The sequence below is a fragment of the Eleutherodactylus coqui genome, chromosome 3 (assembly GCF_035609145.1).
Source record: "Eleutherodactylus coqui strain aEleCoq1 chromosome 3, aEleCoq1.hap1, whole genome shotgun sequence".
In the NCBI taxonomy this organism is placed as follows: domain Eukaryota; kingdom Metazoa; phylum Chordata; class Amphibia; order Anura; family Eleutherodactylidae; genus Eleutherodactylus; species Eleutherodactylus coqui.
Window position 1 is genome coordinate 225,057,732 of NC_089839.1, and position 144,179 is coordinate 225,201,910.

General features: G+C 44.9%; 2 protein-coding genes across 4 annotated transcripts; one reads left to right on the forward strand and one right to left on the reverse strand.

The window, feature by feature from the left end:
- The first annotated feature begins 792 nt into the window (after positions 1 to 792).
- On the forward strand, positions 793 to 4,098 carry H1-8 (H1.8 linker histone). The gene is made up of 5 exons (XM_066594975.1): positions 793 to 874; positions 1,920 to 2,191; positions 2,350 to 2,518; positions 2,700 to 2,752; positions 3,889 to 4,098. Exons 1-5 carry the CDS (start codon positions 793 to 795, stop codon positions 4,096 to 4,098), a joined length of 786 nt encoding a protein of 261 aa, XP_066451072.1.
- Positions 4,099 to 4,605: 507 nt separating this feature from the next.
- PLXND1 (plexin D1) lies at positions 4,606 to 114,534 on the reverse strand. Of its 3 annotated transcripts, none has more exons than XM_066597002.1 (36): positions 113,298 to 114,534; positions 76,094 to 76,270; positions 67,260 to 67,391; positions 67,075 to 67,175; positions 65,187 to 65,319; positions 63,978 to 64,158; positions 62,410 to 62,518; positions 62,231 to 62,327; positions 57,211 to 57,315; positions 54,551 to 54,640; positions 53,966 to 54,059; positions 50,412 to 50,575; positions 50,078 to 50,229; positions 47,938 to 48,037; positions 47,491 to 47,630; positions 47,149 to 47,322; positions 46,661 to 46,751; positions 44,904 to 45,176; positions 44,665 to 44,814; positions 40,246 to 40,360; positions 40,015 to 40,122; positions 39,674 to 39,786; positions 36,205 to 36,312; positions 31,819 to 31,949; positions 29,803 to 30,001; positions 27,875 to 28,021; positions 20,884 to 21,040; positions 17,769 to 17,872; positions 17,463 to 17,526; positions 16,179 to 16,213; positions 14,791 to 14,895; positions 13,361 to 13,524; positions 10,767 to 10,914; positions 8,389 to 8,529; positions 8,205 to 8,276; positions 4,606 to 8,116 (listed from the first exon to the last, which is right to left on the reverse strand). In XM_066597002.1, the coding sequence occupies exons 1-36, from the start codon at positions 114,501 to 114,503 to the stop codon at positions 8,000 to 8,002; spliced, it is 5,697 nt and encodes a 1,898-aa protein (XP_066453099.1). In that variant the 5' UTR covers positions 114,504 to 114,534; the 3' UTR covers positions 4,606 to 7,999. The 3 variants fall into 3 exon arrangements, with proteins under 3 accessions (XP_066453099.1, XP_066453098.1, XP_066453100.1); XM_066597001.1 differs by having other exon boundaries at positions 8,205 to 8,279; XM_066597003.1 differs by lacking the exon at positions 113,298 to 114,534 and adding an exon at positions 106,822 to 106,924 and having other exon boundaries at positions 8,205 to 8,279.
- Positions 114,535 to 144,179: the final 29,645 nt, after the last annotated feature.

Here is a 144,179-nt window from a genome sequence, read left to right on the forward strand (position 1 = left end):
ACGATTTATGGTCATCTGAATCTGCCCTTATAGTAATAGTAACCCCAGTAGTGGCCACAATAGTAATAGTGTCCTCCATAGTGGTGCCAGTAGTAAAAGTGACCCCAGTAGTGATCCCAATAGTAATACTAACACCAGTAGTGGCCACAATAGTAATAATGATTTCCATAGTGGTCCCAGTAGTAATAATGACCCCAGCAGTGACTCCAATAGTAATAGTGATCACCATGGTGGCCCAAGTAGTAATAGTGTCACCCATAGAGAATCTCTGGCCAAGAAAGAACAAGACAAGCATCTCACTCTCTCTGTCCGCTGCTATAATCATTGTTAACCCTCACACCCCCGAAAAATCCCTACTAAGTTTGCATCTACTGTTGCAGATTTTACTGTGGATTTCAGCCTCTCTATTGAATTTGAGGGCAGAAACTACAGCAAATCCACCCAAAATTTGGTGCTATGATTGACAAATTCAACATGGCAGGTCAATTTCCACACAGATTTTGTGTGGGCAAGAGTTTAGAAATCTCATCCACATTGCTGGTGCTGTAAATACTGCAGATTTTTCGTGCGAGGAGTCATGACAGACTCCGCAGCAAGTTCTGTTCCATGTGAACATGGTCCACAGGTATCCACAGCCCCAGCCCATATGTTAAAGGTGCAGGACCCCTTTTTTGTGCTGTGCAAGGAGATAAGAAATGAGGGGCAGGTGAAGCACAGATCATCATCAGAGCTGATTGGGAGGAACTGAAGGCTGTATATAAGGTTCTGTAGCTGCAGGGAGTAGAAGGGATCATGGCTCCTAAGAAAGTGGCTGCTGCAGGGAAGGAAAATGGAGAGCCTGTGGCAGGTGTGGAGAATGGAGTCCTAGCTGCAGGTACAGACACCCAGGAGAGGCCAATGTGCAATCTGTGATATTGTACTTGTGGAAGGTCATGGGATGCATTGGTGCTGCTGAATGTATTCCTTATCCTGCATGCACCCCATAGGGCTGGGCTTGTAATGATGCCAGGCACACATGTAGTGGGTTTGCTGTATGTTCTGCTTTAACACTTTACAAGACACCTGTCAAACATAAGGCTAGTGTACCTTTGGGGTCCGCTGTGTAAAATCCTCCCATTCATGCATCCTCTGTGATGCAGCAGGCCCCGACCGTCTCTGTATACGTCGGAGAACAGCACCTCTATAATCTGGTAATTTAGCGCACATGCCGGCTGCAGCAGGCTTCCTGGGGTGCTTATCCACAACGAAAACTCCTATATGCTGTATATACACCTATATGGGTGTTTATCAACTGATCAGTTGTGTAACTATTAAATTTGAAATGTGCCTGCACCTGTGTGAATGAGGGCTTACAATTACAATCAGGCCTCTGAAGGCAACCATAAGGGCTTCTTTATCCCACCCCTCTCCCTGCAGACAAGGACACCGTATATCGGCTCGGCATGAAACCGCAGCCGCTATACGGTCGTCTGAATAAGCCCTAAAGCTGATGTAATTGGTGAAAATGACACTGGCACTAAACTGGGAGAGTGAGAGCGGTGGTAGGAGGGGAGATGATGGTACAGCAGCGGCACGTGTAACAGCGGTGTATTGGGTAGCTAGAAAACTGCTGCAGCCATTTTAGATGGCTGCAAATGGGGCCCAGTACTGATAGATTGGAGGGGTGGTGAAGAACTGCAGGTAATATACCACCACCTGTCAAGGAGAGAACCTTGTCCTGAAGCTGGAAAGTTGCTTTAATGGGTTATGAGACTAGAAAACATGGCTGCTTGCAGGAGCAGCACCACCCCTGTCAGCTGGCTACCTCTAGAACAGCCATTCTGTGCTATTAATGTGAATGGAGATGGGCTGCAGTATCTTGGCTCATGGACAACCTTGTCTTCTGGATATTGTATCTCTCTCTCCTTTTTATTCTGCAGAGAAAACTAAAGCAAAGCCCAAGGTGGCAAAGATAAAGGCCCTTGGCCACCCTACAACTCTCTCCATGGTGGTGGAGGCTCTCAAGAAGGAACCGGAGAAGAAGGGGACATCTGTGCCTGCCATCCGTAATCGTATCCTGGCTGCACATCCCACGGTAGACCGCATCAGACTGAGGTTCCTGCTGAAATCTGCTCTGAATAAGGGGATTGAGAAGGGGATTCTCGTCAGGCCCACAAACTCCGGTGCCACAGGCGCCACTGGCCGATTCAAGGTAAGCGAGATCTGCTGTTTGGGCCAAGATCCCCCTGCAAATCCTATGATGCCCTGGTCACATTGATCGGCTGAAGATCTGCTGCATGTGATTCTGCTTGGCTTCTAAAAATTGGAGGTAATGCTATATGTAACTGGGGGTTATTCTCTGCTCCTCAGCTAGCAAAGCCTGGAACAAAACCTAAAGAGGAAGGTGATGGCAAGACATCAGAAAATGCAGATCCCAATGTGCAACCAAAAAAGACTGAGAAGACCAAGGAAAAGCCCAAGAAGGAAGCTGTCAAGAAGGTCCCCAAGAAATCAAAAGCTGACAAAGGGGAATCTAAAGGTACTTGAGTCATGCAGTGTCCTTGGTAGTCATATCCCAATACTACACAAGGCTAAATGGTGATGGGACTTCTGTAGGAGCTTCACTACTGGTGGAGGGGTTATCTGCTCTTGGTCAATATGAGGTGCATTGCTGCAGCTGGTGGCTTTCTGACATGGTGACCACTTATCTTTAAATGCAGATGAGAATGCAAAGAAGGTCAAAGCAACCAACAAGAAGGAAAATGCCTCTGAGGTGAGAAGTTCTGTAGTTCACTGCCTTTTTTTTAAAAAAAAAAAATTTAATTTTTATTTTACATCTTGTGGTCTTGTTTCTCCATCCTTCTGTGATCAATACCCCATAATGATAATGACAACAGAATGGTAAAACTCAGATAGGATTGTGTGGAGGCACAGATCTGGCGAAGGCAACAAACACTTCTGCTGTACTGAAAGTTCCCAAGAGCCCAGTGGCCTCCATAATTCTTACATGGAAGAACAAAGACTCTTGCTAGAGCCACTGACCCACCAAACTAAGGGGGAGAAGGGCCCTGGTAAGAGGTGACAAAGAACCCAATGGGCACTTTGGCTGATCTCCAAAGATCCTGCGGGCAGAGGGGAGGAACTTCCAGAAGGTCAAGCATCACTGCAGCACTCCACCAGTCTGGGCTTTTTGGCGGAGCGGCCAGAAAGACCAGTCAGGGTTGATGGAAAGCTGAATGGAGCGAAGCGCAGAGATGACACCTGATCAAGAGGCTGGAATAGCTACTAAAGGTACTTCAACTGAATACAGAGTGACTACTTATGTCAATGCTAAATAGCATATGCTAAAAAAAAAAAACTTTACAAGGGTTTCTCCCATGCTGTAGTCAGTCATTATGGGGTGCAGAGTGCTGGGGAAACGCACAAGGCCGCAACATATATAAAAAAAAGTGGTGGTCTGAAGACCTCTTGAATGCATTGTATACCTGGGGCTCTCCAGCCTTTACAAAACAACTTCCAGCCTGTTGCACAGTAGACGTTGTTCTGCAGACCACTGAACACCATCTGTCAGGTCCCACCACAATGTCCACTGAAAACCAGTCATGCAGTCTGTCAAGGATCAACCTAATTTCAGAGTTGGTGTTGCTCCAGAGGAAGCTAAACTTGGTGACTCCTTGTACAGCAGTGTTGCAAAACTACATGACCTGATCTATACAGGTGTTGGGGTATAACAGGAGTTGTAGTTTTGCTACAAGCTGGGTAACTCTTCCGTAGATCACTGTCAGTAGCCTGTGTAATTTGAATGTGGGACCACAAGAATTGCACTGCCCTCTAAAGTTTTACCCCTCTTTGATAAAAATACTGCTGCTATGACTCAGTCAGTGACTTACTTGTTCATGTTGCTTGAAGCCCAAGGCAGCTGCCAGTAAGCCTAAGAAGGACACTGCAGAGAAAACCACTAAGGCCCCGGCACCTGCTAAGAAGCCAAAGGCCAAACTTGCAGCTGCAGAGGAAGGTGCAATACCCAAAAAGAGAGCAGTCAAGATGAAAGCAGAGTCACCAGAGAAGGACTCTGAGGAAAAGCCTACAGCTAAAGTTGTCAAGAAGGGGAAGAAGTGACCCTGCAGGGGGTGAGGGTGGGGAGGTGGGTATTTTAATGTATGTAAATGGGACTTTTACTTTTTGTGAATAAAGTGATTAATAAAATTTGCTTTCTGGTCTAGCTCTGGTGTGGTGGTGGTGCCTGCTGTAGTAACTGCACATGCTCTCACAAATGCAGCTTTGGATGTGATTGGAGTAGAATATTGCTAGTTTATGGCTGTAGTGTGCCTGGTGGATGTAGAATTTGTACCAGGTGTTAGGCCTGTGCCAGGACTCTGGATTAAGTCATGCAGTAACTGTGCGGTTGTTTTACAGTTTTCTGGTATTAAACTCACTGTTATCTGTGCTCGTTCCATGCTATTTACCTAGGTAAAGACCCTGAGGAAATTCTTCCAAGGTAGAATTGCATAACAGACTACATGTAGACCCTGAGTAGGAGTGACCAGATGTGAGTGCTAATGACTGTGACTATAGTTATATGTAGTGGGGAGGGGAGGGGGGAGGCTAAACATCACAAAGTATCACTACTTTTTAAATATTTTATTACAAAGGACACAAATGTCACAATAGAACTTTAATACATAAACAGGATCTCGCTCTATATACATCTACATACAGTGTGCATAATCTCCTCGCTGCAGGGGGCTCCGTCATGGGAGGCATTAAGGGGTTAAAATTTGAATTTGATTCTGATCAACCATAAATCTATAAAGTGGGGGTGGCTGTCCTGGGTGGATCATCCTAGTACAATGGAAGAATTTTAAGATTCTGCGCAACAGACTGATCACAGAAGGCATATCGATGTTCTCTGCTTAGAAGTATCCCACAATGCATCGCAGACTCCAGGCAGTTTAATGACTTTTTTTCTTACTGTATTGTGATGGCTGTAGAGAGGATATTGTATTGGGTGTTTTAATGAATCATTCATCACCTGGGGACATCTGTAGAAGGCTCCCACTTTTTCTGCGTTCTCTGGTCTGATGGAGCAAAAACAAGTCTGTGCAGCGCAGTGAAGCAGTCTGCTATAGATGATCGCAGTATATCTGAGCTCAGAGATGGAAAGGCAACTTGGGCTCACAATCCGAATACACTAGAAGGGGTTGTTGGGGTTAGAAAAAAATTAGTTTTGAGAAGTTAACTTTAGGGGCAAACAGGCATTTATTCACCTCTCCTGATTCCCTGCATCTCTCCCACCCCACTGCTCCTATTCTGTGCCAGCTTCCAAGCTGCAGCCAGCCTGTAATCATGGTGTCCACTGGGGAGACCTGGAGTGGCGGCTTCGATTGCCAGCCAAGGTTTTATATACAAGCATCCCCTGAAAATCTGGGTAGGGTTTTTTTTTCTCTTTTCCCAGGGAAAAACTAATAGCGATTGGCCTCAATGGTAACTTTCCCTTTTGTGGCTCCAGTAATAGCAGCATCCCCCTTAGTGGTCTAGGGAATAATAACGCCCCTCTTGGTGCCTTCCCTTTTGGCTGGGCCATCAAGTGCTGTAGCGCCCTGTGATGCTCCAGTCGGAGGGGATTGCTACAGCAGTCACAGATCCTGACTCTTCCTCTGGCTTCTGCACTTTGCACAGTACCTGCAAGATTGCAGAAGCCGAGAGAAGAGTCAGGATCATGTCCCTTCCGGCATGCAGCTTCACGGTAGGTTACAGCTTTTGCTGATGGGTGCTCACACCAGGTGATTTATTTACCGGCTATTAATATGGTTGGTTAAAAACTAAATACCGGCCTCTAGAGTAAGTTAAGAGTTGGGTGGTAACCCTATCAGTGGTGCAGGACACGGGGAAGCCGGTAGAGGGGAGTATGTTTATGTCCTTGCAGACTCTATTAGGGGACATATGATCATTTAGTGCCCAACGGTCCATCCTTCTCAGTAGCACATCCCTTGTTCACACGGGTGGACGTGCTGCATAAAAGATGCAATCCCCTAATGAATGTGTTTCTCTTTCATTGGGTGATCAGCAGCATGATTTGGGTAAAAATTCCTAGGAATGTTCTTGCCAGATCACTGGGGTGTGTAAGCAGTCCTTAAAGGGGTTCTCCTAAAGACACTCGTCCCCTTAGCGATAGCATGGGGAATACATTTCTGAACATTGAGGGCCGACCGCTGGGACACCATGTGAATTGACTGGCAGCGCTTTGAGTGACTGCTGCTCCAGTCACTTCCATGGGACAGGTGGAGAATACAGAGCACATTGATCTTTGCCTGTCCCATAGACATGAATGGAGTCTTTGTCAAGTATGTGCACTCCTGCTAAAGGGGTTGTCCCACTTCTAGCTGTCAGACAGCCAAGTACATTGCGCAGTGGTCAGGGTTGGTACTGCAGACTGAATCCTATTGAACTGAATGGAACTCAGCCTGCAGTACCAACCCAGGCCACTGCACAATGTATGGAGCTGTCTGAAAACAGAAGGGCATTCCTTTTAAGTAACATGGGTGCACAAGTCTCAGGATCACTGCCAATCCCAGCTAGCCTGAGTACAGGGGGTAATAAATGTTGCTGGTATAAACCCTTTTAATTCCAATGACTACAAATGAATTGTGATGGACTGTCATTTGTAAAGACAGCTACTGCCATAAAGCCAGTGACCTCACCACTCATGTGATTCATGACAGAAGTTGGGCAACTGACCAGGATCTTTATCTTCTGGACCATCCTGGATTTATTATAGACCCCCTTGATAACCAGTGATGTAAATTAACTCTTTCACTGCACTTGCCCAGCAGGGATTTTGAAGCTACGAAAATATATTTTAAAAGTGTGAGCAGGGGTCCTGTTCACTACCCAAGGACCCAACTGGCACAGACCACTTTCTCATGCCTTCGATATGTTGTGTATCAGTTCAGCTCGATACAATGGCGGCAGGTCCGTGGTGCTCGTTCATCTCTCTGCACAGCAGATCTTCACAGCGGTCAACACTTGGTTCCATTATAGTCTACATTACATTTATATAATGGCGGCTGATGAGTGGAGGGAACAGTTCGTGATAGCCAGCTATCTATGACGGCATTCTGGATTGTAGTGCAGCGGTTACACCACCGTTACAATAATGATTGCATTCTGCACCAAATATATCCCTATTTAAAGGGGTAGGCAGGAAGTCCTCAGATGCAAGGACCAGCAGCCAACGGTGAGGCAGTGGGGATGCTGCAAGGCCAAAGTGCCTAAGATATTGCAGATTGCTTCCTTCTGCTGAAGAGAAAAAGTGCATAGAACCTACGCAATGCATCTTATCAACCCAACCCCCTTGCCACTGATACTAAAGTCATACTACTATATAATGAGCCGGTATAGATCAAGTACAAGCCACTGTCTAGTGTATAGTAGTAGCTGGAATGGATTTGGGTGCACAGGGACTGGGCTTTTGTTCTCCACGCGTTTCCTGCTTGAGTGTTGCACCGCGTCACTAGATCCTGGAGATCACTGCCCTCCCTTTCCAATGTCCTGAGATCTATGACTATAAGGCACTCGCAGAGTGATGTGTGTCTACAACCCAATGTCAAAAGTCACAGTTCAGTGGAGGGAATTACGAGTGGTTGTGCCCTTGCAGCTTCGTCACATTTCACAGACTTGTGGAAGAGGACAAAGTTTTTCCTATCTGCAATGCAGAATGGAAGAAAATTCTTTCCAAGAAAGCAGTGGGTATAAAATGTTCCGTGGGCCTACAGAGAAGGATGAAGATGTTGGACCAAGGAGCTCAACTAATGTCCATGTGTGGCCAAGGAGATGTGGTGGGTAAGATGAGCCCTCTGACTTCTAACCCAGCTGTCTGTAGAGTCCAGTGCACATCTTGAGGGTCATTGATATCCGCCATCTTGGAGGGGTCGAGTACAGCCAGCACCGTGAATAGAGGCTCCACCCTCACTGAAGACCCAACTTTCCAGGAGAAGAGGGGGAATCCATAATGACCCTTCTACGCTTCGCTGCTACACGTGTAGATATCATCCTCCATCAGGACAATCAACTGCTCAAATTTGTGCTGTAGCTGGCCGCGTCTGGTGACGGGATTTGCTTCTAGTGCACTGACAATCTGTGGGGTCAGAAGGTAAAAACCGGTTAAGACCCATCGCCACTTCCCTGGTAACAGAGTTTTCTGGTGAGGTTTTGGCGCAGCTTACCTGTGAGCGGTATTTCTTGGCGTACTTGTAGATTTCAGCCAGCGCCACGTTGGTGTTGAATTTATTCTGGTACTTCTAAGACAAATGAGGAGAAGATATAAATGTGGGGTACAGTGAAGGAGAACCCATCCCATGGAGCCCCTAGAAGTCTCCCATCACTCCTTGGTAAGGAGCGGTCTCTTACCCGTGACTCCTCGGCAAGGTGGGCGTTCATTTCCTGCTCACTCAGAGGGCTCATTTCCTTGATCTGCCGGTAATACTTCTGCACAATCTTCCTATATTCCGGGATTTCCTTGGCATACAACAGTTTGTTGGTCGGGGAATCCTGGGAAAGAGTAAGAGGACAAAATGTCTTATAAGAGGCTACAGTGAAGGTCGTCCAACCACAGGGGCAGACATATCGCACGTGAGCTGGTTCACCTGCACATGGACCCCGGAGTGAAGGGCCTGGGCTGCTGGGTTAATTTTAGTTAAACTTAATTGAATAAAATTAAAAAACAGTAGACCTTCACTTCCTCTGTGGCTCCCCGAACGCTATAGTTGGCCTCACTAACTCTGAGACCGGTGATTGACTACAGCGATCATGTATGTTACATGGTGTCAGCGGGGACATTGGCCAGGGAACAACGGAGGAGGTGAGTGTGTACTTTAAAAAAAAATATTTTACCACATAGTTATAAGGGGGCATCTGTATGCACAAGAGGGCAAAAGGCGGCATGTCTAAAGTGCTGAAAGGTGGCATATCTAAAAGCGGTAAGAGGTGGCATTATATATACAAGAGAGCAATAGGTGCATTACAGGCAAAAGGCGGCATTATATCTAAAGGGAGCACCCAGAATTTTACTATGGGCTCCATCCTTTTCCAGATTTATATAATTATGACATTTTCCTTTAAACAGAAGCCTCTCCATCCTTTTCCTGGACAGGTTTGGACACCGCAGAACTATTTCCAGGTACTTGGCTGAAGGACATTTGGTCTCACGGCACCCATTACATATACTGCGTTTGACACCCATCATCTCCTCCATTTGCAGTGGTGTTGTGGACGATGAAATTGGATGCTACAGAGGGGAACTGGGTTGTCTTTAGCGACAGATCCAGGTTTAGTTAGGACACTGGCGACGGCCATGTTCATGTCTGGAGATCTCAGGAGATCTGCCTTTGCTGTGAAGCGGCACACTGCCCCCTGCTGGTGTGATAGTCTGGGGGGTCATCGTATATGACAGCAAGTCGCCCCTAGTAGTGGTATGAGGGACAATGACAGCTTAGCGATATGGTTCAGGACATCCTGCAGCCACATGTGTTCCTCTCATGGCTTCCAAGAGGCATTTCCCAGCAGGATAATGCCCGGCCGCACACACAAGGGGGTCACAGGAATGTCTCCACAACATTGTCACACTTCCATAGCTGCCGGTCGCCAGATGTATCACCAATAGAGCATGTATGGGACCATCTGGGACGCCAACTTCCAACAGCCTGCGAGTTTGCACGATGTAGAGTCTCAGTTACAGCAAATGTAGAGCAATATGCAGCAGGATACCATACAGAACCTGTATGCCTCCATGTCCTCCCATATCACATTTTGTATTCAAGCAAGAGGCGGTACAACAGGGTACTAGAGATCCATGCCCACCAGTATCACATCTTGTATCCAAGCTAGAGGCGGTACAGCAGGATACTAGAGATCCATGCCCACCAGTATCACATCTTGTATCCAAGCTAGAGGCGGTACAGCAGGGTACTAGAGCCTCCATGCCCGCCAGTATCAAATCTTGTATCCAAGCTGGAGGCGGTACAACAGGGTACTAGAGCCTCCATTCCCTCTCATATCACATCTTGTATCGACAATCTGCACACGCTAAACACAGAGAATAGAACCCATTGATTTCAATGGGTTAGTTTTCATAAGTGCGTTTAGTGCGTGTAGAAAAAGTAGGACCTGCCCTATGTTCCTGTGTTTTGCACAGCAAAAGTCCATAGAAGTCTATGGGAGGTGTGCAAATATGCAAGGGGAAGCCTGAAACATTGTGCAAAACTCAGGGAAAAGAACACTTCTGGCCTAATTAAGCTAATTAGCCTTTTATTCCATGAAAAGGGTGTGTCGCGCTCATATGTGAACTGGCCCTGCATGCGCAACAACAATAAAATGCGCAGGCACACTCACAAATCTATCTCTTCAAACCTCGTTCATGCACAAATAGGTTGTGCTACGGCGCGCGTACTTGCACATATGGTTATGTGAAGCCGCACATACTTCTATAAACATTACAATCACAGACAGAAGTTCCATTCCATCCGATAACTCCTTCTAGGGGAGCAATTGTTTTTGACAATGAGTGTATTATATCAGTGTTCACATAGTTATAAGGTTGGATGTTCCGGCATTAATGAGTGTCAGATATTTATCAGAATTGTACATAATTGGAAAAAAATGAAAGCCATCAGTAAGACTACTCTCCTGCATGCTGATGGTTTCCATATAGAAACAGAGCACAGGAGAAAATAAGCAAATGTGTATATGGCATAAACATAATTTACGCAAAGGCATGCGTCACATCTCACCTTGCCCAGTTGCATATCGGAGATGGAGCAGGCGTCGATGAATGCTTGGGCGATGACGGACAGGCAGGCGTCCATGTGGTCTGACTTCTCCATGTCAAATACAAATTCTGGATTTTTCAGGATGTTCACCCAGAAGCGCAGAGGAAGACTGGAGGACATAGAAGAGGAATGGATGAAGATGCAGAACCTCCATGGCAAGTACGGCCTCACATTATATCCAGAGGCTGTAGATCTGTCATGCTATCACCGGAGCAGCGCTTGTTAGTGTATGACCGGATGGGGCTACCCGGTGACTTTGGTCACATGACACCAAGATTGCAAGGTCACATTACTATATCGCAGCTAATGATTGTGAATGCGATCACTTTACTACATATAACATGATGTGACACTTATGAAAAATCCAAAGCTGCTGGATTATTGGACGCAAATTGTAAGTGACTTTTCCAGGACAGACTTCAACATCATCACGTGCGACTACAACTCGCTTGCGTTATGTAAGCATTTTTCTCCAGTGTTCAGTGGATGTTGCAAATCCTAAATTGCACGTGACTCGCAGACAGATCGCACCTTAAAATAGCCATACAGTTTCAATGCAACTGCAAGTTGTAGACGAATTGCACATGTGTTTTGATTGCACGACCGAAGTCACCATGTAGGCTTGGCATAAATGAGGCATGCACTTGTGTCAGCCGGACATGATCAAGACAGGTTTGCAGTCGCCAGGGGTAAATAGAAATGCTTCAATTCACTGACAGCAAACACAGATTTTGAAAATAGCTTTAACCCCTTAGTGACGCGGCCTAGTTTGGTCCTTAGGACACAAGGATTTTTGGGGGATTTTCTCCATTTTTCAAAAGCCATAACTTATTTTTCTGTCAACATGGCCGTATGAGGGCTTGTTTTTTGCGTGGTGAGCTGTAGTTTTTATGGGTATCATTTTTTGGATACGTATAATGCATTGTAGAACTTTCATTCATTTTTTTTTTTGGAGGGCGGAGAAAAAAAACCAATTCCGCCATTTAGTTTTTTTTTACAACGTTAGGGTGCATTCAGACGACCGTATATCAGCCGGGTATTCACGCCGGCCGATATACGGCGTCTCTCTCTGAAGGGGGAGGAGGCTGGAAGAGCCAGGAGCAGTGCTCTGAGCTCCCGCCCCCTCTCCGCCCCTCTGCACTATTTGCAATGAGGAGACGGGGCGGGGCGGGGCTAAGTTCTAGGAATTAGCTCCGTGCTCGTCCCGCCTCTCATCATTGAAAATAGTGCAGGGGGGTGGAGAGGAGGCAGAGAGGGGGCGGGAGCTCAGAGCACTGCTCCCGGCTCTTCCAGCGTCCTCCCCCTGCAGAGAGAGACGCCGTATATCGGCCGACGTGAATACCCGGCCGATATACGGTCGTCTGAATGTGCCCTAAATCATAGCATAAATTTTTTTTTTAGGTTTTTCTACTTTTGCACAATAAAAGCCCTTTTTTGGAAATTATATTTTTTTGCATCATTGCATTCAAAGTCCCTCAGCTTTTTCTTTCATGGACGGAGCTCTGTGAGGACTTTTTTTTCTGTGATAAGCTGTAGTTTCTATTAGTACCATTATCGAGTACGTAGGGCTTTTTTAATCACTATTGTGTTTTTGGGGAGGTGAAATCAACTAAAAACAGAGCCAAAATGCTTATTTGGTTTATTTATTTACAGTTTTTGCCATGCAGGATTAATAGTGTGTTTACTGTAGAGTAGAGGTCATTAGAGATAGGATAAATGTCTTTTTGTTTGTTTGCTTGTTTTTCCACAAGAAGAAGAAAGAATAACGAAAGAAAACCTCTTTTTGGGCAATCTTTTTCTTATTTGTTCTTTTTTTTGCTGTTTTTATTCATTTTTTCAATCTTTTTATGTTCCTATAGAGGACTTGATCCAGAAACACTATGATCGGTATGATAATTTATTGCAGTAGTTCAATGCATCATCGCTTACAATATTGACCACAGGCCATGACGGGCCCAGACGCTATCAATATTATATAGGGAGCATGCTCCCTCTGTGAACCCCCTACATTAATTGTGGCATGTAAGTTGTTAACAGCAGGGATCGTCGCTCTCAACAATATCTCCTGTTGCAGTGGAAGGCTGGCTGGCAGTCACAGCCAGCTCCCGTTGCGGGATGGCACAGGCACACTTCTGAGCCTGTTCCATCCACAGGGTGTCATTTTACGTCCCGTTGCATTAAGTACCAGTACGTTCTGTGGTGTTAAGGGGTTAAAGGCTTGCCTTTTATGGCATATCCAAAGAAACTCAATATCCAACCTCCTACAACCCCACCCTGGCTGTGTGTGGTGGCTGTAGATGGTCGGAATTACGGAAACAGCAGAGTGGGCGGTCTTGCGATGTTTGCGTAACTCCCATACATGAGAATGTGAGCTACATAGACAGCGGAGCGCAGCCTGTTTGTCTGTTTCCTTACTCCTGGACACCTGTGGAGTACAGAGGGGTATTCTTATCTCAGCCACAATGGAAATACCCCTTTAAGGGATCCCCCACAATCTCTGACTTCTTTCTGTGCATAGGTGTACGCCGACCTAGACACGGGAATTTTCTTCTTACCTGTTGGTCTTCCATATGTGCAGGGTATCCGGATCAGAGATCCCCCTCTTCTCGGCCTGTTCCTCAAGGAAGTCAAAAAAGTATTTGATGGCCAGTGGTGGTCGGTCGTCACGGATGCTGAGGATGGCGCGGAAAAGATCATCCAGGAATTTCTGTAATGTTCCCTAAAAAACAATAATAATAGATTATGACCAAAGAGGCCTCAACCATCAACACTGTGCGAATCAAAAGTCAGGACGCTCCATTACAACGCACTTTTTTGCATGTTGTTATGTTGTGGCCTTGTGTTCCCCATCCTTCTGCACTCAGTACCCCATAATGACAAAGTGACAACAGAATGGGAGAAATCTTTGTACATTATTTTAATGAAAAACTCCCGTTTTGGATTAACTTTAGTATTCACACGCTGTATTCAGTAGTTAGTTAGAAGCCCCTTTAGCAGCGATTCCAGCCTCCAGCCTTCTTGGGGATGATGCCACAAGGTTTGCACACATGGATTTGAGGATTTTCTGTCCCCTGTCAGGTTGGATGGGGTCCGTCCGTGGACCGCCATTTTAGGTCTCTCTAGAGATGTTCTATTGGGTTCAAGTGAGGGCTCTGGCTGGACCACTCAAGGACATTCACAGAGGTGACCCTAAGCCCCTTCTGTGTTGTCCTGGCTGTGATCCTAGAGTCATTTTCTTGTTGGAAGGTGACCCTTCTGCCCAGTCTGAGGTCCCTTGCTCTCTGGATCGGGTTTTCATTATCTCTGTACTTTGCTCCATTCAGCTTTCCATCAACCCTGACCGATCTCCCTGTCACCCAGCATGATGATGCCACCACCAGGCGTCACTGTAGGGTATTGGGCAAGTGATGAGCGGCGCCTGGTTTCCTCCAGACAGAATGCTCAAAGGCCAAAAAGTTCCATCTTAGGGTGACTACCCACTAGCGTTTTTTTTTCTGCTGCGAATTTGCTCCTATTTTTTCTTCAAATTGTCAATGGGACTTCCTAATGTTAAAACCGCAACGCGACGCATTGCAACACAACGCAACTTTGCGTTTATGTCCCATCAGTGGAATTTACAGCAGGTGACTCCAATCAAGGTGTAGACACATCTCAAAGATGATCAAGAGAAATGGGAGCCCGCAGAACTAAATGTCAAGTGTCATACCAAGGGTGTGAATACTTATATCAATGCGGAACAGGAGTTTTTCTTGACATTATGGGGTACTGAGAAAGAGGGAAACACAAGGTCACAACATAACAAAATGTAAAAAAGTGAGAGGGTCTGAAGACTTTCCGAATGCATTGAATATACCACACTAATGGGTGCGCCTACCCCGCTCCTCCGCCATCGTGATACAGGCCACCCTTAATAACAGTGTGTTTCCTACTCCTGTGATCCTCTGCGGCTGACATTAGTGCTAATGACAGGACCAGATTTGGGTACCTTTGTATTGAGGAGGCGAGTGAGATAGATTTCTGGGAGAACCTTCTTCCTATGACTCTGCCGGTGAGATTTCTTATTTTCTAGGATGTCATCCGTCGGGAGGACCTGGAAGATGACGTGTCATGTATAATAAGGCATGTATAAACATTTACATCAGCGGCGCTATCAATGCAACAGATTTGGGGTTCTCAACCAAAGTTCATTGCTAGAATAATATGACCACATGATTTGGGCGCTGCCTAGCCTCCTACCCATCCTCTGCCATGAGCTCCAGATCTCTGTAATCTGTGACATTTCATTGAAATGAGCCCTATCAACCAGCCTCAAGTGACTGGATTGGCAATGGAGAAGGGGGAGTAACCTTCAGTATCGCCCTCCTAACGCCCCGGTCACCCTCCAGATCTTTGCCTCTTCATTATTTGTCTACGTAAAAGGAACTCATCCCACCTTCCCGTAGATATGTTATAAAGGTAATGTACCCCCATATAGCATGTGTGTCCCTTAACCCTTTCAAATCCACTGTCTGACCTCTGAAGACATTATGATTTAAGACTGTACAGCTCCGATGTTAGAAGACGTCCATTGAGGTTCTCTTACTGTATATTGCCAGCCTCTCTGCTGTCAGCTTATCCAATGTATCACCTCATGCAGTAGTGGCTTTAGCCAGCATATAGCGCTGTTGTATAATGGCAGAAAAAGAGTAAGCCCCTTAGGAAAACCAGGATACAAATTGGATTGGAAAGGGTTAACATCAGTAAATAAGAATAGTCCTCATCACGAGGAGGGGGCGCACCGCTGTAGCGGCTTTCATCTGCTGACCCGGCATGGCCGGAGCTGATGGAGTTCAGGCTGCTTGTGTCTTATCTGTAGGATCATCTGCTATCCCACCATCTACTTCACTTTCTAGAAATATATGTTCCGCCGCTGCCGCCCTTCACGTGGTCACACCCCATCTCCGACCAGGATGCAGAACTTTGTGCCAGGAGATACAAAAGCAGCGGCTTAGTTGCACTGATCAGCGCTCTACTGCAGTGCATTGTGGTGGCTGCTGAGCGTACATGGGGGTCCTTATGTTAGCCTGTATCAGGGAAAAATTCCCACACAGTAAATTTGTTGCAGGATGCATTTGCAGAATTTGATGCACCTGTTGCAGAAATAACCCCAACAGAACGTATTTTCAGTCGCCAATATTTCTGCAATAAATTTGCTGCTTGGACGGTTCTATAAAGATGACATATTCCCAGCAGAGGTGAGCCGCTACAGCCTCATGATCACAGTAACAGGGATTCTTGATGCAGCTCTGGATGTGACTGGAGTATAAGTTATATTACCAACAGTGCGCCCCACAGACAGCGAAACGAGCAGACGGAATGCCATAAGTGACTTACCAGATGGAAATACTTGTCTGTGTCCAAGTCTTTTACTGCAAGAAAAAAAAACCACAGTTAATTACGTAATCACCCCCATCATTGTAGATACGCTGTAGTGTCCGGCCCTTTAAATAGCCTGATACTAAATGAATGTCAGTATGCTGGTGGAATCATAGTGAAACCGTCCCGTTTATGTCCAACTCGTTGGATCCTCATAAACTACAAGAAACTGGTCATAGTGTGCCACCAACATCGCTGTGCCAATGATGCTGCCAACTTGGCCGGCGCTGATCCAGCTGAGGATATAAACAGGTCCTGATCATGTCCACTTGGCCTTTAGAACCGCAGCAATTCATCATGATGTAGAATCCACTAGGAGATGAAATCGTTTTGCAGGAATATCGGCCCCTGCGGACAGGAAGCTTTTTGTAGTTGTCACGGATTAGATGGAGGTGCTGACATGTTCTGGCCAGGAAGTGGTCATCAATTCATGATGCTTGCGCCAAATTCTGACCTCCCATCAGCATGGTGCAACAGAAATCTGGATCCATCTGACCAGGTGATGTTTTTCTGCTGCTCAGTGACACAATTTTGCGCTATTTTACCCACTAGAGTCTCGCCTTTCTGTTTCTTAGACACAATGGCGATGGAACTGGTTGACTTCTGTTATGGTCCATCCGTGCTAAGGAACGGTGAGTTGTGCATTCGGGTACATTAGTTGGAGCACCAGCTGACTGTGCAGCGCCTGTTGGTTAGAACGATTCCTGACATCCTCCTCTGACCCCTTTCGGTGATGAGTTGTTTCCGTCCACAGGATCCCCTTTCGCTGGATGTTTTTCTTGATCACACCATTCTCTCTATACTCTCCAACTGCTACATGAGAAAACCCCACACAGTTGGCAGTGAAATCCTAGTCCTGGCTAGTCTCGTACCGATGACCAGGCCTCGTTGGAAGTCGCTCAGATCGCTGGATTTTCCCATCTAATGTGGATTTACACTGAAACTTGTTACAGGATTTTATGCCGCACTCCGGGGTTACAGGGATAAATCCCATACAGGGAAGCCCCAACTGTAAGGGCCGGGGCTCTAATAAAGGGGCTATGTAGTGTGACAGCTAAATAAGACTGAGATCTGTGAATGCAAACCAGAATGCCTCCATTCACTGACAGCAAGAAACTATCTTGAAGATGATGCGGAACGAACACCCAAGTCTATCAGAAGCTGCAGAATTTCTGTTATACAGTGATTCTGTAAAATGAATTTTCCATTTTTATGTAGTTATCCACCTAGAAATCATCTCACCTCGGCCTAAGGTGTTATCTCGTTGATCTTTCAGACTCATCGCTAGCGACGCGCCATCACAGACCTGAAACGTTCCAAAATATAAAGCTCATTATAATGAACATAATATACAGGGATAAACACATAAGAATTCTGTACAAGCAGCGGCAGGTTCTCTACACTGATGGACAGTGATGCGGAATATGTTGGCGATATATTATTATGGTGCTGAGGTCACATGACCTGTCCAGCTATGTATTGAGTATCACAGACAACACTAGTGCCCAATTCATAGATGGACAAAGCAACATCCAAATTTCTGGGTACCTTGTAGTGCGACAGCGTGTTCAGTTTCTTCCTTCCGTCTTCCATGCTGGAGGAGTCGTCGAGGTCTCGGAGGAAGTAGCCCCTCGAACTGAACGCAAACCATTCTGTGGGGAGAGGTGAAGATTGGCGCTTTTAAATGGTAGAAACAAACATGAATGAGACCCACGTGTTTCATAGATTGTTACATGGACTGGTCATACACATCAATATAATGATATCTGTTCCAACCCGAGCTACAAAGGTATGTTCAAACAGCATTACTGATGGAGCGGAAAAAGCTGCGTCAAAATACGCCCATGTGAACTTCTAATTTTTAGGCACGGATACACTTCAAAAAAACATGTTCAAACCTGGCGATGTGTACTATCAAGTCTCATATCATTGTAAAGCCAAAATCTGACACAGAAAATGATAAAAAAAATAGTAATGTCACTTTTTTTTTTTTTCCTGCAATATGTATTTTAATGGTGCGTTGAGGAAAAAGATGAGCCATGAAGACAAGGATATGGTTTCCTACTACAAATCAATGGGACATGTATTGTAAGCATATTTTGGCACAGAAATTCCCCGACTGTGACAGCTGTGCCCAAGTTAAATGGGTTGCCCAGTTTTAAGCTATTGATGACCCGTCCTTAGGATGTGCTATCAATAAGCTGGGCCTTTGTGCCCTGAGTTGATTTCTGCAGGAAGCAGACAGCTCTGTTCACACTGAAGTGACCAGGGTTGGTATTACAAGAACTGAAGTGAAGAAGTAAATGGGAACTTGGCCTGCATTATTTAGCCTGGCCACTGCAGATCTGAACCTACAACTCTAGCACTGCAAGGCAACAGTGCTAACCACTGAGCCACCAAACTTGTTGTTTCTTATAGGGATGAGCGAGCATTCCCCCCCCCTCCCCCCCCCCCGCCGCACCCCCGCATTTGCTTGGACGAGTATGCAGTTACTTGGGAAGAGCGATGCTCGCTCGAGTAACTGCCTTTACCGAGCGTGCTCGCTCATCTCTAGTTTCTTTCCCAGCAGAGAACAGGAAGAATAAAAACTCCATACAGATGTTGCCCTTGGTCAGATTTGCACCTAGAACTTCAGTACTGCAAAGCAGCAGAGCAAACTACTGTCCCACTACACTTATTTCTTCTCCCTTCTCCAGAGGAGGAGAAAATGAAGAACAAGAATGATGAACACAAAGAGAACATACAAACTCCATGCAGATGTTGTCCATAATCAGCCATGAACCTAGAATTTCAGTGCTACGATGCAACAGTGTTAGCCACTAAGCCACAAAGCTTCTCCTTCTCCTGCCTCTGCTCCGGATGAGAAGGAGAAAATGGAGAAAAGGATATTATTTTCCTTCATCTCCTTCTACTCTTTCTCTTCCTTCGTATACTCCTTCTCATCTAGAGGAGGAGGAAGAAGGAGAGGAAGGAAGAATAAACATGGTGCTCAGTAGTTAGAACTGTTGCATTGAAGTGCTGGAGTTCTACGTTCAAATCATACCGAGGTCAACATCTACATGGACTTTGTATGTTCTCTGTGTTTGTTCTACTTCATCTCCAGGGAAGGAAGAACAAGTATGGGGACTCAGATGTTAGCACTGTTGCCTTGCTGCGCTGGAGTCGTAAATTCAAATTTGCCCAAGGACAACATCTGCCTGGACCTTGAAACCCTCCATAAGATGTTGTCTTTAGTCAGATATAAACCCAGCGCTGCAAGGTTACAGTGCTAAAGCCTTAGTCACTCTGCTTCTCCCTCTTCTCTCTGGAGAAGCAGCAGGAGGAAAAGGAAAAGAAGCTTGGTGGCTCAGTGGTTAGCATTGTAGCTTTGCAGCACTGGAGTTCTAAATTCAAATCTGACCAAGGGAAACATTTGTATGAGGCTTCTAGTTCTCTTTGTGTTTATTATCCTTGTTCTTTTCTTCCTCTGAAGCAGAAAAGTACAGGTGTGATGGCTCAGTTGCTAGCACCGCTGCTTTACAGTGCGGGGGGTTCTAGCATCAAATCTGTCCAAGGGCAACATCTGGATGGGGTTTTCCAAACCCATGCAGGTGGTTGTCTTCATGCAATTTCAACCTAGAACCCCAGCAATGCAAGGCAACAGTGCTAAAGACTGAGCTACTATGCTTGTTCTTCCTTCTTCTCTTACTTCCTTTTCCACCTCCAGAGAACAATTATAAAGAGGAGGAGAAAATCTGTCCAATGACAACATCCTATGGAGTTTGAATTTTCTCTTTGTGTTCTCTTCCTCCTTCTCTGAAAAAGAAAGAACAAGCATGGTGGCTCAGTTGTTAGCAGTGCTGCCTTGCAGTGCTGGAGTTTTAGAATCAGATCTGAGCACGGACAACATCTGGATGGGGTCCTTGTCAGACCTTGTTCTAGCAGAGATTTGTACCTAGGATCCCAGCACTGCAGGACAACAGTTATAACCACAAAGGTGGCTTTTGAGCGATCATTTTGCATAAACTACTAATTGGTACTACTGCTAATTAGTAGCTTATTAATGTGTGTGAGCCGCGGAGAGCTGTATTCAGAGAACAGCAGGTGGTCTGTTCTCTGAATACATTCCCTTTGTTCTGCCAAGGGGCTGACAGCTGAGACAATGTTATCAGCACTCCCCCATGCAGAACAAAGCGTGAAATCCCTGCTCTTCTGCCGAACACAAAATCATCATTTGGCAGAAAAGTGAAAGATGGACACATTTACACGCAATAATTATCGCTAAGAAGATGGCGTTTGAGTGAATTTTGAGCAATAATTGTTGTGTATTAAAGGGCCTTTATTTGTAAAATGATTTTCTGGCACTTTTTGCTAAAAATCGGGTTGGAGTGGCCCAATTCCAATTTTGACAAAGGAGCAACACTAGCCAAGAGAGCTTTAACACCATGAAACGCGTGTGAAAAGCAATTCATGAACAGCGTGTTGACCACCTGTAATGTGTATGTATCACCGAAACCATATTATGAAAGTGTACAACCAGATGGACTTATCTACGTGTGTGTTAGCCCCAGAGGGTCGACTCACGCATTTTCTGAAGTATTTCTACACTATAATCCAGTAGTCTTGGTGTAACGCTAGCTAGTCTAGCGTATGATGTCCCCTTTAAGAGACCTACATGTTTTACCTAAATCCACGTCTTCCACTTGCGGCCACTGTGAGTAGGGCAAGTTCTTGCAGAAAGCTTCTAGTATCTTCTCTTTACACTGACTAACGGTATCCGTGTCCAGCACGCGTACGGTCAGCGAGTCCATGCCACAGCCCTGGAAGGAGACGTTGATATTCTGCCAAGAGAGGTCATGAGAGGGATTAGTCGCTGACTGATGATAAGACCAAAACATTCATGTTAATTTCTATGGAGAGGTCATGTGTCAGCAGCTGCTAGGAAAAACTGTACTATAGGAGCTCAGAAAAGCAGTTAGGCGATCCCTGTCCTAAACCTGTAATTGAGGATCAGTACAGAATAAGTAATGTATGTACACAGTGACTCCACCAGCAGAATAGTGAGTGCAGCTCTGGAGTATAATACAGGATGTAACTCAGGATCAGTACAGGATAAGTTATGTATGTACACAGTGACTTCACCAGCAGAATAGTGAGTGCAGCTCTGGAGTATAATACAGGATGGAACTCAGGATCAGTGCAGGATAAGTAATGTATGTACACAGTGACTCCACCAGCAGAATAGTGAGTGCTGCTCTGGAGTATAATATGGGATGTAACTCAGGATCAGTACAGGATAAGTAATGTATGTACACAGTGACTCCACCACCAGCAGAATAGCGAGGGCAGCTCTGGAGTATAATACAGGATGCAACTTAGGATCAGTACAGGATAAGTAATGTATGTACACAGTGACTCCACCAGCAGAATAGTGAGTGCAGCTCTGGAGTATAATACATGATGTAACTCAGGATCAGTACAGGATAAGTAATGTATGTACACAGTGACTTCACCAGCAGAATAGTGAGTACAGCTGTGGAGTATAATACAGGATGTAACTCAGGATCAGTACAGGATAAGTAATGTATGTACACAGTGACTTCACCAGCAGAATAGTGAGTACAGCTGTGGAGTATAATACAGGATCAGTACAGGATAAGTAATATATGTACATTGTAACTAAACATTTTTATGGAGAGGAATCCTATACATAAAATGGTGATCAGAAGTGAATATACGATATAACAGGGAGTCTTCTTTATTAAACCTCACTTTTCCCATCATACTATGCTGAGATTATATGTTGCCGCTCTCCTTTCTATCTATAATTTCCTGTTTATTTACTTGCTATTATGGCACTTTTTGAGTCTTAATGGGATAATGTGATCATTTAATAATCTGAATGGTTGGAATCTAAAAGTGTAAAATCTATCATCAGCTGTGATATCACAGGAGGTCAGCGGCGGGGAGCAGGCGGAGTGGACTGGCTCCATTACTTGATAAAGTCCAGATATTCTCCGGCTCATTACAACAACACATCACAGCGGGCTGCTGGGAATCTGTAGTAACAGTCCCAAATATATCATTGTGTGGCCATAATGGAGCCTCTATTATATCTGACGGGGATTTTACTCTTCAGCCTGTTTTTCCCAGGCACTTGTCTTCCAGCTGTATTGACTGTATAATAAAAAGTTCTGCAACTTTATTATGGACTTTGTGTTTTAATTCCTCACCTTTCCCCAGATTTCTGCTTGCTGTCAGTGCACTGGAACATTCTTATTTATTTGCAGAGGCTGAAAACCTCTAAAGACCTAATACATCTCACAACAGAGGTTTTGCTACAATTGTATTTAGTCTAGACCTCTGTGAGGTACAGCCATCAGCAGAACAAATCTGTTTTGTGTCGTGATAGTTTGTAACAATGTATCGGTGCAGGTAATACATGTCAGTCTGTAGTGCAGGATGTTACAATGTATCAGTGCAGGTAACATGTATCAGTGTAGAGTCCGGGATGTTACAATGTATCAGTGCAGATAACATGTATCAGTGTGGAGTCCGGGATGTTACAATGTATCAGTGCAGGTAACGTGTATCAGTGTGGAGTCCGGGATGTTACAATGTATCAGTGCAGGTAACGTGTATCAGTGTGTAGTCCGGGATGTTACAATGTATCAGTGCAGATAACATGTATCAGTGTGGAGTCCAGGATGTTATAATGTATCAGTGCAGGTAACATGTATCAGTGTGGAGTCCGGGATGTTACAATGTATCAGTGCAGGTAACGTGTATCAGTGTGGAGTCCGGGATGTTACAATGTATCAGTGCAGGTAATACATGTCAGTCTGTAGTGCAGGATGTTACAATGTATCAGTGCAGGTAACATGTATCAGTGTAGAGTCTAGGATGTTACAATGTATCAGTGCAGGTAACATGTGTCAGTGTGGAGTCCGGGATGTTACAATGTATCAGTGCAGGTAACATGTATCAGTCTGGAGTCCAGGATGTTACAATGTATCAGTGCAGGCAACATGTATCAGTCTGGATTCCAGGATGTTACAATGTATCAGTGCAGGTAACATGTATCAGTGTGGAGTCCGGGATGTTACAATGTATCAGTGCAGGTAACATGTATCAATGTGGAGTCTGGGATGTTACAATGTATCCGTACAGGTAACATGTATCAGTGTGGAGTCCAGGATGTTACAATGTATCAGTGCAGGTAACATGTATCAGTGTGGAGTCCGGGATGTTACAATGTATCAGTGCAGGTAACATGTATCAGTGTGGAGTCCGGGATGTTACAATGTATCAGTGCAGGTAACATGTATCAGTGTGGAGTCCGGGATGTTACAATGTGTCAGTGCAGGTAACATGTATCAGTGTGGAGTCCAGGATGTTACAATGTATCAGTGCAGGTAACATGTATCAGTGTGGAGTCCGGGATGTTACAATGTATCAGTGCAGGTAACATGTATCAGTGTGGAGTCCGGGATGTTATAATGTATCAGTGCAGGTAACATGTATCAGTGTGGGGTCCGGGATATTACAATGTATCAGTGGAGGTAACATGTATCATTGTGGAGTCCGGGATGTTACAATGTATCAGTGCAGGTAACATGTATCAGTGTGGAGTCCGGCATGTTACAATGTATCAGTGCAGGTAACATGTATCAGTGTGGAGTCTGGGATGTTACAATGTATCAGTGCAGGTAACATGTATCAGTGTGGAGTCCAGGATGTTACAGGGTATCAGTGCAGGTAACATATATGAGTGTGGAGTCCGGGATGTTACAATGTATCAGTGCAGGTAACATGTATGAGTCTGGAGTCTGGGATGTTACAATGTATCAGTGCAGGTAACATGTATCAGTGTGGAGTTCGGGATGTTACAATGTATCACTGCAGGTAACATGTATCATTCTGGCGTCCGGTATGTTACAATGTATCAGTGCAGGTAACATGTATCAGTGTGGAGTCCGGGATGTTACAATGTATCAGTGACTGGAACTGCGCAAAAATGCAGTGAATATGCATTATACATTCGTATTTCCATATAAAATTAATGGTCCCTTCTTGCTGCCTTTTTTTTTGGGGGTGGGGCCTGGCCTTAATTACGATGCAAGTTTCCATAGCATTTTTGATGCAGATCAATTTAGGCAAATGTACTATTGAATTGCACCAAAAAGAACAGATGCTTCAGCTTTTACTCTACGTTTCTTAGGGAGTAAAATAATTTAAAATTATTTCCTGTGAAGCAAGATGCAAACAGTATATGGTGAGACGCACGTGTCTTCATATATTAGCCACACGTCGGGTCTTTTGTGCCCCCTTCCCCTGAAAGTGGCAAGAGCGGCACAGAAAGCTGAGCAGTTACAAATGCATTGCGCAAAGCCGTAAATGACCACCATTTTGCGACATTTGATAAATTTGTCACATTTTAAAGAAAAAAAAAAGCTCCCAGAAAAGTTTTTTTAAGAATTGTCCCGATGATAAATGCCCCCCAAAGTAGATTAGAAAGTTGCAGAACTTTTTATTACGTAGTGGTGATTAATTTTGCGCTCTTCTCCTGTGATTCTTTGGTCATTTGCCTGGAGCTCCTCTCATCTCCCTGGAAAATCTCTATAGGAAACCAAAGGCCGCCCCTCCTGTCTGTACCTCTCTCCCTGTGAGGTAGGAGCCATAAATCACAGCCCCCCTGGGAATGAGACCCTCCATATGTTCTCCAGGATGCAGGGAGGGTTAAATCTTTCCGCTGTCTGGGATATTTCAGGGAACATCAGAAGAGACGGCGCAGAAAACAATGGATTAGTTCAGTCATAGATCAAAGTAACACCAAGATTTTCTGTAAGAAGATGAAATATTTCTGTGCTCATTTTTCATTCTGCAAGTACTTGAGAGGAAGCCCCGCCCACTCCGATGACGTCACCGCTTTTATACTGCTCTTTGTTCTGTTGTATTGCATGGCAAATTTTGTAGTAAGGACAAATCAGTTTAAGGTCAGGGCTTCACAACGAGTCACATGACATCAAGTCGGTTACAGGTTGCATGCCACAGACCAGTTGTCGTTGTAAGTGTAATGAAAGATCGACTGCAACCCGACTGCGATTTTTCTTGTTTTTTAACAGCCCAATCGCTGCCATAAAACAGTCGCTGTACGACTTTTCTGAGACTTGAGTGTTGCCCTAGCCTTAACCTCTTCAGGACTGCAAAAAGCCTTTTTTCTGACTTAACTAATAGGCTTTAAACCTGCACATACATCTTTTTTAGGGTGCATTCAGACGACCGTATATCGGCTGGGTTTTCACGCCCAGCCGATATACGGTGTCTCTCTCTGCAGGGGGAGGAGGCTGGAAGAGCCGGGAGCAGTGCACTGAGCTCCCACCCCTTCTCTGCCTCCTCTTCACCCCCCTGCACTATTTGCAATGAGAGGAGGGGGAACAGGGGCGGGGCTAAGTGGCAAGAATTAGCTCCGCCCCTGTCCTGCCTCTCTTCATTGAAAATAGTGCAGAGGGGTGGAGAGGAGGCACAGAGGGGGCGGTAGCTCAGTTCCTGCTCCTGGCTCTTCCAGCCTCCCCCCTTGCAGACAAGGACGCCGTATATCGGCTCGGTGTGAAAACCGAGCCGATATATGGTCGTCTAAATAAGCCCTTAGGGCTACATTCACGCAAGCACAAAACTCGCACAAATATGAACTCCATTCTTTTGAATGGAGTTACATACATGAGCGTTGTTGCGAGGTAAAAAAAATCACTGCATGCCCTATTTTTTCACGTTCTTCTGAAATGCATGGCCCATTGATTTCATGGGACAGTCAAACACGTCGCATGTGGTGTGATGCGCACGCGAGTGCAAGGTGTTGTTTCCCATTGAAAGCAATGGAAAACACTTGCCAATAAACCGATGCACATGAAACAAGCGCCGGAGGATCGCAATTTACCAGAAGTGATACGAGGAATTTGCATAAAAAACGCCCCGCATCCGCAGGTTAAAATGCACGCAAACAAGTGCGATATCGTGCTGAGTTTCTTGATCCGATATCGCACTTGCCCATCTAAATGTAGCCTAAAGCCTCATGTCTACGGACGAATCTGAATCTACATGCGGGAGTCGCAGCGGATGGACTGTGGAAAGTATTTTAATTATTTTAAACTGCTTTACGGATTGTGCGCAACCCATGCTGCTATTTGATTTCCGCACCCAAAGATCGGCAAATTAAATCCACGTGCTTTAATTCACCTGCCCATGTTTTTTCCTATGGGTGGCTTATTTGCGGATCTCCCTGCGAATTCCTCAAATCAGATCCACCTGTAGACATGAGGCCATAGCCAGTGGCTTGGCTGACTACTAACAGCCAAAGTTCTGCTCTAACTGCAAAGCGAGGAGAAACCTCAGATCCTGGCAGTTTAACTCCTTAGGCTGGGTTCACACTGGGCATATTCCCGCCGGAAATCCCGCGGTTTGGCCGCAGCAAAAAATGCGAGATTTCCGCCGGGAGAACCGCCGCGGAAAAACCTGCGGCAGCTTTGAAGCGGCCCGGCCGCTCGCTCTTTCGCTGCGGCCGACGCTCCCATAGAGGAGAGCGCGGCGGAAAGAAAAGATAAATAGACATGCTGCATAGTCTGAAACCGCGGCTGCGGCCGCCGCAGCCGCAGTTCCAGCCTTACTTACCGCAGCAGATTGGCCGTCCCGTGTGGATGAGACTTCTGAGAAATATCGTCCACATGGCTGGCTAACTCTGAGATTAGCCGCAGGCGGATTTGCCGTGGCGAAATTCCGCGCAGAATTTCCGCGGCAAATCCGCCCTGTGTGAACCCAGCCTTACATGCCACAACCAATAGCAACTACAACGAGAAAGCAGATGAGAAGAGCAGAGTGCTCCTTCTGTCACCTATCGGCACCCTGAAGTACTAATGGGTTCCCATGGCAGCCGGAAGCTTGACAAAGGCCTCCATGTGTGTCATGTAACTTGGCCTATTAGGCCCCGTCTCCCACAGAGTCTAAAAGCTGCTATCATAGGCGCAGTACAATGTACTAATGTAACTAATGCAGTGCACTCTCCTAGTGATCAAATGATAGCATCTTCAAGTCCCCTTGAGGGACTGTTAAATAGTGTCAAAAAAGTTCCATAAAGTTTAATTGAAAGAAAAAAAATCCAGTTTAAAAAAAGACACATTTTCCTCCATAGAAAACGATTTTCAAGGGATAAAGTACAAAAAAAGCCATCACATAACAGGTATAACCACGTTCGCAATGATCCAGATAATGAAAATATGTTGTTATTTAATATACGTAATGAACGCCATAAAACTCGTTTTAAATAGTAATGCCAGAATAGTTTTTTCTTATGTTCGCCTCCTAAAAAAGTAATAAAAAGCAATCTAAATGTCACATGCCCCCTAAAATGGTACAAATAAAAACTACAACTCTCCCAACAAGACCATTTTTGATAAGGGGCCCTTTTTGCTTCTTTGTCTGATTTGTCCTGAATAAAGCCATGATAGCAGCTACAGAGGTAGCAATTATTAACATGACTGTCACATTGTGATAACTTGCTTTACAGCATTGTAGTACATTGTAGTTGAGTTATCACAATGCGGTAAATGTCAAGTTAACTCCTCTAAAATAACAGCTGTGCTTGCCATACCTCACCCCTTCCTGCGGGTGGCGCTACCTACCATGGGTTTAGCTTCAATGTTCTCCCTCAGAAGCCATTCCTCGTTCAGCGTGTATCTGGCCTTCCCAGTGATGGCGTCAATGGATCCCTTGTTGATTTGCTGCTTTATAGCGCACAGCAGCAAGAAAAATGGTTCTCCTACCGTCTCCTGTGGAAAGACAAGTATTTAGTACCGCAATGATACAGCAGCGGAGGACGCATAACTACAGTAGGTGGATTTGTCATTCAGTGCTTGGAGAAGCTGGGTGGCCAACAAATTTTCCTGGAGCAGTTAAGCAAACCGAATAGAACTGTAGCCAAACAGACTCTGATTGAGTTTAGATCCTTAGTGGGGAGTAGCTACAGGGGCGCATGGGCCCTGGTGCAAATGTTCAGCTTGCCCCCTACACCTACCGTGCTCCATAGTACTGCCATAATTTGACTAAATAATAACACCACATCATAACTAGATATCATGGCTATATAGCCTCAGAGGGTGCAGAGTGCTAAGGCAGCAGAAATACTCACAACCTTCAGGCTCACGGCCTGAAGGTTGCGAGTTCAATCCCCACTTCGTTCAGGTAGCCGACTCGGCCTTCCATTTTTCCGAAGTTGGTAAAATGAGTACCCAGCTTGGTGGTGGTGGTGGTGGTGGTGGTGGTGGTGGGGTAATTAATAAATTACTTGAAAGTGCTGTGGAATAAGTTGGTTATAAAAATAACAAGATTTATTTATCCTTACTGGATAATACACTCACAACTTGACCAAATACCATTACCCTATACTCCTCTCCCTGCAGCTCCAGCGCTGCACCTCCGATCTCTGCCTGCAGCAGGCAATAGCAAAGCTCAGTGCTTTAAAGCAGCAGGCGGTAATCCTCAATAATAATAATGTGAATAATGTAGCCCCTTAAAAAACAATGCTTACTATGTGGCCCCTTAAATAAAAAGTGCCCTCTATGTGGCCCCTTAGTAATAGTGCCCTTAAATATGGCCACTTAGTTATATAGTGTTCCCAATGTTCCCCCTTAGTAATAGTGGCCCCAATGTAATCCCTTAAAGTAAAGTGTGCCCTATTTGACTCTTTAGTAACAGTGGCCCCAAATATGGCTACTTACAGTTATATATTGCCCCCTTAGTAATAGTGCCCCCAAATGAAGCAACTAACAGTTACACAGTATGTTTACTCTCCTCTCCCTGGACTACAGACAGATGGAATTCTCAAGGATTTAGAAGTGCTGGGAATTTTTTGATTTGGAGGTCCTACAGCCACATATATAATGTCATGTGATCAGTGATACCATCATATAATAGTACAATGTGCTGTAATAATATATCCCACGCTGCTGGGGTGAATGGAGGCGATCCAGCAATGGCCGCACAGATGGCGAGTGATAATCCCACTAATGCTTCCCCAAAGTCTAAAACACTGCTATCATAATACAGGACGTCTGGATGAAGTCAGTCAGTCAGTGCGATCCCCCTCTGCTGTCCCCCATCCTGGGATCTCCGGGTCACAGTGGTAATTATATTTGGATTTGTTTGCAGAGTCCAACTGACTGGAACTAATCAATTCCAGGCCGCTCCCTGACGCCTCTGCTTACAGCTCATGCTTATTAGTGGGGGTCTTCACTATCATAACACAACTGGGAACCTTTCACCTCAATGCCAGGGAGGCAGCAGCGAGACGCGTATACAGTAAATACGGAAAGTGAAAAATGCTACTGAAAAATGTTAATTTAATTATTTGGAGGTAGGACTTTTTTGTTGCACGCTTTACATCCTGCTGTGATTGTTCCTGTAGCAAAAAAAAAAAAAGCGCAAGTCCCCTTCATAGCGACAGCCTGTAGGAAGTAGTGAATTATTGTGAAAACTGTGCTATAGCCTATCAGGCCATGCAAAAACTACATACAGTACAGCCCCGGTCATGTACACCGTGTCATCTACATACCCTCAGACAGCTGTACATGCAGATGGACATCCAATTGGTCAGCATCTTCTCCACCACTGATTCTGTCCTGCGCAACATCAGTTTGGGGTTTTTGGAAGCCGAGGAATCTATAAGATCCACCAGGAGATCCTTCATGATGCTTGTGTAGTACTCCAGCTTTCCATGTAGGGCGATGGTGAGCAGAGAGGCCAAGTTACACCTGACCAGAGAATACATCATTGAGAAGATATTTGTACACCATTTTAGCGCCTTTTCCTCTGCGTGGAAGCCGTCCGATTAATAAGAAAGTGCTTCCTATACATTCTAAAATGCAATGCAAGTACATCCCACAGATAACCTATCAAACTACTATAAACCCCTTCTAGCCAAGCTAAGCTATAGCACTATTGTAAGCTCCACCCTTTCTTGATAGGCTGTTCCACTACAATAAGCCCCACGCACCTCCAACAAGCCATTATAAGTCCAAACCAGACTGATCCCAGATTGGGCCCAAAATTAGTTTGGTTTAAGTAATATACCGCAAACTGGGCGTTTTTTCTGAGTGGGGCCTAATATGTCTAGAAAATGGAGATTCAAGTGTTGTGATGTATGCACTGTCCCACTATCACACACTTCACCCCTAATGATAAAAAGGGACTGCAATCTAAGCTCCACTCCTCCTTAACTGGCGGTCATACTAGCATAAGCATGACCTCTGCTCAACCAGCAGTCATACCGCCATAAACCCCACCCCATGTCAACCGAAAGTCACACTGCCAAAAGCCCCACACCTCCTCAATGGGGAATCACATTACCACAAGCTCCTCCCCTCCACAGGCAGTGATAACACTACCCCAAGCGGTGTCCCTCTTAAACAGGCGGTCATACTACCACATGCCCAAACTCTTCCTGATCAACCAGCCCTCATAATGCCAAGAGCCCTACCCCTTGCCAACTAGCTCTGAGGGTGAAGCCACACGAACGTATATCGGGGCTTGGTTTTCACGCCGAGCCGATATACATTGTCCTCATCTGCAGGGGGGTGGGGGGGGGAGGCTGGAAGAGCCAGGAGCAGGAACTGAGCTGCCGCCCCCCTCTCTGCCTCCTCTCCGCCCCTCTACACTATTTGCAATGGGGAGAGGTGGGACGGGGGCGGGGCTAATTCTCGGAACTTAACCCCGCCCCCGCCCCGCCTCTTCCCATTGCAAATAGTGCAGAGGGGCGGAGAGGAGGCAGAGAGGGGGCGGGAGCTCAGTTCCTGCTCCTGGCTCTTCTATCCTCCCCCCCCCCTGCACAGGAGGACAACGTATATCGGCTCGGCGTAAAAACCGAGCCGATATATGTTCGTGTGACTTCACCCTAACACTGCCACAAGCCCTCATCCCTGCTCAACTGGAAGGCACATTGCCAAAACCTCATCCCTCCTCCCCAGGAGGCCAAACTACCACATGCCCCACCCCTCTGCAGCCAGTAGTCCCACTAACACAAGCCCCGTCTCTCCTTATTTAACGGTGATACAACCACAAGCCCCACCTCTCTTCAGCTGGCGGTCATACCACCACAAGCCCCACCCTTGCTCAACTGGCAGTCATGCTGCCATGATTCCAGTCTATACTCAACCGGCAGTTATACTACCCCAAACCCCACCTCTCCTCCAGCGGAAGTCACACTACCACAAGGCACTCTCTTTCTCAAGCAGCAGTCACTTTGCCATAAGCAGCCCCACCCCTGCTCAACCAGCAGTCACATTGCCACAAGCCCCAACCCTGCTCAACAGTTAATAACGCAACCTAAGCCCCATCCCAATACATTATATATATATATATATATATAATAAGAACAAGTAGCACAAAATATAAAAAAAACCCATAAAGATAAAAAAAATTCATCGGCATGTGATGAATATGCAGGAGGTGATCTACGTGAGATCTCCAAGATAATTTTCACTTGCAGATTTTTTTCTTCTTCACCGAGACTGGAGGCTGAAGTAATCAGAGGACGCTAATGCTAATTGTCTATGTGAAATATCGCCGCTACCTGTCTCGCACAGCAAAGTCCTTCTGTGCCTCAACCGCATGGATAAAAGTGACCAGGAAGTGCCGGTTGCTGAGGAGAGTGGACAAGGTCGCGATTCCTTCCTCCATGTTTGTACGGCAACTCTCTGGAACCTGCCATGAGGACAAAGGTGTTAACACCGCACTTATATATGACATTGCAGAATTATCACTCTGTTGTTTGGTAGATACATGACGATATACTGTGTGTTACAACTCATCAAGATCTCTGCATGCTCTCAGTAAATGGAACCACACCTTTACATCCACGGGTTGACCTGTCATATCTAACTGAGATTTCAAAAGTGTATCAAGTGTTTGGTAGTTTACCAAGTTATGCGCCTGTGTCAGCGATCAGCCTCTTGATATAACAGACTGACAGCAAGCATAGATCTTAAAAACTGGTGGCAGAACCTTTGCTTATACAATGATTATAACAGCAGCTAGAATTTGTTAGTTTGCCACTATTTCTCCCCAACAGTCCTGTGTTTTGCAGGATGGTGGCACAAAGACAGAGCTTAGGGCCCATAGGTCAATAAATCATTTAGATTTAAGCATGCAGCGGTGTAAATGAATGCCCCGACTGACCGATGACCAAGAATTTGTTTGCTTCTCATTCATTTTTCTGTTTCTATGGGGGTTACTACTGGGGCTATTGCGGGGCACTATTACTACTGGGGCCTCCACCAGGAACACTATTACTACTGGGGCCGCTAAGAGGGACACTTACTATTGAAGGCACTACTAGAGGGACTGTTAATATTGGGGCCACTAGTGGGGTCACTATTACTATTAGGGGAACTGAGTGGGGGCATAATTTCTAGCTGAGGCCACTAGAATAATGGAGTTATAAACATCGATGAGAGAAGCCATGGCCAGTATTTTTTGTGACAGAAGTGGCAACCCTAGTTACAGGTTCAAAGTCTGAGGTCCCCTTTTGGATTTCCATCAGGTGAAGTGTTGTCATGGAGGCCGTGTGTACATCCACATCGCCATTATCATTAGTGTCTACACACAGGCGTAACTTAAAGCTCCTGGGCCCCAATGCAAAATCTTTAACAGGGCCCCCAAATACAATACCTTAAGGCCCATTTAGAAACAATGATTATCACTCAAATTTCGCTCAATTCGCTGATTTTCTCAGCGGGCAGCGCTGATAGTATTCTTTCAGCTGGTATCCCGCTGGCAGTTCTCAGCGGGACACCAGCTGAAAGCTCTGAGAACAATGCAGCTGTTTGCATATACAAAACAGTTGCTTTGTTCTCGGACCTATCACAGCGGTATCCCGCTCCGCCTGCATTAGCTCTTAAGTAGCTAATTAGCTACTTAGAGTTATGCAGAGATGATCACTCAAAACTGTCACTCAAACTGTTGTTTGAGCGATTATCTTTCAGTGTAAATAGGCCTTTATTCTTAGAACTAGGCTCCATATATGGAGAAGAGAGATCTTATGGGCCCCTAAGGTTCCTGGGCCCGGGTGCAACCGCATACCCTGCATTCCCTATAGTTACACCCCTCTGTCCACATATATGCACATAACATGTCAGGCAGGATGTGGATATTGATGCGGATGATGGAAAGATCCATTATATACCACTTGAGATCTTTTTGTATACCATAATATAATTGATCATTTATAGTCCCGCGTTTTCCCAGTGACCCAAGATTCGCCGTACTGTAAGTATAAGACCCTTTTCATATCTGTTTGGTTTCATCTCTGTTCCAGAGGCCATTTGGGGGCCAGAGCCAAAGCAAACAGTGCAGCACAGAGGAGCGTCACAGTCCGAAAAATTCCATAATGAAGAGGAAAAGGAGCCGTCTTCACTAGTCACATCACAAGAACACGGGGCACTTCATTAACTCTTAATTCTGCGCAGCCCTAAATACAGCTCGGGTTTCAAGATTCCCAGCGGGCTGTGGGGATTCAGGAGATTATGGCATTTCTAGCAATGTCTCTCTATGCAGGAATTGACCTCCCGAGGGTTGAGAGGCTATAATTTCCGGCATATAATGGCTCTGGTGTGTAATATTACTGCAGTCCAAAGAATAAGGGATTTTTTGTACATTTTTGCTGCAAATAAAATTTGATGTTTTCTAAAGTTTTCCAATGGATTTTTCTAATTGTCAGGGGTTTTAAGAAATGGATTTCTTTGGGGAAACTATGGGAAGGACAGAGAGAGACAACAAGTGGTATAAACAAAAAAGGTAGGCATGACAGGGAAGGGCAAAAACAGGAAGGGGAGGTAACACAGACAGGATAGGGAGAGGCAAAGACAGCATTGGGTGGTAACGTAGGTCGGATGGAGGGAGAACACAGACCGGATGGATACTGATCACAGGCAGGATGAAGAGGTAGCATAGGCAGGATGGAGGGAAAATACAGACAAGAAGAGGAGGTAACATAGGCAGGACAGAGAGAGAGAACAGAGAGAGGATGGTTAGTGGTCATAGGCAGGATGGGTAAGTAACGGAGCCAAGATGGGGAGATAACATTAGCAGGACAATGAAGAAGCAAAGACAGGATGAGGATGTAATGTACAGTAGGTTGCACGGAAATAGAAAACAGAGACAGGTTGGGGAGGTAACATAAGCAGGACAACAAGGTAGCAAAGACAGCACGGGGAGGTAAAGTAGGTCGGACGGAGAGAGAAAACAGAGGCAGGATATGAAGGTAACGGAGGCAGGATAGGGAGGTAACATACGGGAGACTACACAGAAAGTGAAAGCAGAGACAGGATGGGGAGGTAACAGGCAGGTCAGAAGGAGAATAGACATGATGGGAAAGTATAATAAGAAGTACTAAGAAGTAACAGAGGCAGGACAAAGAGTCATTGTAAGGGGAGAGAACCTAAAGCCCTATTTAGACACAATGATTATCACTCAAAATTCACTCAAAAGCCGTCTTTTGAACGATAATTGTTGTGTCTAACTGCACTGATATCGTGCAGTTTTTGTTAAGCAGTCGCTCATCGTTGTCTTTCAGCATGCTAAAGGATGAGCCTTATCAGGAATTCACAGCGGGATACAGCTGATACTATTGTTTCAGCTGTATCCCGCTCCATGAACAGCTGGGGTATGAAGAACACAGCACTCTTGCTGTGTTCTGCATACCTCGCTCCGAGCAGAGAACAGCTGGATGCAGAAGACAAGCGGCCCCACTTGTTCTCTGCATCCCCGCTTGGAGTGCTTAGCTGTATAACAGCCAGGCGCTCTGAGCAGAGAACAGCTGGATGCAGAAGACAAGTGGCCCCACTTGTCTTCTGAATTCCCTGCTCAGAGCGCAAAGTGATCGCTCAATGTCAAAAGACATTGTTGTGTCTAAACCAGGCTTTAGATGAGGGTGGAAGATGGATCCAGGGATGGATAGGGAAATGTGGGGGTAAGAGCGTAGGAAGGATGGGAAGGGAAGACAAGTAGGATGGGGGATTAGGCAAGATGGCTAGGGAATTTAAGTTGCAAGAGAACAGGGAGGGATTTTAGGGATGGAAGATGGATACTATATATAGAATATAAGAAGGATAAAATGAATAAGGGGCAGGACAAGAAGAGGGGAAGATCTTCAAGATGGGGAGGAAACATAGGCAGGATAAGGAGGTGACATAGGCAGGAAGACTAGACATCTACAGAGGCAGAATATGGGAAGAAGAGAGACTGCAGGCAGGACAGGGAGGGGACAAGGGCAGGATGAGAATGGATCAGGATGGAAATGGGCAACATGGGTAGGAAGTGTAGGCAAGATGAGGGGGGAAGATAGGGGGCATATAGAAGATTTAGGCAGGGTGAGAATAGGGAGGGATTACGATGGACAACCTGTGAAAGATAAGGAGGGGGCATAGACAGGATGGGTAGGGGATGGAAAACTGAAAAAGAGCTGAGAAAGGTCCAGAGACAGATCTTAAATCTCCTGAATCTTTGAGGTTAAACATTTATTAGGTGGCACCAACCTTTATGTGTCATTTATAGTACTGATGTCCTCTCATGTGACAGAGGAATTTATAGGCCCATCAGTAACCAGATCACTGCTACAACCTCAGAATCTGCTATAGCTACATCACTGGGAAGGACTGCATGGGAGGGAAGAGTCCATACAGCATCCTAATAACATGGAGGAGCAGATTACAGAACTACAGGAAAGAAGAGCAATAACGGTGACAAGCCCTGATGATGGCTGCTCTGCCTGGTACACGAAATTGTAAAAAGGAGGAAATAAATGAAAATGAAAACTGAATAAATGTGAAAATAGTAATAAAAGACAGCAATGGAAACCCCCAACACAAGTTGAAATAGCTGGGAATTTCCGCAGATCACTGGGTTCTAATGACTCTATGGGGAATTTTTGGTCCCACGTGGAAGAATCAGAGGAACTTACCTTCCATTCTGAGCAAAGCAAGGGATGCGTCTCTGATACTTGTGTCCCCAGTGGGTTATTGAAGTTTTTGGGAGGCAGGATGTAACATTCTTCGTAGATGGAGGAGCACTGTGAAAATACATGACATAAGAAATAAGAAATATGTCTCTTTTTCATCCCTTTTCCTTATCAAGCAAATCACAATATGTCCTATAGCAGGGACCCCCATCGTTCAGTTGTGATCTGTAGGGAAAGTAAGTATCTAATTACCTTGCAGCTCCCCCATAGTGGAAACAAAGAATTACATAAATATCAAAATCAATTAGCATTCTGTGTATTGCAAAGACTTGTTGGGTCCTCCTGAGCAAAGGATCCCTCTGTAGCAATTCCCCTTTCTAAAGAATGCATGAGGGTCCTGAATCCCCCTCCATTAACTAGGAAACCCCTTTTTAAGCCCCATTTACATGCAAAGATGATCGCTCAAAATTTGTTCAAAAGATAGGGAGAATGACAGTTTGAGAGATCATTTTACATAAGTTGCTAATGGGCACTATGCCCATTAGCAGCTTATTAACTTTATTTGCATGTAAATGAGCCTCCCTGATTTGTATGCAGAGAACAGCAGGTGGTCAGTTATCTGCATATAGCCCCTTTTTTCTTTTGTGGGACTGCAGCTGAATACAATGTTATCAGCACTCCTATGGTGAATCGCACGCTGTGGTCCCTGTTATCACCTCTCTGGTGGAAGAATGGTTTTTAATCTCAACTAAAAATCATCATTCGGATGAAAAGCAAATGATGGTAGCATTTACATGCAATGATTATACATCATTTGAGCGAATTTAGAGCGATAATCATCGCGTATAAAGGGAAGGGAATATTGTAAGAGCATACTCACCGCCTTAAGTGGCCCCTGGCCAGCGTAGGAGTCTTGGTTTTACCACGCTGATCCTATTTATTGTGCATGGAACGACTTAGCCAATCACAGGTATCATGTGGTGATTTTGCCATGAGCGGCATGTGACTGCTGAGGCGTGTGATTGGCTGAGTGGTCACATGCACAGTGAACTGCACATGACCACCACAACTTCTTCTGGGATTTGAGCAATGGAAACTGGGCGGTTGCCATGCTCTGTATGGAGGAACCACTTAAGTTGAGTGAGCCATATTTCTTTATTTTATCCCGTTCTGTGCCATAACATTTATTTTTAGTCCCATAAACTTTTTTAAAGGGGTTACCTGGTTAACAGAAGGCAGATTTGGGATTCTCACATATCCTTTAGAATGGAGAGTGGCTACAAAGAGCATCTAGCACTATGGAGAACCCAAATGATCCATGCATTACACAGGAAACCCATTCATTGTGTAATGCTTCATTTCCCTTGTGGGGGCACTACAGAGAAATTTAGTTCTGGAAAACCCTTGAACAAACATATAAGCTTTAATCGGAGTGGCCCTTTAACTGACAATCAAAATGATCTTTGCCCTAGCTTTTTTTCTATAAGCATGCGCTAATTAGAGGCGATACAAGACAGATGCCTGCAAAAGGGGAAGTTGTGACACAGGCTTTCACAATATGACACTTTATTACATGCGTGCCATGTGGTTTCCTTCCTTTTTTTCCTCCTCAACATAAAAGATGCTACCTCTAAAAGATGAGGATCTGCGGTGCCCAGAACCAGTACTTTCACTTCAGTATTTGCAGGCTCATATACGATCTCCCCCCCCCATACAATTATCATCATATTCAGTGAAGCCCGTGACGGCCCCGCCTCATTCATGGTCTGCATCCAAATCCCGACAATAAATACTAATTACAAATGAAATAAAATGTGTCTGTACTGTCTCCTGTGTAATTAGGACGAGTATCTGTGTATAATCATCGCATCCGCTCACCACATATGCAAATGAGATCTTTATCCCGCGGCGCTGCGTGTCGCCCACTCCCATATTACAGTGATATTTACAGTTCCCTAGATGAGAGACTGAGAACGTAAGAGCTCCTTCAGTCTCATCATTCCCGAGAACTAGGGTTCTACAGGTTCCTGTGGACTTGACTGCAGCTCCATTAATGTGATGACCTCCGAGACCCCTGTTCTCAGGATTGTTGGGTGTCTCAGAAGTCCTCAAATTAAAAGGCACCACCAGCAATCCTGATATCTGTGCACTCCAAATGTCCCATGTGAATGAAGCAGCGGTGCTCATGCTCCATTCATTTCTGTGGGATGAAGGAAAATTGCTGAGCGCATCGATCTCGCCTGTCCCACAGAAGTGAATTGAGCAGCGGCCATGCATGCGCACTGCCGCTTCATTCACATGGGACATTTCTGGTACACCAATCTCGGCATCACTGCCAATCCCAGCGGTCGGACCCCTAGTGATCAGACATTTCTCCCCTTTCCTGTGGAGAAAACCTCTTTAAATTACGCTGTGTGTGATTCCTCCCCTGCAGTAAATGAGGCTTGGCTGCAATACCACACGCAACCTGAGGACAGGGGTGGCGCTGTTTTTGCAAGAAGGAAGCAATATTTTTCTCAAACCCATTCAGACAAAGGTGAAGTCCATTGTAGGATAGGTGAATACAATCTATTGTTGGCTGTTATCAGCCATTTCAGGCTATGAAGGGAATTCAAGGACCCTTTTAAAGCAGTTTTCTGATGTTAAAAAGTTGAAACTTTTTGTGCACGTTTTCCTTGAACAAAAAATTGCAACTTTTGAGCCTAGCTACTAAAAGTAGGCGGGGCTTAACAAAATGCCATGAGCTGGCGTAGATTTCAGCATTAATTTCCGCCAGCTTCTGGCATAAATTGCTGCAAATATGAAGGACCTGTGAGGCCACGTCCCTTCATATTTACAGCAATTTATGCCAGAAACTGGTGGAAATTAATGCTAAAAATCTACGCCAGCTCATAACATGAAGTGGCCAGATATGTGCCAATCTTATTTAGAGGTGCGTGCTCCTTAAATAGGTTCTCCAGAAAAATAAAATTACACTATTATAATAGCATTATAATATACTATTCTGGAGATAGGTCATCGATAGTTAATTGGCTGCGGTCCACCGCTCAAGACCCTGGTCAATCAGCTGATTGGGCGGCCGTTTAAGAGCCGCAATACACAGTATGGAGCAGCAGCTGCTGCTCTGACCCCTGTGTAGTGGCCAATGCTGGTAACTGCAGGCGCAGTTCGCTCCCATTGACTTTAATAAGACCCCAGCCTGAAGTTACAAGTGCCAGCCACTATGCAGGGTTCAGAGCAGCAGCTTCTGCTCCAATACCTACGCTTATAGTGGGTACTCAATCACCTGGGATCCCAAGTGGCGGACCCTGGCAGATCAACTATCCAGAGGATACAGTAGTATTTTCCTGGAAGACCCCTTTAATAAACTTGGCACACTTTGTTCCGGATATGCCTTTACTTAGATCAGCGTATAAAATGGTGATCTAAGTTCATTTCCTTATAAGTCTAGAGTTTCTTTAAGATACTTAACCTTTGGAAAGAAAGTGCGGGTCACAAAATGCTTGTACTCCAGGAATGGGATTCCCTGGCTACGGTTTAACTCCTTGGTCAGGTCAGTCATGTCAGTCTGAAGTTCTGCAAATCCTACAAAAATACAAGAGAGGAAACTTGATATCAACAGTCTTGCAAAAATCTAAGGTAATAAGCACAGTTAAAGAGCTAGAAGCAGGGGGCACTAGAGCTTCATGCTCCGCCTCCATTTCCGCCTACATCACCGTGGCAATGAAAACCAAATTCATTTGCAGTAAAGCAATGTTATTGCAACAGTGTCACTGGTGAGACTGCTGAAAAAAAAGTGATCTCTTCAATTACCTTTCCGGATCTCATCTCGTATCTGAGACTCCATCTCTTCCATCTGCACCAGAGTCTTCTGCCAATAGCGCTCAGCCCTGCGGCTCTTGGTGCAAAAAACAAAGAGTGCTATAACATTAAAGAAGAGAGTTAAAATCATGGCTGTAGATGGTTTCCATGTAGCGCAATTGGTCTTAGGAGGGGCTGGGAAACTAGAAAGTCAACGGTATGAGCACTGAAGGCGCAACTCACCCACTACACAGAGTAGTAACAGTATGATGAAAACGACTATGGAGACGATGATTGGTGTTTCTATCCCGGCCAGATGCAGCATGGTGATGGTCTGGTTAAATTTACCGACTTGTATCTGTGTAATGCAAAAAAACAATTATAAATGTACAAGCACAGATATATATATATATATATATATATATATATAAAACATACACACAATGAATGGCCCCATTATAAGCCCTCCATCTAGTAGCATGTTGAACCTCCTTTGTCCTTCAGCACAGCAGTAATTGCGCGGATTCCACTAATGTGGATTCACACTGAACTAATTCACGGAAAACTTGTCACGTGATTTTATGCCGCACTCCGGGGTCAAGGGGGTAATTTCCATACAGGGAAGTGTCAATTGTGATTGGGCTGGGGGTTCTAATAAATGGGTGGGGCTCTAAGGGGCCAGAGCTCTAATCAAAGAGCTGGAGTTCTAATAAAGGGGCAGGCTCTAATAAAAGGGGTGGGGCTCTAAGGGGCCATTCAGTGTATATTTATATTTTATATACAGTATACACACACAAAGTGACACTGCAAGCAACTTTAAGTGACACTCATATCAGGCCGAATTTAAGTGACGGCACATTTGTACCTGTAAAAATGACAATCTGACAACACTTCACACTTAGTTTTCGCACAGAATGTCTCACTTTCATCATTTAAGAACAACTTGAATAAATATTTTTTTAAATCGTATCTGCATAATAATTTGCATATATCAGCAGAGCGGTCTAATATTGAATATACAAACGCTGCCATACACAACATATGGTTATATATAATATTATATGTAAAAGAGAAATGATAGAGGATTGGAGTAAAAGCAACAACATTAGATATAATTGAGCCCATGTGGATGGGAATCAGTCCATAATAGACACGACCTAAACTTCAAATATTGCAATTAAAATGAAAGTCATGAAAAGATGTTCATAAAGGGTTAAAGTTAAGTGCACCCACTATATATGCACAGCCTTCTCAATCAGTATTGAGTATCAATCAGTATTGAGTATCAATCAGTATTGCCAAGAAAACTCACAATGATGCTGATTGGCTGAGAACCTGGCAATAGGCGCTGTTTCCCTAACTCTGCCCCTTCCATGTGACTAGTGAATTGAGAAGGTGAACGGAGAGTGCATCAACACTAATTACTGGGTGGCATAATGGGTGGACTTAGCACTCATTGCCTTACCCATTCACTTAAATGGGGCTAAGCTGCAATGCCAAACACAGCCACATGACAAGAACAGTGCTGTTTCTAGGTTAAGAAAAGTATTTTTTTCTGGACAACCCCTATAAAGTAGATAGCCTTTAAAAAATAATCCATCAGTTCTACTAATACATAATTCTCATCCCAGTAGGGGATTTCCAGGGGTTTTCAGCCATTCGCTTCCAGTAATGCTCTCCCATCATCTGACCAGACAGCAGGAAAACATTGCTGATTTCACGGGGAAACAATGCCAAAAAGGGAGAACAAGGCACACTCTGATCATCTCTTCCTCCCTGACGAAGAGTCGTGGTCACCGTCTGCCGACATGTGACCCATGCATGTTACTGGGTCATTCTGAGACAATGATTGCTTAAGACTCCAGCTGGACAAACCGGGAAGTCACAAGGGTTAATGTAATAACTGGTTTATTCTCATCAGTCATGGACTCAAAGGAGCACATTTTGGATTTGCACATAGAAAAAGAGTCAGTAGCCGCAGTCACAACTCACACTGTCTAGAACTCCATAGATAGTTAAAGGGTTTATTCACTTTCGATAGTCCTTGATTTTAAGGTGTCCCAATGCTGGAACCTCCATCAATCAGTTGTAATATGTAGAAGAACCTGGCAGCTAGTGTTCCCGTTCCTTACAGCACCCACGCAGGTGAAATGAGGTATTACACAGTCCACTCTCAAATCAATAGGCTGACCATAAACCTGCTGGGTCCTCCAGAATGAGAGCTTTTTGTAGCCTCTCATCACTCTGGCTACTAATAGGGGGTCCTGAATCAAGATCCTTCATCTATTAGGAATTCCATAATAGGATATTCAAGATTTAATGTTAGCATGTTAAAGAATGTCAAGATCCATGACTCTAAGTAATTATGAAGATGGTTGGCGCAGTTTTAGCTACCATAATAATGATGAAGTTGTGGTCATGTGATGACTTTTTGTGGAAACCTTCATTACCATCATAAAGAAGCATTTTATCATGACCTTTTGCTTTTAGGTTTGAAGACCATTATTATGAAGTGGCAGCCATGTGACATTTTGAAGACCATCATAAGACTATACTATCCTACAAAAAGTATTTGGACCCTCCTATCAGTATAATGGATTGTATGTTATTAGCATATCACATGTCCTAAACAATGCTACATAAAATGCGGAGGTTCTGTTAGGTTCTGGGAATGTTTTACATGGCATATTCTCAGTCCGTTGGTTGTAGTGACAAAAACCATGAACACAGAGGTGTACCCTGTCATTCTAGACTATAATGTGCTGCCAACAGCATGGCAATACTCTAAGAATGGTCGACCATATGTCCAACAAAACAACGCGCCTTGTCAGAAATCCAATGCTGTTTTACGTTGGTTCGAGGCTATGAATATTCCATGATTGGACTAGCCTACAGAGTCCCCATCTGAAACCCACTGAACATTTTTGGGACGGGTCCGGAAATATGAACAGCGTCCATCTTCTTTGAGAGGACTCGCTACGCATTTGCAGGATAAATGGAAGGAAATACTAGCTGAAGTGTATCAGATTTTAGTAGAAAGTATACCACATAGAGTATCCAATGTCATTAGGGCCAAAGGGCCCCTACTAAGTATTACCATATGGAAATAAATACTACTTTTCATTCTTGCTCAGATGTCCAATGACTTTTGGGATAAGGTAGTTTAGTATATACAGGGGCACCAAGCCTTTCTGCTGCCTGAGGTAAAGTGAGAAGTGCCCCCCCCATGCAATAAAAACACTCATTTTTGCTGGCATTAAAAGCGCCAGTACACAAGATACCCAACACATGTTTGAACAATTGAGACTTGTCTGAAGTGACAGAGTGCTAGTACCCCCAGTAGTGGCCCCAATAGTAAGTGTCAGCCTTAGTGGCCCCAATAGTAATAGTGACCCCCTAATTGGCCCCAGTAGTAATAGTGACCCCCACAGTGACCACCCTAGTATTAGTGACCCCCATAGTGGCCCAAGTAGTAATAGTGACCCCAATAGTAATAGTGACCACCATAGAGGTCCCAGTAGTTATAGAGACCCCCATAGTGTCCCTAGTAGTAACAGTGTCCCCCATTGTTTCCCCAATAGTAATGGTGTCCCTGGACCTGACATGCAATTTACTTACGCAGTTCGCAGCTCTGGTTCACCTGCGGCTGCCGCTGTCTCTGGCCACTTATCTCTCTCCAGCATTTGTATGCAGGACGTAGAGCAGATGCCGGAAAAGAGGCTGGGGTCACAGACTCAGCCGGTGGTGGACTGGAGATGCAGACTGAGTAAGTGAGATGCCTGTCGGATTGCTGCCCAGCCGGGTCCCAGCTGACAATGATTTTTTACCGACTATTAACATGGCCAGTAGAAAATTATAATTGGCCTGGAGTAACCTACCACCCCTCTGAGGTCCTGCAGACTGCCGACTGAGGTGGGCAGTCTCAAAGCGTCTCATGGTAGGGGCGCCTCTGAGTGTATGTGAGCTCTTCTTTATGTAACTGTAGTCAAACAAGGTAAATATCAAAGGGTTTCTCCGTTTTGGATAATCCCTACTTCTTAGAAGGTTCCTTTGACAATATGCAGATCACAAAGTATCCTCCTCCAATGATCAGCCGTAATCTGTGAGGAAACCTGAAAGTAAATTTTTTATTTCTTTGCAGAGGGAAAAAGAAATATTACACAGCGTCCATTCATATCAACGGTTGCTTGTGTAATACAGGACAGGATGGGTCCTCCAAAGAGAGCAAGATGCTTTTTATAGCTAAGAGATGAGGGTCCAAAACAGAGGACCCCCCTCTCCTAACTCTGAATTCCTTTAAAGGGGTTATGAAAATGGGTTTTCCAAACTGGACAACCCCTTTAAGTTCATGAAAAGTGATAGTTATCGATTTGTTCATTTCTATCTCCATAAAGGGCCTTTTACATGAGGATTGGGCAAAAATGTTTCTAGGAACATTTTTGTTTGCTCGATCTTTGGGTCATGTGAAGTTGCCCCAATCACTGGGTGAATGAGCACGCACTTGTTCATCAGGTGATCGCACATCAAAAATCATCGCTGTTAGTGGCTCATCTCTCCATGTGCATGGGGAGTGTGCTGCAAACAATGAGGAAACTGACTGATGTCATGAAGATGAGACATTATAGAAATGATATGAACAGTTGGGTAGCTATTACTTCTTACCGTGACGGGTAGGTAGTGGTCTGATGAACTGAGTGATTCATTGATGCTACAGTGGATGACTTTGTCATTAAAGACAATCAGCTCACAGGGAATCTGTCCGACCTTCACCTGATATTCCTCCACCCTCAAGCCAAGATCGTCATGTTCTTTCTGTAAGACACCAGAAAAACAGCTACTTAGATGAGAATCGAACCTCGTTAACTCAATATGCGTTTGGGTAACACATTTGGATATCTTACATGTATCACCAGAGTCAGCGGTTCCCCGACGTGGTGCTTGATTAGCTTCTCCTTCTTAGCAGAGAAGAACATCGGATCTGGCTGATACTCCAGGCTGAACCTGTCGTCTAAATGTTCCTCTGCAGATGGGTCTTCATTAATAGCGCTTCTCTCATCGGACACGTAGATGCCATTGATGTAGAAGCCCACGCTAACGTTTATTCTCTCCAGTGTGGAGTTTGGGGCAGTGGGGGAAGGACAGGTGATCACGACATCGCTGAGAACGGTGCAGTTCTGCAAAGAGAAGTCTAAGGATGAGGCATGGTTCCTGCAGATTGACTCCTCAAATTCAGGAAATATGCAGGAAAAGGTAGGTTAAATGGGTTGTACCACAATTGCAAGTTATCTCCCTATGTACAGGATAGGACATAACTTGCTGATCATTGGCGGTCTCACAGTGAGGGCAGGCTCACACGAACGTAATTTAATCGTGTAATATGAGCGCATAATACGCGGTGAATAGAGTCAATGAAAGTACATTGATTTTCATTGATACATTCATATTTGCGTATATACATCGTGTTTAATATGTATGTAAAAAAGAAAGCAGCGTGTTCTACTTTACCGCATATTACGCACGATAGAGCGTACTTGTTTAAGGGCATGTAATAAACGTTGTTTATACTCAATCACATAGCGTATGTGCTGCGTTTATACGCACCATCACTAGGCAACACAGCGGGAAATTAAAAGAAAAAAAAAACAGGAAGGCTGCGCATGACAGTGTGCATGAGATATACTGTCATGCGCAGTATAAAACCGCTGCTGTATGCAGCGAAACATCGTCTCACACACCTGGAAAAATGCTGCGTTATATGTGCATTTTAACACATACGTTCATTTGAGCCTGCGTTGAGGAGGAGACTGAATGGAGTGCTGACCGCGCAAATGCACTAGCATTCCATTCCCTTTCAATGGGACTGCAGATTTACCCAAGGGGGTAAGTGGGTCAACTCAGCTATTTCTGTCAGCCCCATTGAAATTTGTGGAGCACCGACCGCTCACGCTCGGCCAGGGCTCCATGCACCGTGATAGTACTGCGGGTGCAGAGGTGACTCTGCAGTGACAGGCGGAGCGAGACACAAGAGTCCCGTTCTCGAGATCAGCAGGGATTTCAGTAGTGAGACCCCCACCTATCAGCAAGTTATCTCCTATCCTGTGGATATCCTGTGGATAGTGGATAACTCATGTGTGTGCAATCCATCCAATCTGACATCACTGTGAGTGGGAGAAGCCACCTGGAAATTAGGAGTAATGAGGAAACGGGAACCCTGTTCTCTGGATCGGTGGGGGTCTCACAGCTGGACCCTCACAATCTATCAGTTTTTACCTATCCAGTGGAAAAGTGAAGACTTGAAGAAATGTCCAGTTTCCAGAATTTCCCTCACTAGAGAGGTGAAAACTAATAGATCATGGGGGTCACATCACTGGGACCCTCACTGATCCTAAGAATGGGGGTCTCGTTTTACCATTCCTCCTCACTGCAACCAGCACTGCAGTCACTGCAGGTGGGAAAAGCCACCTGGAAATGAGAACCCCAGTTCTCAGGATCGGTGAGGATCCCAGCGGTTGAACCCCCATATTAGTTTTCATCTATCTAGTGGATGGGTGAAAACTTGAAAATAAAAAATGGCAATCTCCGAATACTCCTTTAAGTTTCTGCTCAAGTATGATATCTTCGATCTCCATCAACCCCCAGGAGTAATAAGACCACTCACCATTACTCCTCCCTTGTGATTTTTAATCTTCATCTTCACATCTTGCACCATATCGAATCTTTCTCCAGTCAACGTGATGATCCGGCCACCGCTGAGGACAACATGAAACACATGATAGGCTGCGATCTTTAACTCAAGACCTGCTTCCATCATAAACAGTGTCCACCTGACTGTCTTGGACTGCGGGCACCATGTATGTTACTGTCATAGTGGCCATCAGCCAATATAAGTAAAGGTTAACCCCTTAGAATCATGGCCATTTTTTTTTCCCGATAATCTTTTTTTCCTCCACACTTCCAAAAAATCATAACTGTCTGATTTTTCCATTTGTATTAAGATAGGCCACAGGCATGTCTTTTAATCAGGTACAAAATACATAACACCCTTGGGGGTCTTTAGAAGGTTTTGGACTGCCATGATAACCAAACAGCACCTTGCAATCTCATTGTGGGTGGGCCGTTTGGAACCCCGAAATTCGATGTCACTACCTCATATGACTGCTCCTCGGCTCCATGCTTCTGATCACTGGGTTGTCCTTGTACTGGAAGGTGAGATTCCCATTCAGACATGACTTTCGCTCAAACTGGACACAGACGTTGACGCTCATGGTGGGAATGGACCCCAATACTGGGACAGTGCAACGAATACTGCTCTCCGTTCGCCTGGTAAGATATCAGAAGACATAAAGATATAAGATGGAAAGAAGGCAAAGAACATGAAGATACTAAGGACTTCACTTCTGGTTGTGGCAACAAGAGAAAGTCGAAACTTCTGAGGAAACCATGAGAGGGACAGGCGTTCTAGGGTAATGATATTTATTTGTGGCTCACACAAGGTCTCTGCACTCCAGGCTCTCGTTAAACAGAACACGGACTTCTCCACCGATGTCCAGTTGCTTGCCGAATATGGTGATCTTTGTTCCTCCAGCTCTGGGGCCAAGATCTGGAGATAGGCTGAAGATTTCTGGTAACTGGAAACAACAAAAATAAGAGAAGCTCTGGGGTAGGTGCAATAAATCGTAATTGTATGATACCGTAATATATGTAAAAGTGCAGAGAGCCACGGGATAGGGCCATATTCTATCATGACCACCATCAATGGCATGTGAGATCCAGAAGAGGAAATGTTATTTTTAATGGTTCTCCCATGCTTCGGCTGCACTCTCACTAGTTGCTCCACACTGCTTCTAGCAGTGAACATAAGGCATCCTAAACGAAGGGTCATTTAAGGAACACTCCTAGCAAAATCCTAATATGATGGGGTAGCACGATACTCACCATAAAGGAGTATTTCTCCTTGGATCGACCTCTTCCATTGACATCCACGAACACCCAGTCACTGAGCTCGGTTGGGGACTCTCCGGTCACACAAACAATCCTGGACATAAAAAGCAGAGTATGTATCTTGTATACAATGTGTCTACACTGAATGGCCCCCTTTATTAGACCCCCATCTAGTAGTTGGGACTCATTTGGTGTTCAGATCTGCAGAAATTCATTGTGGTGTAGATTCCACTAGATGATGACAGGAAGCTTCATATAGTTGCCGCAGATTAGATGGAAGTGCTGACATGTGATGTTTTTCCGCTGCTCAGTGATACAATTTTTGTGCTCTTTTGTCCACTGGAGTCTCATCTTTCTGTTTCTCTTAGACACATTGGTGCTGGAAGTGGTCGTCTGCTGTTATAGCCCATCTGTACTAAGGAACAACGAGTTATGCTTTCGGACACGTTAGTTGGAGCACCAACGTTGTCTTTAGCTGACTATGCAGCCTCTGTTGGTCAGAGTGATTCCTGACATCCTCCTCTGACCCCTTTCAGTAACAAGTTGTTTCCATCCACAGGATCCCCTTTCACTAGATGTTTTTTCTCGATCATACCATTCTCAGTATACTCTCCACACCGTAACAAGAGAAAACTTCACATGGTTAGCAGTGAAATCCTGGCCCCGGCTAGTCTAGCCCGATGACCAAGCCTCGTTGGAAGTCACTCAGATCTCTGGATTTTCCCATCTAATGTGGATTCACACTGAAACTGATCCACGGAAAACTTGTCACCTGATTTTATGCTGCACTCCGGGGTCACGGGGATCATTTCTATACAGCGAAGGATCAATTGTGAGAAGGCTGGGGGCTCTAATAAAAGCGCCATTTAGTGTACATGACTGTAATTAAAGGCACATACAATAGTATACCACACAATATTACATATATCCACAGCATGATGACCGTGTTAGAGACGGCCAGACTTTTACTTTGCAGCATGCCATGTTCTTGTCTGTCTTGCTCTAGTACACCTGTCATTATAGGGGATTTTACTATCTTGAATAATACATCTGAATAGTTATGGAGTTTTTATGGATCTAAAGAAAGTACTGTTGCGTAGCTTAGCAGATCTGTTATTCAGAAGTCTGGGTGACCTGCCCGGTAATGGTAGCCATATTGGTTGTCACACAATTTTTCTTAAACCCCTAAATTGCAATTCATCTTGCGGTGGATTTCCAGGATCTGCCCTGAAAGGAGTCCTTTTGACACACAGTAAATGGTCAAGCTTGATGAAACCCGCTGTGTGAGCTGTAATGACAACCATATTGGTTGTCAGATGGAGGACAGTTTATTACTACTTAAGGTAAGTCTACATGTGGGGCAAATGCTGTGGATTTTCAGCAGTGGAAAATTCTGCATCAAAATCCCCATCAGGATCCACACCATTAGTACCGATTTTAATTAGAAATCAGGTGCGGATCCGCAGATAATTTCAGCCTCCCAATACTGCCCGTTGCTGTACCCAGAGCGCAGCGCACATCCACAACTGCTTCTGAGCGGACTAGTGCACCACATGGATGCTGGTGGTGGTGCTGAGTAGCAGTTGCTGGTGTGCGCCGCGCTCTGGGTACAGCAACAGGCAGCATTGGGAGGTGAAAGGAGAGCTGTAGGTTAAAATCATCTGCAGATCCAAAGCTGACATTAAGTGAAAATCTGTACCGATACTGCGGACTTTGACGGGGTTATTGATGCGGAAATGCTGTCGATTTTGCTACAAAATTTTCCGCTATGGAAAATCTGCAGCATTTCTGCTATGTGTGAATATACCCTGAGGCTAAATTTACACAGGCGAGCGCGATATTGGGCCATAAATTATGGGTTAATTTCGCGTTCATCGACATGAATTTTCTCTTCAGGTGCAAGACGTTTTTGTTTCAAAACCGCCTTGCATCACTACACAGAAAGATGGGACATGCCGCGCTTTGTTTCCCACATTGCGGTGCGGGAAAAAAAAAAATCACTTATGTGTATGAACCCATTCAAAAGAATGGGGTTCATATTCGTGCATCTCACTACACACAAATCTCGCATGATTTTCTCGCCTGTGTGAAGCCGGTGGAAAAGTTCTATCATGAATGACTGTGCCACACTCACTCTTCAGACACCAGATATCTCTCCATGACGGGGAAGCAAGGAACATCTCCGATCTTCACCTTGTCAACAATGTCGCTAAAGCGGCTCCCAAGGTTGCGCCCTTGTATAGTGAGCAATGTGCCTCCAAGTAGGGGGCCGCTCACCGGTTCTATCTGCAAAAGGGAAGGAAATGAGCAAGTCGTGTTATTAAAATTACATGAGCTGCAAAGCAAATCCCCGTGGCCCGGCTAATGTCTCCATATTTATGAGGCGTTAATTCTAATAATGAGCTGTCTACATGGGGAAAACATTGCGCTGTAATGGCTTCATTCCATAAACACGTAGCTGGCACTACCTTCCTAATCTCCGGGGATGGACAGGTGTTCTGGATGGGTAGCAGTTCACTGTTCAGCCTGCAGGAGGTACTGCTCTCGCTCCATGTGCAAAGGTGTCCTAAATCTGTCCGTCCGAGACACCGGGAGCAGTCCGCGGTTTCTGATGCGCAGTTATAGACTTCAACTGGAAGACAAGATACAGAGCAGTGTCCGGTGTCAGAGAAGGGTAAAGAAAACCCCGTCTTAAAGAGAAATGCTCCCTAAAAATCAAGTGCCCATGAAATATACAGCAATCCACGAGTTGTCCCCCTCTCTCAAGTCTGGAACTTCTGCAATATTGGAGGGAGCTGTGGCTGATATGCCAAGAAATGGGCAAGATGACTCACAACCACTACGGAAGCCATATTGGTTATAATATGCATAGGAATTTAATGGTGATGAGCATGTTGAAAATGTAACTTTAGTTCTAGATGTACACTGCTGTGGCAAAAGTCATGAAACAGGACCTAATACCATGTAGGGCCCCTGTAGACCAGTAAACGCAACAACTCAATGTGGCATTGATTCCACATGTGGACAGAAGACGTCTGGAGGGATGTGGAGCCATCTGGATAGCCCCCACAGCTCCACGGTATTTGTAGGTGCAGGATCTCTAGTGTGAATGTACCTCTCCACTAGATCCCATAAATGCTGGATGGGGAACATGTTGGGTGAACATGGAGGCTGTGCTATTCATAGGAACTCTCCAGAATGCTCCTCCAAACAATTCTCGACACCTTGGCAAGATGCATTATCCTGCTGGAATATCTCATCATTGTGGAGTGACATGAAGTCAACAAAGGGATTGCAAACAGGCACCAACAGTGAAACGTAGTGGGCACTGGTCAATGACATGTTCAGGCGGACCAGTGCGCTTGATCCATGAGATCACCTCCCATACCAGTATGGAGCCACCACCAGCCTGCACAGTGCCTGGTTGACAACTGTGGTCCATGGCTTTATGGGGTATGCAACAAACACGAACCCTACCATAAGCCTGAAACAATTGGTACCGTGACTCGTCGGACCACGCCACATGTTACTAGTCCTCTAGCATGCAGTTGGCAACCTCACGCACCCAGGTGTCCTGGTGATAACAGAGGTGCTCTGGTGGGTCTTCTGACGGTCGCATCATTAAACACCCATGAGCGGCCACTGTGCTGTCCACTGTGGGTGGTAATGCCTTCTATGATGTATTCATGGTACACATGTCACACTGTGGATCAAGGCATGGAAAATGGTAAAAGCCTGCGCAACTTCGGAATGTCTCATTCACAAGATAACACTTCACAATTTATACAGGTGTGGGTGTTCCTGAGCCATCCTGAGCTAATGCAACTTCATCATCAATTTACACACTGCTCTCCCAGGACTTTTGGCAGGTCAGTGTAATCTTGAATAACTTTGCATATAAAAAGCAGAAATTATCTTGTGTTAACCCTTCCTGAAATCAGTAAAGATTTCAGGACTTAAAACAATGCTGCGGCGTAAAATAAAGAAGTAAGTAGTATTCATCTTGCGCTGTAGGTGCAGGGGTGAATATTACCCACAGCTGTTCTTCTCTATGGTCAGCTTAAGATGCTCCATGCCAGTCACTATACTGTAAGGAGTTAACTAGTAAAAACCCTTCCCCATAAATGTTCCTTTATGCAGCGTCTGCTCTTCTTCCCCGCAGACAGCCCGTTCAGGGGTCATCATACAGCCCGTACATCCCAAGTGTTTACTGTACAGTTCACTCCCTGTGTGCACAGTGGCATAAAAAATGAGCAGACTTCACAAAAGTCTGAACTCCCCGAATCTCTCTCCCACGCTGATAAAATGTCTTGCGCCCTTTTTAAGGGTGTTTTAAAACTTGCTAAAAGAGCAGAGGCCGAGTTAAACAGCCCGTTATCATCCGGAGCTGTCGGCTTGTATATATCATGTAGTGGAAGAATGACAGGATGCCTCTCTGAAATACATATGTGAGAAGATTGGTATATGCTCAGTAGGGGGCAACAAAGAGCACAGGATGAAGCTCCTCCCAGCAGGAAGGGAGTATAAAATCAGTCCCCAAGCTTGAGGTATGATGGGAGGACAATTCAGGACGCAGAAAATAGTATTTGATAAAATTGCTATGTATGGATGGTCATGTATGGATCTTTGACATTCATTGATGATTCCAGTAGCAGTTGTGTGAATATTAACCCTTTCCAATCCACTGTCTGACGTCTAAAGACATTATGATTTAAGGCTGTACAGCTGCGATGTTGAAAGACATCCGTCGGGGTTCTCTTACTGTATATTGCCAGCCTCTCTGCTGTCGAAGCCTGTCCAATGTGTCACTTCATGCAGTACTGGCTTTAGCCAACATATAACAGCAGAAAAAGAGTAAGCCCCCCTAGGAAAACCAGAATACAAATTGGATTGGAAAGGGTTAAGGATGACAAGAGTCGCCCTTTAAAAGTTGTCAAATCAATCAATAAGTCGTTCTACGCTGAGCTGGTGTCATCACCTGGCAAACCTGGGGAGATGCCAGAGCCCACTGACCCTGGGGAAAAGACTCTGGGACGGAATTGACACGGTCATCCTACTTTTAGATCAACTGTATCCACACGTTAAAGACACAAATATAATTGACTTTGACAATGGCACTTTAGGAAGGTAGCATAATGATGTCATCATGTCACCTGTGTTATTCTACATGATACTGACCAGGAGAGTGCAAGGCGGAGGATGAAGGATGCCATGGGAGTGAGTTTGTTATTTTATATTATTGCTCACAGGGCACAGCGAGACCTATAAATGACTCAGGGGGCACAGCAGGGCATACAAATGACTCAGGGGGCATACAAATGACTCAGGGGGCCTACAAATGACTCAGAGGCCCAGAAGAACATATGAATGACTTGGGGGCACAGAAGGACCTATGAATGACTCACAGGGCATAGCAAGTCCTATAAATGACTCAGGGGCACAGATGGACCTATGAATGGCTCAGGGGCACAGAAGGACATAAAAATGACTAGGGGGGCACAGTGTGAACTATAAATGACTGAAGGGGCAAAGTGGAGCCTAGAATTCACTCAGGGGGCACAGTGGGGCCTTATTGATGACTCAAAAGACACACCTGGACTTTGAAATGACTCGGGGACATAGCGGAATGTATAAAAGTCCCAAGGGGCACAGCGTGGTCTACAAATGACTAATAAGGTACATCAGGACCTATACATGTCTCAGGGAGCACAGCGGGACCTATAAATGACTCAGGGGGCACAGCGGGACCTATAAATGACTCAGGGGGTACAGCGGGACCTATAAATAACTCAAGGAGCACAGTGGGGCCTTATAAATGATGTGTAAATAGCTAAGGGTACCCACTTACGCCTTTCCAAAGAACCAATGTAAACCTGAGCCAGCCCTAATTCTACATTATTGCTCCATCTGGATTTGGTGACCGCTGCTTGATTTTATCCATACGCGATATAATAACACAATAAATCTGGCCTTTTAAATTACATAATAAATGCAATAGCTATGATAAATGTGATTAACTCACCAGTCAGCATGTCCGGATTGTCAAGAAATTGTCCAGAATGGTCCATTAGCTGCAAATTCACCGGGAATCTCTGACTGCTCTCAGATGTGTGGAGCTGATAGGAAGAATATGATGATCGATCAATGCTGAGTCCTGGGGATCAGCGTATTGTGTCCCTATCTATAGAGGTCATCAGCCCCTAAGATGTGGCTGCAACTCTAGATCTTAAATGCTGAAGCAGCTAAAGGATATTATGGAGCCAGAGATGGGAATCCAATACTATTGTATGCTCTATTAAAATGAATGGGTGTCCATTCTGAGCTATTCTACCCCACAGAGGTGCATCAAAGTCTAGGGGGCCCAACTATTTACTATGTCCTTTCAGGGTAGATCACCTCCAGTACTGTAGACATCTGACGATGATCGGGGCCAGAAGGTCTGGTCTAGGTTTTGCATAGCAGCCACTGACGGAGGACACATTGTCGATGAAGGACAGTCATTATCACAGCAATGGATGCACAATGGGGGCAGTGTACATTGTATAGAATGTGACACATGTGGGGTGACACTATAGCAGGATCACATATAGAAGATCATTCTCCTCACCAGGACGTTGCTGCACAGGACGGACGTAGAATTTAACCATCTGGCTGGGAAAGTCTGTTCTGCTCCAAAGTCACATTCCAAGGCGAGATCCTAGAGGGTGAGAGACAGAGGAAACATCTGTTGGGCGCCGCTATCGTTATACTGTGCAAGTCTATCTGAGACTCCTCAGTTCTTCAGTGTATCATTTTACATCAGTCTTTACGGTTGCAGGAACTTCCAGAACCCCATGTGTCTATTCATGCATTGTGTTTGCATTGCATTTTTTCACTAAAACATGGCAAAATAGCACAAGTCAATATACTCTATGGTCACACGAAGATATCGGCCTTTGCATGTGGGACATTGGAAATTACCGTAAAAGCTCCTTTGGTTAAAGAATAAAGCTACAACTATTCATCGACTTTGGGTGCAACACAGGTTGTGGTGCCAAAGACCGCAATGTAGCCCTGCGACATTGCTAAGTAATACAGGGTGTAGTCAAAAAGACACCCAGCGCTATATCTCACTACTGGTGAGCATGTATTGTAGAGAAGGAGGCCACAGCGAGTACGCTTTCCTTACTTTACTCATAGCAGCGGTAGAGATGCAGAAAGCGGATTTCTGTTTCTCACGTGCTACTCTTCAACTTTGTGAGTGGCTTTTACTTTCGCTTACAGGGTCACAAAATAAAATTGAAATCCATGTTTCGAAGGCCATGCGCCATACCATTGTGTAGCGCATCCATGCCTTCCTATTCAAGTGCACTATTGTAATTTCAATATAGGTTACTAGTTTTGTGATACAACGCTGGATCAGACTTTTTGACTACGACCTATAGAAGTCAATTGGTTGTTTTGTGGCTCGCACATTTTCATGACACACAGACATAATATGCAGATAAGAGAGATGGAATAATACCTCCACAGTGCCACCTATTGGACTCCAGACTCCATGGAGAGACAGCTGTTTCAGGGTATTTGCCCTTCATCAGTGTTCAGTAGGAGCATCCATGGCCTTTTGAGTGTCCTTACTCACCATCTAGGTGCTCTCTCACTAGCAAAGCCAGACTCCTACTGACACTGATGAAAGACAAATACCCTGAAACAGCTGTCTGTACATGTAGTCTGGCTTTGCTTTTAATTCACAGTCATTTTTACAAGCTTGTATAAAGAGTCTGACGTTGGCTTGAAGGAATGCTGCCTTCCAACAGGTGGCCCTGTGGAGGTATTATTCTATCTCCCTTATTTGTGAGGTTATTGGCACACATACCTACAAAATATTCAATATTTAACTCTACATCAAGGGGTGAAGTTATGTTGCAGGGCTGTCATTTAAAGAACATCTCTAAACAAAGATAAAAATAGTCTAGGGTATAGTAGGTAACAAAATGACCAAATGCCGCTCCCCTCCTGATGCTTAACCCCCAACCCCCAGCAGTTTTCCAAAGGAAAAGGACAGATCTCATTCTACGTTAAATGGCTGTAGCTTCAGATCTACCAGGGCAAGGTTGTTGGTAACCCATACAGAACCACAGCTACAGCCATTTGAAGTGGAGTCGGGAATACTGTCATTTCAGTCAGTGTGTGTAGAGGAGAGAGGGAGGGAAGACCAGTGGGCAGCAGTGAAGATCTATGATCCTCCTGTATGTCTCCCTGTCACAGAATTTCTGTTCATGTTAACCACCCCTCCATCAATCAGAGAACATACTTGCTCTCTGATTGTCACATATGGGTTATTTTTTCAAAAACAAGAGTGGGATAATTCGGACTTGCTCATTTAATCACTCCTAATCCCACAGATGCTGCAGTCATTGCTGACAGTAGCATCTAAACATTTTTACAGAAAAAAAATTACATTTTTCCCCCTTACACAAGGCTTTAAATATAGAAAAAATAAAAGGAACAAAAACAAAACTACACATAATCGGAATCGCCACGTCCATAACACCCCATACTATAAAATATTACATTATTTATCCAGCATGGTAAATTTAAAAAAAATCCAAATAGCTGTTTCTTGGTTATCTTGTTTTTCCATAACAGGAATAAAAAATAATATAAAAATCGTGTATGCCTCAAAATGGTACCAATAAAAACTGCGCGTTGTCCCATGCAATGTGGTGCCACGCAAAAAGTATTTTTCGTAAAAAAATAAAGTGTTTGTATTGTGCAGAAGTGGTAAAACATAATACAACCTCTATAAATTTGGTGTTGTCATAATCGTAATAACCCGTAGAATATCCTATAGACACTTTGGGTGGAGTTATCTTTAATAATACACATACAGCTAATATGGCCATTGATATATAGCTGCAACTTAAGATCACTACTAATTCTGCTAACCCATGAACATGTCCCTTTAGTTCAGCTGATGACCATGTAAAGGAAGGAGATATGGGGCTACGAGGCACCTCTGGCGGCAATTATTACAGATGATCAATCAACTAAACATGCAGCGTGGTTGTTGTTGATTGGTGCCATAGACATGAATATTAGCACATGATATTAGCAGGATATCTCATATTCATGACCAGCTGTAAAAGTGAATGGTATTCTCTGGTAGAGATAAGCAGGAGCTTATGGTGGGATCAGCAGGGGTGGGGCTGTAGGGATCAGCATGGGCGGGGCTGTGGCAACTTCTACAAAAAAACATATTGATGACTGAAGAGTTGGGTGCGTTACCTGAGAGTTGTGAACATTTGCCACAGACAGGATGAAGTCCTTGGCGATCCCAGTAGGTGTAGGTACAATGTGGCTGGTGGTTATCTGGGGACACTCTGTGCTGTTCTATGGAAGAGGAATAAAGAGGTCAATAAGCTACTGCACAGCTACACATTTTGGTAGTGCTTGGAAACTATGGCCTTTTCCATCTGTGTGTCTGTACAAACATGAGTTTAAGTGGAAACAAAGGCATTTTACAATCATACCATGAAGTGACTGTGGCAGTCAATGACAGTTCCCATAATTCACTGCATAAAGGGAACATCGCATCACATTTGGGATTTGAATCTAATACTTATTAAGGGATGGACCTTTTGAAATGAGATTTATCCTTGCAAATTACTGTTATTGTAAATATACTATGGGGAGTTTTCAGCTTGTTTCAGTATGAGGCCCGGTGGTTTCAGCTGACCTTGGGCTGATGAATAAGGTTTTTATCCTGGTAAAGAATCTAAACACAACACAAAAATCAGTCTGGGGGTCACAGGACAAGGAGAGAGTATCACATGACCAAAATGGCTTGACACTGAGGAAAAATAGATTGTCGAGGCTTCTTAGCGCTTCGTAAATCTAACCTCTGCACTCATTGTTCTATGGCTTCTATTAATTATGCTTCTACTTTGTATAATCTATACCTTCCATCATCCCTCCCTATATACTCCTCCCATGTTGTAGATATTTGGACAAAATAAGAGAAAGAAACCCATTACATACATTTTTCTGTTTTTTGCAAAATATTTTACTAGGGCTTTCAAGAACCAATCTGACATCATTTTAGTGCAATCACTCTATTGACTGGGCCCTTTTCTAGAACCCCCAGCCCTTAATTAGAGTTTCAGCCCTTTATCAGAGCCCCCAACCCCTTTATTAGAGCCCCCAGCCCCTTTATTAGAGCCCTCAGCCCCTTTATTAGAGCCCCCGGCCCCTTTATTAGAGGCCCTCTCACGATTGGTGCTTCCCTGTATGGAAATTAACCACGTGACCCAGCGATCTGTGCGACTTCCAACGAGGCCTGGTCATCACTGCTAGACTAGCCAAGGCCTCACTGCCAACCGCGTGGGGTTTTCTTATGTAACGGTGTGGAGAGTATACCGAAAATGGTGTGACTGAGGAAAACATCCTGTGAAAGGGGATCATGTGAATGGAAACTACTCGTCAATGAAAGGGGTCAGAGGAGGATGTCAGGAATCATTCTGACCAAGATGCGCTGTAGAGTCAGACGAATACAATACTGGTGCTCCCACTAACATGTCTGAACACACAACTCCCCATTGCTTATCATGGATGGGATATAGTTCTAGCACCATTGTGTCTAAGTGAAAAGGTGAGCCTCCAGTCAGCAAAAGAGCGCAAAACTTGTGTCACTGAGCGGCGGAAAAACATCGCCTGGTCAGATGGATCCAGATTTTTGTTGCATCATGCTGATGGGTCAGAATTTTGCGCAATGAATCTATGACTCCTTCCTGTCAGCTGGTTAGAACACGTCAGCACTTCTATCTAATCTGCGACAACTACAAGACGCTTCCTGTCCGCAGGGGCCGATATTCCCGCAGAATGATTTCATCACCTAGTGGAATCTACATCTCGATGAATTGCTGCGGTTCTGAAGACCAAAGTTGTCCAACGTGCTACTATGGTAGATGAGGATCTGATAAAGGGGCCGTTCAGTGTCGGTCTCTTTCCTACACTGTACAGAAAGCAGGATAATTGTGCTGCAGGACTTTATAACAGTACAGAAGGGATGAAGCATCGGTCGTACGAACTTTACCACCACATGTATGAGGATATAACGGTGCGGCAGGAAGTGGTGTGGGCTGACATGTTTTTTCAGTCTGCAGTCATCTGATCTCAAAGGATATCGTACTGTACTCCTATTGTTCAGTCTCCAAGCTTCCTCCAATTCAGGGCTCTCGGCAAACAATAGCGGAGTCTTTGGCGCTTCCGTTTGGGAGATCACGTATATATACAGGTGACCTCAGCTATTTTTAAATGACTTTATTTTGGACGGGTATGATGGGCTGATGGTGTGTGGTCTGAGATACACGAAAATGAGGAATTCAGGGATTTGTACAATGAAGGAAGAAGGCGCACGCAGGAATGTCAGGATGAGTAGTTGGAAGAGTGTCAGGGGTAAAAGGGCCCTTTAGATAAACCATGTAAAGTCCTCAACCCAGATTTTCCGAAAATTCCAAAAAGCAACAAATCAAAACTTATTTCTAGGAACCAACAGCATTACCTAAATGGTGCAGATTTCGCAGCGTTTTTGTTGCCGATCTGCCGTGGATTTTAACCTTATGTTTCAAAAGTTGAAATCCACAGAATACGTAAGTTACGAATTAAGGGAATGTTCACACGACATATTTTCGCACGCATTTTGTCCCAAAATGATCTGACAATATGCATCTAATTGATTTTAGTGGGAAACCATGTCCCTCTTGACGATGTGTTTTTTCCCAACGCGTATTTAAAATACGCATTGTGGAAACAATAAAAGTGACATGTCACTCCTTGCTGCAGAAACGAGATCTTCCATGTAAGAATTCCACACCTGGATTTTGCCCATTGACAGGGCAAAGTCCACATGTGGACCCATGGCAAAAAGCTGCGGATTTGGACACGGTTTTGAGGCAGAATTCCACTATTATAACATACTCTGAGAGCTCCCAGGGGCGTATTTTTCTGGCCCGTTAATACATGGCATGAACGAACCCTTAGGCTGGTTTCCCACATGGCGTATTCCCGGCAGCAAATCTCGTGGTTTGGGCGCAGCGAAAAACAGCGAGATTTCCGCTGGGAAAGCGCTGCTTCAAACCCTGCAGTACTTAGGTTTTGGAGTGGCCCAGCCACGCGCTTTTCCGTTACAGCTGATGCTCCCATAGAGGAGAGCGCGGCAGCCACGGAAAAAAAGAATGGTCATGCTGCAGCCGGGGAATCCACTCCGCAACGCCGGCTTTGCCGCGATGGATTTGCCGCTCCGTGTGGACGAGATTTCTGAGAAATCTCATCCACATGGCTGGCCAATCCCGGGATTAGTGGCTGCAGGCGGATTTGCCAGGGTAAAACCCTGGACGGATTTTCTGCGGCAAATCCGCCCTGTGTGAACCCAGTCTTAGAATCCGCAGCGTTTTTAAAGAAACTCTACAATTGTGTTGCAGATTTTGACGTGGATCCATAGTAGACTGCAACTTAAAGGGTGAAATCTGCTGTGGATCCACATCAAAGACCATGTTAAAATACACATCAAAAGCCTCTGCACCAAATTCCACTACATGCGAACGTACCGTGCCAGCCTTTTCTAAGAAGTCTCACTCAGTTGCATATCTTTTCCCAGGGGTCACTGCTGGTCTCCCTAATGGAACTAACTGCTCCATTGGGTATAGAGCTGGATAGTGTAATAACATCATCTTATGCTGTATAACACATGGCACCCAATACTACAGGAAATGCCGCTCATTTTGAGTAAACTGAACACACTCTTGTGTATACAAACATCTCTTCCGGCCGTAACCCCGCGTATTTCACACTGTGTGAAAACTTCTACATATGAAACCCACAGTTTTTTTATGGCCATGGAGGAAGCTAAACGCATTTCATATGTGCGGGCTGGTGATAAATCACTGAATGTATATGACAGTTTCCTGCAGATTCTCACATCAACGGGACAAAAAAAACAAAACAAAAACATCTCCCGCCGGCGGACCGAATGCGGCTGGTAATTAGAAAATGAGTTTTCAGACCATCTTTTCTAATTAAGGGATGAGATTGTTCGGTAAAGGAGGATTCAATTTCAGCCCTACTACAGGGCCCACTTAATGGGATTACCGCCGAGGTCTCGCAGTTCAGGTAGCGGACTCATTAGTTTATGTCGTGTTGCACAGACACCTTAGTAACACTCAGGGCCGGAGATAATGAGCAACTAATCTTTTTGTTTTGCCGAGTATCAAATGACAGCTGCAGCAAAAGAAGCCGAGGATCAGACAATTACAGCATTGACACAGCGGGCAATATGGGCGTCAATCACAAGAGGCGCATTTTTCTAATTTTTCATATTGTAATGCTCTAAAATGATGTAAACTTTGTATAAAAGTAGAAAAGATGTGGCATATTTATACCAAAGGGAGGGAAAGTAGCTTCCCTCTGTATTGTAGCAACTCAGATAAGCTGATAAGGGAGTGCCTAACATAAAGCTTAATGTTTCCAGCAGCAACTAGGAGAATAGTGAGTGCAGCTCTGGAGTATAAGGCTGGGTTCACACAGGGCGGATTTGCCGCAGATATTCCGTCTGGAATTTTGCCATGGCAAATCCGCCTGCCATCAGAAATCTCATCCACACGTGACGGCAAAGCCGGCAGAAGCCAGTGTTGCGGCGCGGATTCGCCGGCCGCAACGGAAAAGTATGCGGTCAGGCCGCTTCAAAACCCGTGGCTAAGTGCCGCGGGTTTTGAAGCAGCGCTTTCCCAGCGGAAATCTTGCGTTTTTTCGCTGTGGCCAAATCGCGGGATTTCCGCCGGGAATACGTCCTGTAAGAACCCAGCCTAATACAGGATGAAACATAGGATCAGTACAGGATAAGTAATGTATGTACACAGTGACTCCACCAGCAGAATAGTGAGTGCAGCTCTGAAGCATAATATAGAATGGAACTCAGGATCAGTATAGGATAAGTAATGTATGAACACAGTGACTCCACTAGCAGAATAGTGAGTGCAGCTCTGGAGTATAATACAAGATGTAACTCAGGATCAGTACAGGATAAGTAATGTATGTACACAGTGATTCTACCAGCAGAATAGTGAGTGCAGCTCTGGAGTATAATACAGGATGTAACTCAGGATCTGTACAGGATAAGTAATGTATGTACACAGTGACTTCACCAGCAGAATAGTGAGTGCAGCTCTGGAGCATAATACAGACTGGAACTCAGGATCAGTACAGGATAACAACTACGGTAGTAAGTGGAGCATACTGGAATGTTTCTTACCTTTACAACAAAGTCACATTGTGAAGTGTTGTACACGCACTTGTGCTGCCTCTCACACCACTTACAAGGCCACGGAGAAGTCACGCAGCTCGTGCACCTGCAGGATTGTTGGGATTAGGGTTAGAAGAAAATCCTACATCAGGGAATTTCTATATTATATGGACAGGGAGGTATCTTACGACGTCTTCCGGTGGATCCTTTGTGTCCTCTCACAATCATAGATAACAAAGCTCTGCTGAGCGATATGGATCTTGTCTACCGTGATGGACATAGTAACAGTCACATGATCTGGGTGAAAGACAGGGGTGTGAGGACTTATGGAACTGGAATTATCAAAAACCTGCTTATGAATACACTGTCATCGGGATCTAATAAAGACTGAAAACACAAAGTTGCCTTAAAGGTACAGTACTGCGTTAGAGCAGACTAAATTATAGGGCAATTTCACCGTAATATCACCTCACGCTCGTGAGCCTATTTGTGCTGTGTATTATGAATGGAATACGCAGTGTTAAAACCCGATTGGGCCGTTCAGACCTGTATTTTTCATGCACGTGTTTTATGCATGTCCTAATTTGGTGCCTATCACAGACCAACATAGCCCATGAAAGTCAATGGGATAGTAGGAGCACGCAGTGAATATGTATGCATGAAATCAATGAGGCATTCTCGAGTTTTTTTGAAAGCGTAAATTCGTAAATAGTTCAGTTGCATATTTACGCAACCGAAATTCGCAATACGTTTGTGTGAGTGAGCCCCTACAGTAACTAATTTGGCCATTAAAGGGTTTGCTGTCTTTTGCGACTAAAGCTTCATTACTGTATAATGAGCAGTTCTGTGAGTTTCTAATACGTTGTTGCAATTTCTTTGCTTGCTATCAGTAAATGGACAAATTCTTTTTACAAGACTCCTGACTAATGGCCCATTTAGATGGGACGAATGTCGGGCATCCTGACACTCGTCCCCGCATGTACCCGCTCCCGTGCTGTTGTACAGGAGCTAGTAGCGCTGGCTCGAACTCAGAGCGGCGAGCAGGTTGGGCAGGGCGGCTGCAGGAGATTTCTCTCTCTTTTCGTACTCCCCCACCCCTCTCCATTGACTTAACATAACGGCCATTCAGTACTGAACAGCCGCTATTTACACTGAACGATGAGCGATCAGCTGATCGTCCATCATTTATGCTACATAAACAATGGACAATGATTCTGAACGATGATCATTCAGTGTAAATAGCGCCTGTTCAGTACTGAATGGCCGCTATGTTATGTCAATGGAAAGGGGCAGCGATACTAGCTCCTATGCAGCAGCACAGGAGCGAGTACGTGTGGAGACGAGTGTCGGGTATCGTTTGCCCAACATTTGTCCCGTCTAAATGCGCCTTTAGTCCCACTCATAGATGAGGGTTTGTTACAACATATCAGATAAATGGCAACTAGGTAATCCGGCAAGCTAAGCACATCTGCAGCACAAATCTCTCTTCTGTCCTGGTAGTTTGTTGCAATGTATCGGTGCAGGTAATGTATCAGTTTGGAGCTCAGACTGTTTATATCACAGAGGATTGTCTGGACTGGATACAACTGTAACAACACCTTAACTGTGGATATAATAGGTCAGGATTTTAGTCCCTGGATGTAAATGAGGATGGTGTCATTTACTGACAGCAAGCAATTATTTTGCAAAGATAGGATATTGAAGACATAGTATATTGCAAAAATGGCAGACTACCCAGTTGATACCCTCCTTGCACCTTGATTTGTAGGGAATTCTGGAATTAGGTCTCTTGGAAGGAAGGAGCAACGGCCCCAGTGCTGGGAAGCATCAGCATCGTAGACGGTGGTCGCTGGCATGTAGACGCCATTCCCATAGTCACAGGAAGTGTTCACCAGCGCCAGGCTGGGGAGGTTCCCTGTGATCTGCAGGAGGATTGTCTAAAGGAGAGGACAGAAGACGTTACAGACAGATCAGCAGATGTGGTAATACATGAGATGCTGTGCCCAGCCTTCGAGTCAGGGACCTGAGATACGGGGAGCAGTTTGATGGGGTATTTACATTACAGAGCTGCTTTATTTGTCCCCATGTTGCAGTTGCATGGGCAGGGGGCGCTGTGGTCATCAGGTATTTTCTATTACAGCTTTGCGGGGTTAAGGAGGTAAGCATGGATTGCAGGTGTACAGGATATTGGGGTAACTGCAATCACACCTGACGTCTTGGAGTTTGAATTTCTCACCACTACATGACCTGCTGAATGTAGTAGTGACACTGTTAAGGGGGCATGTGGCTGACATGGTTATGTGGGTACTGTGAATGAATGGCATGGCTATGCAAGTAGTGTGGCTGGCATTATTATGGCGACATAAGGGAGACTCTGGCCACCTTTATAGCGGCACTGTTCCTGGCAAAACTGTGTTGACAGTATGACTTAAGGCCCATTTACACGCAAAAATAATCTTTCAAAACATTGAAAGATTGAAAGTTTTAGCACTCATTTTGCATAAAGTGTTAATGGACATTAATGTCCATTAACACTTTATTATCTTCATTTGCATGTAAAAGAACCTCTGGGAGCTCTTTGCAGAGCCCAGCATGTAGGCTGGGCTCGGCAAACAGCTGCAGTGTTCTCCTCGGGGCTGCCAGCATAATACAATGTAATCTCCCGACTCTTGTGGAGAACACAGCATGTGGTCTGTTGAGAGAGAGTTTATCTGTCTGCTGCTGAATAATGGATTTTAAGTTCACTTTAAAATCATCATTCAGACAAAAAGTGTGCGAAGGCAGCGTTTACACATAACGATTCTCGCTCATTTGCGGTCGTTTAAACACATTTTGAGAGATAATCGTTACGCTGTGGCTGTATATATACTCTGGCATGCCCCCTTGGGCACACCCCTTGCCCTTGGTATGTTTGAATCTGCCTTTAATGGCATCCGTCTGCTGTGCTGTAATAGGATATAGTCACCTGGGTATCTGAGGAGACGTCAATCTCTTTTGGCATAACTTGTAGCAACGGGCACCGCTCTACGCCTTCTTTGCTCAGGCCGGTCCAGAACATGGTGTCTTCAGAATTTTGACATTCCTGCTGGATGGAACACCTGTATATATAAAGAGAGGTGGTTAGATATAACATAAGCGCCGCAGACACTGTCCCCCCTCCGAAGCTGCGGGATTAGCAGGGACAATGGAAAATTTCCGAGGTTAATAGAAGCAAGCTGAAGTGAAATTAACGAGACTGATACGATCTGAGCCGGAATCGTGATGAGTAATTAGCCGCGTATCGGACACTTTTGCTTCCGGTGACCTTCACAACTCAGTGACAGTATCTGAAGCTGCCGTCAGCGGTAGCGGCATATATTAATCTGCTGCCTAATTAGTCAGATGGAGGCATCAGAGTGAACCTGGGACATCGGCGCTGATTTACGTCCATTAATGAGCACTTTCTATGTTGTATTGTTGCCGCGGCACAATTAGTTTATATGGCGCTAACAGGGGAGGAGCTTTTATGACAACCGACAAATTAAGATCTCAACAACCATATCCAGTCATTGCCGGAAATTAGTGGTTCGTTCCGAGTCAGGGGTCTGGGAGGCGTTAGGATTCACTAGAAAGACTCTATGACCGCTGATTGCAGCACCAATTTTACAATTTTTTGGATTACATTTTTTTACCCTGTACAAGTCAACAGGGAAAAAAAAAGTGCAACTAATTAATAAAAACAAAGGGCCGCCATATGGGACATAGTCAATACTATGGATGGTATTGTGGGAGGAGCTCTATAAGGGGTGTGGCTAAAAAAAGATGGGCATAATTCTCATCCATGTGAGTAACTGGTTGCACATGGAGAGCACACGGATCCTTCACAGTCAATGGTAATGCTAATAATATATGTGTTATTTTTTTACAGAAAATGATGGTTTGTCCCATTTTAGTCTGATTTTTCAGGGTGCACAAAAAAAATGGAAGTACATATGATGTGCACTTAATTTTTCACAAATTGTTAATAGGTCCATGACCGTGTTTTCACCGCATTTTATGTGTATGTTGCACAGCCGCATGATAAGCAGTCAATAGAGTCAATGAAAGTCAATGGACTTTCATTGATCCATGCACATGTGCATGTAGACAGCATGCTCTATTTCTCTGCGTACCCCGCAGCGTGAGCCTTATACATTTGTATAGGCAGCGTATGAAACTCTGTCCAAATGCAAGACAACGGAGCATATTTGCGCATGAAACAGTAAAAAGTCTTTTTTGCTTTAACTGGGAAGGACTAGGACCATTGGTTATAGTGAAGTCCACCCTGAATGCCAATGGGTACAAAGAAAATCCAGACAATGTGGCATCACCTACCCTGTGGCAATACTTGGTCTCTACCAACATGACTGAACACCATGTCATACAGCACACAGTGTAGAGGAGCTGACCAACTGCAAACTTATCTGCTGTATCCATGATCACCCAACACCCCCATCATCTCCCACATCACTATCTATGGTTATTTGGTGTAAAGCGCCCTAGGAGGGTTACTGTAGTCATTGAGGTCAAAAACGGCCCAACACCAAATGCAAAAATGGGAATAAAATCCAATTTTATCACCTTCAATGTGCGTCCCAATACTTTTGGTAGCAGTGTATCAGCACAGGTGGTGAAGAGGAAATGATGGACATTAGAGATGAGCAAGCACGCTTGGATAAGGCAGTTACTCGAGCGAGCATCACTCTACTCAAGTAACTGCATTCTCGTCCGAGCAGGCTCGGGAGGGGGCAGCGGAGGAGGGGAGGGGGGGGAGAGAGATCTCTCCATCCATCAACATCTCAAAAAGGCAGCCACAGCACATCTCAGTGACTGACCTGGCTTCCATGGTGCACCATCCACAATAAGGATCCGTAGCTTGTAGACACTCTGAACAGGTAAGGAACTTCTCACAGTCAGCAACCTTCACCCGAGTCATCTGTAGGAGCATGCATAATTCACTGAGTTATAATCCAAGAATTTACCTATGAAATTGAGCAATAAACCACGACAGACAGGATACCTGGTGGGAGGTCATCACATAGAGGTAGATGGGATTCACAGGGTCAAACTGCATGATGTGGTGAACTGGCTGCCCACGAGCGATCTGTATAGACTGTCTGCTAACAATATTCATGCTGGCATCAAGGTTAATCTGCCGAAATAAAAACCAATAAGATCCCTATGTTAAATCTATATGATGGACCGAATGTTTATTTTAATGGAAGTGTCTGGTTATACTCATGTATATAGGATACACTATTATACTAGTTATATTCTTGTATTATAGTAGCTATATTCTTGTACATAGGGGGCAGTATTATACTAGTTATATTCTTGTACATAGGGGGCAGTATTAGAGTAGTTATATTCTTGTACATAGGGGACAGTATTATAATAGTTATATTCTTGTACATAGGGGGCAGTATTATAGTAGTTATATTCTTGTACATAGGGGGCAGTATTATACTAGTTATATTCTTGTACATAGGGGGCAGTATTAGAGTAGTTATATTCTTGTACATAGGGGACAGTATTATAATAGTTATATTCTTGTACATAGGGGGCAGTATTATAGTAGTTATATTCTTGTACATAGGGGGCAGTATTATACTAGTTATATTCTTGTACATAGGGGGCAGTATTAGAGTAGTTATATTCTTGTACATAGGGGACAGTATTATAGTAGTTATATTCTTGTACATAGGGGGCAGTATTATAGTAGTTATATTCTTGTACATAGGGGGCAGTATTATAGTAGTTATATTCTTGTATATAGGGGGCAGTATTATAGTAGTTATATTCTTGTACATAGGGGGCAGTATTATAGTAGTTATATTCTTGTACATAGGAGGCAGTATTATAGTAGTTATATTCTTGTACATAGGAGGCAGTATTATAGTAGTTATATTCTTGTACATAGGGGGCAGTATTATAGTAGTTATATTCTTGTATATAGGGGGCATTATTATAGTAGTTATATTCTTGTACATAGGGGGCAGTATTAGAGTAGTTATATTCTTGTACATAGGGGGCAGTATTAGAGTAGTTATATTCTTGTACATAGGAGGCAGTATTATAGTAGTTATATTCTTGTATATAGGGGGCAGTATTATAATAGTTATATTCTTGTATATAGGAAGCATTATTATAGTAGTTATATGCTTGTACATAGGGGGCAGTATTATAGTAGTTATATTCTTGTACATAGGGGGCAGTATTATAGTAGTTATATTCTTGTACATAGAGGGGCAGTATTATAGTAGTTATATTCTTGTACATAGGGGGCAGTATCATAGTAGTTATATTCTTGTATATAGGGAACAGTATTATAGTAGTTATATTCTTGTACATAGGGGGCAGTATTATAGTAGTTATATTCTTGTATATAGGGGACAGTATTACAGTAGTTATATGGTTGTACATAGGAGCAGTATTTTAGTAGTTATATTCTTGTACATAGGGAACAGTATTATAGTAGTTATATTGTTGTACATAGGAGCAGTATTATAGTAGTTATATTCTTGTACATAGGAGGCAGTATTATAGTAGTTATATTCTTGTACATAGGTGCAGTATTATAGTAGTTATATTCTTGTACATAGGGAACAGTTTTATAGTAGTTATATTGTAGTACATAGGAGCAGTATTATAGTAGTTATATTCTTGTACATAGGAGGCAGTATTATAGTAGTTATATTCTTGTACATAGGAAGCAGTATTATAGTAGCTATATTATTGTACATAGGTGCAGTATTATAGTAGTTATATTCTTGTACATATGGGGCAGTATTAGAGTAGTTATATTCTTGTACATAGGGGACAGTATTAGAGCAGTTAAATTTTTGTATATAGGGGGCAGTATTATAGTAATTATAGTCTTATATAGAGGAGCAGTATTATAGTAGTTATACTCTTGTACATAGGAGGCAGTATTATAGTAGTTATATTTTTGTATATAGGGGCAGTATTATAGTAGTTATATTCTTATACATAGGGAACAGTACTATAGTAGTTATATTCTTGTACATAGGGGGCAGTATTATAGTGGGTATATTCTTGCTTATAGAGGGCAGTATTACAGTAGTTATATGGTTGTACATAGGAGCACTATTATAGTAGTTATAGTCTTGTACATAGGGAACAGTTTTATAGTAGTTATATTGTAGTACATAGGAGCAGTATTATAGTAGTTATATTCTTGTACATAGGAGGCAGTATTATAGTAGTTATATTCTTGTACATAGGAAGCAGTATTATAGTAGCTATATTATTGTACATAGGTGCAGTATTATAGTAGTTATATTCTTATACATATGGGGCAGTATTAGAGTAGTTATATTCTTGTACATAGGGGGCAGTATTATAGTAGTTATATTCTTGTACATAGGGGACAGTATTAGAGCAGTTAAATTTTTGTACATAGGGGGCAGTATTATAGTAATTATAGTCTTATATAGAGGAGCAGTATTATAGTAGTTATACTCTTGTACATAGGAGGCAGTATTATAGTAGTTATATTTTTGTATATAGGGGCAGTATTATAGTAGTTATATTCTTGTACATAGGGAACAGTACTATAGTAGTTATATTCTTGTACATAGGGGGCAGTATTATAGTGGGTATATTCTTGCTTATAGGGGGCAGTATTACAGTAGTTATATGGTTGTACATAGGAGCACTATTATAGTAGTTATATTCTTGTACATAGGAGGTAGTATTATAGTAGTTATATTCTTGTACATAGGAAGCAGTATTATAGTAGTTATATTCTTGTACATAGGAGGCAGTATTATAGTAATTATATTATTGTACATTGAAGCAGTATTATAGTAGTTATATTCTTGTACATAGGGGGCAGTATTATAGTAGTTATATTCTTGTACATAGGGGGCAGTACTATAGTAGTTATATTTTTGTATATATGGGGCAGTATTATAGTAATTATAGTCTTGTACATAGGGGCAGTATTATAGTAGTTATATTCTTATATAGAGGAGCAGTATTATAGTAGTTATACTCTTGTACATAAGGGGCAGTATTATAGTAGTTATATTATTGTACATAGGGGGCAGTATTATAGTAGTTATATTCTTGTACATAGAGGGCAGTATTAGAGTAGTTATATTCCTGTACATATTCCTGTATAATATATTATAGTAGTTATATTCTTGTACATAGGGGGCAGTATTATAGTAGTTATATTCTTGTACATAGAGGGCAGTATTAGAGTAGTTATATTCCTGTACATAGGAGCAGTATTATAGTAGTTATATTCTTGTACATAGGGGGCAGTATTATAGTAGTTATATTCTTGTACATAGGGGGCAGTATTATAGTAGTTATATTTTTGTATATATGGGGCAGTATTATTGTAATTATAGTCTTGTACATAGGGGCAGTATTATAGTAGTTATATTCTTATATAGAGGAGCAGTATTATAGTAGTTATACTCTTGTACATAAGGGGCAGTATTATAGTAGTTATATTCTTGTACATAGGGAGCAGTATTATAGTAGTTATATTCTTGTACAGAGGGTAGTAGTTATATTCTTGTACATAGAGGGCAGTATTAGAGTAGTTATATTCCTGCACATAGGAGCAGTACTATAGTAGTTATATTGTTGTACATAGAGGGCAGTATTATAGTAGTTATATTCCTGTACATAGGAGCAGTATTATAGTAGTTTTATTCTTGTACATAGGTGGCAGTATTATGGTAGTTATATTCTTGCACATAGGGGGGCAGTATTATAGTAGTTATATTCTTGTACATATGGGACAGTATTATAGTAGTTATTTTCTTGTATGTAAGAGGCAGTAATATAGTACTTATATTCTTGTACATGGGGCAGCATTATAGTAGAGATATTCTCGTACATAGTGAGCAGTATTATAGTAGTTATATTTTTGTACAAAGTGAGCAGTATTATAGTAGTTATATTTTTGTACATAGGGGCAGTATTATAGTAGTTATATTCTTGTACATAGGGGGCAGTATTATAGTAGTTATATTCTTGTATATAGGGGGCAGTATTATAATAGTTATATTCTTGTACATAGGAGCAGTATTATAATAGCTACATTCTTGTACATAGGTGGCAGTATTACAGTAGTTACAATCTTATGAAAGTACATTGAACATTAAGAACCAAACTTTAGAAAATTGCAGCTCCCCAGGCCATGGCTGTCACTGACAACAAGACAATAGTTTATGACCACTGAGGAAATTCCATTAAAGCACTTCACAAAATCGCACCTCCCTCCTCCTCCTTTTCTCATTCATTACCTTCAGCTCATAACCTCAAATTCCACACTCCCATTGGGATTATGAAGCCTATCAGTCCACCCCACTACATCAGATGTTTTCTCCTGCAGCCTAGAGTCACCTCAATTACAACCTTTCATTTACATCTATTTGGTTTTTATTATATTAGTATGACAGTGGTGCCAAAACACGGTGGTATGGGATATGAAGATAGGTGTGAGATAAAATACTGCGCCCCAGATCCCTAATGACTAATGGCCCCCTCTGGAGGATTAGAGCCTGGGAAGCTTTCATTCCAGCTGTTAATGCATTATCACAACCTCTCCCAGAAACAAGGATCTCAATTACATGCTACTTAAAGGAGGTTATGGGGTCTCCCTAAATAGGTAGAACCGGATACGCAATGCGTGAGATGGAAGAATTAGTCATTACTGTAGATAGGAGGCAACTTCCATTCACATGTATCACAGGAAAAGTTTTCAGATGACTATAATCACCAGTGACCACTTATGTAAAGTCTTAAAGGGGCAGTAACCTAAATTCTGTAGATTACCAATGATGGAGCATTATAAGAGGAGTGTTACATAGTAACAGCTCACATAGTGAATACTTATAATTATCTTCTGTGCTTCATTCCTCAGCCGCACCCGTACCATTTCAAAGCTGCGAAGAGAAAACGTGCTGCACTGCGAAATCTTTTCATTTATTGCTAAGTGTATTTGCAGTTTTCACGGGAAAGGTACGAACCAGCGAGAGCTCTGTATAATGCGGAATACACAAGTAGTGCGGGGGAGGGGAGCAGCGCATATTTACCAGGTAAAGGTGAGATGAGAATCTGGAGCTGCATATTCTGCGACTGTTGTTTGCATCGAGGTAAAAAGTTACAAAAGTTATAAAAGTCTTCATAATGTAAGGCCGTATTTACACGGGCGAGCGGAATATCTGTCTGAGCGACCAATATTGTGCTAGCAAACCTGTGATTTTTCCTGCAATTGCAATGCATTATGGGAGTCTAGAAAAAAAATATCATCGCACTCTCATGCAGATGTGCTTTTCGTGTGAGTGTGTTGCGATTTTTATTCTTCCCATTGAAACAACATGCGATTTCTCAGCGTTTTTTTTAAAGTGTGAAAATTGCAGATGTGATGTGTTTTTCTTGTAAAATGCAGCGTAATCACAAGGGAAAATCGCATGTTTGCAAGCACAATATCAATTGGACTGATATCGCGGTTGCATGTGTGCATGTGACCTCAATAGAAGACATTAAAAATTGCATCACACTCCATATGAGTGTGATGTGATTTTTTGTTTTCCCCATAGAAAATAATGGCCAATATTACATTGCCCCCAAAATTAGGACATGCTGCCCCAGCAAAACCGCCCATGTAAATATACCCATCGTAAATAACAGGTTGCTACAACACACGATTTCTGTGAAACTTGCAATTGCACAGAACTTGCGTGTTTTTTCTCTCCTGTGTAAATACGGACTAACATTGAGGAATATAGAAAAGTTAAAGCCGCTGAGGAGCCGGGAACACCGGATAGAAAATGCCGGCTCCAAGTTATATCATCACAACATGGACCAATCGTGAACTATCTAGTTGCAATGTCCCCTGGGATTAGACATTACAAGGAACAGGTGCAGCCATTCTGTCCCCTCCCCCACTCTCTGAATGACCGGTGACACCAGTGACCCTCTGACCACGTGTCGCTGACTGCTCCTGCCAGACAGTTTGCAGAACGGCAAAGAGGGAAATGGATGCAAAGTGTAAGATAAGCATCCAGAAGTAATGACGCCCTCGCTGCAGGAAACTCATCAGATGATGTTATCGGTCACGGCACAAATGAGAAAACAATTTCCCCGAATCTAGTAACATTCTGATAATATGATACCTAATAATCCAGAAAGTGTCCTGGTGACCGAGTAGTATCGATCTATACAGGGAATATAAAAGTTTACACACCCCTGTTAAAAGGTTTTTGTCATGTTAAAAAATCCAACAAAGGCGAATCATTTCTGATTTATTTCCACCTTCCATGGTAAAAAAAAGGAATACTTACCTAGCAGACCTGGTCCGGGTCCTCCTGCTGCTCTCCGGAGCTCCGTTGGACATCCTGCAGTCCTCGTTCACCCACAAAATATCACTTCCTGGTTGCAGGATTTAAAAATCCCGCCTCCAGAAAGCAATGGCTCTGTTTGCTTCATCCAGTGCTACTCAGCCAATCAATGCAGCGCTCGATGAACCAATGCGAGGGCTGTGATTGGTACATCCAGCTCTGCATTGATTGGTTGCGCAGAGCTTGATGAACCAATCAAATTGTGAAGGTGGGATTTATGAATTGGTTAATCAATGCCACAGCTCAACTAATTCATGAATTCCGCTTCCATAACGTGATTGATTCTTCCAACTCTGCTCAGCCAATCAATGCAGAGCTGGGTGAACCAATCACAGCCCTCGCTTTGGTTCATCGAGCACTGCATTGATTGGCTGAGTACCGCTGGATGAACCAATCACAGCCATTGCTTCTTGGGGCGGGATTTTTGAATACCGCAACCAGGAAGTGACCTTTTGTGGGCGAACGAGGACTATAGGACGCAGGGCAGAGTTCAGCACAGCAGCAGGAGGACCCAGACCGCGTCTGTTAGGTAAGTATACGTTTTTTTTCTGGGAATGCAGCTAGGGCTTATTTTAGGGGTAGGGATCGCATTTCACGAAAATCGCTAGTTTGTGAGATGCGATAAACAAGGAGGCTCTATAGGAAAACATGGGCTACAAAACATCGCAAATCGCTCAAATATAGAGCATGCCGCAAGTTTTTTTTCTCGCAACATTGCATCAGAGAAAACATTGATAATGTGAAGGAACCCATTGGAAAGCATGAGCTTCACATACATGCGATTTGCAGCACTGTCGCACTGCAAGAAAATCGCATGATTTTGATGTGAAAGCGGCCTAAAACTTTGTTGCTGTACCCAATAAAAGCATTCAGTGTTTTGGGGTAGATGTCTATCAGCATGGCACACCTTGACTTGGCAATCTTTGCCCACTCTTCGTGCAAAAACGCTTCAAATCTCGCAGATAGCAAGGGCATCTCATCTGTAGCGCCCACTTCAGGTCATCCACAGATTTTCAATGGGACTCTGGTCTAGGTTCTGGCTGGGCCAGTCCAAAACTTTTTCTTTTTCTGGCAAAGCCATTCTTTTCTTGATTTGAGAATATGCTTTGGGTCGTCGTCGTGCTGAAAGGTGAAATTCCTCTTCATCTTCAGCTTTTTAGCAGAGACCTGGAGGTTTTGTTCCAAAATGGACTGATATTTGGCACTGTCCATAACTCCCTCCCCCTTGACTAAAGCCCCAGCTCCAGCAGCAGATAAAGAGCCCCACACATAATGCTGCCCCCACCATCTTCACTGCGGTCTGGGGGTCTTCTGGTGATGTGCACTGTTGGCTTTGTGACAAACCTTTTGCAATTATAGCCAAGACGTTCCCCCTCGGTCTCATCAGATATAACACGTTCCCCCACAGACTTCTGGCAGACTGGATGGAGGTTGTAGCAGAACATGGCCGGGCTTGGATTTTCTTCTTTATTAGAAAAGGCTCCCATCTTGCCCCCCTCCCCCAGAGCCCAGACATATGAAGAATATGGATGATGGTTATCACATGCACTACACAACCAGTACTTCCCAGAAACTCCTGCAGCTCCTTTAGTGTTGCTGTTGGCCTCTTTGCAGTCTCCTGGACCAATTTCCTTCCGGTCTTTTCATCAATTTTTGAAGGACATCCAGTTCTTGGTAATGTCACTGTTGTGCCAAATATAATCCCCTTCTTGTTAACTGTCTTTGCTGTGTTCCTTGGTATAAGTAATGCTTTGGACATGTTTTGGTCCCCTTCTCCTGACTGATTCCTTCCAACAATCAGATCCAGGGATGTAACTCTAGGGGATGCAAGGTATGCAGTTGCTACCAGGCCCAGGAGCCTTAGGGGGCCCAAAGGCCCCTGTTACATACCAAGACACCGGTATTATAAATGGCACATGATAGATAGGTGGCCCTGTTACAAATATCACATCGGGGCCCAAGAGTTCCTAGTTACGCCTCTGATCAGATCCCTTTGATGTGCTGTCAATTCTTCACCGACCAAGAAAATATTACGAAAATCCTCCTAGAAGAACTGAACTTTTTTATTTGGGGGGAAATCAGAATCCCTGTAAATAATGGCAGCGGAGTGCTGACTACTATTTATCAGGAGCTTAAATGTGATTGGCTAATTCTGAACACAACCACATCCCCAAATATAAGAGGGTGTGAACATTTATGCAACGGCGTTATTTTAGTTTTGTTATTTGTATTTTTCCACCCTAAAAGATATTGGTTTATTTTGCAATAGAATTGTACAGATAACGAAACATGGAAGGTGGAAATACATCTGAAATGATTCATCTTTGTCAGGTTTTGTAACATGGCAAAAACATGACATTTTAACAGGGGTGTGTAGACTTTTTGTATCTATCTATCTATCTATCTATCTATCACATGACACTCATTTTTATTTCTCATAAGCAGGTGGCACAATCTTGTATATTACCTTCTGAAGCTGCCCGCTAGCTGTGCCCAGAAATGCCACTGTGTAGCCGCTGACATTGGCCACTGCCACCGAGGTCAAACCTGGAGCCTTGAAGAGTGCAGTGGCAGACAGAGGCCGATTGATAGCGAGAGGGTGCTGGAGATGAGGCGCTCCGCAGTCCAACTGCTCATCCTGCAGCTGTAAAGAATAGAGAGCAGTGTGAGACAAGGGAAGTGGTCAGAGCGGCGCACAACACGCTTATTATACACAGACATTGGCACCATCCTCTCAATCAATTGAACTAGAAGAGAGGGAACTGGGGGGGTCTTTACTTTCAATCATAAAATACATAGATCTCATCATTACGTAAATCACTCGTTTCAGCAAAAAGGTCAAAGGATTCGGCGATTAACTATACAGTTGCCAGGGCGCTGCTAATCCTTGCCACTGAGCATAGGATTGAATAATCAGGGTCTAATTGTTTCTGTCTGGAGTCACTGGGATAATTACCACAAACTGTTATTTGGGATAGTGCCAGGCGGCTGACACCCCACCTCCACCCATCTGCCTCCCCCTCTTCCCCCGCCACGCTTTCCCCGCCGGGGCGCATGCAAATAAAACTGATATAAAAATACTTTTCTAAAGAGAAACACTCCGAAGCAAACTGCTCCCAGGGGCCGAGCGCAGCGCTCTGCACGTTCCCAACTTGGCTGCTGTGACTGTAGTTACTGAAGAAGAAAAAAATAAGATGAGCCTGTGTGTTCGAGATGTCTGCTTGCAGTCAGTGAATTGAAACACTTACATCCAGTTGTAAATGAATATGTGGCTGTAAGGCCATTTTTTGCACAAATGTATAACGGGTGCATTTTTGCCCCAATAATCCGGACAAGTGACCTGGCCTGAACGCAGGTCTACTGACCTGAACCCAAAGCATTATAAGATCCTATGTTGCTGTGAGTTTGAATCAGTAGACCAATGATCAGGCTCGTATCACAGACACAAAAATGTTCCCGTATACTGCACTGATAGGCAATCTGCCTGTATTCTGCTTGTGTGGAAAGCCGTAAGATAGCAACATACCCAGACCACAGCTCAGTCAATAAATATGGCTGTAGAACCAACCTCAGTACAATGAATACAACGCCAGAACCAAGCTCAGTACATAAATACAACACCAGAACCAAGCTCAGTACAAAAATACAGGATCAGAGCTAAGCTTGGAACATAAATACAACACCCAAACCAAGTTCATTGCACAAATACAGCATGAGAATAGAGTTCATTGCATAAATACAGCACCAGAACCTACCTCAGTGCATAAATACAGCACCAAAACCAAGAACCAAGCTCATAGCAGAAATACAGCACCAGAATCAAGCTCGTAGCAGAAATAGAGCACCAAAATCAACCTCAATACATAAATACAGCATCAGAACCAAGCTTATAACCAAAATACAGCAACAGGACCAAGCTCATAATTTAAATTCAACACCAGAACTGAGCTCAGTATATGAATACACCACCAAATCCTAGCTTATAAAAAAGTGATTTTTTTTAATGCAATCCGCGTGGCTATGTAAAAAACTGATACGTGTCGTGGTACAGTGACTACTATGGGGCCATATGATGTCCAAGTCTAGCTTGTTTTTAATACACAGCCTGAATATAAGCTTGTGCAAAAAGACATGGCGACATGCGCTAATACGCTCGCCGCTAGTGTGCGTGAGTTTAAAATAAATAAGCGTGAAGATAGGTCCTGCCATAGCTTTCTTGCGCGTAGGACAAATCAATGGTTTCATTTCATCTTCTTATGCTCCGTGTCCATATGTTTAAGCCCTTAGCTTTTGGCATTAATTTAGGAGAGATTTTCAGCATTAGGTAGTATACATGTATATTCCCATTCACTGACAGGAAGCAGAGAAGCGGTAAAGAATTGAAATACAAAACAGATTAGAAGGCTATCATGGCATGTTGGGGTTGTAGTTATGCGTCAGTTGCAGACAGCTGATCTGGAGCTATAAGAGTCACGTGGTTTGTTCGGTGATATGGGGACATACATGATCTATTACATGGGAGGCTCCGCTCATCTGTCGGCATGCTGTTCTCCTCCTCCTTGGTCCACAGACCTTCTTCTTTCTCGGCCATGGGAAGCATGCAGCCTAAATTTAGAAAATTCCATTGCATTTATGCTGGAGGATTCCCACGTCTCCAAACTTCTCATTCCGGGTCCATCCTCACGGAGGGGGTCAGCGACATTTACAAAACTACTACATTATTTATTCAGACGCCCCTGACTTCGTCATCAACCACCAAGAAGCACTTACTGTCCCTGCGGACGATAGTCTGTCCAATAGAACGATCCTACAGGTAATAGAAGCCGCTACTGAAACCTCATCTTAAATCCAAACATTTCCTATCCTGACGTCCGGTCGGTCAGGAAATTTATCATCACGGTTTCTGATGCCACTTTTCCGGTAACTTTTTTCCTTCTCCAATTTAATGTGCAGCAAATTAATTAAATGTCGCAGGACGATGATAAATGTGTTGCATCTTAAAATATGTCTAGAGATGTGGGGTCACTTTGTATGCAACCTGGATCCTAGGCTATTTAAAGGAGTTGTACCAAGGTTGCAGGTTATCCCCCATCTACAGGATATCCACAGGATAGGGGACAACTTGTTGATCGTTGGGGGTCTCACTGCTAAGACCCCCACCAATCTTCTGTCAGTGAGGTCGCTTCTTTTCCCGCAGTGACATCAGCATGAAGGGAGCGCTGACTGAGCATGCTTGATCAGTGCTTCATTAATTTCAATGGGGCTGACAGCTATCCCAAGAGGGTGCCGCTCGGCTATCTCCACAGTCCCAATGAATGGAGCGTTAGTGTGCTTGTGCTTCATTCAGTCTCTTCCTCACTGTGAGGGGTGCAGTAACCCTGCAGTGAGAAGGACGGGGAAGACTGGACGGCTGTTCTTGGGATCGGTGGGGGCCCCAGTGGTGAGACTCCATCGATCAACAAGTTGTCCCCTATCCTGTGGCTGGGGGATAGCTTGCAATCTTTAGGTTAGAGTTCCAGTACAGTTACAGTAGAAAATCTGCTGTGTTTTTTTCCCTCTACATGTGAGCAGGATTTGCTTTAATCCCATTCCCTTTATTAGCAAATGTTTCCGCAACATGTGAATGCACCCCAAAGGTTTCATATCTGGAATATGTCTGCCCACAAACGGATTATCGCTGCAGAATTCTGCAGCAATGTCCATCCATAGCATGCCATGTTAAACAATTCTTCTATGCTCATGAGCGGAAATCAACTGCGATTTTCGACTTACGGGAAAGAATGGCAGCATGCTCTATTTTGTGTGGAAAATCACACAGACGGCTTCCATTGCAGTCAGTGGAAGTTGTCCGATCCATGGCGATTACAAAATTTAAAATTGCTGTGGCTTTCGTCATCACTGGCGCGATGGCAGTGTTATGCCCTACACTGCGCATGCACACCGGCTGAGACATTCGCCGTAGATCCGGACAGGTGAGTATAGGGTCTCTGGCCGGCACCGGGTCTGATTCCGCAGCGAAATTTCGCTGTTGGAATCCGACCCAGCCGTGGGCATGAGGCCTTAAAGTTATTTTCACAGTTGTAAACTACTGATGGTATATCCTCAAGAGCTCCACTGAGCAGATTTCTGGAGGAAGCAGACAGTTCTCTTTCCACTTCAGTGGCCACGGTTGTAATTGCAGGTTTGGCATTCACTTCAATGGAAACTTGGCCTTTAATACCAAGCCTAGCCACTGCAGTAAGAACGGAGCTGTCTGCTTCCTGCAGAAATCAGCTCAGTGCATGAGTACACTGGCCTGGCAAACAGATGATCGGCAGGGTGTCCTGGCAAACCCCCCCTGCCAATCTACTATTGACAGCCTATTCTGAGGACTGGCCATCAATAGTTTATAACTGGACAACCCCTTTAAGGAATATTAAAAGGGATGATATCTATCAGGCGATACTTCCCCTTTAAGGCTGTATCCAATTACTGTACACTGCATGTTGGCCACTACCCTACACGGATTACTACTATCATCAGGTATCACTGTTTTTCCAATGAAGACCCAGACAGAGTTTATCCTGGATATCCTCTCCCCGGCGATAGGCTGGAAGGAATGCTGGCAGAGCAGCATTACATGTTGGTCTGCCCGCATTATTCCACTGGCCGCACACACTTCCCCACACACTGCACTCTCCAGGATTTCCAGCCACAGATGTTTCCAGTTGTGTGAATCTATCAGGGGTCTCTGGAATACCCCCCCTCATCCTCACAGCTGTTTGCAGACCCTGCCAGTTAAAACAAAGAGCGAGAAGTTCTGAGACATCAATGGCGCTTACAAGCGTGCCCGCCGTTTTCTGGCACATGCCATTCTTATAGGACAAAGGGTTATATCATCCTATTAAAGGGACTTTATAGTAGAGGAAAACAAGGGTAGAAGAAGGATTAACGACGACTGCTGCTGCGTTGGGAACATCGGTCCCAACTCTCTTGTAGGTGACACTTCTTTGCCACATAGATGCCAAGACTAATTTGACGATCTGATTATTTCTCCGGACCTCTGCCCATTCTACGTCCTTGAGGAAACACTAAAATCATCGGTAAGATGCTGGTCTTGGGGGACGCACCCCACAGCACCCCAGGAGCTCTGTGGAAGGGTAAAGGCAATGCCAAGTGGCACAATCCCTTTTTGTAGGATTGACAGAACTGGTCTGTTTGGTACCAGCATGCTGATCCAGGTGGCACAGAACCAGCTCCACCCAGTCAGATCCAGGTGACAGAATGCTCCACAGTACCTAGTTAGACACGATTGAGTAGTTTCAACGTGCAACCAAGGGGCAACATGTAACCAGGGATACACCCTCATCTACCCATGCCAGCATACCCAGGTGAGACACTGATGACATCCTGATCTAGTATTACTCAGGCAAATCCCACATAGCACTGCATAATGCCATGTTTAGATGGTTCCCTGCTGTCAATCTGGCCCAGGTGGCACCCTGATGACCCAGCTGTACCCAGACATGCTCAGGTGCCTGCCTGGTAAAACAGTACTAAATCAGACACAGGTGACACCCTGATCCAGCTCTACTCAGACAGACTTAGGTGATCTCCTGGTAAAAGGTTTATTCAATCTCACACACATGATGGCACTTTGATACAGCTGTACCCAGACTCACTCAGGCACCCTAATGACACAGATGTACGCAGAAAGACATAGGTCGCCCCCTCTTAAGGGTGCGTTCACACGAGCGCATAAACGGCGCGTTTTTGCGCCCAATCGTATATACGTGACCATCTGAGGCGTAGGTTTTGAATGTATTCGTTCGCACGGGCGATTTTACGGCACGTAAAAACGGCAACCCGAGAAAAAAACGGAACATACGCGACCGAAATACGCGCCAATGCATATTCGATGGCCGAAAAGATAGTTTGCAAAGTAGGAACAAACGATAATACGCTTTCTAGCTCTGGTCATGATCGCCAAAAAACGTTCTTTCCGGCGATTATACGCTGCGCACGTGCAAACGTAAATACGCCTACGCTCGTGTGAACGCACCCTAAAGCTGTCATCAATCACAAGCAAGTGGCATCATGATCAGCTGTAAAATGCCATGTATAAATGGTTCTCTGTTGTCAGTCAGACCCAGGTGGCACCCTGATCCAGCTCTACCCAGACAGGCTCAGATGCTCCCTGGTAAAGGTACAGTAATATCATGTAGGTGGAACCCCGATCAGGCTGTACCCAGACAGGCTCAGGTGCCCCCTAGTAAAGCTGTAGTCTATCAGACCCAGGTGGCACCCTGATCCAGCTGTACACAGACAGACTTAGGTGCCCCCTGGTAAAGCTGTAGTCTATCAGACTCAGGTGGCACCTCAATCCAGCTGTACCCAAACAGGATCAGGTGCCCCCTAATAAAGCTGTAGTCTATCATACCCAGGTGGCACCTTGATCCAGCTGTACCCAGACAGGCTCAGATGTCCCCTAGTAAAGCTATAGTCTATCAGACCCGGGTGGCACCCTGATCCAGCTGTACTCAATCATATCCTGCAGCTGGCAAACCCAGGTGGCATGCTGATCCAGCTCTACCCAGACAGGCTTAGATGCCCCCTGGTAAAGCTGTAGTCTATCAAACCCAGATGGCACCCCAATCCAGCTGTACCCAAACAGGATTAGGTGCACCCCAGTTAAACTGTAGTCTATCAGACCCAGGTGGCACCCTGACCCAGCTGCACTCAGGCATATCCTGCAGCTGGCAAACTCAGGTGGCACCCTGATCCAACTCTACCCAGAGAGGCTCAGATGCAGTAAAGCTACAGTAATAACATGAAAGTGGCACCCCGATCCAGCTGTACCCAGATAGGCTCAGGTGTGCCCTGGTAAAGCTGTATGTAGTCTATTAGACCCAGGTGGCATCCTGATCCAGCTGTACTCAGTCATATCCTGCAGCTGGCAGACCCAGGTGGCACACTACAGAGATCTGGGTGGTACCACGGCAGTCTCTGGCAGCTGACAGAATACACGCTCATGAAGTGCAGCACTATCAGGCTTTTTATCAGCGCTCATTAGATTATTGTGAGGAGGGAGGCAGGAGATGGATGCGGAGGGTGATGGTTCCAGGCAGGCTGACGCTGCTGTTCACACGTTGTCGGGCACCCGGCCCAGGTACCTGCGAGCTGAGCTGGCTTCTGTCACATCCAACAGGTGACATCTCACATTATCCTCAGCGGCACAGAGCTCAGCGCCAGGCATCGGATGATCAGCTGTGAAGAAGGCGGCACGGATCAGCAAGACCACGAACTTACACACCACACTGGGCGTTGTAGTGCTCCCCACCATACTGGGGGTTGTAGTGCACCTCATTGGGAGTTGTAGTGCACCCTGCCACAATGGGGGTTGTAGTGCACCTCACTGGGAGTCATAGTGCGCTCTGCCACAATGGGGTTGTAGTGCACCTCATTGGGAGTTCTAGTGCTCCCCACCATACTGGGAGTTACAGTGTACCATGTTACACTGTGGGTTGTAGTGCACCCTGCCACAATGAGGGGGGGGGGGGGGTTGTAGTGCACCTCACTGGGAGTTGTAGTGCTCCCCGCCATACTGGGAGCTGTAGTGCACCCAGCCACACTGGGGGTTGTAGTGCACCCTGCCACAATGGGGGTTGTAGTGCACCTCACTGGGAGTCATAGTGCGCTCTGCCACAATGGGGTTGTAGTGCACCTCACTGGGAATTCTAGTGCTCCCCACCATACTGGGAGTTACAGTGTACCATGCTACACTGTGGGTTGTAGTGCACCCTGCTACAATGGGGGGGTTGTAGTGCACCTCACTGGGAGTTGTAGTGCTCCCCGCCATACTGGGAGCTGTAGTGCACCCAGCCACACTGGGAGCTGTAGTGCACCCAGCCACACTGGGGGTTGTAGTGCACCATGCTACACTGGGGGTTCTAGTGCACCACCACATTGGGGGTTGTACTGCACCACACAATATGGTGCATACAAAAAAGGTAGACATTTTTTTCCAGTGGGAGTCAATTGCAGATGTATGAACACCATAGTAACACAGTTGCATATATTTATGGCATACATTCGGCAGCATGAAGGCAGAGTTACATAGAAACTGTTTTATGCTGCATCCATGAACTGTGGCCCTCATTAATTACAAGTACGAAGGGGCGCCAGTTGTTTCGACTAACATTCCCACAAACACAATATTACGTCGAAATCATAGGAAGCAACTGGCCTGAGAACCTATACTGACGGGTCTTTAGAACCCCCAGCCCTTTATTTATGGAAATTCTCCCCGTAACCCCAGAGTGCGGCATAAAATCATGTGACAAGTTTTCCGTGTATCAGTGTAAATCCACATTAGATGAGAAAATCCAGCGATCTGTGTGACTTCCAATGAGATCTGGTCATCAGCGCTACACTAGCCGAGGCCTTACCGCCAACCGCATGGGGTTTTCTCATGTAACCGTATGGAGAATATACTTAGAATGGCGTGAAAGGGACAGAAACAACTCGTCACTGAAAGGGGTCAGAGGAGGATGTCAGGAATCATTCCGATCAACAGGCGCTGCACAGTCAGCAGAATGCAACACTGGTGCTCCAACTAACGTGTCTGAATGCACAACGACCAGTTCCAGCGCCATTTTGTGTTAGGGAAACTGAAAGGTGAGACTCCAGCAAGCAAAAGAGCGCAAAACTTGTATCACTGAGCAACGGAAAAACATCTCCTGGTGAGATGGATCAAGATTTCTGTTGCACGGTGCTGATGGGAGGGGTACTGTTGTACCTTGTTGACACTGGAAGTGGTAGGTAGGAAGTGGTAGGTGTTTGACATCCAGGTGACGCCCTCAGTCAGTGATTGGCTGCACGCCTTGCTCCCCCTCATGTCCTGCAACTTGCCACTCCGCTAGAAGTTCGCTGGCCCAGGGAGAGTGACAGCAGCCTGTAGCGGTTAACCACTAAAGCGCTGGCAGGGGCAGTGACAGGAGCCCGCAGGGGGTTCAGTGAGAAGAGCCAGCAGCGTTGCCGTCAGGGCCACAGACTGCAGGCCCAGGGGGTGAGCGACAGGAGTCGGCAGCAGTTAACCAGTAAAGCGCCGACAGGGCCAGTGACAAGAGCCGCCAGGTGGTGAGTGAGAGGAGCCGGCAGCGTGGGGATATAGTAATGCCTGGGACAGACGGTTAGGGCTCTTTCACACAAGTGCATAAACGGCGATGGTGTTTTTACGTTTTTCACGCCCGCTCTGTATAAGTGCCTGAATGGGCGTTTTTCCGCAATCACGGCCAGCGTTTTCTCGCCTATTCACACGACCATGAGCGTTGTTTTTAGCGAAAAAATATACCATACACCAGAAATCCCTCGATCTGCCAAAATACTCAAGATGCCTTCCAATGCCTATATAAAGACACCAGTAAGCTTTTCGCAGTGTTGGATACTGCAAAAATGCCTCCCCCTCCCTTCTCTTTCCCTGCTCCCATAGGAGTCTATAGGACCCGCAGGCGTATATTGGGCAGAACATAGTTCCAAAACTATGTTTTGACTGAGCGTATATGCGCCGGTCGCATATATGCTTTAATTTTCACGCTGTCGGCATATTTACGCGCTGCATATTCGCCCACGTGAGCGACTGCATTGAAAAATCAATGCCTCTCACATGGGCGCGTATATACGCCCGGGCATAAAAATGCGCTGTATATGCGCTCGTGTGAAAGAGCCCTCAGGGTTAGGGTTAGTTTCAGTGTTAGGCTTACATTATTAGCTGATAATGCTTGCATGTTCATGCGGCCCCGGTCTCACATGGAAGCATTTACAGCTATTAATGTAAGCTTAACACTGAAACTAACCCTAACCTTAACCCTCCATCCCAGCCATACCTACATCCCCAAGCTGCTAGGACCTTGCTGCAGGCAGCCAATCACCATGTTGTGGGCATACACTGAGCGGATACAGCCTTCACTATGTCTCCACCCATACTCGCGGTGGAGTCATAATACACCAGTACCGATGGTGTAACATGAATCGATGACCCCTTCCTGTCAGCTGGTCAGAACATCCACAAAAGCAGTGACTGGCAGCATAAACGGATGTAGAAAAGTACAAAGACTTTTTATTGCCCCATTACAAAAGACAGCGACGTTTCGGCCGTAGTGGCCTTCCTCAAGCTTGTCAGAACATGTCAGCACCTACATCTAATCTGCGGAGGGATTTCATCACCTAGTGGAATCTATGCAGTTGTTGCGGTTCTGGTGGACAAAGGAATCCAACGTGCTAATAAAGGGGCCGTTCAGTGTATGAAGCCTATGGGGTGAGCAGGGGTGATGCTGTATTGGGTGTAGAGGAAGTACTGCCACAAGAGACATCAGTATTATAAGTGGCACATAGTAGGTGGGGACTCTCGCTACAAATTTTGCATTGAGGTCCACAAGCTTTATTTACTGCTACAGGAAAGCTAGTCTTGAAGATTCAGATGACATCTGAGCTAAAACTTAAATGGGACAATACTGGCAGCTCCCTTATTCTAATCCATGTTGTTCTAGTGATGTAGCATTATCCGTCAGACGTCACCATCATGATTGCAGCTCTGAGTGCTCGGCTTGGCCTGTAAGCCCACATGGGAACCTGACACTGTGGCTGCCCTTGTCCTGTCCTGCTCACTTGTGACTGTCATGAGACTGCCTCCAGAATCCGATCCTTGCGCTAAGAGAAGTAATCATCGCCACCAGACCACTGCTGCGCCCGCACTTGTGTTCTCCAAGCATGTGAAGTGGGATTAGGAGGTGCTGACAGGCCGGGGTGTAGAAACATTTCTATCCACATCAAGCAGCGGTGACATGTGCAGCAGCCAAGAGTCAGAATACATAAGGCTACAAAGTGCGGGGATTATTATCACCTCCTCTTAGTAACCCCTTCACTACCAAAGTGTGATGCATTGCGCTAGTCCGAAAATAAAAAAGGTTAAAGTCCCCTATCTGCTTGCTGTCAGTGAATGAAAAGAGCAGGAAGCATTTGCTACAATTGTAATCATTGTAACAAATCCTCTGTGGGATAAACACATCAGCACAACAACTGTTACAATGTATCAATGCAGATAAAATGTATCAGGCCTCCTGCACCCGACCGTATGCATTTTTACACTTGGCCGATCGCCGCTAAAAATCACGTGAATGAAGAATAGCCGGGATCAAGTTCGGATCTAAATTAGCATTTTCTCGTCCATTCACACAGGCAGCTGCAGCGTAACGGCGAAAAAAATACACCGCCGCACGTAAATCCCTTAGAAATCCTTGGAATGACTATTAATGCTTAAATAGAGGCAGCTGTCTACTTTTGCCAGCGCTGGATGCAGGTAAACCCCCTCCCTTTTTTTTAGCTCACATAGAAGCCTGTGTATCTCTGCAAAAGATAGGGCAAGACCTGTGTTTTCCGGCTGCTGGAAAATGGCGTAGTAACATCAGTTATTATGTAGAAGAAGGAAATAATTTTGAAAGCCCAATTTTTAACAACCAATCCCTGCGCTTGCAGCGCCGTGTGACGCACGGGTATATCCCCTAAGGTAGTTCTTAATAAAAACAGAGGAGTCAAGCTTAGAAATATATCACATGCCTCTTTAAGAAAAGGGATTGCAGTAAATGGGAGTGGACACGAACAGCCATCGGTCCAGCTGCACGGTTCCCGTTGACTTTCAGTGGTAACAGCAGTGGATTGGGGAGCCAGGTAAGTAGAAGAAATACCTTCCCGGACTCCAAGGAACCTCCAGTATGAGCACCATAACTTCATTTATACCTGGTAACAGGTTCCCTTTAAACTCTGGCAACTTCTGGATAGTTTCTTTTCGCATGATAAGCTTAGATACACAGCTCAGCAGACAGTATCACACATGACAGGATTAGATACACAGCTCAGCAGTCAGTATCACACATGATAGGCTTAGATACACAGCTCAGCAGACAGTATCATACATTATATCCTTAGATATAGCAGATAGTATCACACATGACTGGCTTAGATACATCAGTAGATCCCCACAGGGTCCTAGCAGATTATTTCCTAAAGGTGATGAGACGCGGGGTGCCCAGCTATTGATGGTCTCCAACATATATAACAGCAGGAAATAGCTGGCGGCGTCTCCGCTCCGTTATACTGATATTACATGCAGGGTCTCCTTCCTCTCCTTGCAGGAATCATGAACACATGAATTTGCATCCCACATAACTAGTGGATCTGTGATGTGACATGCGCTTCGCTGCTCGCTGGCGTGTTCACCTCCAGAAGGTTCCCATTACGGAGATATGTAATACATCGGAAATCGGATTTCTTCCAGCCGGCACAGGATTTGTATTGTTCTCTCAGATGGCACACAGGTTTTATCCAGCAGCGAGGCGAGCTGTAACCCCCACTATTACAGAGACTGCATGCTCAGTTTTGGGTGGCGTCACCCTTTAAAGGGCTCCTGCGTTCAGGTAGAGTTGGCTAGGATCAGGGACGTAACTATAGAGGATGCAGGAGCCTTAGGGCGCCCATAAGGCCTCTCTTCTCCATTTAGGGAACCCAGTACTATGAGAAAAGCATTATAGTTGGGGGCCCTGTTACAAGTTTTGCATCGGGGCTTCAAGTTACGCCTCTGGCTGGGATACAGCTGATATTGACCCTAATAGTGTCCAGCACTGATGGCAGTACTGATATGCACTGGAAGGGTTGGTACTATTATATGGACACTGGCAAAGCTAGTACTATAATATGGGCATTAATATGGCTGCTATTTAATGAACATTGACTGGATTGGTACGATTATATGGGAACTGGTAGGGTTGGTTGTCGGAGGGGGGTTATGATCCAACATTCATCCCTCTTGTACGGTGCACTGGTGTGGTTGGTACTATGTCTGCTGCTATAAACAGGCACTAATATGTGGTTTACACTTATTTATGGCAATCTTAGCTCTTTAGACTACGTTCACACCTGCGTTCATGTGTCCCGTTTTCCTGCTCCGTTATGTGAGCAAACCCTCTAGAAATCTGCCAAGGGGATGTTATTGAGTATTTGGTGGCATCTCAGTCTTTAAATCGCTGTGCTGAATCACAGTAACAGCAAATGACAAACATAATGAATTAAACCTCTCCCTTTTTATTACTACTAATAAGAACTATCTGCCACTAATATGGCTTGTATTAACTGAATTCTAACAAATGTTCATTCTGTAATTTCCACCAGGCTGCAGTTCACAGATTCATTCACAACCCATCGACTGGAGCTGTGCTTTAAATTAGTGGTCTGTCTGGGTGGTGTATGATAGTTTTCCATTAGGGTCTGGCTTAAAACCAAATGACCTACAAATACCCTAAAGGGGCTGTCCGGAATTAGAATAAAGGATCTGCAGAAACAGCGCTATATCTGTCCCTGTGGCTGTATCTGTTACTGCAGGGATCGCTGGGTGGAGGTACTCATCTTCAAGTCTGTCTGTATACTTGGAATACTGTCTATTTTTGTCTTGTATCGTTGGAGTGTTTGTTCAAGTAAAGTTATTCCAGGCCCTGACTATTCCTGGGGACCTGAGGTACTATATCACTGTCTGTGGCTCAATAATTTCCCCGCCGATGTTCATGTTCATGCCGGTGGCCTCACCTGTGACAACCTCATCACCTGTTCAAATGTTTATTGGGCATCCCAATGTCGGGGTGTCCGGAAGAGGCCCAGCGCTGCCCTGGCCTTGGCTGCGTGCATGGTAAGTGCCGCCATGACAAGCCAGCATCTTGCCCTCCAAGCTCCTCAGCGTATGCCATGTATCCGGGGTCACCCTACAGGATGCTGCATAGACACTGCACAAGCAGGGAATCCTGGGAGATTTCAGCTGTGACATCTGCAGAATTGTAACTGCGTTTCTGGAGAATGGCAAATCTTGCTAGTTATGTTGTGATACGTTGCCACCCCTGTGGTTACATAACTAGGTAACTTTGTCATTAGATACTGTAGGAGAGCTGGTTACGTCCTTTGCTGAAGCCATAATGGTGGCCTAATAAGTTGTCACCCAGCTTTTTCAAAAACTGATATTTATTTGGGATGTTCCATTTTTTCAGAGGAAATACCTCAAAAGGTGAATATCAGATAGCGACTCAGTGTCACATAATGAATCACAGCCCCCATGGATCGCTGCGCACCGACACAACCTACATACATTACAGCCCCGTAAGATGTGACAGTACAACGAGGTGAAGCGGCAGCTCAAGGTGCAAAACCTCTATTTACAAGTCATTTATTTTCAGCCTGTGACTCGCGGCATCGGGAAGGTATCACCAAGAGACAGAAGGAAAAGTTGTACGAATTTCTGCAAAGAGACGAAATCAGACAGTTACTTGGGCTCTTACATCGGACTACTCATTCTGAGGGGATGAGCGTTCATACATATGAATATTCGTCTTCCATAGAGTATCATCACGGTCGAAAGCACATCCCTGAGAACAATAATTTTGCTGCCCTGTATAGGGTCCTTTTATGGAAGTGGATTCTCAGCTCAAGTAACACGTGCAGATCGACAAAGCGTATTGATCGGCGCTTGTTTATACTCTTTTTACAGGTTGAGAATTACTGGTATGAATGATTGCTCATCGGTACTCATTGATCAAGGATGGTTGTCCCCTTTTACACGGCCCGATGATTGAGTGAACTAACATTTGTGCCCTAAAATCAGGCGATGTACAAGGGGGGCGTTTAAAGGGGTAACGGTCCGGAGAAAAAGCATTCTAATGAATCACGATCACAACAAGGTCCTTTTACACGTGCCGTTCTGAACGAGGACTGACCGTCATGCTTTAATATTAATCGGTGCTGTTCACCTGTATGTACTACCTGCATAGGATCGGTAGTATGGGGGAACGACGGCATGTCCCCCGCAGCAACGCATCATCCTGATCACACAACCATTTTTATGCTGGCATAATAGATGAAATCAGCCGAGGAATGAGCAAGCACCCTCGCTCTGTAGCATGCAGCGCAGTTTGTGCATTACCCTAACCATATGAACATATGGCAGGTAGCTGCAAATTATTATAGGGGCACCCTGTTTGGGCTCTGCGTCTTGAATGGGTGGAGGATCCGAGGGAAGGAGTGGGGGGTCCCTGATTGGGATGGAATCCACACTCACTGGTGTGGAGGGAGCTACAGAGTCACATATCTCAGTTTGCACCTGGCTATAGTTACGGGTGGGAGTCATGGTACTTTGCTCCCTAGTTTCAGGTAGCGGGGACATTAGGTTCTCATGCCCGGCTTGGACCACTTAAGGTCACGTTTGGGGCGGTGTTTTACCTCTCTGTACAACACCCTTGGAAGTGGGACCGCCAAGGAAAAGTTGTGTCGCCGGACATTGCGCAATGCTCAAAACTTTTATAAACCAATAGTTCAACTTGGGCCAATTCAGCCAAAATATGTGACAGTCAGCAAGTCCCTTATCTTGGGAACAATAGAAGGAACAACATTGTCTACGACCGCAGAATCCTTAGAAATTAAAATCTGTTGCCCGGCAAATCGTGTTGTGTAAAAACGGCTTAGTGTGTGCTATTCCTCCTTACGGGACACAAGCAGATGTCCTGCTCTACGGGCTGTCTCTACTGACACGCAGTCTAGAGGGGACACCAGCAATCACCCCTAAAGGAATCCGTCCTGTGGATTCTGTTGGGACAAGATCCAAAGTGTGGCCTGTACTAAAGTGGGAAGTGAGAGACTGTTTTCCTAGATAATCCGAGCCGTAAATTGCACGGCTGCGCCAAGGAACGCTGATAACTATTGTCCTGTGGACTTTATGAACTCATTTTAATTTCTGAAGATTCTGCGATCGGAAACAACTTTGTTCCGTCTATTGTTTTTGAGTCTCAGCTGCAGAAATTCTGCTTTACAATTTTGGTTGTGATTCTGCAGAAGGCCAGAGGTAACGAGCTTTGTGGATTTTACTTCAGTTTTTGTATTTTGCGTTTTATGTGCGGATTGTCCGCTCTTGTGTTCCTGTGATGTGGTGGTTCCTGTACGGAGGGCACACTGGCAAACTTTATTTTCAAACCTCAACAAACTGTTTTCTAAGCAGATTAAAATAGTTTCCACAGCAGAGATGCTCCAAAATCCGCAACAAAACTATTTGCGGAATTTGGTTCGGATTTTGTTTCCCATTGATCTCTATAGAGAAAATCTGCAGCAAATACGTGCAGTCTGAGCAACATAAATACCGCAGCGCTTTTCAAATTTCATGCTGTTTTATACAGGTAGATAAATTGTTCGCTTGCAAATCATTCAGTCGTTTAGCATGAAAACTCTAACAATCCAGCTTGTAAAAGCACTCTGGAGGCTATCATATCCACTGTCCAAAAAAGAGGAACTTCACAGAAAGGGTGGATATAGTTTTAGAACCGAACGCCAAAAAAAGAAGCCCCCACAATGTTGGCTGCAAGGTGTCTGCACTGGCTGGCACAGACAGTAGATACGGGTGTTAGCCCACACGCTGCACAGTAACACTTCTGAGGCGTGATGATGCATTCTTGGCTCAGCATAAACCCCAAGTAGTTCTGCTAATAACCACTATCACCTTCAAAATGGGTCAGGCCTGTGAAGGCGCTGCAATAAGGGCGACGCTGCCCACTTCCTGCAGAAAGACACGTTTGTGCATTTTAAAGGTATTTAAACTTATGCCAAGCAAAACCGGCACAGACTGCTTCTCCGTCTAATGGATCATTCCAGACAGAAACTGTAAATCACCAAAAACCACCATAACGCATCCCCCACCTCCCAAATACCAGAGGTCACTGCCCTCATTCCAGAGGCTTGAAACTTGCTGTGCCAACTGTACCCCCAACAGTTGTGTCAGTACAATAAGAGAGAGCACCCACTAGCCATACTGGAATGCCCCATATACAGTGTCAGGCGGACTGCTCCCGTTAATAGTTTCATCCAAGGGAGCCCCAAGCCTTCATGCTGCCTATGGCGAAGTGTAAAACAATGCCCCCACCACCCCCCAAAAGGAAAAAAACCACTCATTTTATGGGCATTGAAAACGCCAAAACACAAGATACCCAACACATATTTGAACCATCGAGACCTGTGTGAAGTGACAGAGTAATAGTGCCCCTAGAAGGAACAGTAATCCCCTTAATGGCCCCAATAGTCTGCTATAGCAGCCTCAGTAGTAATAGTAACCCCATAGCAGCCCCAGTAGTGATAGCGACCCCTATAGTGGCCCCAGTAGTAAGTGTCCCATTAGAGGCCCTAGTAGCACTAGTGCTCCTTGCATTGCTTCATGGTAGGAGACACATGGTTTCATCCACAGTATCCCAAAACAGGGCCAGAAAGAGTGCCCCTATATTCAGTGCCAGCCAGAGTGTTGTAACAGCCATGAATAATTCAAGGAACGCTTGTTCTCTGCGTCCTCCCGAGGGGATCGTCCTCCAGATTTGGGAAAATTGGTCTGTGGTTTCCTCCTTTTTTTTCTCTGAGTAACTCTCTAAAAATGACACAATGAATTGTTTACACAAACTGGCGCATTTCAGAGACAAGGAGCCATTGCGGTTACCCAGTGCATGCTGGGAGAGGCTCACAACTCCAGGCGTGGAGGGACGCTCCAGGACACAGTGGAACTCCCTCCTCACTGTTCCTCGGGGATGTGATGGTGGCGAATTTCACAAAGCGGTCATGAGTGAACTCCACTATGCCGCAAAAATGGCTGTGAAGAAAGATTCGTGGTGTGAGGCCCGGAAATGGTGAGCAGCATCGCATATGATTTATATGTATAATAGCGTGAGATGACGACTGACTGCAGCGTATTATGTGTTACTTGTATGCCTATTTATTATCCGGTCCTGGGATATTTCATTCTTCTGTATTGTGGGTCAGCGGTCCTTAGGGATAGAATGGCACACAGGCCCCAAGTTCTTTTGGGATGTTGCAGAATAAGGCACGAGGAGACAGAAAAATCCAACAGAGCATTTAGGGCTCTGTCACACGGGCGCCGATCTGCACGTGTTTCTGCACAATAAGACCGCTGCACTGCAGGTGCGGACGACTCTCCGCACCGGCTGGAAGAAAGAACATATGTCCGGCAATGGAACCGGTCATGCAGAGAGTCGTCCGCACGCACGGGCGGATCAGCGCCCGTGTGACTGAGGCCTTAAGCTGCACGAAGGCAATGAGCTTAATAGTTACAGTTGGATGTTCCAACAATAGGGCGCCAAAGAATCTAGTGGTTGGGTGTCAAAGATACACATTCTGTGCGCCGTGAGACCAAATGTCCTTCAGCCAAACACCTGTAAATGGTTCCGACAAACACAGGGGGTGTAATGATGACGCTACCTGTCTCTGGATGCCGGACAATGAAACAGTTGGAGCTGCTTATGCTTGTTGGACGATCAGACAATCCTCTCTACTGGTGATCTGTTGAGGGGTCCTGAGCCCGGTCAACTTATGTGCCCTCACACATCCACTGGTCCCAACACCTCCTAACAGTCTGGTCAGAACGGCCCTGGTGGGCGCAATTCATCGCTACGACCACCCAGCTTCTCACATCCCAATAATGCGCCCCTTTCAGACTCTGGTGACTGGGTGACATCTCTTCTCTGCGTCGTAGAGGCGTCTAGTGGTCAACAAGCTCCACACAAGCGGAAAAAGATGTCTACTACACACAAGGAACCTCTAAGAGGCAAAGAGGGTATATTTTCCTAAAGCGAATTTCGTTAGGGATTTCCGGAGGGTGGCAATGAAAAATTTAAAGGGCCAGAGCGCTGTTCTTTATCACATCTCTGTAACAGATGGATGACTTGGATAGTTTTTCTGACAATTGGCAAAGAGTTAATACAAAACACAGGAGCCTGGAACAGAATCCAAACGCTCCTGACAGGCCTTCGCTTCCCCCGGATTCCTCGGAGTGGGGTCTATTTTCATAACCCACAGATCAGGCGGATTCACTTACAAGTTCCACAGATTTCTTTTCTTTAGCCAGGAAACAAGTTCTGCAACATGACGATGAGTCACCAGACAATGGAAGGACGTAAAGCGCTACAGCCACAAAGCCAATGCGTAACCATATGGTTATGTGTGGCAGATGCTGCACTGGAGGCGGGTGGCGGATTATTATAACCAGATCAAACATTGTGCTGCAAACACATCTGACACAGATCTGGAACTCTACATCGTACTCTAAATGCCCATTCCGTAAATCACTCCCAGACATCACCCCACCTCCAGCTCCGAAACAGCAAATATCCCCATAAATACCAAAATCTACTGCATTTCTAAACTATAGGTTGCCTTCACACGTGCCGTATCCACTGCCATTAGAGTAGTCCACAATGGAAAACCCGTGGCTAATATGTAGTAAATACACAATGACCAAATCCACACCTAAAGGACCCTTCACACAGAGCAGAACAGGCAAGCTGCGGTAAATTCCACAACTGCGGATTTGGCTGCATCCTGTGGCGTAATAGCAGGACGTATAAGAGGTCCCTAAGGCCCGTATGTTTGAGCCCTTAATTGGACAAATAGTCAGAGTAAAAGATGGACGGACGCTCGTGTGGTGTCCGATGGTGAGTTACACCCAATGATATCAGGCTCAACTTTAAAATCATCCATGTGCAAGAAGCCTAAGGCTGGGGTCACACGGGACGTATTGCTGGCAGAAATCTTGCAGTTTTGCTGCAGCGAAAAAACTATGAGATTTCCGCCGGGAAAGCGCTGTTTCAAAACCCACGGCACTTTGCCGCGGGTTTTGGAGCAGCTTGACCGTATGCTTTTCCGTTGCGGCCGGCGCTCCTATAGAGAACAGCGCGGCTGCAACGGTAAAAAAATAGACATGCTGCAGCTGGGGAATCCGTGCAGCAGCGCCGGCTTTGCTACGATGGATTGGCCGTGTGGACAAGATTTTTGACAAATCTCGTCCACATGGCTGGCTAACCCCCGGGATTAGCGGCCGCAGGCGGATGTACTGCAGTGAAATTCCAGACTGAATTTCCATGGCAAATCCGCCCTGTGTGAACCCAGCCTAACGGCGAATTCCGAAGCAGAAATAGGTATGCTGCATTCTTTATAAAATGCTGTTGATTCTTTGCGGAAAATTTCCGCACCATGTGAAGCCGATTTTCGAAACTCCCTCAACACGGCTTGTATTGTAAAGGTATGTTCACACGGCATAATTGAAGTGGCAGAAAAAAATCTGCGTCTCTCAGCTTTTAGGTGCGAATACACGTCAAAATATACATCTAAACCTGGCGACACATATTTTGACACTTGATATATCAGGGCAAAGCCAAAATCTAACGTGTAAAACAAAAAAATGTCTCCCTTCTTTTTACACGTCAGGGGGAAAAAACGCGTTATTAAGACAGGAACAATTTCTCAGTACAAATCAGTGGGACACGTATTGTGAGCATATTTTGGTGTGGAATGCGCTCCAAAATACGCCATATGACAATACCCTAAATGCTGCAGAATTTTTAAGGCAAAATCCAGTGTGGACATTCTACAGCATTTCCGCTAATGTGAAGACAGCCTTAGGGCTCAGACAGATGGGCGTTTGTTTTCTGCGCAGAACGCAAATGCTCAAAAATTCACGTGACTGAAGCGGGCGTCACACTGAAAAAAACCGCACTTGGCTGCGTTTATGCGCACATAAAGTGCGCTGCCTGCTATCTTTGAATGTGAAACCCTTGGATGCTGTCACATCCAGGGGTTTAACCGTTGGTCAATGGGGCTGGCGGCAGCAGCGGTCCCATTGCCATACAGAGAAGATCGCGATGCTGTGGATTTCTTCATCTCCGCGGGGAGTCCCCTTGTCACTGAACACTGTGACAGCTATTCATTGAATTCAGCCATTCATTGAATTCAATGAATGGCTGAGTACTGCCTCTGATTGGCTGAGCGCAGGGACTAATCAAAGGCAGCTCTCAGCTGTCATTCAACAGCTGAGTGCTGCCTCTGATTGGTCACAGTGCTCAGCCAATCAGAGGCAGCACTTTCAGCAGGCGGGGATTTGAAATTCCCACCTGCTGAAAGCACTTCACAGCAGTTCAGGATAAGACACGTCTGAATGCGCTTGAGCCCCGGCAGCTGCGGAGAGGTGAGTATATATATATATATATATATATATATATATATATTTTTTATACATTCTAGGGATGATTTTCAGGGAAGGGCTTATATTTAAAGCTCTTCCCCGAAAATGACTGCAGGGCTTGCCGGCAGCCCATTGCTTTCAATGGGTCTACACTACTGCTGCCAGCCGCATTGAGCACAAGGTGAAACCCCTGGATGTGACAGCATCCAGGGGTTTCACATCCAAACAAGCTGGAATGCCGCAGTTACTTGTGTTTTTTAATCCGCTGCCCTATATTTTACCGCTGCGCATTGGTGCTAATAGATGCGGAACGCGAACGCAAGTAAAATTTGCACATAAAAACGCCCGTCTGACTGAACCCGAAGGCTTCATTTACACGATGCAGTTCGGTTGCAATAAAAAGCACACCAAAAAGTGCGTTGGTGAAACCGTGTGTGTTTTTACTATGTTTGTAGTAAAATGTGGCAAAAAACGCACGCAGTTTTGCAAATGCACTTTTTGGTGCAGTTTTTATTGCAACCGAACTGCCCCATGTGAATGGAGTCTTAGGTTATATAGGGTATATTCACACGGTGGAATTTTCCATGTGCAGCCTACCTCTAAAAACCACAGCAAAATCCGTGTCTTTCTGGGAATCCGTGTGAGGATTTAACCCCGTCAATGGTCAATATCTGTGCGTGAAATTCCGAAACATTTCTGTGTCACATAGTGACATGTGACTTTTTACATAGAAATGTAGTGACCCAGAGTTAGGGTCCCTCTAACACGTGCTTGTCTACCTCATGTGGTTTGTCTTTCTGTGTTTGTGTCTGTATGGATATTGGTCTCTTGTCATGTGCGTGTATGTGTCTCGTGTTGGTGTCATCACACTTTGGTGGTGTCTGTACACCCGTCACCCTAACCTGCTCTGTGTGGCGTGATTGGTCAGGGTATAGGTCAGGAGCGGGGACAGAGGGTTTGGAGAGATGTAGTCGGTAAAGGAGCACATGTGATGGAGGCTGAGGCTCTGGAGTTTCAGTCTAGGCTAAGCCCCGGCACATCCCTGATTAGCCATGGGATGCAACCCCTTCCAAGGACCTGAAGTCAGGATCAGCTCAGGGAGAAGAAGTTGGTAAGGAATGTCACACCCCCTGCTTAACCACTGAATTGGGGGGTACAGGAACCGCTCTGCTGCTCCAAGTCAGAGGACAAGTCTGGCGTGAGAGTCTACCCCACCAAAGCCACTAGGTCAGCAAGGAAAGCTCGTAACCAGTAGTGAAGGACTGTTCATGTTTTTTCCCTCCGTGTCAGGAACACTCTCCCAGGAATTTTCCATCAGATAACTGAAACTGATGGTGACTGTATTACGGGGAAGGAGTGTCTGTTTAACGCAAGTGTACCGGAGATTGTTCCACAAAACATGTTCCAGGGGTATTGTACCTAAGGCTGTTGCAGTTAATTCTTGGAGAATGTGGAGTAAAAAAACATGTGCCTCTGGTTTAAACTCCACTTCGATTATGGATTCTTTTATTTTATTTTCTGATGGTTCATTTCTCTAAGAGGCACTGGCGTCACGTGGAGATTTCAAGGCAAGCCATCATTACCACTTCAGGTATTTTTTCCACTGTGTGCTGTGCTGCTGAGTCGGGCCGAACTTAAGTGCTTCAGGGAGGGACAGTAGAGCTGCCGTTGACAAAACATCGTAATTCCCGCTGTCTCCCTGCATAGGCCTGCGCTTGGCTGCCACAGAGACACTATTTTTCACTTCGGAAATTCTGCATGCTGATTTTGCCCATTGACAAGAGTAAATCTGCGCACGGAACCACAACAAAAAGCTGCAGACTGTTGTGTGAACATACCCTAAATGCATCAAAATCTACTGCGGACATTCCACAGCAATTTCGGTCCTTGTGAAGGCAGTGTTAGGCCTTAGTCAGACGGGCGTTTTTTCGCGTGATTTGCACATGCGATTCGCGCATATATAGAACCAATGGTTCGCTATGGTATCGGTCACATGTCCGCTTTTTATGCGGGATGCGATAAATTATAGGACACGACGATTTGCAGATCGCGCCTATCTGCGTTCGGCGTTTTATGTGCGCACCAAAATCATTTACTGCAGCTAGCTGCGTTTTTTTCGCCGGCCAGTCTAAGTTTCATGCGCATTTTGATGCGCACGGCGATTTTTCTCCGCTCAGACGGGCGTTTTGTTGCGACGATTAATGCGGCTAGGTGTAGATTTTTCCCGAGATTTTTCGCCCCCGGTCACGCGATTTGCGCATGCGCATCCGTCATGCGATCCGCAAATCGCGCGAAAAAACGCCCGTCTGACTAAGGCCTTATAGTGCATGGAAATAGGAGCATAAAGGGTTAACCTGAAGCTCCAGTCACTTTAGCGATATTAGGAAATTGTTATTGGTGATTTTTGCTGCATTTTTGAACTGCAGCAAAAAAAATGCTTGTCACAAAAACCACATGAGGTTTTTTTTTAAACATAATGCATTGCTAAAAAACTGCAAACTTAGAAACTACATGTGGTTCTTAAAAATGCTGCAAACTTTGAACTGCAGCAAAAACCTCAAGTGTGAACGAAGCCTTAACAGAGTCACCATTTTTACTACTGCAAGCCACTGCTACAATCAGACATGTAGCTGTAGGGGGTGCAGAGGTAACAGTTGCTATGTGGTTCCAGAGCCTTAGGGGCTCTTCTCTCCTGGTTTTTCTAACGATCGGGGTCTAGTTGGCAAGTGGCTGTGTAGATGAGCTGAGTTAGGCTTCCTACACATGGGCTAGCGCAATAATGGGCGGTGAAACTCAGCCGATATCTCACCCGTTTTTTTCACTTCAGGTAAAGTAGCGATCAGGTAAAGGGGGATCGCCAAGTGTTTCTCATTGTTTTCAATGGGAAACCTCGCATCGCACTCGTGTGCACACGCTGTCGGTGAGTTTTCCTGTCCCATTAAAAACAATGGGCGATGCATTCTGAGGAAGGCAAAAAGTTAGAACATGTTCATGTATATTACTCTTATCAAAAGAATGGGGTTCATATTTGTGCGAGATTTGTGCATTGCGAGATGCACAAATCTCACGCAATTTTCTTGGCCGTGTGAAAGTAGCCTTAGTGTGTGTGCCGTTCCTCCCTACGGGACGCGAGTGGATGTCCTGCCCAACGGGCTGTTTGAGGCTGTCACTGCTGACACACTTTCTAGAGAGGACATCAGCGGCCGGCCCTAAAGTAACCCGTCCTGTGCATTCTGTTAGGACAAGACCCGATGTGCGACCTGTATAAAGCGGGAAGTAAGAGACTGGTTTCCTGGACATTCCGAACCGTAAGTTGCACGGTGGCGCCAAGTGACACTGATAACTACTGTCCTGTGGACTTTGTGAACTGATTTTAATTTCTAATGCTTCTTCCATCTATTGTTCCCGAGACAAGGGAATTGTTGACTGTCACATTGTTCGGCCCAAGTTGAACTGTTTGTTAATAAAAGTTTTGAGCATTGCACAATGTCCGACTACACAAGTTTTCCTTGGGGGTCCCACTTCCAAGGGTGTTGTACAACGAGGTAAAACACCGCCTTTTACCCGACCATAAGTGGTCTAAGTCGCGCATGAGAGCCTAATCTCCTTACTGCCTGAAATGTGTGAAAAAGGTACCATGACTTCCACCGGTAATCATAGCCTGGCGCAAACTGAGATAAGTAACTCTGTAGCTCCCTCCACACCGGTGAGTGCGGATTCCGTCCCAGCCACGGTCCCAGAGACCCTAGAGTCTTCCCTTGGGTCCTCCCTCTCTTCAGCATTACAGGGTCAGTACTGGACTGATTGCTGACTGCACAGGGACTGATTCCAATACTAACATTGTACAGGACAATCGCTCACACTGCAGTTCCCACAATAGTATTTAAAGAGGTTTATGTAGGTCATTTCGAAAGAATCACATGATACTCCATGGCCTTCAGTCTGTGGCTTTCCAGCTGTTGCGAAACTACAACTCCCAGCATGTCGGGGCACACTGGGAGTTATAGTTTTGCAACGGCTGGAGGGCCACAGGTTGCAAACCAATGGCACAGAAATAGTCCTGACATTACAAGCCCGCCCAGGGTAGAGGGGCCACACGCGGCATCCAAAATATCCTGGATTTCCACATGGAGAGGACGTGGGAAATGGAGCAGCTGTGAGCTCAGTGCGGGATTCGAGCGTCTGTGACTCATTAAGGCGCCGGGGACAGAGGACGTGGGAAAACAAACTAACTCTTTATATCCCTCCCAGAAAATACTTTATTGGCTAAAAGAAGAGTCGGAATTCACTCTTCTGGCATCTTTACATCTACGGCCCTCTCATAAGGCAGCAACATAAATATATAGCGGTATCGAGTATCACATCACATACGTATACTTCCTCTCACGCATGTAATAAGCTACAGGCTCCCTTTGTTATGGAAGGGAAGATGCTAATTAAAGGCTTTTTTTTTGTGCCGTTTTCTCTATTCACATCTAAAGTGGCTTTCAATTTTTGTTGGTTGCCCTTAGAAACCGACAACAATTTAGCTCTATCCGGATGTCAGTCATGTGACTCGAATGCTGAGCTGTAGTTGTACTGCAAAGCACAGGCGGTGTTATAAATGGCGTGGCTGTATGCACTACAATGGGCACAGCGCCCGCTGCAATGTTTTCTTAACGGAACATGGGCCTGGTGCCCACTACATGCACAGTCTCTTATATGGTCCTGCTACAGCGGATACACTTTACTCACGGGTTACTTTGGCTGCTCTCAGTGCCGCACGTGTCTCTCCATCCCCCAGGCATGTATTTCTCTGGCTGTGACTTTGGGCACCTGTTTGACGGACTGGCACTCTTTCAGGGTTGTTACCACCATGCCCTACAGACTGGGACTGTCTCCTGCTGATCTGCTACCCCAAGTACCACACCCTGCCTCTCTCACCACCATCTCTGTGTTGCGGGTGGAGGTTTAGCGACGCAAGATTCTGAATACGATGCAGCAGATGGAGTAACCAAAGTGTACAATTTTTATTTCGGAAAACAGGAATAAGAGCGAAAAGTTGGTGCTTTGTGATTTTTGTGCGATGTGTTTTTAACATTAGAAAGTCTCATTGATATTTGCGTGAAATAAACGTAGCGTTAACGCAGAGTTAAAAAACACAAGTGTGTGGGAGCCCTCAAGTACATATGCGCTATCTACTGCTAACTAAACCGTGAGAATAACAATACTTATTGAGCAATCCATAGTATCAGAAATACTCTGAACAGTATCATGCGCCAATGCTCTGCTGGGCTTGGCCACATATGTGCCCTTTGTCTGCCACTTTCACGTGTGCAGCGGCTGCAACGCAGGCTATACGCTTGGCCCTCTTTACTGGTCACTAGGCCTCACTTGCTCCCTTGGGCCTTCACTTTGGGGTTATTAGGCCTCACTCTCCTTCAGCCTCTTTTGTTCACTGGCCACTCTCCTTCATCTGCTTCTGCAGCCACTTTAGCTGGGCCTCTCCACAGTCTAGGCCCCAAACCCCCTTATGGGCCCTGTGCACTGCACCCCTAGCAGAGTGATGCAGCCACACATGCTGTGGTTTACCAAAACATGGCGCCTATCGGCACAATTTATCTCAGGGCCCCCTCTAGCGGTTTGTATCACCAGTGTGGTGGCACTAGCCTCCATTGTGGCGTGTTCTCCTGGGTTGGTAATGGGATAGTAGTGTATCACTGAGGGGGTGGTACTTCATCATGGCTCACGAGCGTCCGCACAAACCGCTTGTGTTCAATGGAGAAGCAGGGAGCTCCACTACTTTACAGCGCAACTAACATCCGAGCCCGGTAACACACCCATAATTGCCTGCTTCCTCTTTAGATGTGATCAAAAAAGAAAACATAATTTAACAGCAGTAAGCAAAAATACACGGAACAATATGTGCTGTATGAGTGATCAACCGCCCTCCCCTGTCCTGAAATGGTTGATAACAGCGAGCAACAGTTAAAAATCAAATCATGACCTCCCCTGTTTTTTTCTCTCTCAATGTTCAATGCGGCGTCCACTCGTTTAATATAATTACTGACGGTACGTGTAACAAACGAGAACAAAAATATCTTCAGCTCATACAAAAATAGCAGCCGTCAGATATAACCCTGGGAGTAATTAGACGTTAAATCCGGATAAAATCTGAAATCTGACAGAAAAACGTCACGATGGATAAAAAATGGCGTCCGGAGCAGAGGTATTAAAATTTGGAAAACCTCCAATTTTATTTTTTTTCACATTTAGACTTTTTCGCAGTCTCCCACGAACCTCCGAGTGTTGTGCAGGCGGCTTCACAATCAGAGTCTTAGCGGGCTTTCACATGAGCAGAATGTTTCTGCAAGATGCGTAAATTTCCGAACAAAATCAGCTGAACTCCGTGTGGATTTGCGGAACTGAAAATAGCTTAATTCAGCAGGCAATTACGCTTTAAAATCCGTATGTAGACGTGCATGTTTTAGAGCAGAATTCCGCAGCGGCGGGTTGAGTTGTGTCTGGTGGTGCGTACTGCGCTAATATTCGGCTCATGTGAAAGCACCCCTAGGCCAGTGTCACACAAGCATAAGGACATTTACGTGCACATTTGGGCCGCATATTTGCGCAGTGGGTGTTATGTATTTGCGCACACGTTTTTTTAGCATGTGCAAAAAAACACACAACCACACTCCGATTCATTGAAATGGGCAATTGATGTTATTATCTCAAAATCTGCTGTTTTATGCACGAATGCACGGAAAGATAGAGCCTGCTGCATATTTTTTGGCACTAACACAAAGTTTTCGTGCTTAAGGGCCTGCTCATATGAGTGGGTTTGCGTGTGCAAAAAGAAACTGCGACATGCTCTATTGAGTGCGTACCAAATAAGGGTAAGGGAGTGTGCACCCGATCCTACAAAATTGTGCAATTTCGCTGGGAAATCAATAACACCAAAGTTTAATAAGGCTGCACAGACTGTGAAATCTGTATGTTTCCAAGGGCGATGGTGGCAAATTCTGTGCGCTGCGGACGGGATGTTTACAACTATATGCGTCAATTCTTTTGTACCCCATTAAGAACGTGGCCCTTTTTATTTTACGTTTTTGCTTTTTCCTCCCGGCCCCTTAAAAAAAATCATAACTCTTTTATTTATCCATCAACGTCGCTCTCCGAGGGCTTGTTTTTTTGCGGGACGAGTTGTACTTTTTAATGGTACTATTTAATACACCCTATAATGTACTGAAAAACTTTTTAAAAATTCTAAGTGGAGTGTAATGAAAAAGAAACAAAATTCCTCCATCTTTGGGTGCATCTTGTTTCTACAGTGTTACACACTACAACAAAAATGACCTGATAACTTTATTCTATGGGTCAGTACGATTACTATGATACCAAAGTTATGTAGGTTTTTCTCTTTTGGCTGTACTACTTTTTTTTTTTTTTTTAAAGATATTTAATTTTTAAAAAATTATTTTCTACTGTCATCTTCTGACAGCCATAACTTTTAAATTTTTTCATCGACATAGTTATGCGAGGACTGATCTTTTGCAGGACGTCCTGTAGTTTCCAATGGTACAATTTTTGATCGACGTTGTGATCGCTTTTTATTATATTCTTGGGGACGGGTGACTAAAAAAGCACAATTCTGGCCTTCTTTATTTTTTTCTCTGACGACGTTCAATAATGCATTACTTTGATAGAATGGACTTTAACGGATCAAGCAATGCCAAAGATGTTTTTTTCGTTTTATTATTTAGATTATTTTATTATAGATATGGCAAAAGGATTTTTCTTTAAACTTTCATTACCTTTTATTTTTTATAATTAATAAAAAATTTTAAACTAATTTTTACATATTTTTTTAGTCGGCATAGGGGACAAGAATTTGCGATGGTTTGATTTGCTCTTGCAGTATGATGTATTGCCATAGCATTATATTAGGCCCCGCGCTGCCATGGCAACCGCACTGCAACCCTCAATCTTATTGAGAAGGCCATTGCGGGACTCTGAACATCAATCGGGGCTTTGAAATGCCACTGTCAGAATTGCCAGTGGCATTTAAAAGGTTAACAGCTCCTATCAGCGGCGCTGTTTATCGGAGCTGTTACGGGTGGGTGTCAGCTGTAAGAAAAAGCCAGCACCCTCATTGCATGGAGCGAGATCGACCCGCGATCCTCCTCCACACAAACTCCTAACCTGGAAGACATAAATCAATGTCCTGTGGAGTTAAGGGGTTAATTTTTGTTAACTACCAGCAAACATCGCTGAGTCCTCAGAAGTTTCATGAACAAACATGCACTGCCAGTAGAAAATGGCTTTCTAGAACAACGACGTCGCTGTTAAGGCTAGTGGTTTGACAACAGGTTCAGAATGGCGCATCAGCTGACAGACGGAGGCCAGGGTGAACTTTACTGAACTGAAACGGCATATAATCTGCACTCAATCGGAGCGCTCGCTACTTGATAACTTGAACCGGAAGTCACATGTAAAATGTTAGCGCTTTTGGAAAGGTGAGGCGCTCGAACCCCAACTAAATCATTAGGCCTCTCTCAGAATATTACTAAACTTTTCCAGGAATCGCACAATCATAATGGGCTCACACACCGTTAATTCACAGCTCCACCTACTCACATACACCATGCACCATAGAAGCAAACGGTACATCAAAACAACAGTACATCACTTCCATATTATTACTTCTCCTTGGCCTATAACACCTCCATGAAGCGCTCTGCCATATCGGTACATGCACAGCATTCACTCCACATAACCAGCACACAACCTCCACATAACCAGTATACAACCCCCACATAACCATTACAAAACCCCCACATAACCAATATACAACCCCCACATAACCAATATACAACCCCCACATAACCAGTATAAAACACCCACATAACCAGTATAAAATCCCCACATAATCAGTATACAACCCCCACATAACCAGTATAAAACACCCACATAACTAGTATACAACCCCCACATAACCAGTATACAACCCCCACGTAGCCAGTGTACATATCAACACCTAATCACTAGTCACGTCCGTCCTTCAATGTCCATAAAGTTCTTCAGGCACGTGCACACTCAGTCGTTTTAGGCCGGCCTCACATATCTGGCAGCTTTCGATGTTACGGATCCATTTTGCTGTCATCTATTTTGGGACTTAGTCCCTGCGGGAAGGGAGCCTCCCTCTCCATCCACGCGATCTGTGACTTTTTTGGCCCGATTCAGCAGCTTCGATCCCCATCATCCAGGCCCTTGCATCGGACTCCACACTGATACATTGTAACTTCTTGGACTCCACACTGATACATTGTAACATCTCGGACTCCACACTGATACATGTTACCTGCACTGATACATTGTAACATCCCGGACTCCACACTGATACATGTTACCTGCACTGATACATTGTAACATCCCGGACTCCACACTGATACATGTTACCCGCACTGATACATTGTAACATCCCGGACTCCACACTGATACATGTTACCTGCACTGATACATTGTAACATCCCGGACTCCACACTGATACATGTTACCTGCAGTGATACATTGTAACGTCCCGGACTCCACACTGATACATGTTACCTGCACTGATACATTGTAACATCCTGAACTCCACACTGATACATGTTACCTGCACTGATACATTGTAACATCCCGGACTCCACACTGATACATGTTACCTGCACTGATACATTGTAACATCCCGGACTCCACACTGATACGTGTTACCTGCACTGATACATTGTAACATCCCGGACTCCACACTGATACATGTTACCTGCACTGATACATTGTAACATCCCGGACTCCACACTGATACATGTTACCTGCACTGATACATTGTAACATCCCGGACTCCACACTGATACATGTTACCTGCACTGATACATTGTAACATCCCGGACTCCACACTGATACGTGTTACCTGCCCTGATACATTGTAACATCCCGGACTCCACACTGATACATGTTACCTGCACTGATACATTGTAACATCCCGGACTCCACAGTTATACATGTTACCTGCACTGATACATTGTAACATCCCGGACTCCACACTGATACATGTTACCTGCCCTGATACATTGTAACATCCTGGACTCCTAGCGGATATATGTTACCTGCACTGATACATTGTAACAAAGACGGTTACAATCCTTCATTTCCGTGACAGCATTTTTTCCCTTCTGACAGACAGTGAAGGTTCACCACTCAGACTGTTTCTGTCTTTACACCAAGAGCTCCTGAGACTTTTATTCCTTGAGCAGCGCGGGAATGTTTCAGCGAGAGGAAGTTTGTTTAGTCCATAAATCCAACACTTTACTTCCATTTTACTAGAACAAGCAATAAAACACGATCCCATTCCTGTAGTCTGCAGCAGATTTGAGGACCGCGACCTGTTTGCTGTGGACTCTGCAAAAGTTTGTTTTTCTTTAGTTTTTTATAGTTGCCACAATTGCAAGAACTAGTGATAAAAGTAATAAAAGAAATGCCAAATTATTCAGCCTTTCAAACCCACTAGGAACGATTGGAATCAGGGAGGCATGAGGCAAAGCAAGGAGGAAACTTGAATTGGGAATGGTAGAACTAGAAGTGCCAGTATGGCGGACAGATGATCTGACAACTCTCACACCTACTGCTATAAATAAACTACATGAGGTCAGCATGTTGGCCACCCCTGGTGCATCACAGAGGTCGTCCCCAGTCAGGGGTCAGTCTTCAGCTTGTAAAGGGGAGGTGTGTGGGAACTGTATATGTCTGATTATTGTGGAGGAGTGACGGCAGCAGATTCCAAGGGGGTTCTCTCATCTTTAAAGTCCGGTCATTCTTAAAGGGTCTGTCCAGGGTTAGAAAAACATGTCTGCTTTCTTCCAAAAACAGCACCACCCTTGTTCATGGGGTTGTGTGGTATTGCAGATCAGCTCTATTGAAGTGAATGGGAACTGAGCTGCAATACCAGACACCAAAAAAGGGTGGCGCTGTGTTTGAAAGAAAGCAGACATGTTTTCCTAACTTTGGAAACCCCTTTAGAGCAACAGGTCTCAGGCAAAAAAGCGATTTCTTAGGCTACATTCACATGAGTGAAAATCTCGCACACGTTTTGTGCGCTATGAGATGCACACAACTAACGGTAATAGGAGCTCAATTATTTAGAAAGGAGTTATTCACATTACTAATTTTTTTCCTCACAGCGATGCTTTATTTTTTGGGTCAAGAGGGGTGTCGTCTCTTCTCAAAAGAGAGCACCCAAAAAGTGTGTGGAGACACCTAGGGGGTGAGTGGGTAGGGGGGCATCATCTCTCCCCAAGGAGAGCACCCAGTGTGAGCAGACACCTGAGAGGTGAGTGAGGAGACTTATAAGGCGATTAGAGATGAGCGAACGTGTTCTAAACAAACACTTACGCACCCAGACACCGGCTTTACCGAGGACTTCAGTGTCCGCGCGTAAAGATTCGGCCGGCGCCGGGGGGCGGGGAGAGGCGCGGCGGCGCGGGCGGCAGCAGCGGGGAACAGGGGGGAGCCCTCTCTCTCTCCCTCTCCCCCCCACTCCCCGCCGCACCCCCCCGCGCTGCCACGGCGACCCCCGAACTTTTTTCGCCCGAGCACGGAATTGCTCGCAAAGTTCGGTGCTCGGGCGAAAAGGGGCGGAGCCGAACACGTTCGCTCATCTCTAAAGGCGATGCATGCTCCTCTGGGTAATTTATGCAAATAAGGAAGATGGAACAATACTTCTGCAGCGCCACCTATTGGATGGCAGCATTCCTTTAAATCAATGTAGTCTCTTTAACAAGTCTGTAAAACAATAATTGGGAATAGGAAACCAAGCCAGAATCCATACACAGACAGCTATTTTGGGGGGGTTTGCCCCTCATCGTGTGCAGTAGGTTTCTGGCTTGGCTGCTCAGATGTCTAAGACATGGGTCAAGAGGGGTGTCGTTTCTCCTTAAGGAGAGCACTCAAAGAGTATGTTGAGACACCTAGGGGGTGAGTAGGTCGGGGGGGGGGGGGGGGGGGGAAGACATCTTCATACCGCTGTCTGTCCATGGTTTTCTGGCTTGGTTTCCTATTCCCAATTATTGTTTTACAGACTTAAAGAGCCGTACATTGTTTTCAATGGGACCTTTAAAGACATTGCATGGCACTCGCATTGCCGTGTGATGCGCATGCGAGTGCGATGTTTCCCATTGAAATCAATGGGAAACACTTGCGTTCCTCTGAAATGTGTGAAACACATGCCTGAAGATCGCAATTTAATAAAAGCGATGTAAGCCGCTTTTGAATGAAAAATTTGCCTCACTTCAGCGTGTAAAGCACACATTAGCAAAAGTAATATGGGGCCGAGTTTCTTTCATGTGAATGTAGACTTAGGGTTTGCATCACTTGTATCCAGGCCAGTGAGCTAAACAAAAGGTCAAGTTCAATTCTGCGTCCTTTAGCAAAGCTCTGGTGCAAAATCCCAGATGAAATAGCACAGCATGCTGTACTACGCTCATTGGAAACATTGCACCCCACTCGCATGCAATGTAAGTGCCATGCAATGTCTTTTAAGGTCCCATTGAAAATAATCTGAGAGGCGTGTTGCAATTTTTATCCTCGCAGCTTGCTAAAAAGTCCATGCAAAAGACTGGAGTTCATATTCGTGCGAGCTTTGCAACCCACAAAACTTGCTCTAGATTCTCGCCCTTGTGAATAAGCCCTTAGCTGTAAGAAGTATTGGAGCTGTGCAGGTTTTCATACTTGTATGTTCCCATTCATTTACAACAATCAGAGATCTAAAAATGATGAGGAATTAGATAACAAAGTGTATAAGAAAGTTGCAGAACTTTTCAGTTTCCACTGACTGATTCTGAAGCCGGTTTCACATGGCTGAGAAAATCGTGTGAGATTTGTGTGTTACAAGATGCACAAAGGTTCATATTTATGCAAGATAATTCTTTTAAATGTGGTCATACACATGAGTGATTTTTACCCACATCGCACAGCAATGCGATGCAGGAAAATAGTTGCGGCACGTCCTATCTTTGGGGATGCCTTCACATCGTCCATTGTTTTCAATGCTAGGTGCACGTGAGTGAGTTGCAATGTTTCTCATTGAAAACAATGGGAAACATTCTGCGATCTTCCATGTATCACTACTTTTCTGAAGTGATGTGAGGCGGTTTTAACTCAATAGCGCCTAACATTAGCGGGCATATTGCTTGTTGGCGAGCGCGATATTGCACTCGGCTATGTAAAATTAGCCTAAATCCGTATTTACATGGGCAAGTACAATGTCAGAGAAACTAGGACTGATATTGCACTTGTAAACCAGCGATTTTTCTTGTGGTTGCGATGTGTTTTATGAGAAAAACACATAATATTGCTGAAGATGTGATTTTCATGCGTGTGAAAATCGCATGTTTCAATAGTAAAAGCAGAAAAAAAAATCACATTGCACTCGCATGAAACACATTTATATATGAATGGTATGCAATTTTTTATTCCTCCCTTAGGAACCAACAGGCGCTTCCTGAAGAGAATCACACAAAATGATGACACGCTGTGGCCATCGGTCAAAGAGAAAAATGGCTTATGTAAATTAACATACTTAAGTGTGAGTTCCATCCATATCACTGTCATTGTGCGTGACACTCCCCCGTGTAAATACGGCCTAATGGATTATTTCTAGTGAGCAGAACTGATCACCAGCAATCACCGTGATGTCATCGCTCCGCTGGACCTCAGTCTATATCAAAAAGGATATAAAAAGTCATCTACATATTGTAGTTTGCTATAAGCAATCCGGATTCACATGAGCGGATTAGAATTGTGGAATCCGCAATGGTCACCCACAGGGACGATCCGCAGCATTCCGTACACATTACAAAGATAGAACATTCTTATATCCGCTCAGATGAGCGGATAGTTATTGCGATTTTCGCAAGTGGAAATGAAAGCCCAGTATGTTCTATTTTTGTGCGTATTCCACATGGACAGCTTTCATTGAAATCAATAAAAGCCATCTGACCCGCGGCCCATCCACAAGTGACATTGCGGATAGGCCGCGGGTACCCGCGTCATTGCCTAGTGACGGCACAGGAAAAACAAATATTCGAAAAATCACAGCTCTGCCAAAGGGAAGCAAACATTTCCTCTTGCGGCTGCAGGAGGGGAAATAAACTTGGCTGTAGTAGATCTCCACCATGTCCTGCCCCCCCCCCCCCTTTCTGACCATAAAATGTGCTCTCGTTACGGATAGATAAGGACCTAAGGACTAGAGTCTGTTCTCTCCGCGCCAATCTGCTGCCGTCATACTTGGTTACTGACCAAAAAATGCAAGGGGTCCAATGATCCCTCTGGATTGTCAATGATCCCAAGAGACGTTCGCAGATTTCATTGTTGTAAGGCCATATTTACGCGGGTAATTTTCCCATGTGAGTTTGTAGGATGTCCTATTTTTGCGTGATCTCAAGAAACTCACCCATTATTTGCTATCAACAAGTTAGGGTTTCTTCAGATAGCCGTTATTTTCTCCTGTTTTGCGTCCGGCAAAATCACGTGCGCAACACGGGACGAAATGAAACAATTGGTTGTATTAATTCTTGCCCGTTAATACTATGCGCGAAAAAGGTAGGACTTGCCCCATGCTATTCCGCGTGAGTTTGAAAAATAAAAGCAGGAGGATAGGTCCTGCCCTATCTTTTCTCACGCGTAGTATTAACGCGTGAGAATCCCGCTAGTAAAAACGAAACCATTGAAATCAATTGTTTTGCTGCGTCCCATTTTGCGGCTGTGACTTTCACGGCCCCAAAACATGGCAAAAATGCAGCCATCTGAAGAAGCCCTAAAGATCGCATTCCCCCCACATGTAGATACGACTTTCATGCGAGTGCGATGTGATTTTTTTTGGTTATTAAAAAACAATGTAATTTTCATGAGCGCAAAACGCTCGTACCACGATGCATTTTTGTTGCAAAACATATTGAACTCACATAGAAAATGGCATGTTTAATAGTGCGATATCGGTCGGGCCAATATCATATATGTCCATGTAAATACAAACTTAGGCTACATTTACACGAGCAAGAATCTCGGGCGAGTTTTGTACGCTGTGAAACGCACACAACTCGCACAAATATGAACTCCATTTTTTGAATGTACTTACTCACATGAGCAAAAAAAAGAAGACCTGATTTAGTTTTTCTGTATCGACAAAAAGCGCCAGTGTAAATTACTGTTTAATAATAATAATGGGTTACTACAAAGTGCCTCACGAACGCACAGAACTCGTACTATGTTCTCGTCTGTATAAATAAACCCGTAGAGGGTGTGATGACGAGGTACATCTCCTGGCTGCTGCCAGGTGCAGCGTTCTGTACACCGCTGGTGCAATGTTGCCCTGGAGACCTTGTGTGGATTTAAAGGGGTGTTCCAGGTGAAAACTTAGGACAGGTCATCAATAGCAGATTGCTGGGGGTCCGCCACTCAGGAAGCACACTGATCACCTGATGAAAAGATGCTGCGAATGGCTGGAATGCCAGAACGCCGTCTGCTCAGTGATGGACCAGAAGTGGATGGGACTGAGCTGCAAAATCAAAGCGGGTCACTGCGCTACAGACGCAGCTAACTGCAGACTCTTCTATTCAGTGGATCAGTGGGAGTTCCAAGTGTCGGACCCCCACCAATCTGTTATTGATCACCTATCCTAAAGATACATCACAATAGTTTTGGCTTGGAATACCCCTTTAAAGAGGTTGTACCACTAGTACAAGTTATCCCTCGTCCAAAGGATAGGATGTAACTTGCTGATCGTGGGGGGAGTAGCATCGCTGAGACACTGACGATCTCGAAAATGGGACTCCTGTGTCCTGCTGTCCTATCACTATGGGGGTCTCTTTTCCCCCTGCAGTGACATCACTGTGAATGGAGCGCTGGTTGAGCATGCGCGGTTACTGCTCCATTCAGTCTTCTCCTCGCAGCGGGAGTTGCAGTAATCCCTCAGTGAGGACGACGGGGAACACAGGACCCCCGTTGTCAATCAGCAGTGGTCTCAGCAATGAGCCCCCTCCCATGATTAACAAATTACTATCCTGGGCAGAACTGGTAATTGTGGTACAACCCCCTTAACTTTCAGGCAAAGTGCCTAAGCAGTGCCAAAGCCTTGCAGTCTCTATGGAGCGCAGGAAATCAGCAGTGGCCTTCAGAATAGGGAGAAAGAAGTCCTAGACTTATCAAGCTGTTCAGTAACCTGTTAAATTCAACTAGGGTGCACATACTTTTGCACACTACATTTAACTGGGGACGTGGAGTCTCACAGACCCCTCTGATTCTAGATTTCCGAGAGTCGCGTACCCCTCCCCCTCTTTATTATGTAACATTACTAAAATATATAAATAAAAGTTGATTATTTTTTACATGTTCTTTTAATTACTTATAACCTGAAAATTAATAACAAGTTATTGCAAACATCCGGTTCATTATTACGCAAACATTTCAACCACAATGTATAGGAGACTGCGAGAAGTGTAACAAATAAATCACGTTCACGGTTAAAGGTTAACACGCAATCCACATGCACCATTTATACAGAGATAATTTGCAGCAGTTTTGCCATTACCTTGATGCCCTTGGACTGGCAGCTGGGATCTGTCCCTTGCACCACGCTGTCCAATACCGACACCCCTGCATTGTCCGGAGTCTCGAAGCAACTTTTGCGCGCGTCTTGGATCCCCTTCCCCACTTCCGTCAGCCCAAATGCGCAGAGGGCAGCCTCCCTCCGCCCCTCGAACACCCCGAGGATCCGCGCAGGCTCTGTGTATACTGACAGCAGGCGCCCATATAGGGTGCCCTGGGGACCCTGGCAGCGCAGCCTCAGCTGGATATAAGATTCTGTGAGTTTCCGGGGTTCCCCTTTAGGTTCAGACTTGAGGCAGATCCGCGCTAGGACGCTGCTGGGCAGGCTCTCCTTCTCCGTGGAGGCGGGGTCTACATTCATGGCCAAATAAGCAAACCCACCCTGGAGGAACGCCCGCACGAACACCATGCGGTTTTGCACCTTGTTGAGCTGCCTGACCTTCAAGATGTTATCATCCGAGGGGCTGATGTCAAAGGTGAAGAGCCGGGAGGGCTGGCTGGTGTTTAGCGCCCGGATGGAGATCTCAGGGCTGTTCTCGAAGCGCAAATCCGCCACACTGTTGTTCCAGGTGAAGAACTGGCTCCCGTAGCCGGTGTACGTGGCCCCCACCAGCAGCCGGGTGTCCCCGTCCTGGCTCTTCAGTAGCAGCCCCACGGTGGAGGCATTGGGGTGGTTGGCAGCCACATTCAGCATGCTGGGCACCACACTGCGCGGGGGAAATGGCACTGCCCGCTGGCTGATGTTGCCCAGGAGCCGCAGTTCGCAGAGCCCCTGGTGGACGGAGCCGCAGAGCAGCAGCATCCCCTGCGGGGGGTCCAGCTCCAGGATCTTGTTGTAGTTGGGGGTCCAGCTCTTGGGGAACTCGCAGTAGGACTCCGGAATTTGGGGGGCATGGCACAAGGGGGAGTCCTGCACGGGGCCCGTCTGCTCCTCCAGCTCCAGCCGTAAATCCCCTCCCAGCTGGTACAGGTGGTTGACAGCTGCCAGGTAGACCCGGTGCCCAGCACCGTCCAAGGCGAAGTTGTTGGTGGGCTGGCTGCACTGGAACCTGTTGACCAGCTCAAGTCCAAGAGCCGGAGCCAGTAAGAGTAGGAGCGGGGCCACTGAGTGCAGGAGCGCAATGCGCAGGGCAGGAGCCATGTGGGCACAGGGCAGCTCAGCTGGTCCTGGCAGGGTGCTGCATGGCATCAGGTCCCGCACAGCTGTCTGTCTGCTCCGTCTCTCTCCTGGATGTGATGCTCGGTCTCTCAGCCCCCCACCTCTCAGCCTGACCCTCCCCCTCTCTCCACTCCTCCTGCACAAGTTCTACCCTCCGCACAACTCTCCCAACTTTACAGACTGTCGCATCTCTGTGTAGCCCCCGGCTCCCCAGTATGTCCCCCTTTTCTCTCTCTCATCCCCAGCCCCCTGCTCCCCCTCCTCCTCTCCTTCCTCCGGAGCCCCCTGCCACCCTCCGCTCCAGTATGTTTCCCACTTATCTCATTCATCCTAAGCATATCCCCGATTTCTGTCCCTCTTTAGTGTGTCCCCCACTTCTCACCCTCCTCCCCAACACGCCTCCTCAGTATATCTCCACTTTTCTCCCTCCTCAGCATGTCCCCCACTTCTCTGCCTCCTCCCAGTCCCCTGCTCCCCATACTCCTTAGTATGCCCCCACTTCTCTGCTTCCTCCCCAGCCCTCTGCTCCCCCTCCTCCTTAGTATGTCCCCCATTTAGCTCACTCATCCTAAGCATATCCCCCACTTCTGTCCCTCTTTAGTATGCTCCCCACTTCTCTCCCTCCTCCCCAGCCCCTCCTCAGTATGCAGCCACTTTTCTCCCTCCTCAGCATGTACCCCACTTCTCTGTCTCCTCCCCAGCCCCCTGGTCCTCCTCCTCCCCAGTATGTTCCCCAATTCATTACCTCCTGACCAGCTCCCTCCTCAGTATGTCCCCACTTTTCTCCCTCCTTAGCATGTCCCCCACTTCTCTTCCTTTTCCTCATCATGCTCCCCACTTCTCCCTCTCCTCCCCAGTATGTTCCCCACTTCTCTCCCTCCTCCACAGCCCTCTCCTCCCTTTCCTTCTCAGCATGCCCCCCACTTCTGTCCCTTTTCCCCAGCATGCTCCCCTACTTTTCTCCATCCTTGCCAGCATGTCCCCCCTGCTTTTCTTCTACCCCAGCATTCTCCCCTTCCCCAGTACATTCCCAATTCTCTCCCTTCTCCACAGCATGTCCCCCACTGTTCTCCCTCCTCCCCAGCATGCTCCCCACTTCTCTCCCTCCTCCGCAGCATGCTCCCCCACTTCTCTCCCTCCTCCCCAGCATGTTCCCCACTTCTGTCATGTGAGAATGATTACATGCTGGAATTTTTCTTTTCTTTTTCTTGTTTGCAGAAATAAACTTTGTCACCCTGTAAATGAGGAGGAGAATAATGAGTAATGCGGCAAGGGGGGTGGGGGGATATTTAGGGTCTGCAGCAGGAATGTTCTCCTTAGCTATAAAACCAATGTAGTGAGGGAGTGGCACAGGGTGGGCACAGGGTGCTGTGCATTGTCTGCTGGGCAGATCTTAATTGTAGCAGGCATAATATGGAAGAGTCACTGAAAGCTCTTCATTACAGGGGTGGGGGGACAGCTGACAACTGGTGTTCTGCTTCTTGTAGGACTACAGGTCTCAGCATATTGGCTTCTCAGTCAACTGTGTCTGTTCATTGGATGGATAGATGAAAGTCTCAGAATTGTTGTCTCAGGTTGTCAGTGCTCCATGTTGGCTGTAGAACTACAGGTCACAACATGACAGCTTAGCAGTGCTCTGTGTCTACTAGCTGTACAACTATAAGTCTCAGAATAATGGTCTGTCGGTGGTTTCTGTCCATCACTGGCAAAACAACAAGTCTCAGCACAGTGCGATGTCAGTCATTTATGGTGATTAGCTATAGAACTATAAGCCCAGCATAGTGCCTTCTCAGTGGTGTATATCTACAAGCTGTAGAACTACAGGTCTCAGCATAGTTGGTCCTCAGTGGTCTATGTCGATAAACTGTAGGACTGTAAGTCTCAGCATAGTCGCTTGTAAGTAGTCTGTCTACTGGCTGGAACTACGAGGACCAGTATAGTAACTTATCAGTGGTCTGTCTGTAAGCTGTAGAACTACAAGTCTCAGCATAGTTGGTCATCAGTGGTCTATCTATGCCTAATGTCTGTAGAACTACACGTTTCATAACAATGGACGGTGAGTGGTCTAGGTCTATGACCATCAGAACTAGAAGTTCCAGGATAGTGGTGGTCTGTGGCTTTTGGATATAGAACTACAAGTCTCAGCATAGTTGGATGTCAGTGGTTTATGTTGATAATCTGTAGAAGTACAAGTTTCATCATACCGGTAGTAGCTTGTAAGTAGTCTGTGTCTACTAGGAACTATAAGTCCCAGCATAGTGACCTGGCAGTAGTCTGTCTGCTGTAACAAGTGAAGCTCTTATAACAGATCTCCAACCTACCTTGTGCCATTTATAACACTGGTGTATTATTATATAGCGGGGCGAGGGAGGCTTTGGTGCCCATTATGCCCCAGGACTCGGGTGCAGCTCTTCCCTCTGCCTCCCTAAAACTGAGCTCCCGAGCTGCAGAATTGCCTCCCTTAGTCCTAATTCAGGGCTTTTCACCCAGATGCAGTATGTGATTCCGCTGCTCGCTGCGCGTTCCAGTATTGGGATGGTGAAATAGTTTCTGGAAAGTCTAGCAGTCGTGGTCTTGCAATCTTATCTGTGTGGAAATGAAGAAGACAACGAAGCCAAAAGTCCCAAAAAATACATGGAACACTCGTGACACTTCATACTGTCAGGTACATCAGCCTGCACCTCCCATGGACACCAACCGCTGCCAGGTGCAGGTGAGCGGTCATGTGACCTCCTACCTGCTGCAGGTGCACAAAGGGAGAGACACAGAAAGATGGACGTGCGCGAAAGTGACGGTTAGTAAAGATGGGTCCCTAAGTGGCCAATAACAGCTCTCCATAACCCCAAAAGTGCCTGACTGTGGCTTTAACTTTCCTTTTCAGCTCTGTGGCTTTTCCAATGAGTGAAAGTCATGTATCATTATTTAGGTTAGGCAGCGGCGTACCAACCAGCTCAGGGGTCCCTGGTGAGACCTGATCTCCTTCACCTATATGCTGGCACTATTTCCAACTGCCAACAGGGGGAGCCTACTGCATTCATGTGGTATATGACAGCTGTATAAATCCACACGCAATGATCTCCCCCTAGTGGTGGCTGCTGACAGACAGAATTGTAGTACGTACTTGTGTTCCTGTATACGGTAGATGTATGAGGATATTAATTAGCACTGAGCCCTGGACCTGAAAATAGAACACTGATATGAACATTAATAAAACTGGAGTAGATGGCGCTCTCAGTGGGCCCTTCCTGAGTTTTGCTGAGGCCCCTGAAGTATGCAGCAATTTCAGTGCATGTATTTGTGCGCATTTATTGTGCATTTGCTCATTGTGTTTTTCAGCAAAAGAAGGACCAATGATTTCTCCTGGCTTCTTGCATAAATGCGCAGTGAATACGTATATCTCATGCTTATACATTGCAGTTTTTGAACGCTCCCATAGACATGCATGGGCAATTTTGGTCCGTAATACGAAAATACCAAAATAGTAGACCCTGCTGATCTGACACTTCCCCCCCAATCCACAGAAACCCCTATCCCAGTGGTTGGACCCTGCTGATCTGACACCGCCTATCCACAGGGACCCCTACCACAGCAGTCGGACCCCCACTGATGTACTTACCCTCTATCCTAAGTATTAAAGTTGGCACAACCCCTTTAAGAGTATAGTTCCATCATAAGGCAAGGGCTGGCACAAATTCCTTCCACAAGGTGGTGCTATGGAGGCCATACAAGATGGTGGACATAGGTTACCCGGTCGGATATCCCTAATCCCATGTAGAAGCTGCCATGTTTACCCTCCATGCTACAATGTAGCGGTGAATCTCTGCCTATCATTGTATCTGGCTACATTCCTGACGTTCCTTTTGGCATGACCTCATCCAATGGCGGGCATGTCACAAGACCCAGAACTGGCAAACGGCCCGATATTACAGATAATACAACTCCTTGTTGTGCCCTCAGTGAAGAATCCGTCAGCAAGGAAAAACTCAAGACGAGTAATATCTGCCCTGCAGCAGTGCGGTCACCGGTTCAATCCCCAGTGAGTCCACATCTGCGCGCTGTCATCTGGGGGCTGAGCTTTTTACTTAAGTCACCTGAATGGCAAATACATGACCACCAGCCATTTCCTTTTCTCCTATCATTCTGCCTTTTTGTCAGTCTTTACTGTTCTTCTTGCATTCTGATCATGAATCAGGAAGCTTGTCGACTACCAATATGACTGACGGGTTGTAGACTGGGGTCTTGTGATTTAAAGGGGCAGCGCTCTTTACCATTCAGCATGTTACAAGATGCTGGGAAGTGTTTAGGCGGAGGCGGCTCCGCAGCTGTGAAGGTTCTGCACCTGCTGATTTACAGACCAGACCCAAAAAGAACCTGTTTATCAATTTGGGAGGTGTTAACACAAGGAAACGTGTCACTGCGCACTGAGCACCGTCTCTACGTGTAGCCGGCTGCCGCAGGGAACGCGCAGGACGCTGTGTCACTGCTAATGTATGATAAGCTTATGTGGCGCCAGAACCTGCCAGTCTGCTCGGGCACAGCACTGATACACGTAACCAAAGGAGCTCACCGTACCAACCGCGTAACAGTCACCTGATAACTAAATATCCGTATGATAGAAGAGACACGGGAGAAAAGCAAAGATGAAATGTATCAATATTTATTACTCCTACCTACTTAGATCAGTGGCAAAAGAAGACCCGGCTGCCAAAGGACACGATGGCTGATACTGTCAAAGCGAATGGCATGGATATCACACAACTGAAAGAAGCAGTACAAAACTGAAAAACGTGGGGGGAAGGGAGCCTTTAGGGTCACCAAGGGTCATGAACGACTAAACAACTAACACTAGCAACTTAGATCCTGGGGGATTCTTACTTTAGGGGTCTGTGTTATAGGAGTTATATTGTTGTACATAGGGGGCAGTATTATAGGAGTTATATTCTTGCACATAGGGGGCAGTATTATAGTAGTTATATTCTTGTACATAGGAGCAGTATAATAGTAGCTATATTCTGCACATAGGAGAAGTATTATGGTAGTTATATTCAAGTACGTAGAGCAGTATTATAGTAGTTAGATTCTTGAACATAGGGGGCAGTGTTATAGTAGTTAGATTCTTGAACATAGGGAGCGGTATTATAGCAGTTATATTCTTGTACATAGGGGGCAGTATTATAGTAGTTATATTCTTGTACATAGCAGGCGGTATTATAGTAGTTATATTCTTGTACATAGGGGGCAGTATTATAGTAGTTATATTCTTGTACATAGCAAGCAGTATTATAGTAGTTATATTCTTGTACTTAGGATGCAGTATTATAGTACTTATATTCTTGTACATAGGGGGCAGTATTATAGTAGTTATATTCTTGTACTTAGGATGCAGTATTATAGTACTTATATTCTTGTACATAGGGAGCAGTATTATAGTAGTTATATTCTTGTACATAGGGAGCAGTATAATAGTACTTATATTCTTGTACATAGGGGGCAGTATTATAGTAGGTATATTCTTGTAGACAGGGAGCAGTATTATAGTAGTTATATTCTTGTACATAGGGGACAGTATTATAGTAGTTATGTTCTTGTACATACAAACAGTATTATAGTAGTTATATTCTTGTACATAGGGAGCAGTATTATAGTAGTTATATTCTTGTACATAGGAGGAGTATTATAGTAGTTATATTCTTGTACATAGGAGGCAGTATTATAGTAGTTATATTCTTGTACATAGGAGGCAGTATTATAGTAGTTATATTCTTGTACATAGGGGGCAGAATTATAGTAGTTATATATCTTATACATAGAGGACAGTATTATAGTAGTTATATTCTTGTACATAGGGGGCAGTATTATAGTAGTTATATGCTTGTACATAGGGGGCAGTATTATAGTAGTTATATTCTTGTACATGGGAGGCAGTATTATAGTAGTTATATTCTTGTACATAGGAGGCAGTATTATAGTAGTTATATGCTTGTACATAGCGGCAGTATTATAGTAGTTATATTCTTGTACATAGGATGCAGTATTATAGTACTTATATTCTTGTGCATAGGGGGCAGTATTACAGTAGTTATATTCTTGTACATAGGGGCAGTTTTATAGTAGTTATATTCTTGTACATAGGGGCAGTATTATAGTAGTTGTTTTCTTGTACATAGGAGCAGTATTATAGTAGTTATATTCTTGTACATAGGGGACAGTATTATAGCAGTTATATTCTTGTACATAGGGGGCAGTATTGTAGTAGTTATATCTTTGTACATAGGGGGCAGTATTATAGTAGTTATATTCTTGTACATAGGGGGCAGTATTGTAGTAGTTATATCTTTGTAAACAGGGGGCAGTATTATAGTAGTTATATCTTGTACATAGGGGGCAGTATTGTAGTAGGTATATTCCTGTACATAGGGGGCAGTATTATAGTAGTTATATTCTTGTACATAGGAGCAGTATTATAGTAGTTATATTCTTGTACATAGGAGGCAGTATTATAGTAGTTATATTCTTGTACATAGGGGACAGTATTATAGTAGTTATATTCTTGTATATAGGGGGCAGTATTATAGTAGTTATATTCTTGTACATAGCGGAAGTATTATAGTAGTTATAATCTTGTACATAGGGGGCAGTATTATAGAAGTTATATGCTTGTACATAGGGGGCAGTATTATAGTAGTTATATTCTTGTACATAGGGGACAGCATTATAGTAGTTATATTCTTGTACATGTTGGGCAGTATTGTAGTAGTTATATCTTTGTACATAGGGGGCAGTATTATAGTAGTTATATTCTTGCACATAGGGGGCAGTATTATAGTAGCTATATTCTTGCACATAGGAGAAGTATTATGGTAGTTATATTCAAGTACATAGAGCAGTATTATAGTAGTTAGATTCTTGAACATAGGGGGCAGTGTTATAGTAGTTAGATTCTTGAACATAAGGAGCAGTATTATAGCAGTTATATTCTTGTACATAGCAGGCAGTATTATAGTAGTTATATTCTTGTACATAGCAGGCAGTATTATAGTAGTTATATTCTTGTACATAGCAGGCAGTATTATAGTAGTTATATTCTTGTACATAGGGGACAGTATTATAGTAGTTATATTCTTGTATATAGGGGGCAGTATTATAGTAGTTATATTCTTTTACATAGCGGAAGTATTATAGTAGTTATAATCTTGTACATAGGGGGCAGTATTATAGAAGTTATATGCTTGTACATAGGGGGCAGTATTATACTAGTTATATTCTTGTACATAGGAGCAGTAATATAGTATTTATATTCTTGTGCATAGGAGCAGTAATATAGTATTTATATTCTTGTACATGTTGGGCAGTATTGTAGTAGTTATGTTCTTGTACATAGGAGCAGTATTATAGTAGTTATATCTTTGTACATAGGGGGCAGTATTATAGTAGTTATATTCTTGTACACCGGGAGTAGTATTATAGTAGTTATATTCTTGTACATAGGAGCAGTATTATAGTAGTTATATTCTTGTACATAGGGGGCAGTATTATAGTAGTTATATTCTTGTACATAGGGGACAGTATTATAGTAGTTATATTCTTGTACATAGGAGTAGTATTATAGTAGTTATATTCTTGTACATAGGGGGCAGTATTATAGTAGTTATATTCTTGTTCATAGGGGGCAGTATTATAGTAGTTATATTCTTGTACATAGGGGGCAGTATTATAGTAGTTATATTCTTGTACATAGGGGGCAGTATTATAGTAGTTATATTCTTTTACATAGGGGCAGTATTATAGTAGTTATATTCTTGTACATAGGGGACAGTATTATAGTAGTTATATTCTTGCACATAGGGGGCAGTATTATAGTAGTTATATTCTTGTATATATGAAGCTGTATTATAGTAGTTAAATTCTTGTACATAGGGGGGCAGTATTATTGTAAGCAGTACTAGCATAATAGTTTTAAAAATTGACAACTACCTTATGAGACACAGATCTTTATTTTTTTCGTTATTGCAGCCATGTGGGGTGCTTTAGGTTACACTTTCTCTAATCTGTACATCTTTGTAAAATTCCTGTCCTTGTTGTGAAGTTAAATCTATATTGGAAACTAAAGTGTTAGGCTGGGGATCAGTACAGGCATATGTAATGATGAAAGGGAGTTTGTGACTCTGTAAGACCCTCAAACAGCAGGAAGGAAGTCTGGAACAGTAACATGCTGACTGAGGAACACCAATTCCTGTTGTTTGGAGACTTCCCGTCCGGTCTGAGATGAGGAATTCCTCAACTTTTTTGGTCTTGAATGAAGATGTGACCTCGGTATCAGCAGTAATCCTGTTATGTGGGGATATTTACCCGAGAGGGAGATGGTCAGATATCTGCTGATGAGGTGTCATTAATTAGTTGCAGTTTTCATACATTAATAGTAATTATCCGCACATCCTTTACAGCACTGACCCATATAAGCAGGTGAGCAGCTCCTCTAGTGGCCAGCTGTGGTATAACATGTTAGATTAGCAATAAGAATTTAATAGTGATAATAAAACATTAATAGCCACAGTAATAACTGTTGTACTGCACACAGGAGGGTTGAAAGGGTTTCTTCACCCACCTTTTATACTGTTAGAGTGATATCAAGAGAAGACCTAGAATAACTGCTTATGTGAAATAACGCCAAAAATGAGGGGTTTCTTTTGTGGATTAATCATTCACGTAAAAAGCATAATCTTTTTCTTCTGTATTTATGGATCAAAATTGCTCATTAAAGTCTAGGGGGTTGTGTAAAAGCGCAGAAAATACGCAGCTGCATGTGTATTCACTGTGGCTTCCACACATGTTGTCAGGAGATGGCAGGAGAAAAAGTGACATCAACTGGGCCATGTGAATACGGATGCAATAAGGACGTAAAAACGAGCACAAGCATCAAGTGTATGCAACATTCACACACAAGAGCATTGAAAATGGTGCGCTCATCGCAGACTGAAATTGCATACGCCCATGTGAATGGGGCATTAACCCTTTCCAATCCACTGTCTGACGTCTAAAGACATTATGATTATGTACAGCTCCTATGTTGGAAGCCGTCTGTCGGGGTTCCCTTACTGTATATTGCCAGCCTCTCTGCTGTCGGAGCCTATCCAACGTGTAAGCTCATGCAGTACTGGCTTTAGCCAGTACATAGCGCTGTTGTATAACAGCAGAAAAAGAGTAAGCCCCCTAGGAAAACCAGGATACAAATTGGATTGGAAAGGGTTAAAGGGGTTTAATGTCGAATTAAAAGTCTTCCCGCTTCTTTTTTCAAACTTTGAAAAAAAAAAAAATAGAATCCTACCCTGTAGCGGCGAGTGCAATTGCACATACGCCCATCTGTTTAAAGGAGATGTCCCGCGCCGAAACGGGTTTTTTTTTTTTTTAAACCCCCCCCCGTTCGGCGCGAGACAACCCCGATGCAGGGGTTAAAAAAACCACCCGCACAGCGCTTACCTGAATCCCGGCGGTCCGGCGTCTTCATACTCACCTGCTGAAGATGGCCGCCGGGATCCTCTGTCTTCATGGACCGCAGGGCTTCTGTGCGGTCCATTGCCGATTCCAGCCTCCTGATTGGCTGGAATCGGCACGTGACGGGGCGGAGCTACACGGAGCTACACGGAGCCCCATAGAGAAGAGGAGAAGACTCGGACTGCGCAAGCGCGGCTAATTTGGCCATCGGAGGGCGAAAATTAGTCGGCACCATGGAGACGAGGACGCCAGCAACGGAGCAGGTAAGTATAAAACTTTTTATAACTTCTGTATGGCTCATAATTAATGCACAATGTACATTACAAAGTGCATTATTATGGCCATACAGAAGTGTATAGACCCACTTGCTGCCTCGGGACAACCCCTTTAAGCCCTCAATCTGACAGGTAGCTGGTGGCTTCACCCCCTAACACTAAGCTACATCAACTGTTGGAAAAAAAAAAAAAAGATGATAGGTCTAGCAAAAAGCTTAAAAAAATTGCAAATTTTGGCACCAGTGCCCAATTCTTGGTCTTTTGAACCAAAATCTTGGCTCAAGTGCGTTAATAAACAAGGCCCCAGTCCGACTAGCATTTTTTTTTATTCCTGTGTAGTCAAGTTGAAAAAACCAGACACCAGATGAACAGCATACGGACTGATATTAATCAGTGTGGCAACATGGTAGAGGGTTTATTTTACACATACATGGACTGCATGAAAAAACTCATCACATGCGCTATTCTGATCCGTTTAACGGACGAGACTCACCCATTAAAGTCAATGAGGGTAAAAAAAAAAGGGAACAAAAAACCCCAAATGGCATTTGTGTGCTAACAGATTAGAAAAAAAAATAAAGAATTGAGCTTGTTTTATTGTTATTTATTGTAGACACAAAAACGCATGGCGTACAGAGAAAATACACTGGCAAGTGAACCGAATGCAGAGCAGATATGAAGGCTAGAGGGAGCCGCACACGTATGAAACAACGTCTGTCTTTTGAAGAACAAGGCCATATTTACATGGCCGATACTCTCGTTTGAGTTTTGCGCATTGCAAGATGCACAAAATTTGCATGGAAATATAACTTGTCTGCAATGGGTATATTTACATCGGCGATTTATCCGTGACGCAGTGAGATAGAACATGCTGTGATTTTTCTATTTTTTTGCGATTCCTTAGGAAACTCATCCATTAATTCTATTTGTCCATGTGACGCATTGCGCTCGCAGGCAAAATTGCAAGTTTAAGGGTTTCTTCGCACAATTGTATTTGCGAAATGTTTCAGCGTGTGTAAAATATTTGCATGCAAAACTATTCATTAGAAGGCACCCATTGACATCAATCGGTCCTATTCTCTGTGCTTTGCACATTAATATTTTCCTGCTTGTGCACAAAAGTAGGATCTGTTCTATTTTCCTGCATATTTGCACACCAAAGTCCCTATAGAAGTCTATGGGAGGTGTGCAATTACGCAGTTCATACCCACACAAATGCGCAATACCCTGCGCAAAACCACAGAAAAAAGTAGACACGTAGAACTCATTAGCTAAATAGCCTTTTAAATCATGTCAGCGATGTCTTGTGCACGCATATGAACGCGTCATGTGTAAACAAAAAATACAGTACTTTGCGTCGATACACATGCAAACATGACTAGTTCATGCGCAAATATGTCGTGCTGAGGCGAGTGTATTTGCTCATACGGTCGTCTGTAGCAGCCATAAGAGTGCAATATTGGTCCAAGTTTCATGGAGCAATATCACACTAACCCATGTAAATGTAGCCTGACACAAACTTTTTTAACGCAAGTGTGCCCATCACCTAACCTCCATCATTTACATCCAGGGTCTGAACACCTTCATAGACTTTAGGACCCGTTCACATCGCTGTTCGAGGATTCCATTTCCCTTTTCCGTAATGGGGGCAAGAAAATGCAATCCTTGGCTGAACGGTTTAAGACAGAACCGTACGCCGCTGACCGGATGCCATTGACTATAAGGGGGTCCGTCTGGCTTCTGTTATGCCCGCCAGCATTTTCCCGGTTGCGCTATTTCTTCCTGGATTCAAATGGAAATCTCAGATGGAGATGTGAGTCAGTACAAATATACAGGGGGTGGACAAAAATATGGAAACACTGTGAGAAATGCATGCCTTAAAAATCGGTCTCTACATGCCTTATTGAAATAAGATTTATAATCCCATAAAATTTAGGTGGAGTTACAAGTAAACATCAACCCAAGCAACAAGGTTCCATTGGTCAGGGGTTTGAGCCACTCAGTTACTGTTACCAATTGGCTTCCAAAACCATGCAGAGCAAGAGGTGAATTTTTGGTAGGAAAGCTCTTAGCCAATCAGGTGTCAAAAGGGTAGCTCAGTGCTAATGATTAAAATCTCATACATTTTGAATAGTGTTTCCATATTTTTGTCCACCCCCTGTATGTCTCAGCTGAGAATTTGCTACAATTGTATCCAATCTAGGCAAAAATCTGTGATCGAATTGCTTCATTAACACAAATCTTCCCGTCCTGATAGTTTGTTACAATGTATCAGTGCAGGTAACATGTATCTGTGTGGAGTCCGGGATGTTATAATGTATCAGTGCAGGTAACATGTATCAGTGTGGAGTCCGGGATGTTACAATGTATCAGTGCAGGTAACATGTATCAGTGTGGAGTCCGGGATGTTACAATGTATCAGTGCAGGTAACATGTATCAGTGTGGAGTCCGGGATGTTACAATGTATCAGTGCAGGTAACATGTATCAGAGTGGAGTCCGGGATGTTACAATGTATCAGTGCAGGTAACATGTATCAGTGTGGAGTCCGGGATGTTACAATGTATCAGTGCAGGTAACATGTATCAGTGTGGAGTCCGGGATGTCACAATGTATCAGTGCAGGTAACATGTATCAGTGTGGAGTCCGGGATGTTACAATGTATCAGTGCAGGTAACATGTATCAGTGTGGGGTCCGGGATGTTACAATGTATCAGTGCAGGTAACATGTATCAGTGTGGAGTCCAGGATGTTACAATGTATCAGTGCAGGTAACATGTATCAGTGTGGAGTCCGGGATGTTACAGTGTATCAGTGCAGGTAACATGTATCAGTGTGGAGTCCAGGATGTTACAGTGTATCGGTGCAGGTAACATGTATCAGTGAGGGGTCCGGGATGTTACAATGTATCAGTGCAGGTAACATGTATCAGTGTGGAGTCCGGGATGTTACAGTGTATCAGTGCAGGTAACATGTATCAGTGTGGAGTCCAGGATGTTACAATGTATCAGTGCAGGTAACATGTATCAGTGTGGAGTCCGGGATGTTACAGTGTATCAGTGCAGGTAACATGTATCAGTGTGGAGTCCGGGATGTTACAGTGTATCGGTGCAGGTGACATGTATCAGTGTGGAGTCTGGGATGTTACAATGTATCAGTGCAGCTGACATGTATCAGTGTGGAGTCCGCGATGTTACAATGTATCAGTGCAGGTAACATGTATCAGTGTGGAGTCCGGGGTGTTACAATGTATCAGTGCAGGTAACATGTATCAGTGTGGAGTCCGGGATGTTACAATGTATCAGTGCAGGTAACATGTATCAGTGTGGAGTCCAGGATGTTACAGTGTATCAGTGCAGGTGACATGTATCAGTCTGGATTCCAGGATGTTACAATGTATCAGTGCAGGTAACATGTATCAGTGTGGAGTCCGGGATGTTACAGTGTATCAGTGCAGGTAACATGTATCAGTGTGGAGTCTGGGATGTTACAATGTATCAGTGCAGCTGACATGTATCAGTGTGGAGTCCGCGATGTTACAATGTATCAGTGCAGGTAACATGTATCAGTGTGGAGTCCGGGATGTTACAATGTATCAGTGCAGGTAACATGTATCAGTGTGGAGTCCGGGATGTTATAATGTATCAGTGCAGGTAACATGTATCAGTGTGGAGTCTGGGATGTTACAATGTATCAGTGCAGGTAACATGTATCAGTGTGGAGTCCAGGATGTTACAATGTATCAGTGCAGGTAACATGTATCAGTGTGGAGTCCGGGATTTTACAATGTATCAGTGTGGAGTCCGGGATGTTACAATGTATCAGTGCAGGTAACATGTATCAGTGTGGAGTCCGGGATGTTACAGTGTATCAGTGCAGGTAACATGTATCAGTGTGGGGTCCAGGATGTTACAATGCATCAGTGCAGGTGACATGTATCAGTCTGGATTCCAGGATGTTACAATGTATCAGTGCAGGTAACATGTATCAGTGTGCAGTCTGGGATGTTACAATGTATCAGTGCAGGTAACATGTATCGGTGTGGAGTCCGGGATGTTACAATGTATCAGTGCAGGTAACATGTATCAGTGTGGAGTCCGGGATGTTACAATGTATCAGTGTAGGTAACATGTATCAGTGTGTAGTCCGGGATGTTACAATGTATCAGTGCAGGTAACATGTATCAGTGTGGAGTCCGGGATGTTACAATGTATCAGTGCAGGTAACATGTATCAGTGTGCAGTCTGGGATGTTACAATGTATCAGTGCAGGTAATATGTATCAGTGTGGAGTCCGGGATGCTACAATGTATCAGTGCAGGTAACATGTATCAGTCTGGAGTCTGCGATGTTACAATGTATCAGTGCAGGTAACATGTATCAGTGTGGAGTCCGGGATGTTACAATGTATCAGTGCAGGTAACATGTATCAGTGGGGAGTCCGGGATGTTACAATGTATCAGTGCAGGTAACATGCATCAGTGTAGAGTCCGGGATGTTACAATGTATCAGTGCAGGTAACATGTATCAGTGTGGAGTCTGGGATGTTACAATGTATCAGTGCAGGTAACATGTATCAGTGTGGAGTCTGGGATGTTACAATGTATCAGTGCAGGTAACATGTATCAGTGGGGAGTCCGGGATGTTACAATGTATCAGTGCAGGTAACATGTATCAGTGTGGAGTCCAGGATGTTACAATGTATCAGTGCAGGTAACATGTATCAGTGTGGAGTCTGGGATGTTACAATGTATCAGTGCAGGTAACATGTATCAGTGTGGAGTCCAGCATGTTACAATGTATCAGTGCAGGTAACATGTATCAGTTTGGAGTCCGGGATGTTACAATGTATCAGTGCAGGTAACATGTATCAGTGTGGAGTCCGGGATGTTACAATGTATCAGTGCAGGTAACATGTATCAGTGTGGATTCTAGGATGTTACAATGTATCAGTGCAGGTAACATGTATCAGTGTGGAGTCTGGGATGCTACAATGTATCAGTGCAGGTAACATGTATCAGTGTGGAGTCTGGGATGCTACAATGTATCAGTGCAGGTAACATGTATCAGTGTGGAGTCCAGGATGTTACAATGTATCAGTGCAGGTAACATGTATCAGTCTGGAGTCTGGGATGTTACAATGTATCAGTGTAGGTAACATGTATCAGTGTTGAGTCCGGGAGTCAATATCACTCACAGAATGCCCCATATCAGTGACGGCTCTACTGACAGTACCACAGTGCCCCCAGTAATAATACCAGCCAGCATGGTGAACTAACAAATAAGCAGCTATTGACATCTTGAGCAGTGATCAGTGATGAACGGAAACTTTCATTCGACGGATCTGTATGACACATCTACAGATTTGCAGGAAATGATCAGTCGTCCCGGAGTGTCTCTCTTTTTCTCAGTGGGTTGGCATGTTTGGTGGTAGAGCGGTCAACCGCAACGTCGGCACCCACAAGTGTTTATCCTGTGTTGCATTTTGTACATCTGACTGCAATACATTCCTGTAACTGCACAAGTTGGGCAACTTCAGATTTCGGGTGCTGGTGGCCATCTTGTAGCCGTGTCCTTAGATTGTCACCCAAGTTTTTTTTTTGCACAATCTCCATAAAGATATGGCCCAGGCCAACTTCAGAGTCAAGACCCCAGTGCTGCAAAACCCCAACGCTAGTCCCTGAGCCTCTGGATCATGTTGTACCGTGAGAGGACAACACCATGACACATGCACATACAACACGCGACACATGTGACATATAACAGATCTCACTAGAAGATGACAAGATTGCACTCTTCAAACTGGTTTCGGGGGCCTCATGGGGTTTAGAAACTGTTGCTTCTTTTCTTGGCCACAAGTCATGATGAAGGACATTGATCAATTAGGATTTCTCAGAAAGTCGGGTTATAATCCGCATAACTGCAATTACAGCTACTGGGGGTTCATAAACCGGAGGCGAAGAAGATCAGCAGATTATCGCTTCTAAGGTAGCTGGGTGACAGCTCTGGGGGTCTCAGGGCAGCCTGAATGTCATCACTATAGATGAGCGAGTGTACTCGCTAAAGGCAATGGCTTGAGCGAGCATTGCCTTTAACGAATATCTCCCCCGCTCGAGACTGCAGGTTCGGGTGCCAGCAGTGGGCACGGAGCTGCGGGGGAGAGCGGGCTGGAACGGAGGGGAGATCTCTCTCTCCCTCTCGCCCCCCCCCCCCTCCCTCCTGCTGACAGCCACTACTCACCGCTCCCCCGCACTGGCACCCGAACCTGCAGTCTCGAGCGGGCAGGTACTCGCTAAAGACAATGCTCGCTCGAGCAATTGCCTTTAGCGAGTATACTCGCTCATCTCTAGTCATCACTCATCTGTCCCAGAACCAGATAGAACCAAAGAATGGACAAATATGAATGTTATCAACTTACTGGAGGACTTAAAGCCTTTTAGAAATGCCCGACTGTCAACCCGTCTATATGTGCAAATGATCAGACCATCAGCAAACATAAAAATGATCGCTGGACGGCTGCAGATCTCACCGTGTAAACAGATAAGAGTGCAGCCGTCTAACGATACCTGTATGGGGGCGAACAATTGTATTAAAGGGGTTGGTTGACACTTTAATACAAATGTTGTGGACACAAAGCAACAAACGAAGACCTTTTTTCCCACGAGTGTTGCGTTGTCATGCTGGCCGCATTGCGGGCAAAAAATTGCGTGAAAAGGAAAAAGCCGCGAGCAAGTCCTGATTAAAATTTTCATTTTCTCATCCATTTACACAGGCGGCTGTGGCACATTAGCGAAAACATATGTGGCAGCGCGGAAATCCCTCGGTCAGCATAAATCTTCGGAATGACTTCTAATGCTTTATTAGAGGCACCTGTAAATCTTTTTGCAGCTTAGGATTCTGCTAAACTCCCCTTTTTTTTAGCTTCCATAGAAGCCTATGGGAGCCTCCAGCGGATCTCGGACAAAAGATAGTGTAAGACCTATCTGTTCTGGCTGCATATAAAATCAGTCGCCATTTTTTGTCACCGATCTCCTATTATTCTCGACAAGATGTTTTTATTCGGCTAAAAACCGATCATCTGAATGAATACATTTGAAACCAATGCTTCAGATGGTCGCGATTTTTTATCACGGCCTAATTAGCAACCTAAAAATGTTTGGGTGAATAAGGCCTAAGGCAGGCGATCCCGAGGTCCATTATAGTCGCTTCGATGTCCACCATTCAGAAGCAGCAAGTTGCTGCATTGGTCACGTGCCATTCACTGTGCATGTGACCGCTCAACCAATCACAGGCTTATAGCCCTGATGAGGCGTCTGAGGGAGTCCAAATACCCCTCGTCCATATAACAGAACAGTAGTGCTAGAAATACCATGTGAGTGGGAGAGGCTCTTGGCACAGATCTTGCATTGAGATCCAGCATCTTCCACTCATACCCTAACACGAAGATCCTGGGTGCTGATGCTAAATTTGTACGAGGGCCCCACCTACCAGGGTTTACTTATGTGACAGGGAATTGGGGCCCCTTAAGCACCGGGACCCGGCCACCACCTTTGTCTCTGCTTGCTGCTGGGATTGTAATGACATAAAACAATGTTACAGCATCAGGCTACACATAAATAAGTGGGCGCTGCCGGTGGTGGTGGTGGGGTCTGATAGTATGATAACACGAGGAAGTGGCCCAAGGAAACGCAGAATTAGAAGCAGGAAGTCGACTGAAAAAGAGGATATAAGTACAATGTACATACAGGAAAGCGGAGACTGCAGGAGATGTTGGTGAATAATGCCATAATATCACCAGCGAGAGAAGCAGTCTACAGATGGAAAACATTAATGTACAGACCGAGATGTAATCACTCAATGTGTATATACAACATAAGCAACTCCTGTATAGAGTGCTATGGAGCATGATGGTATAACATGGGAATTTCAATACAGCTGGTATATATTATACATCCTGTATATAGTGATATGGGCCATGCCAGTATAATCTGGGTATCTCCTGTATATAATTATGTATGTACATCTGGTATAGGTTTTATACATCCTGTATATAGAGATATGGACCATGCTGGTAAAACCTGGCTATCTTCTGTATATAAATATATATGTACTTCTGGTAAAAGTTATATACATCTCCTGTATATAGTGACTGGCTGATATACCCGGCTTTGCCCAAGTTAATTTGGTACTGGTGTTTATCTGGTGTTCACAGCGAAAATCTTATGAAGTTGTGGTTTTTTTTTTTAGATAAATGCGTTTTGTTTTGCTGAGAAGATAACTGTCATACATTGCGGGGTACAGATATGTTATTAGTTACATTACATAGGGGGTCACTTACTTTTATGCAAAGGATTGAATAATCAAGTTGCAACCCTTTAAATTTTCAATATTTAGTACGCAAAGAATGGTCATGGCAAATTTCACATTTGTGCAGTAAAAATTTGTGTAATTATTTGTTGCACCGGGAAGTGAGAGAATTAGATTACGTACATAAAATTTGGACGCTAGTTCTTTTGCACTAGAATTGAATAATCGAGTTGGGACCCATTAGCTTTTCTTATTTAAGACATAATCTATGCTCGTGCCAAATTTCAAGTTTCTATGACATCGGGAAGTGAGAGAATGAGATTACGTATGTAAAATTTGGATGCTAATTCTTTTGCGCTTAGAATTGAATAATCGAGTTGGGACCCATTAGCTTTTCATATTTATGACACAATCAATGGCCGTGCCAAATTTCAAGTTTCTATGACATCGGGAAGTGAGAGAATTAGATTTTGTACGTAAAATTTGGACGCTAATTCTTTTGCGCTAGAATTAAATAATCAAGTTGGGACCCATTAACTTTTCCTATTTATGACATAATCAATGCCTGTGCCAAATTTCAAGTTTCTATGACATCGGGAAGCGAGAGAATTAGATTACATACATAAAATTTGGACGCTAGTTCTTTTGCGCTTAGAATAAGCGAGTTGGGACCCATTAGCTTTTCCTATTTATGACATAATCTATGTTCTTGCCCAATTTCAAGTTTTTATGACATTGAGAAGTGAGAGAATTAGATTATGTACATAAAATTTGGATGCTAATTCTTTTGCACTTAGAATTGAATAATCGAGTTGGGACCCATTAGCTTTTCCTATATTTAACATAATCAATGCTGGTGCCAAATTTCAAGTTTCTATGACATCAGGAAGTGAGAGAATTAGATTATGCACATAAAATTTGGACGCTAATTCTTTTCCACTAGAATTGAATAATCGAGTTGGGACCCATTAACTTTTCCTATTTATGACATAATCAATGCCTGTGCCAAATTTCAAGTTTCTATGACATCGGGAAGCGAGAGAATTAGATTACATACATAAAATTTGGACGGTAGTTCTTTTGCGCTTAGAATAATCGAGTTGGCACCCATTAGCTTTTCCTATTTATGACATAATCTATGTTCTTGCCCAATTTCAAGTTTCTATGACATCAGGAAGTGAGAGAATTAGATTATGTACATAAAATTTGGACGCTAATTCTTTTGCGCTAGAATTGTATAATCGAGTTGGGACCTCTTTACTTTTCCTAATTTGGACATAATCTATGCTTGTGCCAAATTTCATGTTTCTACGACATCGGGAAGTTGGAGAATTAGTGGCGAGTCAGTCAGTCGGTGAGTGAGTCAGTGAGGGCTTTTGTCTTTATATATATATAGATGTGGACCATGCTGGTATAACCTGGATATCTTCTTATATAAATATAGATGTACTACTGGTAAAAGTTATATATCCTGTATGTAAGGATATGGACCATGCTGGTATAACCTAGGACTCTCCTATATCTATATATATATATATATATATATATATAAAGACGAAAGCCCTCATTGACTCACTGACTGACTGGCTCAATATAGATCAGAAGCGGCGCTCCAGTGGTATAGTGGAAAAGCAGAAAGAGTTAATACGTATAGGGACTCACCGCAACTGAGCCGGTCCTTAGATTAAGGCACCGGTCAGTTTATTGATCCACGTGAGCCTCTTGAGTTGAAATGTGGTTATTACCAGGTCAACGGTCTTAAGACATCCCAGGGGGAGAGCGGCAGAAAACAATAACTCCAAACTTATGTTTAAGGAGGAAGAAATTTTCAATCAGAACAAAATAAAAATACTTCAGCGCTCCATTGAACTGTAACAGTAAATGTCAAGATCTTACTTGTTTGGGGGTGCCCGATCTCCAAGCATGTTTGAGGAAGGCTTAGCATAAGCCGAAACGCGTCGCATTATTAATTTGTTTTAAAATATATTAAATTTTTACCTAAAAAGAACATGTTACTCTCTACTGGGTTTTCTGCTTCCTTGGAGGTGAGGGGTGCCAGGTGATCGGGCACCCCCAAACAAGTAAGATCTTGACATTTACCGTTACAGTTCAATGGAGCACTGAAGTATTTTTATTTTGTTCTGATTGCAAATGACTGACTGACTCGCCACTAATTCTCCAACTTCCCGATGTCGTAGAAACATGAAATTTGGTAAGAGCATAGATTATGTCCAAAATAGGAAAAGTAATTGGGTCCCAACTCGATTATTCAATTCTAGCGCAAAAGAATTAGCGTCGAAATTTTATGCACATAATCTAAATCCCTCACTTCCCAATGTCATAGAAACTTGAAATTTGGCACGAGCATTGATTGTGTCATAAATAGGAAAAGTTAATGGGTCCCAACTCGATTATTTAATTCTAGCACAAAAGAATTAGCGTCCAAATTTTACGTACAAAATCTAATTCTCTCACTTCCCGATGTCATAGAAACTTCAAATTTGGCACGGCCATTGATTGTGTCATAAATATGAAATGCTAATGGGTCCCAACTCGATTATTCAATTCTAAGCACAAAAGAATTAGCATCCAAATTTTACGTACGGAATCTAACTCTCACTTACCCGTGTCATAGAAACTTGAAATTTGGCACGGGCATTGATTATGTCATAAATAGGAAAAGCTAATGGGTCCCAACTCGATTATTTAATTTTAAGTGCAAAAGAATTAGCATCCAAATTTTACGTACGGAATGTAATTCTCTCACTTTCCGGTGTCATAGAAACATGAAATTTGGCACAGGCATTGATTATGTCATAAATAGGAAAAGCTAATGGGTCCCAACTCGATTATTCAATTTTAAGTGCAAAAGAATTAGCGTCCAAATTTTACGTACGGAATCTAATTCTCTCACTTCCCAATGTCATTTTATATAAAGGAAACGTCGCATGGTTACCTCCCCGTGGTGTTTCCTGGGTAATGCAGAGAACTATGCAAAATGGTGAACATATTTTTTCCCTGGTATCTCTAAAGTAACCACGACTTCATAAGATTTTCCGTGTGAACACCAGAGAAACACCAGTACCAAATTAACTCGGGCGAAGCCGGGTATATCAGCTAGTCTAATTATATATCTACCGCTGGTATAAGTTAAGCTCCATTTACACGTGATGAGTGTCAGGCAAACAATGCCCAACACTCGTCCCCGCATGCACTCGCTCCCGTGCTGTTGCATAGAAGTGAGTATCGCTGGCTCACAGAGGGGCAGCTGGAGGAGATTTCATTTCTCGCTCTCCCCCGCCCCTCTCCATTCACTTAAGCAGTGGCTGTTCAGTACTGAACTGCTGCTGTTTACAAGGAACAATCAGCAGAGAGACAGAGGAAGCGAACAGTTAAGGAGGTGGGGTCAAGTGCTTGGAAGAAGAGATTGAGGAAGGGGAGGAGCAGTTTGCAGCGGGAAGAAGGAGAGAAGACGTCCTGAGCACACCTGCAAGGAAACAAGAAAATGGAGCAGCTAATTCACCAAATTAAAGAAGTCGTGGCCAGCCAAGGCCCCCAGTGGATGGTGAAGATGGCCGAGGAGCTTGTAACTGGCGGCAGCGGAAGCCGGGGCAGAGGGTGAACCACCTGGGATGTCCAGCAGCGCGGAGCCCCACGGAAGACCCCGGAAGAGAAGGCACCCCCCTGCCAGGCTACGTCCCAGCCTGGTCGTGAAGAGAGGAGGACGTACCGGCAGTGCCTGAGTGGAGAGAGCAGTCAGGAGCGGAGCGGTGCGGTCGAAGCGCCCGGCTAACCCAACCGGACAGATTGGAGTAAGAAGCGGCGAAAGGGCAGGCGTGACGGCGAGTGCTTTACCTGTCAGGGCCCCAGGGAAAGCAGGAGTCGGGGGGTCCCTGCAACGTAGCCCACAACCCCTGTCCCTGCCTACTTGCCTCCACTCCTGGATAACCCCAGGCGGGCAACTGGGCGACGGTCCCTACACTAGCTAGGGGAATGCTGGGGAAATCCACAATCCCTGGAAACAGAAAACAAATGGACAGACAAACAGACAACCAGAGCGAAGCACAAGGGAAAACCGCAAACCAGTCCAGGAGCAAGCCAAGGTCAAGCACTTAAAGTCAGTCCGGAGAAACGCAGTACCGAAGGAGGAGACGAAGTCAGGTCAGGGGAAATGCCGAGGTCAAAACACTAGTAAACAGGAATACAAGATAACGCTGGTGAGTGCAAGGAAGCCTATACAAACACTGGCAGTTACAGGAAGAAACTGAGAGGTTTAAATGCTGTCAGAGCTCCCGCCCCAGCAGCTGATTGGGTAGGAGCACCTGACAGTAGCAGGATAATCAGAAAGTGCTGGGAGAACCTCCCTCAGCACTAGCAGACCAGACTAGGTCAGTGGAGATGCAGCAGGCTGCCATGGAAACAGGAACACGGCGCCGGGCAGCATCTGCCATGCTCCTAGCACCTCTGCGCCGTATAGGAGCCGAGTGGCCAGGAGTGATGACCAGCGTAGGAGTCCCCGTGCATCGCGCACCCGCAGCAGGGGCAACAGCGTCTGCTGTGCGGGCACGGCGACGCCGATAGCAGCCCATCCTGACAGTAACCCCCCTCTTACGGGGGGACACCGGACCCCCATGACCCCGTGCTGGCTTGAGGGGATAGGTCCTATGAAAGTGACAGACTAGCCGTGGAGCATGGACGTCCTTGGCTGGAACCCATGACCACTCCTTGGATCCACACCCCTTCCAGTGCACCAAAGACTGGTAAGCACTCCGTACCCGCCTGGAGTCCAGAATCCGTTCTACCTCAAACTCCATCTCTCCTTGGACAAGGGTGGGAGGAGGAGGTTTGCGGGTGGGCAATACCGGGGGAATGAACCTCTTCAAGATCGGCTTGTGGAAGACGTTATGCACCTTCCAGGAGTCAGGTAAGGTTAGTTCATAGGCCACCGGGTTAATAACCTTGGAAATAGGGAATGGTCCGACAAAACGAGGAGCTAACTTGAGAGATGGTACCTTCAGCTTTAAATTTCTTGTGGACAGATAGACTAGATCACCAATTACAAAGGGGTCAGACAAAGTGCATTTACCAGCACCTTGTTTCCGCAACTTCTCCTGCGATTCCAGTAAGTTCTTGCGAACCTGGACCCAGACTGCATCCAGCTTCCCAGTAAAGGAATCAGCCGACGGGTTATCCGACGGCAAGGAAACGGATACAGTAAAGCGGGGATGGAACCCGTAGTTGCAGAAAAAAGGGGAAATCTAAGATGATGAGCTAGTATGGTTATTTATAGCGCATTCCGCCAAAGGCAAAAACTTCACCCATTGTTCCTGGTTGTCCGAGAGAAACAGACGAAGGTACTGAATGAGTTCCTGATTCATACGCTCCGTCTGTCCGTTGGACTCAGGGTGGAAGGCAGAAGAGAACGACAGGTTAACATCGATACGCTTACAGAAAGCCTGCCAGAACCGTGCCACGAACTGTACCCCCCGATCAGAAACAATATCTTCTGGAACACCGTGTAAACGGCCAATCTCCTTAATAAACAGGTCAGCTAGGTCCCTAGCTGAGGGTTATTTACTTAATGGGACAAAATAGGCCATCTTAAAGAACCTATCGACCACTACCCAGATGACGGTATGACCCTGTGACGGGGGTAAATCCGTAATGAAATCCATGGATATATGTGACCAAGGTTTACATGGAGCTGGTAGGGGAAGAATAGGACCTTCACGGCATCTCCTAACATTCTTCCCCCGAGCACAAACAGCGCAGGCCTTGACAAAACCCCAGACATCTCTGGACATCTGGGGCCACCAGTATAACCGGGAACATAAATCCAATGTCCCCCTAATGCCAGGTCAGGTCAGAACCGAAGAGTGTATCTCTTCGAGAACCCATAGTCTCAGGGAGAGGGGAACAAACAATTTGCCCTCTAGAAGGGCCTCCGGGGCAGCTTGCTGGGCGGCAAATAGCAGAGATGAGATATCGGAGGTTAAGGCCGCTAGAACCACTCCGGGAGAGAGAATCCCCTCTGGCTGAGAATCCACGGGTTCAGGCACATCGAAGCTACGCGACAACACGTCGGCTCTAATGTCCAGCTTCGCGTTTAGTTATCTTAGGCATCGAAATCGACACAACGGACATGGTTTTCTATTTACCAGAAGACAAAGTTGCGCGTCTGCAACAAACGGTTGAGATGATTGGCAGTTCACGTAAGGTCACACTGCATCAGCTGCAAGTACTTCTGGGTTTGTTGAATTTTGCGTGTCGAGTCATCCCCATGGGCCACGCGTTTTCTCGGCATTTGTCACTAGCAACAAAAGGGGCAAAGAAGCCGCATCATTTTGTCAGGGTGACAAAAGGGATGCAGTCGGACCTGCACATATGGAGAGTTTTTCTTGGCAGGTCATTTGCCAAGCCGAGGAGGTAGGAAACGAGGAGCTTTGCCTTTTTTCGGATGCGTCAGGGTCCTGGGGTTTCGGTGTGATTTTAGGGAACAGTTGGTGTAGTTCCCCATGGCCCAGGACCTGGTAGGAAAAGCAATGGGTTAAAAATATCACGTTGTTAGAAATTTTTCCCCTGATGGTGGCGATGGAAATATGGGCAAAAAGGAGCTTTTGTTTTTGGTCAGACAACCAAACGGGGGTGAGAGCGGTTAATAAACAATCGACTTCCTCCTTATTGGTGCTGGCGGCATTACGCCATTTGATACTAAGATGTTTGCAGCACAATGTCAAGTTCAAAGCGAGACATGTTCCATGATATTTGAACAAAACAGCTGACGCTTTTTCTCGTTTCCAGATGGAGTATTTCAGGGAGCTGCACCCGACGGCGGACGTCGAGGGGGTATGTTGCCCTGCTTTCTTGTGGGAGATAATAGAAAGGAGCTCCTAGCTTTGGTACAAACGTCTGTAGCCAAATCGACGTGGAAGCACTACAACAGTATCTGGAGGGGATGGTTGGCAGCCGCCGGGGGCGTTTTTCCAATAGAAAAACGGGCAAGATCGGTAACGTTAGACACATTGTCCGCTCTGCGTAAAAAAGGGGCATCGGTGGATGCGACGAAAAAACACGTGTCGGCTATCGCCTTTTTGCTGCGTCTTCACGGCACCCGTGATGTACCCAAGGATTTTGTTTTTAGCCAGATTTTGAAAGACTGGAAGAAGGAGAAGACGTCGCGAGATGGCAAGTGCCCGATTACGTTCAAACTGCTCTGCGCTATGCTGAACGTTTTGGAGGTGGTCTGCACTTTTTCGGGTCGCGTTTTCACTTGCCTTTTTTGCGGCATTGAGATTGTGCGAGTTAGTATCGGCTAGCAAAGGGAGACCGGGGAAGGTCTGCTTTTTTTGGACATTTTGGTTGACAGCGACGGTATCAAAATTTGCATCAGAAAGTCGAAAACGGACGTGTATGGAGCAGGAGAATGGCTTAGGATCAGAGCATTGGAGACAAAATGGTGCCCAGTCGTTCTAATAAAAGGTTTTTTATCTCAACACAGCGGAACGGGCCCTTTGTTGGTGCATGCGTTAGGCTCCCCGTTTACAAAAATCCAGTTTTCGGCGATCATGCGTGCATGTTTAGGAAAGTTGGGTTTTATGCCGCGGGAATTCTGAACTCATTCTTTCAGAATTAGCGCTGCTACGTCGGCTTTCGCCTGTGGGTTGCGAGGCGAAGAGGTAAAAAGAGTGGGTCGCTGGAGGTCGGAGGCTTATTGGTCTTATGTCAGACCGAACCTGAGAGTGCTATAAAGCAATAGTTGATGATAGGAGGAAGGTTTTGTTTCTGGGTTGTTTTTTTTTCTCTTGGTTTTCCCTCAACAGATTCGGATTGGACGGTTTGGGTGGTTGGCCACTCTTACATATATTGGGCGGAGAAAAGAGCTGGATCTAGGCCATTTGGCATGGATTTGGGGCTAAGTGGCGTATGAGTAAGATGGCACGGTATTAGAGGCTTGCAATGGCCCAGGCTGCTTCATGAGGTGTTAAAAATCAGCAGCTGGCCGCCGGATAAAGTTATACTGGTCATTCACGTGGGAGGAAATGACCTGGGGAAAGTTAAAGTAGCCGAGCTGTTAGCGTTAATGAAGGAAGATTTGTATCGTTTTAAAAAATTTTTTAAAAGGGTAATTTTAGTATGGTCAGACACTGTGGCCAGAAGGTTCTGGAGGGAGGCGAGGGATACAGAAGCCATTGAGAAAGTTAGGAGGAGTGTAAATTTAAAAATATCCAAATATGTTCAGTCGTTAGGGAGAGTGGCCATAAGGCATTGGGAGTTGGAAAGAAGAGAACAGGGAATGCTAAGAAGCGACGGCGTACATCTTAGCGATATAGGATTAGACACATTTTTGTTGAGGTTACAGGATGGAGTGGAGGCGGCGCTTTTGCTGGCATGTGGGGGGCGGAGTGCAGCATAGTGTTATGCTGCATCCTTCATGGCGGAATTCAGGACTTTCCATGCCAGCAATGGAATGGAAGGGCTTTTCAGGCCATTATGGGCTTTCTTACGCCTTTTACAGTTGCTTAAACGTTTTCAAGTTCAGCAAGACAGATTGTCAATGCATGGAAAGAAAAAGCGGAGTTCAGATATTTGTTCAAAATATTTTAATAAAAGCTGTGGCCTACCCACATTTAAAAGCCAGCAAGTGTTTCTTGGTTTTATTTAATAGTGGGAGCGTGGGATAGGTGGGGTAGAGTCCCCCCAGTCAGAAGTAAGCAGGGCACACGCGGCTGACAGCCACAGCATGGGGGAGGACAGTGTTGCCAGTGGCAGCGGGGTGTATGTTCCCTGGCCGACGTCTGTATTCATGTTTGCCTAGGCTGGAGGGTTAGGGTTAGGGGTTCGTTTCCCTGTTAGGCTTACATTATTAGCTCAAAATGCTTCATGTTACACCTGTAACATGGAAGCATGTACAGCTAATAATGGACAGTCAGCAAATGCATCAGTGAATCAGCTCCTGGAGGCGTCACTAGCCAGTCAAGTAGCCTAAATCTTGTCTCCACCCCTTCTTCCGGTGGTGACAAGATACAATAGTACCCGAATAGACATGGGCTTCCTTGAGATAACACAGAACTCTGCATATAGTTTGGTCTCAATATAAAGCTTTTAACATCTGTATTGTACAGAAGTTAATGTATGGAAGTTTCTGGATGTGTCTGAATGACCTATGTAGTCTTCTGCTTATGTGTATTATCAATGTGTTTGATTTGTGAGTGAATATGATGTGTATTGCATAGCTGCAGCACTGAATGGGTTACAGTCTGGGTTATGTCTGGAAAAGTATCTATTTGTTTGTATGTAGTTGCAAGGTGCATGAGTGAGGGAGAAGAGAAAAGAAAGTGAGAGAGAAGAGAACAGGAGAGTCAGGAGTTGGACTTGTCTGGTTCTATCCACCTGATTGACTGGGGCCTGCACACAGACAGTCAGACACCTTTAGTCTGTATGTAGGGGTTATGGAGGAGGCTGATCGGATGGACTATTGGTGCCGTGAACTCCCTTCTTCTTCCCTGTATGGAGAGCTAGAAGTGTGATGAGCCGCAAGAAGTGCGAGCTCCTTCCGTGCAGTGTGGAGTGCCATTCTACTTCCCCATGTGTGTGTACCGGTAGAGAGTCATCAAGTTTGTTCATGAGAAAATATCTGGGACCAGAGAACCACAGATAACTAGGCCTGTGGAAGTCACTCTGTTCTCCCGTGTTTTCCTCCGTCACATCACGTGTTCTTCTACACTACTTGTCCAGCTGGTGGATGTTAGACGTGGACTGCATTGAAGTTGTTACAGGTTGTGTTCCCAGTAAATGGCTTTCTCCCTGCAGCCAAAGGGTCAGTTCTCCTTTCCCTGTCTACAGTCCGTCTATCTGAGGAGTCGGCTACCAACCACTCAGGGACTATCCTCAGCTTGGTTTGGTTGGTCCAGTGGATCCACAATTTCCTGAAATCCGTAACAGCAGTAAATATTGTGTGTGGAGGATAATATGATTATTATTCTTTATATTAGAGAGACAGACTTGACCGCATGGATGGAGAGTTAATGATTAGTGTTCAAGCTGTGATGAATGTAAAATGTGTGACGCAGTTATTGACTGGGGATAAAAATTTCTCTCCCCCTATGCAGGAGACTTTAATGATCGCTCAGGGTAGGATGTGAATTTCATCCACATTTTTGTTTTTCTATGCCTTTTTATATGTCAGTGTCAGTTTTCACTGCAGTTGTGATATTTTATTCATTAATTCAGGAGTTCAGGATAAGCAGTGATAAATATTGCCTACCCAGTAATACCTTTTCTGCCTTGTCTGCTCAGGCTTTGATACAAAAAAAATCAGCTCCGGAGTGCGGGACTATGGCATTCTAGCTCACACTGGTTGAAAACACCCCATAGCATATTACTCAACATGCCTTCATCCTGTTGCTTGTGTTGCGCTCTTTTGTGTTAGAAACACTAACTGCAGCTGGACAAAAGTTCTGAGATAGGTTTTTCGCTCAGACTCTGCTCCAATAAAATGTCACTTTTATCTAAAGTGCGCCCTGCTCATACCACTCAACGTGTCAGCGTTGCAACGCCCTCAGTCAAGCTACCTTGCTGCCTCTGGAAAAAGGAGGGAAGTGGTTATAATCACCTGACAGTTTTTTCCTTTCAGCTTGATACACATGACTATGCACTAGCTAATGGCCCAAGAGACAGGGGATTCGGTCATGTTGATCAGTCATTAGATAACCCTTATTTTGGACTCTTTGAAGATGGATTGAGGTATGGTCAAGAAGGCAGGTTCTATACATGTTATGTTGTGCTCTCCTTACAAGATGTGGTCAAGGCTGAACCTCTTCCATCTTGCATGTCAGCTCGAAAAGCCACATTGCGAGCTCTGGAAGAAGCATGCAAGCATGCTCACGAGAATGTGGCTAATGTCTACACAGACTTACGCTATGCCGATGGCATTGCTCATGACTAAGGACCCATCTGGAGAGCAAAGTCATTCCTGAAAGCAAATTAAAAAGCAATTAAAATCAGTAAAGGTGTACAGGCACTGATGGAAGCCCTCTTGCTGCCCGAAAGAGTGGCCTGATCAGGCTGTGAAGTCAACCACACAGCATCCAAGACTTGATCCTCCAGGGGTTGGGGCGGTACAGGTACCCCCTCAGACATCACCCCCAGTGGATTATGACCTGTTGATCCAGTTACAAAAGCAGGCAACCACGGGGGGGGGGGGGGGGGGGGGGGACAATGGGAACCAGCAAGAGGGGCAGAGAGACACCTGGAGATAAATGGATGGTATCCAACAAGCCTTGTCTCCCACAGGCCCCTATCCCATCAAGGCTCCAGACTCCCATGGGAATACACACCTGTCATAAACAGCTATGACAGATGTGGTTGCTAGCCACTGGTCTGCACCAGGATTTAGCGGCACGGCAGCTAAAGACACACAGAGCTGCCTGATTTGTGCACAGAATGTGGCTAGGTCTGTGTAGGCTCCCATGCAGTGCACCCCTCGTCCTGACTACCCACTCCAGCGTCTTCAAGTAGACTACTTCCAACTGCCAAGGGTGGGCAGGTATGAGTTTGTTCTGGTCTGCCTAGACCTGTTTTCAGGGTAGCCAGTCTGGTCTACCCGCTCACAAACGCCACCACCAAAAACTGATC

Excerpts from the sequence above, each read along its gene's own strand:
- PLXND1 (XM_066597001.1), bottom strand. The coding sequence starts at position 114,503 with ATGCCATGCAGCACCCTGCCAGGACCAGCTGAGCTGCCCTGTGCCCAC. Across the intron at positions 14,896-16,178 it reads CAGACAAGTATTTCCATCTG|GTCCTCCCGACGGATGACAT; the intron begins GTAAGTCACTTA and ends GTCATCTTCCAG. Across the intron at positions 8,530-10,766 it reads CCGATATGCAACTGGGCAAG|GATTCCCCGACCAACAAACT; the intron begins GTGAGATGTGAC and ends ACTCTTTCCCAG.
- H1-8 (XM_066594975.1), top strand. The coding sequence starts at position 793 with ATGGCTCCTAAGAAAGTGGCTGCTGCAGGGAAGGAAAATGGAGAGCCT. Across the intron at positions 2,519-2,699 it reads TGACAAAGGGGAATCTAAAG|ATGAGAATGCAAAGAAGGTC; the intron begins GTACTTGAGTCA and ends CTTTAAATGCAG. Across the intron at positions 2,753-3,888 it reads AGAAGGAAAATGCCTCTGAG|CCCAAGGCAGCTGCCAGTAA; the intron begins GTGAGAAGTTCT and ends TGTTGCTTGAAG.